Source organism: Procambarus clarkii, chromosome 32 (genome assembly GCF_040958095.1).
Source record: "Procambarus clarkii isolate CNS0578487 chromosome 32, FALCON_Pclarkii_2.0, whole genome shotgun sequence".
NCBI lineage: Eukaryota > Metazoa > Arthropoda > Malacostraca > Decapoda > Cambaridae > Procambarus > Procambarus clarkii.
The window spans coordinates 32,393,051-32,504,845 of NC_091181.1; the positions used below are offsets into that span (position 1 = coordinate 32,393,051).

General features: G+C 39.4%; 6 protein-coding genes and 2 long non-coding RNA genes across 11 annotated transcripts in view; 4 read left to right on the forward strand and 4 right to left on the reverse strand.

Annotated features, from left to right (window-relative positions):
• The window catches only part of LOC123759373 (oplophorus-luciferin 2-monooxygenase non-catalytic subunit), a gene marked incomplete at its 5' end in the record, with an annotated part of 8,056 nt that extends 140 nt beyond the window's left edge, over positions 1–7,916 (forward strand). Inside the window, 4 exons of the mRNA XM_045744341.2 lie at positions 1–245; positions 991–1,146; positions 3,703–3,804; positions 7,666–7,916. The exon at positions 1–245 is cut by the window's left edge and continues 140 nt beyond it. Coding sequence (XP_045600297.2) covers positions 1–245; positions 991–1,146; positions 3,703–3,804; positions 7,666–7,808 — 646 coding nt within the window. The remainder of the gene's footprint in view (positions 246–990; positions 1,147–3,702; positions 3,805–7,665) is intronic.
• A 6,174-nt stretch (positions 7,917–14,090) lies between these two features.
• Positions 14,091–19,529, forward strand: LOC123759376 (oplophorus-luciferin 2-monooxygenase non-catalytic subunit). Its single transcript, XM_045744343.2, has 4 exons — positions 14,091–14,924; positions 15,815–15,970; positions 17,844–17,945; positions 19,247–19,529. Exons 1-4 carry the CDS (start codon positions 14,297–14,299, stop codon positions 19,390–19,392), a joined length of 1,032 nt encoding a protein of 343 aa, XP_045600299.1. The 5' UTR covers positions 14,091–14,296; the 3' UTR covers positions 19,393–19,529.
• Positions 19,530–20,029: 500 nt separating this feature from the next.
• Acsf2 (Acyl-CoA synthetase family member 2) lies at positions 20,030–39,652 on the reverse strand. The gene is made up of 14 exons (XM_045744342.2): positions 39,513–39,652; positions 36,069–36,249; positions 33,799–33,927; positions 32,546–32,646; positions 32,274–32,393; positions 31,920–32,037; positions 30,072–30,167; positions 27,496–27,644; positions 25,054–25,222; positions 24,067–24,174; positions 22,994–23,142; positions 22,722–22,863; positions 22,178–22,288; positions 20,030–20,571 (listed from the first exon to the last, which is right to left on the reverse strand). Exons 1-14 carry the CDS (start codon positions 39,593–39,595, stop codon positions 20,431–20,433), a joined length of 1,797 nt encoding a protein of 598 aa, XP_045600298.2. The 5' UTR covers positions 39,596–39,652; the 3' UTR covers positions 20,030–20,430.
• Positions 39,653–41,300: 1,648 nt separating this feature from the next.
• On the reverse strand, positions 41,301–60,151 carry LOC123759378 (uncharacterized). 2 transcript variants are annotated; one of them, XM_069335179.1, is made up of 2 exons: positions 59,112–60,132; positions 41,301–50,276 (listed from the first exon to the last, which is right to left on the reverse strand). In XM_069335179.1, exon 2 carries the CDS (start codon positions 50,274–50,276, stop codon positions 48,219–48,221), a length of 2,058 nt encoding a protein of 685 aa, XP_069191280.1. In that variant the 5' UTR covers positions 59,112–60,132; the 3' UTR covers positions 41,301–48,218. The 2 variants fall into 2 exon arrangements, with proteins under 2 accessions (XP_069191280.1, XP_045600301.1); XM_045744345.2 differs by lacking the exon at positions 41,301–50,276 and adding an exon at positions 50,484–55,249 and having other exon boundaries at positions 59,112–60,151.
• A 208-nt stretch (positions 60,152–60,359) lies between these two features.
• LOC138370621 (uncharacterized) lies at positions 60,360–72,842 on the forward strand. The gene is made up of 4 exons (XR_011230181.1): positions 60,360–60,732; positions 63,642–63,806; positions 65,054–65,152; positions 72,744–72,842. It is a non-coding gene; the product is annotated as an uncharacterized lncRNA (long non-coding RNA).
• On the reverse strand, positions 72,668–75,613 carry LOC138370622 (uncharacterized). The gene is made up of 5 exons (XR_011230182.1): positions 75,487–75,613; positions 74,294–74,413; positions 73,782–73,835; positions 73,365–73,440; positions 72,668–72,811 (listed from the first exon to the last, which is right to left on the reverse strand). It is a non-coding gene; the product is annotated as an uncharacterized lncRNA (long non-coding RNA).
• Positions 75,614–77,316: 1,703 nt separating this feature from the next.
• Positions 77,317–82,935, forward strand: LOC123759379 (Parkinson disease protein 7 homolog). The gene is made up of 5 exons (XM_045744346.2): positions 77,317–77,515; positions 78,288–78,449; positions 78,867–78,936; positions 80,589–80,717; positions 81,946–82,935. The coding sequence occupies exons 1-5, from the start codon at positions 77,426–77,428 to the stop codon at positions 82,062–82,064; spliced, it is 570 nt and encodes a 189-aa protein (XP_045600302.1). The 5' UTR covers positions 77,317–77,425; the 3' UTR covers positions 82,065–82,935.
• Positions 82,936–87,087: 4,152 nt separating this feature from the next.
• LOC123759380 (uncharacterized) lies at positions 87,088–110,331 on the reverse strand. 3 transcript variants are annotated; one of them, XM_045744348.2, is made up of 4 exons: positions 109,442–110,331; positions 100,232–100,399; positions 98,104–98,174; positions 87,088–95,336 (listed from the first exon to the last, which is right to left on the reverse strand). In XM_045744348.2, exons 1-4 carry the CDS (start codon positions 110,239–110,241, stop codon positions 93,364–93,366), a joined length of 3,012 nt encoding a protein of 1,003 aa, XP_045600304.1. In that variant the 5' UTR covers positions 110,242–110,331; the 3' UTR covers positions 87,088–93,363. The 3 variants fall into 3 exon arrangements, with proteins under 3 accessions (XP_045600304.1, XP_069191279.1, XP_045600303.1); XM_069335178.1 differs by having other exon boundaries at positions 98,086–98,174; XM_045744347.2 differs by having other exon boundaries at positions 98,068–98,174.
• Between the last annotated feature and the right edge of the window lie 1,464 nt (positions 110,332–111,795).

The window sequence follows — 111,795 nt, forward strand, 5'->3', positions numbered from 1 at the left end:
GCATCTATACAACAATAGGATCACAAGTTTTCCATCTGGAGAAATTACTTCATTTATAAAACTCGCCAGCTTGCGATTACAATACAATGAATTAGACACGTTTCCAATTATAACATCTGACACTTTGGAGTTACTGGATCTTAGCAACAACCCATTGGGAGGGATTCCATCGACAGCTCTGAGCGGCCTAACAGCACTGGTTGAGATCCAGCTGGAGGGATGCAGCATACCGACTATCCCTACAGGTAAGTCCAGACTGACCAGGACAGTCATCACTACTAACCTCCAGAGGGAAGCAGGCCGTGCAAATGATGATGGTGAGTGGGTTTCCCAGTGACCTGCCGTCCATTACCCTGCTGTGGGTCGTAGTTCACCACTAACCGGCGTTCGCACATGGCTTCATATGACTAAGGTAACGATTCTATCGAGCATAGTCAATGAGTGAAGCTTGGTAATCAATGGTTGAGGCCTACAATGATATAGCGTTCACCGGTGTCAATGCCGTGGGTGATATAGCGTAGCTCGCTCTCTCGGGTCGTGGTCAATCTTAGGACAGGTGACCTCTTGGAAGCCATCTAACCATTAGCTTGAGAGAATTTCAGTTAGTGACCAATAACTCACTGGAGGCCTCCTCCGTCTGACGACTGATATACTGTAGTTTAATATGCAGTATATATATTTTGTAATAATGTCTGCTTGTTGTCCATCAACAGCTGTAGCTGGTATTAATGTTTGATGAATACATATAGAAAATTTATTTTGATTCATATTATTCCTATAGGCAAGATCGTCCACTTGGACTAGTGGGTATAAAGCGACGGCCTCGCTTCTTGCGGAGTCTGTGCTCGATTCCCGAGGGTCCCAGTGGTTGGTCGTGGCTCGTTAACTCCGTCCACATAACCCGCCTCCGTGTCCTACCCCTGCCAATCACTATATGGTAATACTGGCCAAGCGTTTTACCCTGACAATTACTTTATCTCATTCCCACAGATACGTTCACGGGGGTTAACACACTACAGGTCATTAATCTTAACAACAACTTATTGAGCACCATCCCAGCGGGAGCTGTGCACCTGGAGGAGGCTGACGGCACAGTCCTGCTCAATAACAACTACATAACAGACGTGGCAGTTGGCGCTTTGCAAGGTAAGATTACATGGTATAAATAACTAATCCAAGCAGATGTTTAGCTAATTAACACAATCTTAGTTACTTTAAACTGCGTTTCCTGCCGCATTTGCTGTGTCAAATTCACACATTGAAACTGAAGTCGAAACGACCCAGTGTAGCCAAGCAGCCGGCCATGAACTCCCAGCCCGTCCTCAGGCTCCGCGCGGTCATTCCACCCAGCGGCCGACCCCAAAGACTCATTGGTCATTGTTAACATGCTGTTCATTCAAATATAATTTTTTTTCTCAGATATAAATTAATATTATTATATATTAGCATATTGTATATATTTTGGCATAGGTTAGGTGTTTAGGTTCTGTTGGTAATTACTTGTATTTTTAGTACGAGGTTGAAGCCTTTACAGAGTTATAAATAAATAAATGTTTATTTAGGTAAGGTACATACATACAAGAGATTTTACAAAGAATGATGGATTTATAGATAGGGCTAGTACATACAATGCCTAAAGCCACTATTACGCAAAGCGTTTCCGGCATATTTTGGAATTTCGGGCAGTTGTGGTTCGTTATCGAAGCACTGCTCCACATGTGTTGGAACGTCATAAGTTGTGAGTCGTGTTTAAAGCGTTTTTCCAGTCACAAAAGTGGTTGACCGGCAGCATGGGATATCTGGCCGTTGTTGATAAGGACGATTGATTGATGAAGATTAAGCCACCCAAAGGTGGCACGGGCATGAATAGCCCGTAAGCGGTGGCCCTTTTGAGCCATTACCAGTATCAGTAGATGATACTGGAGATCTGTGGAGGTGCAACTGCACCCTGCGTGACGGGAGATGTCTCCCGTGGATAAGGACGGGCTGTTGCACACAACTCGACTAATGACAATCGAACATTTTTCGAACAGTGCTTCGCTGACATTCCTTTGTTCGAATTCCATCTCTGTAAATGCATTACGTCGTACTACAAATACAAATAAAAGTCAACCGAATCTGAACATCTTGCCTATCTTGATTACAGTCAAACTATTCACGTAAGTCTAATAATTTGTATTTAACAAATACTGATCTTGGATACAAGTATGTTAAGATAAATCAGTCTTTGGAGTTGGCCGCAACTTGGTCTAGAACAGCCCGAATGTCTTGAGGTTATCTTGAGATGATTTCGGGGCTTTTTTAGTATCCCCGCGGCCCGGTCCTCGACCAGGCCTCCACATCCAGGATGCAGCCCGTGACAGTTGACTAACACCCAGGTACCTATTTTACTGCTAGGTAACAGGGGGCATAGGGTGAAAGAAACTCTGCCCATTGTTTCTCGCCGGCGCCCGGGATCGATCCCGGGACCACAGGATCACAAGTCCAGCGTGCTGTCCGCTCGGCCGACCGGCTCGCACTGTGTCCGAATGTCGTCAAGACACGACATTCTTGCGGGCTGCGTTGCTATTTTGTATTTCAATAGTTTTTGGATAAGTCACTGACCTGTCAAAGATAACTGGCAGGAACATAAAGGAATGCCAGTGACACTTCAGAAATAATGAATAATAATGGATCTTTCTGAAGATGTATTATTAAACACGAAAGTAATTAAGGAAATTCCTTTCTTACTTTTTCCTTCGTGGTCTGACATTGCCATAATGGAGAAGTTTATTGTGTGTATACACCTAGTTGTGCTTGCGGGGGTTGAGCTCTGCTCTTTCGGCCAGCCTTTCAACAGTCAATCAATCAACGATCAATTTTTCACACACACACGCGCGCGGGAAGCAGCCCGTAACAGCTGTCTAACTCCCAGGTACCTATTTACTGCTAGGTAACAGGGGCATTAGGGCGAAAGAAACTCTGCCCATTTGTTTTTCGCCATCGCCGGGATCGAACCCCGGTCCCCAGGATTACGAGAACTGAGTGCTGTCCACTCAGCCACCAGGCGCCCCCACTCAGCCATTAATGTGTGTGTGTGTGTGTGTGTGTGTGTGTGTGTGTGTGTGTGTGTGTGTGTGTGTGTGTGTGTGTGTGTGTGTGTGTGTGTGTGTGTGTCATACAGCCTGCCTGGATAGCGCCGGATAGCGTGAGAGACCTACAGTATAACAGAAGAGTGAGGCTGTATAGTGGAAATAGGCTGGATAGCATTATATCAGACTTGAAGATTTATGACTCCCTATAGGAAAAGCAACAGCGACAGCTCTACCTTACTCTACGTCTGCCTGTAGCACTGACACCAGAGCTTGGAGAAACTCTCAAAGTATGTTCCATCTCAAGTTCCATTTGAGTCGATCTCAATACTAAGGAAAGACAAAGCTCATACGTGGCCTGAGAAAGAGCCGCCTCACGTTTCCAACTCTCACCGCCCATAAAGTCCATACCCTCTATGATCTAACTACCCTCAGCTCAAGAGGGGTAGTCAACCCTCTTGACCAGAGGGTTAACTACCTCTTCAGAGCTGACCCACTGAAACTCAACATCGTGGATTCATCCTCTTGCCCCACACTCCGACAAGTGCTGCAGTGTCATTTGGAGTGTTTGTACAACACATAAATGATGTTTCATATTTGATTTAGAATGTGTCTTCTGGTGGTCCGCCAGGAGTGACCGGGACGGTGAGCATCACCAACAACCGGCTGCCCGAGCTCAACGACCCCGTGTGGCGTCCGCTCTTCGACGATGGCATCGTACTCTACGCAGCCAGTGAGTAACTCCAAGATATCCATGAGTATCCATCATGATAGATATCCAACTCCATCAGCAATAAGTCATTAAACACGAGTCATTCATTAGCTATAAGTCATTAAATATGAGTCATTCATCAACAATAAGTCATTAAACATGAGTCATTCATCAACAATAAGTAATTAAACATGAGTCATTCATCAGAAATAAGTCATTAAACATGAGTCATTCATCAGCTATAAGTCATTAAACATGAGTCATTCATTAGCAATAAGTCATTAAATATGAGTCATTCATCAGCTATAAGTCATTAAACATGAGTCATTCATTAGCTATAAGTCATTAAACATGAGTCATTCATCAGAAATAAGTCATTAAACATGAGTCATTCATCAGCTATAAGTCATTAAACATGAGTCATTCATTAGCAATAAGTCATTAAATATGAGTCATTCATCAGCAATAAGTCATTAAACATGAGTCATTCATTAGCAGTAAGTCATTAAACATGAGTCATTCATTAGCAGTAAGTCATTAAACATGAGTCATTCATCAGCAGAAAGTCATTAAACATGAGTCATTCATCAGCAATAAGTCATTAAACATGAGTCATTCATCAGCAGAAAGTCATTAAACATGAGTCATTCATTAGCAATAAGTCATTAAATATGAGTCATTCATCAGCTATAAGTCATTAAACATGAGTCATTCATTAGCTATAAGTCATTAAACATGAGTCATTCATCAGAAATAAGTCATTAAACATGAGTCATTCATCAGCTATAAGTCATTAAACATGAGTCATTCATTAGCAATAAGTCATTAAATATGAGTCATTCATCAGCAATAAGTCATTAAACATGAGTCATTCATTAGCAGTAAGTCATTAAACATGAGTCATTCATTAGCAGTAAGTCATTAAACATGAGTCATTCATCAGCAGAAAGTCATTAAACATGAGTCATTCATCAGCAATAAGTCATTAAACATGAGTCATTCATCAGCAGAAAGTCATTAAACATGAGTCATTCATCAGCAATAAGTCATTAAACATGAGTCATTCATCAGCAGAAAGTCATTAAACATGAGTCATTCATTAGCAGTAAGTCATTAAACATGAGTCATTCATCAGCAATAAGTCATTAAAAGTTTGCTCGTCAAATGCAGACCAGTCAGTAGTTTACATACAAAACACAACAGTTCAACAAGTCAGAACAGTCAAGAGTTAACTGTAAACCGCTTGATAATATTAAGCCATTTAAACAAAACTTACTATTGCATTCTTTTTATGTTAATCATCAACTGAATTATATAGGGTACGTAAAATTATTACAATTATAATTTTCATATGTATTAAACCTTGTGGTCATCTCTAATAGAATATATATAAACCAATAGTAGAGTAATAAATGGTTGTCGCAGAATAGTAATAGTACTCATAACTACAGCAGACTATAAATTTAAAACATTAGAATCCATCATGAGACATAATACCTATAAGCTTATGCTAAGTATGCAAAATGTAATATTATGCTATGTATTCAAATATTGTGGACCCAGCAGATTTTGTGATTACATTCCCGGACGGACCCCATAAATATTATAAGTTATCTATATTAAATAGAATGTCTGTCTGTCTGTCCAAAGTAGGCCAGGTGCTTAGGGTTAGCCTCACCCAACTTGTCAACATGAAATATGAGAAATATTGGCATCTATAGCAACTCCCTGTGATTTACATGAAATCTGAAATGAAATCGGGATATGTATTCTGTAGTGATTTTACGCTTACTCCCGCCGTTTACCCGCGCAATTTCATGGTTTACTCAAAAACGATGAACGTGAATTCATTCAGCTTACAGTATTACATTTTCTGAGATATACTGCGAGAGAGTGGGTGGAGAGTAAATGAGAGGGAAAATGGGAGGGAAGTGGGGATGTTGGGTAAAAGAAACCGAGAGGAGTGATGGGTAAGAGGATAGGAGTGGGGGACATGGGACGGAAGATAGGAGACCGGAGATGGAGGGAAGCGAGACCCGAGTACTGCCGGTAACCCATTTAAATATAGAATAAATATTATATGTGTAAATGCGGACCAAATCTTTTGATTCCACACCAGAATGTGTAGAGCACATTCTTCGTTTCAAATAAGTTATTTCCTCCACTGCAATACTTTGATGAAGCAACTTTTAAATTAGGATACACGCCCCCAGGTTCAGCATCAACACTTTTACCCTAGTGTCCCACCCCTACTGAGACTTCATATCTCTAGCCTGCATGAGAAGGCCTCGGTTTTCTGGGTAGGGAACTTAGCAAACTCCGCTCTCTACTCAGGGCCGGATTTAGGTATGGTGAGGCCCTAAGGCGTAAGCTGTGGGAAGCTGTAGAGACCGTATTTGACAAATGTTAATATAATAAAACGAAGAAGCAACTGAACTTGGCAAGACTGAACAAATTCACAAGGGCCGTGACGAGGATTCGAACCTACGTCCGAGAGCATCCCAGACGCTGCCTTAAGACGATTAAGGCAGCGTCTGGGATGATCTCGGACGTAGGTTCGAATCCTCGTCACGGCCCTTGAGGATTTGTTCACTGATGCATCACGCTATTGTGATTTCTGTGTGTAATTGGCAAGACTGTTGCCAAGATGCATAACAAATCCATGCGGGGAGGAGAGGAGGCTGCTCCTTTGGAACTTTTAAAAAAATGCCTGTAATAATCATATATTTTTAAAACATATATTAATAGGAAAATAATAATGGAAAGTCATTCCAGTGAGTTCAATGACAATGTATGTAACTCCTATGATTAAAAACCTTTGGTTAAATCATAGCTTAAATACAGGTTAGAATAAACTGCTAATATCTAAAAGAAAAATTCGGAAATACTGAAAGGCCCCCAAGCTGTAGCTTACTTAGTTTACGCCTACATCCGGCGCCCCATCTCCACCTGTCGCCAAATACGTCTTACCAGGAAGACTAGAATGATAGTGAATATCTACCGTAAGAAGTCCCCAGCCGATTAAATTTAAATAATTGCTTCCACTCGCATGGAATAGTACAATAACACTCAAACTATATCTAGTTAGGCGAGCCTAGCCCCAAGCCTCTAGCCTCTTCTGACAGAAATTCTGTTTTATATAGATATAAATCTGCTAAAATTGATCAGATTTGAATTAAAGTTTTTAAATAGTTCATTCATATGTAACATATGCTTTTGGTGTAAATCTAGCAATGATAATGATTAGTTTCATACTGTCGGGAACAGGAAACCTATCGGGGTTATAGAGGTCCCCGTAGCCAAGATGCTAGGCTGTCCTCGCGGTCACCCATCCAATTACTGACCAAATCTAATGGTGCTTAATTGAATTACCGAATGCCGCATACATCAGAAACCTTGAAATGTAAAAATCATTCCATGCAAATACATTAATAGCTTTAACGTATAAAACAAAATTATTTTCATAAACTATTCATTGTAATATTCTGACCATAAAAAGGCAGTTTCTAGAACAGCCACAAAGGGGTGATGCTACTCATAACTCACAGGCATAGTCTTCTTAAGAGCTCACATGAGGTGATAATCTTACATTTTCATTTTATTTTTATATATTTTATGATCTTAGAAAAAGTCACTGTAAAGGCGTTTACCTAACATGGCGACGAGGTTGTACAAAACTTTTTATATATATATTTTTTCGAAACTCCTATTTATCAAATAATATTACATATGAGTTTCGAAAAAATATATATAAAAGTTTTGTACAACCTCGTTACTATAAAGGTGACGCCTTTACAGTGACATTTTTCTAACAAGAGCATAAAATAATCTTGCTTCCGTCTTCTGCTTAGCAGATAATTGAATGTTGTATCTCCACAACAGATAACCCTCTGACGTGTGGCTGCGGCATTGCCTGGCTGGTGGTGGAGTTCGACTACCAGACTCGGCTGGGTGATGATATAACGTGTTCTGACGGAGAGTTGGTGGTGGACCTGGACCCTGACACTTATAATCATTGTCGCTAACCACCTGTCCTGACTTCATCAGTCGCATGCACTTTTACATTTTAAGTAATATGTGAATTATCAAAATGTATGGCTTTTATATGCAAAAATATAACTTTACACCCACTACGTAAATACAATTACTTTGGAGGAACAATTTTATAGACATATGTATGAGTATGTCTGCTCGAGGCTGGTTACCAGACGCTTGAGTCTAGCTTCACCAAATTTTGCAGAGTGACTATTTCTTTGTCCGGAGATGGCAGAGCTCGACCCCGGAGTCGCCCTCTATGCTGCCTTCTTTGTATGAAATGGCAAATCATACTAATTTCCAATCTCATTAAATAAAAAAAAATTCCGTCCGCACTAAGATTACAGGAAAGAAAGGGAACTGCACTAAACAATAACAATTAGCAGTCATACGTGCATAAACAGTGATGCTAACATACAGCCGTTCTCAAAAACATAATTATCTGAATATAATGCTTCCCAGCCTATATACCTTTCAATACCAAGTGGAAGAAGCGGCAACACTGCCCCTCCCCTGGATTACTCCGGCTGATCGTCAACTGACACGATTGATTGAATCAAGAATCACTCGGACAATTATTTCCTAACTTTACTTTTTCTTCTTTACCTAGATGATATTTACATCTTAATCAAAACTCAACTCCTATGCAACTCCAATGCAACGTGTCAAACTCCATAGATTACAATACAAGCTGTACATTCATGATTGCTCTACATTTGACATATATATATATATATATATATATATATATATATATATATATATATATATATATATATATATAATATATATATATATATGTTTTTATTAAGGCCTGTCGGCCGTCTATCACTCCATCAAAGGAGGACGTAATGTATGGGGGGTTTGATAGGCAATATATTTTCTATTAACCACTCTTTTCTTATATGCAATATTATAATAAGTTTAAAACTGACCGAAAGATATTCAAATAAACATAAACCTAGGATAGCCTGTTAATTTTGTACATATTTTGCTATCAATAGTTATTCAACTTCCCAGTTGGCACACCAAGATGCTAAATTTGCATACAACATGTCTCTTTAGCAACATCTAAGCAATCTAGTCTGAAATTATATTGTATGAAAATTACACACGCGATTTCAAATTCGAGTTTGACTGGCCTAGTCAAGAGAGTAGGAAAGGAATGACTTCATAGTCATTTAATCAATACGCAACCCATAAAGTCTAAGGAAATGGAAAATAAAATAAAAGTTTTTGGAGAGTTAAAAAAGGTAAGTATTATTAAAATAATCGTTGTCTTACTTAATTTTGGCATGATTAGCACATCCAATTCTAATATAAAAAATAATAATAATTTAATGTTGGGTGATAATGATAATGGTATTGAGAGATTTATCATGGTGATGACAATGGCACAGTGTCACCTAACACTGTTTTCTTTCACGAAAATCCTAGCCTGGTCATGTTGGGCACGTACCCAACATGATAAAAGGTGGGACGAAAAGGTGTGGGTATAAACTAGAAACCCTTACGAGCTATTGGGATGTAAGGCGGAACTTTGTCAGTATAAGCGCATGTCGCTGGATTGAACCTGAAAGGGAAAGTAGTTGAGGGCAAGTACCACACTACCGTAGCTGTGGTACCCCTCCTAAAATACGACTTAATACTTATAGCAACTATATTGGTCCAACGTGCACAAATGGACGATATTCGTCCATTTCGCAACCAACGATATTCACGTTTCGTAGCTTTTATTCTCTTTATTAAATAATATACTGTATAAATGTCACATATACATCAATTTACAAGGGAAATACTACATTTTATAGTTTATATATTTCTTAGTAAACAAGTGTTTCATACTAATAATTTTGTAGAGGGGACATAAAAATAAGCCTAAACCCAAATTTAAACATTCGTAGGCCTAATATATATCGACTTACCTTAGGTCCTTTAGCTACTTTTCCAATTTATTGTGCCATTTGGGTTAATTCATTAATACAAAAGGTGAACTATTGGGTTCAAACAGTCCAAATTTGTACGTTTGACCAAACAGTTGTCATAAGTAATATTATTTTAGGAGGATGGGCTCCACAGGAGGAAGATACGTGCCGCAGGAGGAAGATACGAGCCTCAGGAGATAGATACGAGCCGCAGGAGGAAGATACGAGCCTCAGGAGATAGATACGAGCCGCAGGAGGTAGACACGAGCCGCAGGAGGTAGATACGAGCCGCAGGAGGTAGACACGAGCCGCAGGAGGTAGATACGAGCCTCAGAAGGTAGATACAAGCCGCAGGAGGAAGATACGAGCCTCAGAAGGTAGATACGAGCCGCAGGAGGAGGATACCCAATACAAACGCCGGACACTCGGACAAAATTGATCATAACACAACACAATCACACACATACTAATGCAAAAATATATAAGACACGAGTGTTAAATCTGCGGTAAAGGGTTAATAAACATTTAGCCCCAAATTATATTATCCACAACGAACTTCAAACTGACTATAAACATTACGACTACCTTCCCAAACATTACCCATTCATAAATAACACTTAGGCACTGCTCCCGGGATAATGTAAACACCATAAGAATGTTATACACACTAGGAAATCCCAATGACGTGATTTTAGCACAGTTGTCACATATAAACAGAACATCATAGCCTCGCCCACAACAATACTTACCTCATATCAGTAAATATGTCGCCATAAATCTCAACACCACTCTCTGTGGGCGTTTATATGGACAACAGGATAATGTCTACGGAACACTTAAGTATTTCCAGACCTTCGAGATGTAGTTTAGGCTGAAATAATTGCAGTAATCTTCTCATAAACAAGTCTTGCGGACCCTGGCAGGTGGGTGCGGGGAGGTGGGACACACTAGGCCGCCATGCCCCAACACTTCGCCAATTAACTACAAACGTTGGGACAAAATGGTGTTACCTGTATGACTAGTTGAGGTGACGAGGCTGCTGCTGCTGCTGCTGCTGCTGCTACTACGACGACGACGACGACGACGTGACAATGGACGTGTGCATCCGCGTGTGTTTTCCGCCTTGCTGGTCCCAGAGAGTCGCCACGATACACCGTATTAAAGACGGTCCTGTCTGTTTAAACCCTTTACACAGAGAGTCGGAACACTAGTCACAAGATACACAAACCACCTGGTAGGCTAACATGGGCAAGCTGTCACAGAACATCGACACTGTGCTCAACATCACCGCCAGTACTGACCGAATGATCAACATCTGGACGAGCGGGTCGCGTCGTTAACCGGCTCGTCCTCCAACGCAACTCTGTCACTTCTTCAACCACGTACTTCAAGTACAAATAACTGCCAACAGCCTAAACATCTAACCTAACATAAGTCTAACTATACATAAAACTTTAAAATATAATAAAATAACTTATATATAAATACAATCTTATTTTTAATACACTATACGTAAAAATTGATGATTGCTTCTTGACTGTTTTAACGATTTGAGGACGGGTTGAAATACAAATAATCCCCAACAAAATTTATACATCTAACCTAACCAACGCTTAACTAAACCTAGAACTTTAATACATAAAAATATTAATTTGTATACAAGTAACCGACTACCAATACACAACACGTTAGCATTGCTGACTACGTCATGGGGGGACGGCCGGCGCTCTATAACTAGCCTTTGGTGCATTCTTTTGATAATTACTAACTATATAACGAGCCTGGCCTGAGCAAGAGTTGAAATGCTTAGTCAACGACGTACTTCAAATATCAGTGACTGTAAACACCGAGGCTAGCCAAATCTAGGTCTTACTATACATCAAATTTTAATATATAATTATACTTATTTTTATTTGAGAATGTCGATTTTGAATGAAAAGTTCGTTATACTTATGACTACGTATTTGGGTGGGCCGCCGCCTGGACGAGCCTAGCCCAAGGACGAGTTGTTATAAATACTTCACCAACGTACTGCAAATATAAATAATTGCCCAAAGAACCTGATCTAGCCTACTCTAACCTCGGCCTAACTGTATACGAAATTATAATATGATAATAATACTCTATATATGAAAAATACCGTTTGAATACACAGTGCGTTTAAATTGACGAATACGTCTTTAGTGGTGCGTCGCAGCCTGGACGAGCCTAGCCTGGGGACGGGGTGCTGTAAGATAGAACAACTACCCTGCAGTTATCATGAAGAGAACAGTGAAGACAAAATAAAAACATTTAGGTGCAAAAAGAGTTATTGAGGTTTATACTGATCTCAATAAAATCATGGAATGTGATCCAGATAATAAGTCAAAATTCTGGCGAGTTAGTGGAATTATGAGCACCATAATACTGACGCATTCTCGGACTTAGGAGCTATGGAATCGACAGGTCCCTCAAGTGGCTGCTAGAGTTCAACCCTAGCAAGTGCAAAGTAATGAAGCTGGGTACGAGGACTCTGAGATCGGACACGAGGTACTTACCTAACAGTACTTACTTAACAGTACCTACGGAGGCGTGAGGTATAGCTCCTTATGCTCCGCCTACCACCTTGCTGTACTTATTGCGTTACAATTTAACTATTCTGACATTCAAATTGTTGTCGAATCTGGCGTTAAAGCTGTGAATGGAGATGACTTCCACAACTTTTCTTTTAGTGCATTCCACTTGTTGAAAACCGGTACTCATTTGCGTTCCCAGCTTCCACCTGTGTCCTACTTTCTCTCAATTTGAAGAAGATATCATTGTCCACCTTATCTATTCAGTTTCCTGTTTTGGGTCCTCTGCTAGGTTAGGAGAGGACACTTTAAATTCAAAATTTTCTTGACGTTGGGAAACTTTAGGAAGACGGGCTGATGACAAAATGGCATTGGTGTTGCGTCATCATGGTGCAGCTGTGACACAGTGACTTTAGTGTTGCGTCATCATGGTGCAGCTGTGACATAGTGACTTTAGTGTTGCGTCATGATGGTGCAGCTGTGACACAGTGACTTTAGTGTTGCGTCATGATGGTGCAGCTGTGACACAGTGACTTTAGTGTTGCGTCATGATGGTGCATCTGTGACACAGTGACTTTAGTGTTGCGTCATGATGGTGCAGCTGTGACACAGTGACTTTAGTGTTGCGTCATCATGGTGTAGCTGTGACACAGTGACACTGGTGTTGCGTTATAATTCTACCAAGTCTATCCTATTGTTTACATAATAATTTTTGTAACTATATGAACCATCGTACATTGGCGCCAAGGACAGTTAGATAGTAGAATTTGGTACTATTCACTTTAGTGAATAGCCCTGAAAAAATAAAGCTAAAATCCAAACTTTAATATTCCTAGGCCTAGTATAGCACATATATGTACTATATTAGGCCTCAGATAGCGTGTATTAGGCTTAGGAAGAATGAGTTGGGTTTTATTAGCAACATAAATATAAAACCTTTCCAGGTTTGTCCAAATTCAATAGTACCAAATTTTAATTTTCTAATTTATTTTCTAATTTCCATTACGTTAAAACCTGCACGATGGTCCACATCCTTCCTATAGGTACTGTGTAAACAGGAGGGGCTGAACTCTGCAGATAGCTGGCCACATGCACGTTCTCAAGCCTCGCGCATCAAACTGCGTCATAACCAAGTGTCTCTCATACCATGTTTATATCCCTCTCCATCCCCACCATCAGTAGCCATCTCTCTCTATCCTGCCATATCTATCCCTCTCCACACCCACCATCACTCCATTCCTCTCCACACCCATCATCACTCTCCCTCTCCATACCCACCATCAAGCACTACAGGCGTTAGTACCGACAGAGCACTATAGGCGTGAGAACCTGTACAGCAGTTGATTGAATTTTGAGAGGCGGGACTGAAAAGCTGAAGCACAACCCTCGCACAGCTACTTTAGTAGACCCACCTGCGTTGCGCACCTTATGCGTCGTTGTTTGACTGAGAAGACATGTTCTGGTCAAGTTAAACGAATATTTTGTAATTTATTTAGCATAGTATTTACAATCTTGTAAAGCCACTAGTACGCGCAGCATTTCGGGCAGATCCTTAATCTAACAGAATTATTTATTCAGTCCATTACACTGCCCAGTCTCCTTTGTAATGACAACTGGACTCCAAGTGTGTTTGTGCCTTCTGGTCGAGAGACAAGTGAGGACATAGGAGGTTGCTTTGAGGAAGACAGCCACGTACGCAATGCTCGCTTCTTTGTAAAAAAGTGTAAGCATCATCAGGGGAACAGGTGGTAAGGTTCTCATGGTGACAGTACACAGTCCTGATATACTCCTGGACCTCTTGACACGGGCACCAGTCAACTATCTGTTTTTGACAGCTGAAGTCAGGACACTGAGGTGCGGTCAGTACAAAGAAGGGGGTTCAGTATTAGCCTGCACTCTTCCTACGACCGTTGTGTGATCCAGACGACTTCTGGCACTGCCATTTGAGACTTAAATAGTTTCCTGGGATTTTCATCAGCAGGTTCAGAAGGGTCTATCACCATGTTGGTCAGCAGGAGGTGGGTGACGGTGCTGCTGCTGGTGCTGCCCCTGTGTGCTGGGGACGACCTACCCTCTTCCCGGGCTATTCCCTGTCCGCCAGAGGCCGACATTGCCCCTTGCGTCTGTTCCTTAATGAACAGTGTGGACATGTACATGGACTGCTCAGATGTCAGCAGTTCAGATGAGCTAAAAGAAATCTTTAGTATAAATTTCCCATTCACTAACTTTATCCGTCTGGACATCAATGGGAATAACGGAATCACAGAACTGAGGGCCGGAGACTTGGGTCCGACCACCTACCAGCAGATCCGCATCACCGATGGAGCGCTACAGACCATCGACGAGAAAGCTCTCGCTAATAGCTACTCGACCCTCACCTTGCTAGATCTTCATAACAATGACATCACCTCATTTCCATTCGATGAAATTGATTCCTTCACTAAACTACAAAACTTAAACGTGTACAGCAACAACCTGTTGATCTTCCCTGACTTAAAATCGTCCTCCTTGATGTACGTAAACTTCGGACATAACCCACTGGGAGAAATCAAAGCGACGGCTCTGCAGGAACTCCCGAACCTGAGAGAGATTGACTTGCAGAGCTGCGATCTACCAGAAGTCCCTGCAGGTTGGTACAGGTTTAGCCGAACACAACAAAAAGACTCTGGCGTCGATGTAACTAAGCACGACGTTAAGAGGTTATTATATATATCCTAAACTAATACTCCAGTACTATAAATTTTAACTTGCTCCCTCACGTTCACTTAACGTTCTCCTTTCGTAAGCAGCTCATGCTGTGCATTTCTGCCAGATGTGTCCACACACTGTCAATCGTTAAAGTCAACTCTCAGCTTGGCGTTTCTGGACAAGTAGAGGTTTGCCATGGCTGTTGTGTAAACTTAACTCTTAGCTTGAGCAAATCACCCTTATGTTGGTTTCGTATGTGTCAGTCTGAGATGGTCTTGGATATAACAGTCTGACGTGATCCCAACTGCGTCACGCAGTTACATGCATTGAGATAAATGAGTTACCGCTGGATGACCCTCCAGGCATGAGAGAGCATGGTGGAGGGTGAACTAAGTTATATTTAGTCTTGCCTCTGCCAGAGTAATTTTCACTGACCATACAGCAATTCGGTCTTCAAAAAGACATCTATGTGGACTTGATATAGCTGAAATTTATTTTTATTTTTAATTAATGATATCTATGTCAGCTTAATTTTGAAATAAAGTAAACTAGTCCAAGTTATGTGCACAAAATATATTTATTTAGCGTCCTTGCCACATGGTAATCTTGCTAATGATTAATGTGGTAATGTGTCCTTGCCAGAAACGTTGTGCGTATTAGTGGCTTTGGGTGTTATATGTACTAACTCTATCTTTAAATCCAACATTATGTTTGTAACTCATCTTCAATGTATGTACTTTTACCTGAATAAAAAAATTAATCTAATCTAATCTAAAGTGTTCCTTGGTTGGCAGCCATTATAGTTTAATATGACACGTGTTTTTCTCGCAGGAACGTTCACCGGGATTAATACTCTTCAGAGAATTTACCTGGACAACAACACCCTGAGTGTTCTGCCGGCGGGGGTCATCTCTCTCAGCACCTCCAGTAGCTCCGTCCACCTCTCAGACAACTCTATACGCAACATCGAAACTGGTGCTCTTCAAGGTTAGATTTTACCAGAATGTACCTGGAGGCCACCATATGTAGTGGCCTAGGCGGGGGGGGGGGGCCAGGAAGCCGGGGGCTTGGTAAAGGTTCCTACATTATCATACTCGAGTTCTCTATCACTAGAGCCCCAGACACTATCAATGTGCCACAGTAAGGGTCGGGGAATTATAGCTTGTAAGGGAACGTTCTGGTATAGTCCATTTATATCGATGCTGGTTAATTGGTCATTTAAAACAGTATAGTCACTGAAAACCTTAGTTTGTTGTTCTTCACATTCACATAAATTAAAGAATTACCTGAATTTACCTCAGGGCCACTTAACATTCTAGTGGCCTCGACGAGGAACAGGAGCCCTTGAAAGGTCCCCCATTCGTTCTGATGATTTTTGCAAGCTGGATTTTAGAATTCATCAGGGTTTTGATATTTAGGCTTCAGCGGGTATAAACCATGGGTTTATAACCCTGTGGGTGAATAAGCATCTCCAGTTTTCAGTCCTACATTGTGGCTTGTTGAGCCTGAAACCTTCTTTGTTTGTGTTACATCAGACCTTTTGAAGAAGAAGTCTAGATCAACATCCACCAAATTGTTCAGTATTTTACCGGTTTCGATGAAATCCGCCCTGTCATGCCTGGTTTGCAGTGTTGTTAGACCTGGTATGAAAGTTTATATAGTTCTGGAATTATTGTTGTTGCCCGGTGTTGAGCTTTCTCCAATGAAGCTGTCTTTCTGAAGATGAGGTCTCCATTCTTCATGTATCCAAGCATGGAGCATCTATGACCCAAGTTGGGGCGCACCAGACTTATACAACTGAATGATTACCATATTTTCCTTAAAGGTAAAGGTATGCTTGATTATTCCTAGTTTGTGTAGCTTTTTCACTACCGCTCCCACTTGTTGCGCAACTTTCAGTGAATGATGGATTCTGACTCTAGGATCCTTTTATTCATCAATCTGCTGAAGGTAAAGCAGGTAAATTTAAAGGTAAATTTATCAATTTGGTAGTTGTGACGTGGATTGTTATGACCCCTCATGCAAGGTCTTGCATTTATCGATATTAAAAAGCATTTACCAGTCTTCTGACCATTTGTGGCGTTCATGTAGATCTCTTTGTAAAGCCTCAATATTATTTTCACTTCCAACTTTACCATACATTTTAGTGTCATCCGCAAATTTGATGATGTGGTTTGTAATATTTTCATCTATGTCATGGATGCATATGACAAAAAGGGTTGGCCCCAAAATGGACCCCGAGGTACCCTACTCATCACATTTCTTCAGTCTGATTCCATTCCCGTTTAGCACGACCCATTGTTTTTTGTGTTTTAACCATAGTTTTATCCATTCTAATATACCATTTATTCCATGTGCCTGTAATTTCTGTATTGAACTGCAGCATTCTTGAAAACTTTCAATGTAGATCCCCCATAAGATATGAAGAGCCGTCCACCACACGAAGAACCCTACACCAGGAAGTAACGCTAGGGTACCATGGTAGGGGTTGCGGGTAATGATGCTATGGTAGGAGTTGATGAACACTACTCAGGACGTCCTATTTACTTTCCATGTTTATGATAAAACTATAAAGTGTTTCCGATTTTAGAAACTTTCTTTATGTGTTAACTCGGTAGCCACAAAATGTCTCATTCAACACATTCTTTTATGTGAATTATTCATAATTCACAGACGAGATGTTTGACAAAGTTGCCCAGATGATCAGGGTCACCTGGCTTGTGTATGATGTTCACATTAATGTTTCCACCTGGTGGCTGCTCCAGCTCCCTCCACAGCGAAGGCTTGGCGCTGCTTGGTTGTCCGTACCCTCTGCTAGTTGTTGTCCCTGCACTTAGTGGTCCCTCTGCTCCTTCGTCAGGTGTGACTGGCGACGTCTGGCTTCAGAGCAACGAACTGACGGAGCTGGCGGAGGAGGTGTGGCGGTCGCTGTTCGATGCCAACCTCATACTGTACGCAGCCGGTAAGTCACTTCGGTGTATCTCTTTCCGGCTAACATCAGCAACAACAATTCCTGCTCGTCAGAATGTGGAACACAACAGTTAAATGATGTCATAATTGTAAATATTATAAGTTTAGGAACATTACAGCGGAGTGGTGTCAGTAGCATTATAGTACTGTAGTGGTGTGGGGAGGCTCTAAGCCTGCTAACACCAGTCACAAGTCCTCTGCTACTGTACAATAACAAATAATACTTATTTAATTATAATAAAATAATCGAACAATTAATGACTATGGCAGTAATAACAAAAGTTCACGAAGAAATAAAACTTTCTTAATAACAGTAATACTTACAGTAGAAGAAACTGCACTGAGAAGTAGTGGCAGAAATTGTAGTGTCCAGGAGAGAAACAGCAGTACCACAGGTGCACACACACACACACGTCACATTAACATGATCGATTAATGAGAAAATCAGTAGAAGTCATGATGAGGATTCGAACCAACACACTGGATACTCCTATGCTTGGGAGTACCCCGTGTGCCGGTTCGAATACTTATCATGGCGTCTACCTGATTTTCTCAGTAACCGGATTATTAAACTAATAGTACCCGATGCAGAAGTAGTAGAAACTATTGTGGTAGTACCTGTAGCAGTTTAAATAGTAGTACTAACAGTAGTATCCATAGTAGAAATGCCAATATAAACCTATAGCAATAGGGTCCATGGAGTGTGAGGTCCCTAGTGTGTAAGGTCCCAGGGTATTGAGCGGGTGATGTGAGCTGTGCCAGCTGGCAGTGTGCTGGCTCACCTCACTGCTGGCACACCTCACTGCCGCCAACGATAACGGATGTAATATTACCTGTATAAACAAACCCAATGTCAAGTTAGCTCCAAATAAACAACACCCATAGGTCTACACTACTCCATATTAATCGAATACAATGCTCTTTATTACCGTCATTAATAAACATTCATATTTTGATATGCCTGTGAATCATGTTCTTACGGTATTGTTCACGAGCTAAAATGTGTAGTATTCAAATCTGTTATTGCAGCAAATTCATTCTTTCAAAATTCTTTAACAAAGACGTTTAGTTGATCTGACACTAGGGAAGGTTAGAGCTTTATTCGTCCATTTTCTCGGATAAGAAAGCCCCTTCGTGTCACTGGCATAAGGTGTCCCTCATGCCAGGGACACCTCATGTATCCCTGACAGGTGACGCAACCTCATTACTATTTACATAACCTCACACAATATCAGCTCCCTATCAGACACTCTCCCTTATAAGTAACGTCCCTCACCTGCATCTTCTCGACAGATAACCCCCTCACCTGTGACTGTAGCATCGCCTGGCTGGTGCTGGAGGCCAAGTACCTGACTCGCCTGGGAGACGATGTCTCCTGTGCTGACGGGGAGCTGGTCAAGGAGCTGAACCCCGCCATCTACATCACCATGTGTTCCTAATGTACCTCTGGTCATTACCAACACTCCTCTCCACCGGTCGGCTCCTCCATCTATTTAGAGTATTTATTTTGCATTTCTCGAAGAGAGGCGCTCTCTAAGATAAGCGCAGGTATCATTAAATATTCACTGCCTCATAAGGTATTTATTTGACCCGAATAATGATTTATTTTTTTAAAGAGACGGGTTTAAGGAGTCTGTTTTGTGTCGTATAATTAACATATATTCACAGATAAGAACCATCCAGACACCTGGCACTGGCAGGGGTACCAGACACCTTGTTGGTACTGGTTGTGCCAGTACAACCTGCAAATATAAAAATACAACCTGCATAAGTAAGGAAACTTACACTCACTTTAGTAAAATAATATGCCGGTAACATTGACTGCATACTTCACCACGTGATGTGAACGTGTTCCTTGTATTTGTGTTCACCACGAGATGTGAACACATGTTCCTTCCGTTTGTGTTCAATTCTGAACATAAACATCAGCCTATATCTGTAATCTTGCCTTCAGCAGGTGTCACTGAAGCTTCAAAATATACTCAAAATATTTATACGAATAATCTAAGCAGTGTTTCTCGTACATATTCTTTCACTCGAAAGATGATGAACCTCTTTAGGAAAAGAAAGAAGGTCTGTTGTAATTATTTCTAATTAAATCTTGTGCATTAATTATTCATCGTCAGAAAACATATGTGTAAGGCAGAGCTTAGCAGTATTCCTCTCAAATAGAGGAGTTAATAACCTTGCGTTTCAAAGACACAGTGGATCAAAACAGTGGATCTTCTTATTCCAAAATATTATTAATTTTCGTTTACACGAGTTCAATATAATGAAGTGGTCACTAAACCATTAATAAAATATATACCTGTTTGATTCAGATTCATTGGTGGGTAAATAGATTTTTATCAAGTGCATAATTACCCAAAAATCTATGCAACTGGTTTCATGGTTGTATTTGAGCATTAGTCTACAAGTGCTGCATTTTGTATACTGTAGCGTATAGTACAGTTAGTGCACTGTGTAAAGTGACCCCATTACTGCACCGGTGGCGGGACGTCGAGTCCTAGTTCCTTCACTGTCGCGTCTCTCATCACAAACTTCTGGATCTTGCCGGTCACAGTCCTCGGCAGCTCCTCCTTGAACAGGATATAGCGAGGTATCTTGTAGTGAGCAATCTGGAACATATCAACATTTTGTAATCAAACTTAAGAGAATGTTAAGCTTAAAAATTATGCAATGTGGCAACCAGGCAAAGTTTCCAAACATGAAAATATGGCAAGATTTCTAAAGAATAAAGAAAACAGTTTTGACTTACAGACATTACTTTGTCTTAAAACAATGATAATTCAATCTGACTAACCCCTTCTCTGTCCCAATTATCTTAACAACATTATACAACCATCCTAGCAACATGTTTTGAAATGCTCTTTTTTTTTAACGATTCAGGTGTGTCTGTTCTGGGTATCCTGGCCATGATGGCCTGAGACCTCTATAACCAACTCTGCTGCTTCTGGGCCGCTCAGGAAGTAAGTGCGGCGTCAACGGTAACGCCAACATGTTGGTCCTTCGCTCCCATCCACGACGCTGATTTATATAAGTCCTTCACTAAGTCACTACCTTCCTTCATTGTCACTTGTGATGGAGGTATTCTTCAGCTCATTTCTGTCCCGTGTTGAAATACCCCATTGAAATCTTCTAGTTAAAAAGCGTAGGGGTCAGTGCAACCGGGTCGCAACTGAAAGACCCTGGGTTCGGTTCCCACAGCAGGACAAACGTTTTCGGACTTGTAACCCCTGAAATTATACCACTGTATAATTTGTGGTATCCCCTGAAATCCCATAACGTATTTGGGAAAGCATATACTGTACTTATTAGTAATACAAGATAACAGTTATATAACTGTTTTGATATCAATATATTCAAAGTTTCAATAGGATATTATTTGTGCACAGTTGAAGCCATAATCTGGAGATGATATTGATAGTTCCTATACTATCGCAGCCTGATCTGGGGCCAGCCTTTCTTGGTGACTGCCTGGTCTACGAGGCTGCTTGAGTAGCAGCACAGCCACATACCCATCACAGCCTGCACGATCGTAACTCTGGCAGAATCTTGCCAAGTTCCCTAGAAAGCTTCTACTGTCGTTACAGCAATATTTCCTATACTTGTTGTCATCATGAGATTGAAAAGTCGTTCTGCTCATGTTCACAGTTCTCTACTCATGCCTGTGTTCCCCTCACTCATCATTGCACTCGTGCTGCAATTCCCCAGAACAAACACAACAAACCAGACTGGACATGGCTAATCTGCTAGAGATCTTAAAAACAGAAAGGTTGGACGATATTAATAAAGACCACTTCATTTAAAGTTCCACTGTGACACAAACAAGGAAGAACGGTTTCAGGCTCAACAAGCCACAATATAGAATAGAAAACAGATGATTTTCACCTATAGGGTTATAAACCCATGAAACCGCCTACCCGCCACAGCCATAAATGCCAACAGACTTCTCCAATTCAAAACTCAGCTGGAAAAAAAATCCTCAAAAATAATCAGGGGAAGAGGGGAGCTGTAAGGCATATAGAGATAGTGGCCTTCAGGTAAATTTAGGTAAATTTCTCATTCTGGCATGCTGTAATTTCAACGTGCAGGTTTGGGACCATATCTTGCAGTCTTCCGTTTGTATATTATAAGATAGCTCTAATCTCGGTAGTAAAAAGTACAATTTGAGTATTTTATGGCGGTCCCAGCAACATTACAACATACTGCCTCTACACCTACCTTGCCTTTGCACCATTCTCTGAGAATAGTTTCATCTAGCTGAGCATCGTCACCTCTGCGGATCCAAGCAGCCACCTCTTCCCCCATCCTGGCGTCCGGAACACCAAACACCTGAATCACAAACATTGAGTTGTTTACATGTCGAGAAGGCCCGCAAGGAAGACAAAGGGCCTCTGGGGAAACACCAACACATGAGATATGACAAATTATAAAAAGCAATATAATCATGTCTTAAAATACATACTATAATTGAAATGTGATCAGTTTTGCAGACAAAATTGTTCAATAGTGGTAAGGAACACTGTCCAGAAATTTGTTTTGTACCAACACAAAGCGGCCGTTTGAGTAGAGGGTCAGGGAAGTGTGACAGCCCCATCCAGGAGTCAAGCCAGTCTCAACGCCATTTATTCAGCTCTGGTCTAGGATAAGACACGGCTACTATCATACACTGGGCGTATGGTAGTTGATACTATGGTAGTGATGGTGAGCTACTTGACACCTCGTGTAGTGGCACGTGATATGGCAGGATATGGAGCGTACTCACCTGAGCCTCAATAATGGAGGGGTGACTCAAGAGGAAGTTCTCCACCTCCGCCGGGTAGATGTTCTCTCCCCCGCGAATGATCATGTCCTTGATGCGGCCGATGATGCGACAGTAACCGTCCGGTTGAAGAACGGCCAGATCCCTGTCAACCAATAATACACCATTACCGTCTGCTTCTAATGCTACAAAATTCTTGTCAACAAATAATAGACAACATGTCCACTGCCCTAGCCAACCACGTGCACGCTGCCATAGCAACTGACAACACTTACCCGGTTTTGAGCCATCTGTCAACACCCATGATCTCGGCGGTTTTCTCCGGGTCTTCCCAGTAGCCTAAGAAATTACAGTAGCCTCTGATGCAGAGCTCCCCGGACTCTCCCACTGGGACTACCTGGCCATCTTCGTCAGCTACCTTCACCTGTTAGTATTTTTTTAAATTAAATTTTGCCCAAAGGGGCGACTTTATTGGCAACACGTTCATAAATACTCATGTATTTAACGAGAAAATAATGATACGGAAATCGAGTCATCATAAGACATTTGCAGCACCTTAGGAAGCAAGACAACTACCAAAAGTGTTACACAATGTTCAAGAGTTCCCGGACGCCCTTCAGGAGCCCTGTGCCAGAGCAGAGAGATCCACTACCTCTCCGGGATGGGGGTAGTGTACCCGTGTGACCTTTATCAAGATCACATGGGGGACTGGGAGTCAGTTTAGTTCATTATGGACCATCATTCTCATTCTGTAGGGGTAGTGTACCATCCTGTTGGGGGATAGTGGATCCATACCCATCCTGTGGGGGGTAGTGTACCCATCATTGAGTAGGAAAAGTGTCTATTAGTCAGACTGAAGCAGTTAAGAAGAAAACAAATATATTTACTTTTCATGGAAAGAGTGAGTGAGTGAGAACGGAATGGAGACTACGGCCTCAACCAATATTACACCCAGTCGTATAAGTTGGTCACCTCGACGTGTGCATGACGTGTGTGAACACCACGTCAGCCATTGTAGCATCCCCCCTTCCTTAACACCCTAGAGTTGGTGGGCATTTTATGTTTTAAGTTTAAAGATCAGCGTGTGGTCAAAGGTGTGGGTTGGCAAGCTTTACCTGCTGCACGTGTCATATTTACAAGGCAAATGGAGAGACCTTCGACAAGCCGCTTGCTTCCTGTCCTCGTCGAGGCCACGAGTGTTAGTGGCCCCTCAGGTAAATTACACATCTTGTAAGAAGTGGGTCAAGGGTTATACCATCAGACTTATTCAATATGTTTAGTGTTAAAAGTGATTACTGCTCAGCAATAATGAAGTGATACAGTGAGTTAGGTTGAGAGAGCTGCCTACCTCGATGTGGTCCGTGGGGTAACCAATCGTAGAGGACCTCAACTCCGGCGGGTCTGACGGGTAGCACTGGAAGGTGACGGGGCTGGTTTCCGTCATGCCGTACATCACCTGTCCACCAACACCAACAAATGTAATACTTGCCTGGCCAATTTTACCGCGTTATTGTTACCTTGCATAAATATTACCTAAGAGGTACCTGAAAATCATTTTTAATGAGGAACATATAGCTTACATAGGGAAGATCCTTTTTTATTCCCCTGTGTTTTGTGCAAGGTGACTCAATCAGGCATTCCCTGACCGTCTTGGTCACTTCAGTGTAAGAGCCCTCACACAGAGCCTTCACTACAACACTCATCTAGTTAGTCCCTTAAGCTACATGATGAATTTGCGTGGACCTCACTGCTTCACACCAATCATCACTATAGCCATAATGACCAGTAGCAGGTCACTATATGGCTATAGTCGGAAGCTGAGTGACTTTACCCTACGCCGCAAGCCTGTGTACCCGGACCCGAGGCGTGCATCATGAACTGGTGATTCCATTCTATTCACATTTCATGAATTGATTCCATTCACTGCCCTGAGCATCTTCTCAGATAAGCCTCAAACATATGTATGTACGTACGTGTGTGTGTGTGTGTGTAGTGGGCATCCAGCCTGTGACTTCGGCTGCTCTCCCAGGGAGTGTCATCTTGGCACTTCTTGCACTCGCCACGTCTTCACTTTATGGCCCCACTACTGCATTAAAGGCACCATACTGGTCCATCTGCCTTAACCTCACAACACAGCTGCCTGCCGTACACGCCCATACCTTCTCACTTATATTCTTCCAGTCCTCATTTGCTATATGTTTCTGTGCATTATTCCATTAGCCAATTCTTAATGTCTAACATTCTGGCTACCACAGCTACAACACTCCAAGGCAAATATCTCGTCCTATAGCATAATCCTAAAAGAAACTAAAAGTGATTCACATAAAGTTATTACCAAAAAGTCCTTCATATTGAGATCATTCATGAGAGCCGTCACCAGTTCCTGAGGACACGGCGCTCCTGCCATTACTCCGGTCGATAAGGAGCTTACGTCTCGGGGCTTCTTGTGTTGAGCGTTGAGGATGTCAACGAACATGGTCGGGGTGCCATAGCAAGACGTGATCCTGTCAACACACAATATGCGTCTTAACCTTGGTCAAAGTTGATCTTCAATTGAAACATGATAATGTCAACAAAAAGCATTGTCCCACGAATAACTGGGGTTACCCATACATATATATATATATTATTATTTATTATTAATATTATTATTATCATTGAACAAATTTACAAAGGCCTTGATGAGGACTTGAACCTATACACTGGATGTTCCCTACTGAAGGTACCTTCTTACCTTCCTATTATATGTACAGAACATATAATGCATGATCAACATTACATAAATTTAACCAGCTGCCGAGTCCACATATTTACTAGTATATTTTGAAGGCAAAGTAAGTAATTATCAAAGAAGGCACCAAGCTGGGAACGCTATGTAGCACTATCAAATGTGCGGAATAATCAGAGGGCGCTAAATATTACCGAGGATTCCAATATGAGAACAGAAGTGCATAAGGCGAACGATATCAAATGTATCCGATTCACCAAGAATTCTATCGAGGGACAAGTGACCACGGGGGACGGTCGGAAAGCAAGACACACGCTCGTCCTGGAAGTCAGGACATTCAACAAGGATATGCACAACTGTAAGAGGGACAATGCAGTTAGAACAATAAGGAGCAGGATGGTGCTCCATTAAGTGTCCATGAGTTAAGCGCGAATGGCCATTACGCAACCTTGAAGGAGCCGTTTCACACTGCCGGTTACTGTGGAAGGAGGAAGGCCACAGGGACACACTACTCTTAATAGTATGCAGTTTGTTACCAGTAACAGAAGACCAACAACCCCTGCCAACGGGCACGGATGAAGGAATGAATAACTGCGTAAAAGTCGGAATAAGGAATACTTTTATGGGAGATGGGACAAGTGTGGACAGCTTCCTTAGCTGCAGCGTCGGCACGCTCATTTAAAGAGACACCAATATGGCTGGGAACCCAGCAAAACTCAACTGTTTTAAATCTACTGGAGATAAGAAACAGCCAATGTTGAATCTCGACGACCACTGGATGGACTGGATTAAAGGACTTTGGAGGAAGAGAGGGAGATTACCACGAAGGCCAAAAGAACGAAGTTGGGACAGGATATGGTATCGCCAGGTGGTGTCGTAAGCCTTTTCCAGGTCAAAAAGGACAGCAACAACGGAGGTCTTCGCAGCAAAAGCAGCACGAATATAGATCTCCAAGTTCACCAGGACATCAGTAGTGCTGCGGCACTTGAAAAAAAACAAAGTGAGAAGGAGACAGGTGGTGATGATGTTCCAAGGACCACATCAGACAAACATTAACCATACGTTCAAAGAGTTTGCAGACACAACTCGTGAGGGCAATAGGGCGGAAGTTCTGAGGGGATGTCCTGAGAGACCCCGTTTTCTGAACAGGGAGTACAACGGCATCCAGCCAGTCCTCAGGGGCTGACGACGACTCCCAGACCTAGTTATACAGACTCGGTAGATACCGAGACGTGCAAGGAGGGAGATGGCGAAGCATCTCATAATGAATGTCATCCGAGCCCGCTGCCGTAGAACTGCAGAGGGCCAGGGCAGACTGAAGTTTTTTTCAGATTCAGATTTTTTTAATTTGAATTTGAAGTTCGGAGAGAGAAGAGATCGTTATAGGGAAGGCAGAGATGAGTGCGGAAATCTAAGGGATGAGATTCAAGAACAGGCTTACGAAGAAGGAAGGATCGAGGAAGATGAGAACCAGTTTTGAAGGCAAGGTAAAGACAAAGAAAATGTACAAAGAACAGGTAAAAATTCTTAAATGGAGTTAATAAATATCTGAATGTCCAGTGAATGAAGCATTTATTCTATGTTATGTCCGAAACGCGTAGCGTTGTGGCGGCTTTACTAAAATGCACCTTTGTATATCCTTGGTGTTAATATGTTAAATAATACATTGGTACTTTTGCAGAAATTACAGACTATAATGTCGCAGCGTATGCCCTGTCCTCGTTAGCTGACTTCTCATTTAGTATGAATTATTTACCATATTATACCTATGAATAATTTTGATGTGAATTATTCTAAGTTTTGCCAGAAACACTGCGAAGTAGTGGTCTTGACACTGTCCCTTCGTGTATACCTTGCATGTATATTTGTTCTTTGTATGTATATTTTTATGAATAAAGTATTATTCATAAATTATTATTATTCATTATAAGTACAATCAAATCAATTTTTTAATCGGATCAGAAAATATATAACTAAATGCATAAACTAAGATTAAATACTATTAAGAAATACAAAAAAACTGCACATGAACTTGTAGGGTAAACTAACCTCTCATCCTGAATGGTCTGAATACAAGCCTCGGGGTCAAAGCCTTCACTGGGCATGACGCAGGTGGCGCCGAAATGGAGCCCCCCCAGTGTACCGGCCACACAGCCGAAGCAGTGGTACAGTGGCACAGGTACACATACGCGGTGGGCCTGCAACACACCAACATCATGTTGTTCACATCAACCAGAAGACAAGCCCTCACACAATCGACTTGAGAATGGTCCAGGACGGACTAAAACGTCGTCGTCCCTTTACCTTCTAGTGTGTGTGGTCTGGTCAACATATTTTAGCCACGTTATTGTGACTCATCGCCTGCACATCTATCAATATCTGGTCACAATAGCCAAATGTCTTTATTAGTGAATAATCACGGCCCTTTTTAAGCTACCCCAAAGATAATTATTAAATTTTAGGTATACTTAGCAATATTACGTATTAACTTAGAAATGTGACTAAGAGGGACGCTGTAAGAGTTCATGTTATTCTATATCAATATATTGTAACAAGAGAGCAGTACATAGTAGGACAAAAGGAACAGCATAACAGCCACAGGGGCGCAGTGCCACACAGTCGGCACAAGACAATGGGAAAGTCACACCCCTGAAGAAGCTAACCATGGGACGGGTCAACGGTGACGTCAGATACGATGCTGCCATGCTAATCCACAGGGATTAACCCTTCGAAATCAAATGCCAGCCGCAGACCTCACGTTCAGATGGGGAGCAGGAGATCGAGTCAGGGACAGAAGAGTTGGAGAAGTGGTGTAAGATGGGAGTGTGTTTGGGGTCTGCAGGGAAGAACCTCGTCTCAAGGGGCCAGATTCACGAAAGAACTTACGCAAGCACTTACGAACCTGTACATCTTTTCTCAATCTTTGGCGGCTTTGTTTACAGTTATTAAACAGCTAATGAGCTCCGAAGCACTAGAAAGCTGTTTATAACAATAAAAACAGTTGAATGGGAAGTTTTCATGCTTATAAACTGTTTAATAAATGTAACCAAAGCCGTCAAAGATTGAGGAAAGATGTACACGTTCGTAAGTACTTGCGTAAGTTCTTTCGTGAATCTGGCCCAAGGTCACGTGTGAACATCCGGTATTAAGTACGGCTCTCTTGTACTAAGCACCTTACCATTCATTTATCTTTGTCTCTGTTAGGGGAACATAGGAAGTGTCTGTTATGTGTTAAAGTAATATTTTCAAGTGTCTTTCCTGTATGTACTAATGGTTCCTGTCTTAGTGATATTGGGCTTACCGTCCCCTTTGTCCCCAAGTGACCTAGTACCCTTAATTATCCAGTACTCCTTCCCCGTCAGTCCCTCAGTGAGGTGTGTCAATACTAAGAGTGTCGTGTATTCTATAATACATCCCAAGTGGTTTCAGGATTATTCGAGTGGCCGGCAAGGATCCTGTTAACATCCATTTGTGCCTTACACCTGGAGGAGGGGGAGAAGGGCACCTCGATTCTATTTATATATATATAGTACGAAAGTACTTGAAAAAATTCCTATAAAAATAATATATATATATATATATATATATATATATATATATATATATATATATATATATATATATATATATATATATATATATATATATATAATGTCGTACCTAGTAGCCAGAACTCACTTCTCAGCCTACTATTCAAGGCCCGATTTGCCTAATAAGCCAAGTTTTCCTGAATTAATATATTTACTATAATTTTTTTCTTATGAAATGATAAAGCTACCCTTTTCACTATGTATGAGGTCAATTTTTTTTTATTGGAGTTAAAATTAACGTAGATATATGACCGAACCTAACCAACCCTACCTAACCTAACCTAACCTAACCTATATATATAGGTAAGGTTAGGTTAGGTAGCCAAAAAAAGCTAGGTTAGGTTAGGTAGGTTAGGTAGACAAAAAAACATTAATTCATGAAAACTTGGCTTATTAGGCAAATCGGGTCTTGCATAGTAGGCTGAGAAGTGAGTTCTGGCTACTAGGTACGACATTATATATATATATATATATATATATATATATATATGAGAGAGAGAGAGAGAGAGAGAGAGAGAGAGAGAGAGAGAGAGAGAGAGAGAGAGAGAGAGAGAGAGAGAGAGAGAGAGAGAGAGAGAGAGGTGGATGAGGTGAGGTGGCATTAATAGGGTATTAATTTCATCAACACAAGACAGAACACGAAACAATGGGTATTGAATAGAAGTGATTGTAGAAAGCCTATTGGTCCATATTTCTTGATGCTTCTATATTGGAGCGGAGTCTTGAGGTGGGTAGAATATAGTTGTGCATTAATTGACTGTTGATTGCTGGTGTTGACTTCGGAGATGCGTAAGTTATATACATATATATATATATATATATATATATATATATATATATATATATATATATATATATATATATATATATATATATAAATGTTGGCACAAAATATGAGTTGTGTTTGAGGTATGCAAAGTCTAGATACTGAAGACGAGTATAATTTAACATGTGATGGCAATATCAGTCGAAGAAAAGTATTAACAAAAAAATGTTCCTTTTAAAACAGAGAAAAGTTGCAAGAAAAACACTTACCATCTTGTCATATTCCGAACGTTTGCCAATTGAAAATGCGTTGTTGACGACCATGTGGTGAGTGAGGATGGCGGCCTTGGGCAGCCCCGTCGTCCCCTGAAACAAAAACAACAGCAGCAGCTTAAGCTAACACTGGTTCAGTAAACACATGTTTCCATCACAAAATTATGTTTGTTGTCTATATTAAGTGCCCTTTATATTCAGCCTAAACACTCTTCTCCTCCACAGGACGACTACTGTGACTTCTTAACAATAACAGGATATTCTGTGACAGCTTTCTCAAACGTGAGCCGACCCCCACATATCCTCCTAATCCTATTATCAAGGGAACAATGCTCCTATTATCAGGGTAAGAATACTTCTTTTATTATCATGGTAACACTGCTCCTTCTATTATCAGGGGAACAATGCTCTTCATAATGAGATAATCATTTGGGGTAATGATAGAGGCGATTTGAACCATCGTTCTGGTGGTTCCCAGACACCTGACAACCCACCAATCGTGGCCGAGTGGGTTAAGGCAGGTGTCTGGGAATCGCCAGAACGGTGGTTCAAGTTACCTCATTACCCCAAATGATTTTCTCACTGATATATCATGCCAGTGTGATGTTGATGTGTTCTTCACAAACCAACACACAGGTGACTACTGAAGCAGAAAACTTCAGACTTGTGTTAGCAGGCCGAGACCTCCCCTTTCCATGGCTCGTGGTAAGCCTTACCCTATATAGTTCTTCCTGGAACACGACCCGCCGGTCGATTAAGAACCAGGTCCCCGTGGTTGCTCTATGGGTAAAAGGGGATGAACAGTTAAGGATTGGGAAAATCAACTGGAGCTTTGAGGTAACTAACCCGCGATTAAGGGACTTCCAGTCACTCACCTTAACCACACTGATATCTACAAAACATTGACCGCCCAAACTATTATGTTCTTAATAATTGTAGGGTTCCTTGATTGTTTCAAACGTAGGTCAGACATATATATATGAATGAGTCTGGGTGGATATAAATAGGAGTTGCCACATACGGGTCAAAAGGCCTTATGCAGTTTCCTTGATTTTGATGTTCTTATGTTCAAGCTCACTCCCTTGGAGTAGGTCGTTAGCATAAATTAGGAACAGCAGCAGTCCCAGGACAGTCTTGTGGGACCCCACTTGTTACAGTCCTCCAACTTGAAACCTCCTCTCTGACCAGTGACTCTTTGCTGTCTGTCCTTCAGATACGCCTTTATCCAGTGTGGTGTGATCAGGCCAGCGTGTAGAGGGAACACACACCCAGAGCCTGGGTTGCTTGGCCACAACAACAATAAACATATGAGGACGCACGCTCTCGACCATGCATGGTGACCGGTCCTAACACTGGACGGTCTGAGCCTGGCCCTCTAGCGTCAGAAACGGGAACTTTATACTCGTTACCAATCGTGTTTCGAATTGGTGAAATAAAGACAAAAAACTTATTATTAGTACTAGTGGACCAATAGCATGGACAGTGTATTTATATATATTACACGTAATCTTCCATGTAAGAAGTTTAGACAATGAATCATTAAAGTCGATTGACAGTCCTATTCATTCATATGTGATTGTAATATATTTTCAGTATAATAATTTATGGTTATTCACTAATCATTATTAGTCACCATAATTAATTATCCCCTTTAATTATCTATTTATTTGTTATAATGAGCTAGTATGCTTCTTCATTTAAGGATTATCAATTACTTGATCACTTATGATTATTAATTATTTGTATTCAATAAATAATTAATTATTATTTATTATTATAAAAATAAATTAAGTCCCACTCTGTGAGCGTTTTCTTCCAATCCGCAGAAATATAAAAAATACCCACCGAAGTGAACTGAATGTTGAACGGGTCGTCGACCTTGATCTTGGAAGATATGTTGTGGAGAGTCTTCAAGTGTGAACTGTCACCAGCCTCCAGTACATCTCCAAACTTGTAGGTTCCGCTGTGTAAAAAGATATGTAACTATAATTCAGATTACTTTCCGACTCTGCGATCCACAATCTCTGTATACTGTCTGGCTACAATGTCTCTTGCAGAGATGTTATGAGGAATGTTATCCTCGCTGGTGATTGATACCTTAAAGAACTCCATCACTGGTCTCACAAAAATATCAGATGTCAACATAAACAGTCTGATAAGACTTAGTGCTAACAGAACTTAGGGGGAATACTGTCTTACCTGAAGTATCTCTCGGAGCAGATGATCACTTTCTTCAAGAAAGGCAGTCTGGATATTTTGAGGTCGTCTTTGGCGGAAGTTGGTAACTCTGGAGCAAGATCACACAGCATCTTATAATAACTGTGTAAAGAGGAGGATAACTAGGTAAGATCACACAGTATCTTACAATAACTGTGGAGAGAACTAGTTATCCAGTAACAGTACGATATCCATCAAATACAAATATTTCAGTAAAGAAAATACTCTAAAGATTATCTCAATTGTAAACTTACTCTGATGTTTTGAATTTATCTGCACAGATAATGGCCTTGACAGAAACCTTGTTGAGGCAATACTCCAGCTCATTAGGGCGGTAGGCTGGGTTGATATTAACCTAGGGATACACATCATATATCCAGTGATTAATAACTAATATTTCATACGAGAATCCAAGAAAGATGCTTCTGTCAAACAACAAATTTGATTATAAAGTTCTTATTCCAGGGCAAGCAGAGACAAATCCTATTTTTTTTAAGTTATATCAAAGAAAGTCAGGCAGAGTGCCCGATTCGTAAAGGGTTGCTAATGTGGTACAAATTTTCAAGAAAGATAGATCACTTACGTCGAACTTTCGGCCAATTACCTTAACGTCTATTGTGGGAAAATGGCTTGAATCGATAATTGCAAAAGTCATTGGTCTACATCTTGAACTCTAACGATTCAAAATATGGTACTAAGAGCCACTCATGTTTGACAAATTTGCTTTCATTCTGCTCCACCATAATTGAGGCACTTGACAGTAGAAAGGTTTGTGACGTTGTGTACTTTCACTTTTGCAAAGCTTTTGATACAGTACCACATAAAAGATTGATAAAAAAGATAGAGGCTCACGGTATTGGGGGTGATATATTAAGTTGGATTAGAGCATGGTTATACCAAAGGAAACATAGAGTTAGTATAAATGGTGTTAAGTCAGAATGGGAAACTGTTGTAAGTGGAGTGCCTCAAGGCTCTGTTCTGGTACCTTTGTTGTTTATAATACTATATATAAATGATTTATATTCAGGATTGAGCAGGAATATCTGTAAATTTGCCGACGATACGAAAATTGAGCGGAAGATAAACTCGGAAAATTCAAAATCACTTCAAAACTATCTAGATAGAGTTTTGAAATAGTCAACAGACTGGCAGATACCGTTTAATTCTGACAAATGTAAGGTTATGAGGCTGTGTAATGATGAAAGAGTTACAGGATATCATCTGGATGGGGTCGAGATCACGAAGTCTGATTGCGAAAGGGATCTGGAGGGGTCATGATTAGTATGAATTTAAAGCCAAAATATAAATGCATAAATATACGAAATAAGGCACGTATTACACTGAGAAAATTGGGAAAACGGAAAAAAGGAAGCTGATAAAAACAAGAAAATTGAGAAAGAAAAGTAAATTAAGAGAGGACTGTGAAAGATGAGAAACTAGAGCGGGTGGTGGGGGGGGGGGGAGTGAAGCAGAGTGATGACACTGTAGGGTACAGGGAAGGACTCACCAGCACCAGACCAGCCGAGGCAGCAGCCATCTGTGTCAGGTACCACTCGTATGTGTTGGGTGCCCAGATACCCACACGGTCCCCACGATCAAGACCCACGGCTAGTAGACCAGCTGCTAGCCGCTCCATCTGAAAGGAAATTTTTATATGCTAGTTAGCAGCGCAAATAAATAAGCAGGGGCTAGATTCACGAAGAAATTACGCAAACACTTACGAACCTGAACAGCTTTTCTCCATCTTTGGCGGCTTTGTTTACAATTATTAAACAGTTAATGAGCTCCACAGCAACAGGAGGCTGTTTATAACAATAAGAAGAGATGATTGGCAAGTTTTCATGCTTGTAAACTGTTTAATAAATGTAAGCAAAATCATAAAAGATTGAGGAAGGATGTACACGTTCGTAAGTACTTGTGTAACTGCTTCGTGAATCTGGCCCCAGGTCTTCGGTTTAAATAAGCCGTGGCTTTATCCGTTTTCTATACTCAAGGCCTTTGTTTATATGGTTCCCCGTTGTTGTGGGACGGAGACTGTACCAAGGTCAACGTCTGGCCTTCCCCAGAGGCTAGCCACAACAACTCTACTCCCGGGTACCTATTTACTGTTAGTTCGCCGTCCTCTCAACTAGTACGTCGCAATGTAACGGAATTTACTAATCCATTAAGAATGCATTGTATTTTAAGCAAATAATAGCACCATAATAATGGCGTGTTCAGACTAGATAGCTTAGGTGAGTTGCTTGGGTGCGCAAGTTTCTGGCTAGGCGAAACTATTACATTTTGTACAGTGTGGCAAATCGTGAGAACGGGCTGGTGAACAGAGACATCAGGTAAAAGAAAAAAATGCCCTGCATTTGAAATTAACCGGGGACAACAGTTAAAAAACATTAACAATTAAATTAAAATTAAAACGTTGCAAAGTTCTTCGCTGCACATACGATTTATTTTATTACATACATTAAAATTCAATAATTTCATCTAATCTATAGGCCTCGTCAGAGACTGGGCCGCATGGACATTGATCCTGAGAACCACATGAAGACACCCTCAAGGCATGTACCGCCACGCCAGCTTCTAAAACACCAAAGTGCATCAAAGGTTCGAGGTGGAGGAGAAACAGATGTTGATTGACATTTCTTGAATTTACTAACAAATATCGATTTTTTCTTCTGATTTTGTTTCAGTAAATGGCCGTCAATTCCACAATGAAACATTATTAAATGTTACAAAGTGTTCCCTTTGATGAACAGCGGCTTTATTATACAGCCAGCCAGCCAGCCGTATAGTATACAGCCTGCCAGCCGTATAGTATATAGCCAGTCAGCCATATAGTATACAGCCAGCCAACCATATAGCATACAATCCTTTGAGTATACTATCTGTCCTTTCTGAATGGTGGATGGTATCCTGGGAGATGGAATTCCCCTTCTGTTATGTCCTCTCCTCCCCATATTTCACTGATGACAATGATATCGCGATTCTTGGCCTCAGCGAATACAATGCGTCAAATTTGTTTACTAGGCTTCTGGCATTTGTGTTCAAGCAGTATCATCTGACGTTCCTGCGGGCAGAGATTGTTCTTGCACTCTGTACATTGTCACTCTGGTTTTGTGCCTGGTTGATGAAGATTATGCCACCCAAGAGGTGGCTCGGGCATGAATAGCCCGCAAGTGACCTTTTTTTTTTTTTAGTGAACATATAGTGTGCTGAGGTCGCATTTAAATCGTCAGGCTACTATCACGGGGAGGATACTGCTTGGACAGTATTTATGAGGGTGTGTGTCCCTGTTTTGTGCCTGCTTGTCGTCCGAGATATATAGGGTTAGATTTGCCTGGTTGGGTTGAATGAGGACATCATCTCCATTTACTATCATGATTACCCCTTTATCGGTCTGTGTTTCTTAACTCCTTTAGTTTGCCTCTTAGTACTCTCGTTAGTTTTGCTGTTATACTGTGAGGTCTGAGGAATACAAATTTAGTTATACTCTTTAAGGTCTTTTAGTTTGTGTGCATGAGTGAGTATCCTCCTCCTGTGTTCAAAATTTGCAATGGTTATTACCAGATTTCTTTAAGGCTTACTCCCTACACAGGAAATACTTTGATAGGCAAGGAAGAGGATCTGTTTCTCTATTTGCTGATCGTTCTTGTCTTCATTTTTTGCGAGGTTTCTTATAATGAAGTCGTTTTTTCGTCTTCGCTTATCCATGGCTTCTGCAACAAATCAAAGTGTATAAGCACATATTAATGTTTTTAACACAAACACGAAACAAATCACCTCTTGTTTAATTTGTGAAAATGTCCTCCTCTTATCTTGGTGAATGGACACAACGGCTTCCCGGTCACCGAACTGGTCGTGGGCGCGCTCCACCAGCTGGCCCACCGACATGGCCATCAGTGGCCATTGTCCTGGGTGTGACACGTAGCTCAACCTCAGGCCTCCACCACTGCTTTTCTGTCTAAATAACAAAATAATCTTGCGTTAATAACCATCTAGGACGGACTTTGAGCAGCCTGATGGCAGCAATATACCAGGAACTCCAGCAACATTTAGAAGACCTGAGACATGGTGAAAATGACACTGGTTTTCCCGTCTATCATACTACGAAGCAGAAAGACCCACACAACGATATATTGGTCATGCAACAAGGTCAGCAGGCTCCTACAATGTTACCACTGCTAAGGCTTGGGCTCGGCTACACGTACCTCTGGGAGTCTGCACCACCTGCTGAAGTAGACCTCACCAAATGTAAACTGTCAGCAGAATTATTCACATACCTTACATCACTGTAATTGTATTTGAAAAAAAAAATCACAATTTAGATCATTCTATTTCAAATATTCAAGAAATATGAAACTATTTCAATTAAAATGAGGTACTACCAGAAATCTTAGCCAAATATTGTAAGTTTGGTTACTGTTCAGTAGGAGGTATATGTACATGACTAAATTTTCCATAGCTGGTGCCCATTGATTGGGTGTGGAGGACATGATTAGTGAATCAATCTATATGTATCTGGCTCATCACAGATGTAAATTGCTCAGGTTAGACTGTTGTGATTCAATTCTTGAACTAATTGTGCTTTAAATGTGATTAAATGATAGTAATGTTAGCCTGACTAATTACTCAAACTTAATAAATACCAAGCAAACCTAGCTGCATCAAATGAAACGCTAAAGCTTTATCGGTAATTAAGACATCTCATCTGAAGCACTGTGATAGAGATGATGATTATCTCACAAGTACTCGACTTAGTTTGCTCTTATCTGGCCTCTACAGACGCCCAAGTATTCATATCATTGTCTTAACTTCAGCTGATGAGATACTCTATGCTACCATGGTCGACTCCCGTCAACCAGGCGACTTCCTCTTCCCTTCCATAAATGTACGGGTGTTCAGGATGTCACGAAACAAATTGTTGCATTTAGTTTTTAAAATGGATCTTTGAAAAATCCAGGATACGATGAAGTTGTATCTCCGGTGTTCACGTGAGGCCGAAAATCAAGGAGCTGGAACGGTTCCTCTTCACTCAACATTAAAATAGCAGTTGCCACAGTGACTACACCTTCAGAAAACTCTCGGGGTGATGGCAACGATGCCATGTGTCCACCCCCGACATGTACACTTACTGGTATTGGATTGATTGGTGAAGATTAGGCCATTCAAGAGGTGGCACGGATATGAATGGTCTGTAAGTGGTAGATTTTTGGAATGAATGTGATCTTTGGTCGTGAAATGACGACTGATACTGGTATTAATATGGCAGTTCCTTTTATGCCAGCAACATATTGTTAAAACATTAAATGAGCATGAGACAAATATAAAGCAAACTAAGAAATATTCAGTCACAAACAGAAGTGGCGAGGAGAGGTATAATGTATGAGGGAAGTCAAGCCATGCAACACTACATGTATGAGAGTCAAAACACCCATTTCACTTATGGTAAAAGGAGAAATGCTTGGAGTGACTGTACACATGCGGCTCAGGCTAGGGTACAAATATTACTGGGAATATAGAATAGTTGTTAATGATAATGAAACGAAGTGTATACTATGTGGCGTGAGTGTGAGGGTCTCGCACCATCTGCTCGCTGATAGTGAGCAGATGTCTACTCGCTGATAGCAGGAGATTCGACATCAGCGAGGGCCTACACATCACAAAGTCAACACCAGTAATCAACAGCCAATTAACACACACAACTATATTCTACCCACTTCAAGACCCCGAACCAACATAGAAGCAGCAAGAGAAAATGTGGGCCAATAGGCCTTCTGTAATTACTTTGATTCTTATGTTCTTATATGCAATATATACCCATTGATTCGTGTTCTGGCTTTTATCACCTCACCCAAAAACATTTGTGTCATATCACCTCACCCAAAACGAATATAAGCATGAAATGATGTGTAAACCCGTCTTTGAAAAGGCGAGAAGTCCTTGCAAAACGCTTTTAGGCATCAGACCATAAATAAAAAATGAGAAAATGAACTTTGGAGAGTTAATTTTTCAATTACCCCCGACAGTGAAGAAAAACGTAAGAAATATTGAATATATATATATATATATATATATATATATATATATGCAAATGAAAACTCCACACCCTAGAAGGATTCAAACCCAAACAGCCAGGAGCACTATGCACTATGGCGTATGTGGTTCCTTAACCACTCTACCACCATAACTGTACAGAAGTCATTGGTAGCCAAGGCTATATCCCCAACGACCCGACAACACTTGGTGGTAAGCTTGGGCATAGATATTTCATCGAATCACCTCACTGTGGGGGGGCCACGTGAGCAACACAAACGCGTATATAAATATATACATACGCACTCCAGTAGCACGAGGCTAACCATAGCCCGTGCTACTTGCCCCGCTCCTGTGCCAGGTAAGTCCACTACGGGCTCACCATAGCCCGTGCTACTTGGAACTTATGCTCTGAGTAGCTGAATCTAAAACAACAACAGCAGCACTCCAGTGTTGTGGCCAGGCGAGGGTTTGGCTGTAGTTGGCAGGGGCGGATGGCGCCCATGCTCGTTGACAGGGGTGGGTGGTGCTCATAATGTTTTACCAGGTATCGCGTCAACGAACATTGGTACACAGCAACTGCACTGTTACCTAGACGCGTACGTTCATAATAATAATAATAATAATTTCTATTCATAAATATGTGTCTACAAAGAACATGAATAATGTCCCTACTATGGCCCCCATAGTAGGGACAGGGGTTACCCCATACAAATGAAGCCATTGCTACGCAATTCATTCGGGCAAAACAATATCTTTTATACATTCAAATTACTTAAAAGGGGTAGAGGAGTTAACACTTAATACTAAAAAAAAAAAAAAGAGTAGCTAACATAAATAAGAATGTTCAAGAAATCTAACAAATTATAAATTTAAATCCATGTTACATTTATGTTAAAATGTAGACAATAAGCCCACTTGGACTGGACGGTCTCGCTTCATGCAGGTCGGCGTTCAATCCCCGACCGTCCAAGTGGTTGGTCACCATTCCTTTCCTTAGTCATATCCTAAATCCTTACACCCCAAGTGCTATAGAGTCGTAATTGCTTAATGTTTTCTTCTGATAATTACCTTATACCTTCCTGTATTTTCAGACGTGTGTTAAAAAGTCATCCATGTGTGTGTGTAGCTAACACGTTGTTGAGGCTGTTAATCTTTTAGTTTATAGAGAACAGTACTGGATGTATTTACCTCGTGCATGACTTGAGTGAAGGGAGGTATTTAGGTGTGGCAGACAGCCTGTGTAGCCCGGTGCTCACCGCCCGCAGCACCATCTCCCACCACTGTAGCTTGCCAACTGCGGGAGCTGGCGGCGGCCTTTACCGTCTGACCTTCCTGCTCCTCAGGGTCCCAAATACTCATTTCTCATAGTACATTTATTTTTCGAGCCAGAGTGATGAATTTTGATCGCGTCCATGAACACAAAGTTCAATGGCGCAAACGTAGTAATGTAAAACAAACAGGTGACGTTAATATTTTAATTGGTGAAGATAAGAATGTACGAAAATAATAAAGCGTACACAAATATAATTTCAAATAGTTGCCAATTAGTGTCCGCGTGAACTCAAATGCCGTACACAACTACACACACACACAGGTTATATTTTTAACACCAACATTACTCAGGCTAAAGCGATATACGCACCGAAGAGGTACCCTAGCTGTTTCTCGGTGTATGTACATTTAAGCGTTTAACTAATTTAGTCCTGGATTATGTCCAGGACTAAGTTCAATGCTTGCAGGTTGGTCAGTAATTAGGCTATTATCGAGGCCTCATATAACTAACCCTTTCCCGGTTGATAGGCTTTAATTACCCCCTAACACCAAACCATTAATATGACGATTCACGATTACCAATTGTTGTTCCCAACTTTGCCAGTTACACTCACAGTTGAGTCACTTAATTGAGAGGCGGGGCCAAAGAGATGACGCTCAACCCTGCAAGCAAAGATGGCGAGTACAAGGAAAATAAGATAAGACAGAAGTCTGGGTGGATTGCATATTTCTGGATTGCCAAAAATCCTTTGATACAGTACTGTACCACAAAATCCATCAATTACATTCTGGGTAAGTTTATTCAATAAAGGTTTATATGGTAATTTCAAAACTATTTTCTTATCATGATTCCATGTCTTTCAGTTTTAATGTAAAGGATGCTTTTTAGCTATGCTATATGCTAAAGGCATCAGTTGAAAAAGCACATGGCAGAGCTAGACATCCTTTACACTGAAACTTAAAGACACCTATGGAATCCTGATAAAAAAAAAGTTTTGAAATTACCATATAAACCTCTATTAAATAAACTGACCCAGAATGTAATAGATACTTGAAAACAAAAATTCAATTACCACAATATAATTAGGGAAAAGGTTTGTAAGAAGAGTAGTGGATAGAAATCCGGGAGGTATTTATATATTACTTGTAGATATTGAAATGAGTCTATGTGGGGAATAATAGGGTGAAAACTTTATATCAGAATTGAAGAACACAAAAAAGCACGTAGAATCATCACTAGTAATAGTGTCGTTGCAAACCATACAATAGTTGGGAAAAGGATCAGAATATTGATTTTAAGACGTGTGAAATAATCTATAAAAATATTATTATTAGAACTAGGATAGTAGAAGGGGTTCCAATTAATACTTCAAATACTTTCGCTGGTAACAGAAGCGTTACTTCCAAGGATAGTCTTAAAAGACAACTTAGTCTAAGTGAATTAAAACTTAGAACTAGATCTGAATAAATGGATGAATGTAAGTAATGTATTCTCAATAGCCACGCTTCTTTGGGTTTGGAGGGCATTACGAAGGACAGCATCAAGACGGAAATCTTTATTAATAAACAACTCCAGTTCTCAGAATATCAGGATGACAAAGGATAACTAACCATAATTCCATAGAAGACATCCTCGCAGGCACATGACAGTTCGAAATAGAGATGACATGGTCAGGAGATCAAAAAGGATAAGAAGACTGAATCCTGGGTAGTAACTGTAATAATCGTCGAGATATTTTATTTATTTACATACAAGAAGGTACATTAGGTTTGTGAGAGTACATAACATTGGGGTTCTTACATTTTTGTTGTAAATTTTTACATAAGATACAAAAATATATAATTGTGGGTTTTTATCCTTTATTATGATGTCTATGAAGACATTACCATTACTTAATAATAATAGTAAATAATAATTATAATAATAATGCACACAGAAATCACATTAACATGAAGTATCAAAGTGAAAATCAGTAGAAATCGTGAGTTCTCGAACCTGCACACTGGATACTCCAAAGTACTCACCTAAAACCACTGAACAAAAGATATGCTAAAGTAATGCAACCCAGGATTCAACTGAATCCTCTAGGGTTCATTGATTTAAGTTGTGTGCTTGGGAGAACCCAGTGTGCAGGTTCAAATCATCATCATGTTCCTACTTATTGTCTTAGAAATCACATTGTGATGTATTAATTTGTGTATCTGAAAAAGAAGCATTTGGGATAGAACTCCTATACCACAGCTAGAGTGTATGTGGGTAAAGCATGAAACCCTAACTTGTTTTCAATAGAAGCCTCATGACTCTTAGAGGATTCAGTTGAATTCCAGGTTGCATTACTTTTAGCATGTTGTGGTTCAATGGTTTAAGGCATGTGTTTGGGAGTACCCAGTGTACAAATTGGAGTCGTCCTCATGGCACCTACTAATTTTCTCAATAATAATAATAAATAATAATAATAATAATAATAGTTTTTATTTACATAAAAGAACATTTGAAAAATGTTGCAAAAGTTTTAAGTTCTACCAGATCTTGAATAGAATTGAGTAAGTGTAAAAAACCAGCATTGATTATAATGAAACGCTAGTTTTTGGGTGAGCTCCGGAGGCTCCCTGAAGCTATCATACTAATTACGTGCCATACTAGGAAGTCATCATTTGCAGAGTTATTTTTGCCTATCTAGAACCACTAGCCAGAACCTGGCTCCCTCAGAGAGGAGTAGAGAGCGATGGACCATGAACACTTAACATTTAAAGTGTCATTTTTGTCTTCATCCAGGGAAGCACTCAGAGAGGTAGGCAAATCAAAACAGACTACTGCATGGTTGAGAAAAATGAGACCAGAGCCCTCAAAATGTCAAAAGAACTTCCCAACAATAACACAACCAAAACTTTGTCAAACCAGCCTCCCCCCCCCCCTCACTAGTTAGCCCCACTTTGGTGGGGGGGGGGGAGAAAATTGGCCCAGGTCAGCCAGGCTGACACTGGTCAGTGTTGAAATGATGAAAAGTTGCCGACCTTAAGGAGGGAGGGTGTTGGGGAGCCTCCGAGGTTCACCCAGAAACTGGCATTTCATTACATTAAATGCTTGTTTTCCGAGGGGAGCCCCATCGGCTCACTGAAGCTAACTACCAACAGAGAAAGGAAACATTGGGACTGTTACCAGGGAGCCGGAAGCACCATAGTTATCAATTCGAAAGCTGCATCTGCCTAATAACTCCCCCAATTCCAGGACAAGACAAAGCCCTAGCAAGGAAGCCCCCCCTGGCGGGAGTGTTTCCTGAACGTGCAAGAGTAGTACAGTACAGTACGTACTTACAGAGTGCAGAGGGAAGATAACCCTGAGCACATGCAGCTCCAGTACAATAAACTCCTGGCTTACACACACTCTCCTGTAATAACAGCACAAAATGCTAAAACCCCACTCGAAATGGGAGATTGAAGCCAGAATAACCACCAGGCACAGACATCAGTCAAGAACTGACCAACGTCATCTCAGCTGACCCGGGCAGGCTCCCCCCTATGAGGGGGGGGGGGGGAGGTGGAGCTAACTAGTGGGGGGGAGGCTGGTTTGACAATGTTTTGGTTGTTTTAGTGTTGGGGAAGTTCTTTGGACATTTTGAGGTCTCATTTTTCTTAAGCATGCAGTAGTCTGTTTTAATTTGCCTACCTTTCTGAGTGCTTCCCTGGATGATGGCAAAGATGATACACTTTAAATGTAAAGTGTTCATGGGCCATCACTCCCTATGCCTCCTTGAGGGTGGGGGGCCAGGTTCTGGCTCGTGGTCCCTGGTAGAAAAAACAAAACAAAAAAACTACAAATGATGACTCCCTAGTATGGCACTTAATTAGTAAGATAGCTTCAGGGAGCCGACAGGGCTCCCCTCATAAAAACATGTAAATGAATAAGTCAGGTGGTAAATGTTTGTATTCCTTATCAAACTTGAAATTCGAGTAAACATATTACAATAATAAGAAATGCACAGTGATTATAATATTTAATTTTTTATAAAGCTCATTATCTTCATTATCTCTAATGACACAATGTTTTAAAAAATACAGTATTAAACAAATTGACACTTCTCAATTTTAAATGAGCTGTCATGGTCCTATGATAAAGAACATACAGCATTTGTAATGCCCAAATGTATAGTCCACAAAATACAATGTATAGCAAAATAAAGAAAAATGTACATAATTGGCTTCTATACAGAAACCTAAATACCAAGGCAGTCCAAAAAATAAAAAAGAATAAAAACAGTAGGATAATTTATTTCTCAAGATGCAATACATGATTACATATAAGATCTAGAAATGTTTACAAGACATAATACTGTACTATTATCTGCCTGTTGATACACCAACCAACCACACACCTTTATCCAGACAAACATGCTGTTAGTCAATACTGTATACATAACCAATATAAGGTTAAGATATAAATACAGTAATTGAGGAAAAAAACAATGATTTCCCCCTTCCTAGAATTTTAAATAATTTTCAAAACTTCTGAATGCTAAAATGGGACAATGTTCCACAGAATAGTCACAACACAATACTGTACTGTACTGTACTTTCTTACAAAACATTATGTTTCTGTGAATAGCATCTATAACATACTGCATAAAATTTAAGTAAATTATATGCCCATATAACAATATAAAATACACTACAGTATGTTGGGAACCAGGCACATAACATTATACAGTATATATAGTATACATTATTTTACAATATTTATGTAGGCCTCTTAAATATACTGTATATATAATGCATTGTATGTAATATATAATGTATTGCAAAGATATAGCATTTATATATATAGTAACGTAAAGTGTGCATGTACAGTATTTTCAGGCTGACAAGATGCATATTTTTGGTCCACCACCAACTGAATATATCGTATTTACATGCACAAAACCTTGTTAACCCCTACAAAACCACTTGAAAATTACTTTCAATAAATGATGAAACATACTCTAAAAAAATATTTGTTTTCCACAAAATCTATATACAGAACAGTACAGTATCCTTATGAAGGTAGACGAGTCTCAAATATTCCGGCATATACAATATATATAATAATGTACAGTGTTTCTATATAATAATGTCAAGTACAGTGTGTACTCTATGTACAGGTATATAACAATGTAGCAAAGGGGCAGCTGTTGTGGACAAATACCAAAAATGTTGTTGTGGAGAAATTCCAGAAATACAGGATTTTCTAATGTCATGTGAAAGTAAATTGAAATGCTTTGACTCTCCAGAGTCAAATGGCAAGTTAGCATCTTATTGAATGTAATAAAAAGCCAATTTCTGGGTGAACCCCAGTGCCTCCCTGAAGCCACTATATATACTGATATGGTACCATCTACTAGGTTAAACTCAACTGTGGAGTTTTATAGGTCTACTGGGAACCAGTACCAGAACATGAGGACCCCTTCCCCCCTTTCCCTTCCTCACAGAGACGGTGACATTTATTTTCGTCACCACTGGGAAAGGCAATCAGAAAGTCAGCAAGTCAAAACAAACCACTGCTGGCTTCAATAGAGACCACAGCCTCAAAACCCCCCAACAAACTCCTCCAATTATATAAACAAATTACTGAATTCTCTCAGAACTAGCACAAGCGCGTTTGCCTCACCTCACCCAGTCGTTTGGGGAGAGGGGAGGAGGTAGTCTACCATCATCCAGTATCTCCACCCTCATTTCTAGGACAGATGTAGACACCCCCAACAACCTGGAATGGAGGCAAGGGGGGATCAGGGAGCCACTGGGGCTCACCCATACAATACATGTTTCATTATATTTAGCCCAGTTTTTCAGGAAGGAGAGCCCTTGTGTCTCCCTGAAGCTAACTACCCATGGAGAAGGAAAACATACGGGAATCCCGCCATGGAAAAGAAAGCCCTGAAGGATTCAAGACGAAGAGAAGACACTTGACAAAGAGACACGATCCAAAATCACACAAGGGTGCCGGGGCCAAGGAACATAAACAAGATACCAGGCTGAATATCAGCCCAGGACATGTTTGTAAACCTCACTGACAGAGCGGCATACTACCTAACATTATGGGTAAAAGTGAAGACCACAGGATGGCTAGACTTAACACTGCGGGTGATCTTATAAAAATGAGCTTTGGTACATGTGGCCAAGATAAGAGGATCAACTCACAAGGCATCCACCAAGGTATAATCAATGGCATGAAGGTAGCGGCACACAGCCATCACGGAACACAGTACATGACGCACCCCCGGCCACACTAACCAAGCATCAATGACCACAGGACTCCTGTGGAAGCCAACCAATTAGTTCAATGCCAGAAAAGGAACCAGCTGATAAAAACAAAAAGCCCTACCTGCAAAAGAAAGCATGAAGCTCCCCAAATTGACAACTGGAAGCACTGGAGCCAAAAACAAAGACTTAAGGAAACAATCATGGACCAAAGGGGACATTGTAATTCAAGAAGAAAAGAGAAATGCAAGAACAAGGTCCAGAGATCAAGCAGCCTCAAGGCAATGCATGAGTAGGCTGGTGGTGGAACAATGCGTGAGACAGCTTGTGAAACGAAGCCAAGTCAGCATCAAACTTGAATGCAAGATGCAGCAGCTCTGCCAGTGTCACACGATACAAGGTGACAATATGAAATGGCATGAGATGCCAATCAAGAAAAAGCCAAGAAAGAATGAAGAGCAACACACACACTGAAACTGTTGACAGTAGCAAAAGAAGTGGCAAAAGGAGCACCACGAAACCTCATACTTCCACCAAGAAGAGGAACAAAAGTGGGACACCATCAAAGATGACACCTGCTCACCATAAAGATAGGGATAAATATGCATAAAAAATGCAAGATGCAAAGAGCAGAGGACATGGAACAGCAAAGTACACACTAGGCTGAACTTCTGTTGCAGGCAGAGCTGCAGAAAAATGCCCAGGTTCGTACATCGAGCAAGCAGCACCTAAAACCAAGGCTGAGCCGGCCACTCAGGAGCCAGAATGACCACCCTTCCCTTGGAGGATTCCAACCTGGCCAGGACCCAGAACAGTTGTACTGGAGGGGAAAAGGTACAGGAACCCCCACCTTGACCACTCAAGTCGAAAAGCATGCACCGTAAGGACCTCGGAATTGGGGAACGGAGCCGCACATAAGGCACTGAGAAATTCGATCCACACTGCAGCGCACGCCACATGGTCACAAATTCCCAAATCGTACTGTGAACCCAACAAAGAAGACCAACAATCCTGACCAGCTTGGTGAGCACTGGTCACAAAATCCCAGCCCAGAGCCGAGGCATCCGTGAAGACGTCGAATGAGGGTTGAAGAAGGCACCAGGGAAACAAACCCTGAAAACCCCAAAGAGGAAGCTAGAGACACAGCACCCAGTGAAACGGCAATGGAGCCCACACCCAACAGTCATGGTGGCAGCAAAATGGGTTGCCCTGGAGAAACCAGAATAGCTGCTGAAGCCAAACCTTGCTCAGAGGAAAAAGTAGGCAGGTAAAGTTCAGACTCTTGCACAACCATGTGAGCCACCGCTGAATCACCCAGGGCCAACTCAACATCAACAGATGGACATTGCAGCCGGGTCAAGGCCACCAGAGGCAAGAAAAGCAACACTAATATAGTCCCAAGTGAGGCTCAGCAAAGTCCGAACCCAAGAGGAACCAACTGGAATTTCCGCCTGTTCACCAGTAACTGGTGACCTGGTGAGCTGGGAAAGAACCAGATTCCTGCTTAGCAGACATGCGAACCAGCTGGGACACCCCTGGTGTCCCATCCACACCAGCCAGTTGTCAAGGTAGGAATAAACACGAACCCCCAATAAAGGACAACTCAAGCCAAGCATGTGGACATATGTGGAGTCAGATTGAGGCCAAACTGGAGAACAAATAAGCAGCAAGCCTGCTACTTCAACACAAAACCTAATCAATCCTCGAACCCTGAATGTACAGGAACGTGCCAATACGTAAATACGTCTGACGTGCCAATAAATCCAGGAAAGTCATCCAAGCACCGTCCTCAGGAATGAGACAAACTTGGGACAAAGTGGTCATCCGGAAGGACCATCCATTATTTCACAATACAATATTACTAATACTAATAAACCATGGTACTAACACCATGGTTTATTTACCTGTACAATTTTTAGCTCACAACACAGAAATCTCAATGACATGATATGTAAATGAGAAAATCATTTGGAGAAATGCAGTGCTTTGATCCAGCATTCTAGTGATTTCCAGATGTTTGCTTTAACTCACTCACCAACGACAGGATAAAAGCTATTCACCCCAGAACTCGACTGAGTCCTCTGGAAGAGTCTCGAGGCCACAACCAGGCTTTATGAATAGCCAGCCTACACTCTGGCCAGTACGTAATGATGCTCTCCACTACACTCCCCTTCTTCAGAACACAAAGAAATAACAATGGCATGATATATAAATGAAAAAATCATTTAGAGCAATACAAAGATTTGAAGCAGCGTTACAGTGACTCCCAGACACTTGCCTTAAGCGTCTGGGTATTACTAGAATACTGGTTCAAATTCCCAAATGGCTTCAAATGATTTTCTCAAATTTTAGCAATTCATTTGTCATTTTTACTTGTATATATGCACCAATTTAATGTAACCTCAGTATATAGTTATTTTTCATAAAACAGTAGTTGAATGCTCTAACTTCATCAAGAGTTATATTCCAATTACTCATTGTACCAATGGATTGAATGTCACTGCAGAACTTCACTAAGTGCTCAATGGCCATACCAGTAAATTTATCTAATACAATATTGCACCTTGTATCATCCTGTGCAGAAATTGTAATATCTCTTAGTCTTCTCATTAAGGGAGCAATTCTTCCAACAAAATCATCATCTAATTCAATATTACAATTATCACCTTTTTTAAGTGCCACAAATGTCAGAGTTTGAATCTTAGGACTGCCCTTGATACATTTGTACAAAGCCGCTGCATCAACACTACGGATGTCAAAAAACTGCAGAGTATGAAGTTTGGAAAAATTTGGTATCTGACTGTTACTCTTTTCATATGGAGCCGGGGCAATTTTCATTATAGCTTTTGCATACTCTGGAAATGATTTCAGTGCACCAAGTGATTTACAAGGTTCATATTCCTTTTTATTTTTAACGTCCATTCTAACCACAGGTGGAACTGAAATTCTTTCTAGCTGTTCTTTGTTAATCTGGTCTTCACTAAGATCCAGGGCTTGCATTCTCAGTGCTAGGCAAGTTAATGTCAAGTATTCTAGTGATCTACAATTCTCTGCAATATCACACATGTTTGAAATTGATAGCTCATGTGTTAATTCTAAATCAAGAGTGTGAAGATTTTTCATATATGGTAATATATCATTACACGTGTAGCTGCGATAATCATAAGGAGTTAGAGTAAGATGTTTCATATTAGGGAAAATTTCAAGTGTCACTGGAGGCATGAAAACATTGAGATCAATATTTACGTCCATTACAAATGGCAAGCGAACATGCATCAACCTTTTGGGAGAAACACCAATTAAACTATGCCCTCCAGTTTTACCATTAAATTTCTTGAGTTTCAGCATGATAGGAGGATACTCCATTTCATTGATTTTGCATAGAACATAGAACAGACACACTCCAGTAACTTCCTCCATGTCTGGAGCATACATCAGTAGTTGTTGTACGTCATCCAACAGTATATCTTCTTCAAGTTTTTCCCACCTCACATCTGGAAGTAATAGTGTTTTGAGGTACTTACAACCTTTTGGGGATGCTATAAATCTATTCGGAATTTCTGTACGTTGTTTCCCATACAAGCTACGTACTGCATGAACAAACTCCGCTTCTTCATAGTTTCTCCTCCCATTCTTATCTACTGCAGTTACATATCCACCCGCGCTTTTTTCTATTACACAATATCTTTGCAAATTAAAAAGATTACCACTTATATCTAAATGCCACAGGTTAGGGCAATATGTACTAATAAACCACAATAACTCTCCATAAGCCAAATTCTGTAAACTTAAACTAGTAAGATTTAACAAATTGTGTCTGATATCATGTGAAAATCGAAAACATTTCCATTTCTTTGCATCCATTTCCTTAACAAATACAGTATCGTTATAATTATCATGTTTCAAAAGATACTCAGCAATGACCTTAAAGAATGCATTTGTGACAGGACTAATATTCACAGATGAAACACAAGGAAACAGCATGCTTTTCATCAGAAATCTAACTGCTACTCGCACTCTTGGAACAAATGACCATCTTTCATCTACGTAGTATTTAATCTGTTCTTCATCATATACAATGATCTTTGTAATTGAAGCAAGTGCCTGGTTGAACATCTCATTTAAAAATGCCGCAGGCAGGTGCTGGAGGTACTCACGCAATATCTCGGCGTAGTCATCACGTTTCTTTTCTAATGCATCTGACCTTTGTAAATTAACAGCTAATGATAACTTAGAGACTTTTCTACTATTAGCAGAAGACAAAATACCAGCATGTATTCCATAAATTTCTTGTCTGGCTAGCTCCTGCATTTCTTCGTTTGGCATTTCTGAAACGTAATCTGTAGAGAGTGCCAAGTGGGAAGCTTTATCAACCATTGTGTTTATATTTTTGCACAGAGCTTCCAATGATAATTTCAGCAAGCACACCGGTGAATTTAAAGCTGGCATCTGTGAAATGAAGTTAGGAAAAATAAATTCTTGGAAATATACAACAAAAAGATTTCCCCAATAATTATTTAGTTTAGTATCAATATTGCACCTACTCATGTTCTTTTTAACTTACATGGGATGAACAGGTATACATCTTTTAACTTCATGCATTAAAATTGCAAGTACTGTACTGTATGGTTTCAGGCATGTTGTGTGCTAGCTGTGTTTGAAGATCATGTACTGAATTTGCTGGAAGTAGTTACTGCTGGTTTGTTTTCTGACAACACTAATAATAATACTGTTGTTAAAATTGGTGATAGGCAAGTGTAGAAAATACAGAAAATTTACAGTGAAATGAAGTAATGCACTGAAAGCAACTACTTTATAATTACTTAAGTGTAATTACCTAAGTGTAGTTACAAGATGAGAGCTACGCTTGTGGTGTCCCATCTATGAATGACCATAGAGGAAAAACAAAGTCTCTATGGAAACATTCTTAGCGAGACAAACAAGCAATGAGCCACAACCAGGTCCTAGTGGTTTGCAGGGAAAACACAGGAGAGAGTACTCCAAACAAGTCATCACTGCCTGATGTTATAATGGAAAGGGGCTCCCCTTCCAAACACTAACACCTCTCCTCCTCCTCCTCCCCCACCCCCCTCCTCTCCATCTTCCATATGCCAACAGGTCATCAATAAAGGCAAGCTATAACTTGTGCATACTATAGTACAAAATATTTATGTTTATTATGTATGAAATGTATTTTGAAGTTAATATTTTTGGGAGTGTGAAATGGATTAATTCAATTTACATTATTTCGTATGGAAAAATTAGTTGTGGGTTACGAGCTGTCTCTGGGAACGGATTAAATTCGTAAACGAAGGTACCACTGTATTCTATAAGAACAAATTGTTTTTCTGAGAGGGTTGCCTCAGTGGCTCCCTGTAGTTACTGCCAGGATAGTTCCCCACATATCACAAAAAGGTCTTTGCAAGACATTAAAAAAAAAAAACATTGGAAACCACAGGCCAAAACCTAGTCCACTCAAAGAGGCACAAGGAGCAGGGGATGCAAGATCACCCTACAGGTGCCAGACCTGGGAGCTTCCAGTCTGCTCAGGCTCAATCCATCAGTCATTCACCTGGTGCGACCCTGTTTGCACATGTTCTTTATGTCGCCTTTGGTCCCAGTATTCCAGAGAAGTGCTGGCTATATTTGGACTTTTGCAGGGGCCACTTGCTTGTGTTTTTTCCTGCTTTAGCGTACAGCTCCATATGCATGTTTATATGCTCCTCCTTGTTGTGTTGACCTTGAACAAATGTTCAACTCAAGCTACATGAGCTTAAGGGTTAGCTTTCCTAGGTGCTTGCTGGTGTTGCCTCTACCTGCCAGAGTTACTCTCCCTGGTGAGGTGAGGGTGTCTATACCTGAGAGGCCAGACTCCTGTGGAGGATGCCTTCCTGTGAGTGGGTTTTTAACTCCTCTGCAAGGCTCTGGGGTGGGGCAGTCAGGGTTCTTTTGTTGAGGGCAAGTGAGGGTTCATGTCATATCTCTCTGCAATGTGCTGTTTACACACTTCCCAGCTGTCCTTGTACCTGAAGGCGTGTTCAATGTTTGCAGGCGGGCAACCCCTGCAATTGGTGTCGCAGCTTTGTTTTCATCATCTGGAGCTGGAAAAAACCCAAAGGGTTTCTGGTGTGGCTCAACTATGATTCAGTTCACCTAAAATGCTCTTGCTGTGTGCAAGATTGAAAGCCGTTCAGTGCATCAGTTTTGTTTAATGTCAATGGTCATTCTTTTTACCTCTTGACATGCCACCTGTTAGGTGGATAATAGTTATCACCCTGTGTCATTATTGGGTGTGTTTCAAAAACCAGGAACTCGAACTCAGAGAACTGGGAAACAAACTAACCTTGGCGTACAGTTACAGACTGGTTGGGAGCCCAAACCTACCAGTCAAGGTAGATGTTGCCTGGTACAAAACCATCCAGGATGAACTGCCTCAGGAAAAACCAGCATTAAATGTAATGAAACACCAATTTCTAGTTGAGTGCTCCAGAAGCACTCAACTGATCACTGATAGTGTACCAACTACTAGGTTGCACAACACAAGATAACTATTTAAATAAGTGAACACATCTTCCCTTCCCCCTCACATAAATTATCGCAACTCCAGCTACAAACAAAACTTAATTTACTACATAAATCCAAGTATGTAACCTCACAATGAGGGCTTTGTATAGTACGTATTACTTTACATGCTTCATTAACCAGATATTTTTGGTAAACAAGTTAATATGCAGGAGACAAAGTAAAAGAATGAATCTTGTTTAATTTAAGTTTTGAAATTATGGAATCAAAACATCATTATATTCTCAGCATTTCATCCAATCAATTATCTTTGCATGTAAACATACATACACACACACAACTAGGCAAGTTACACAAACACTCACACAATTAGGCAATTTACATATACTCACACAACTAGGCAAGTTACATACACATACTCACACACACAACTAGTTAAGTTATACATACACACACACAAATAGGCAATTTACACACACACACAAGACAAGTTATACATGCAACTAGGCAAATTACACATACAATTCACTGTTCGCTTTTCAGGTTCTTAAAAATTATTTTAAATACCTTATTTTGCAATTATTACTGTACTAATACCATAGTTTATTTACATCTACAAGTTTTAGCACATAACACAAAGAAACCACAATGCATTATATATCAATGAGAAAATCATTTAGAGCAATACAAAGATTTGAAGCAGCGTTACAGTGACTCCCAGACACTTGCCTTAAGCGTCTGGGTGTTACTAGAATACTGGTTCAAATTCCCAAATTGCTCCAAATGATTTTCTCAAATTTTAGCAATTCATTTGTCATGTTTACTTGTATATATGCACCAATTCAATGTAACCTCAGTATATAGTTATTTTTCATAAAACAGTAGTTTAGTGCTCTAACTTCATCAAGAGTTATATTCCAATTACTCATTGTACCAATGGATTGAATGTCACTGCAGAACTTCACTAAGTGCTCAATGGCCATACCAGTAAATTTATCTAATACAATATTGCACCTTGTATCATCCTGTGCAGAAATTGTAATATCTCTTAGTCTTCTCATTAAGGGAGCAATTCTTCCAACAAAATCATCATCTAATTCAATATTACAATTATCACCTTTTTTAAGTGCCACAAATGTCAGAGTTTGAATCTTAGGACTGCCCTTGATACATTTGTACAAAGCCGCTGCATCAACACTACGGATGTCAAAAAACTGCAGAGTATGAAGTTTGGAAAAATTTGGTATCTGACTGTTACTCTTTTCATATGGAGCCGGGGCAATTTTCATTATAGCTTTTGCATACTCTGGAAATGATTTCAGTGCACCAAGTGATTTACAAGGTTCATATTCCTTTTTATTTTTAACATCCATTCTAACCACAGGTGGAGATGAAATTCTTTCTAGCTGTTCTTTGTTAATCTGGTCTTCACTAAGATCCAGGGCTTGCATTCTCAGTGCTAGACAAGTTAATGTCAAGTATTCTAGTGATCTACAATTCTCTGCAATATCACACATGTTTGAAATTGATAGCTCATGTGTTAATTCTAAATCAAGAGTGTGAAGATTTTTCATATATGGTAATATATCATTACATGTATAGCTGCGATAATCATAAGGAGTTAGAGTAAGATGTTTCATATTAGGGAAAATTTCAAGTGTCACTGGAGGCATGAAAACATTGAGATCAATATTTACGTCCATTATAAATGGCAAGCGAACTTGCCTCAACCGTGCGGGAGAAACACCAATTAAACTATGCCCTCCAGTTTTACCATCAAATTTCTTGAGTTTCAGCATGATAGGAGGATACTCCATTTCATTGATTTTGCATAAAACATAGAACAGACACACTCCAGTAACCTCCTCCATGTCTGGAGCATACATCAGTAGTTGTTGTACGTCATCCAACAGTATATCTTCTTCAAGTTTTTCCCACCTCACATCTGGAAGTAACAGTGTTTTGAGGTACTTACAACCACCTGGGCAGCCATCATATTTATCCGAAGTTTGTGAAATACGTTGATTCCCATACAAGTTACCTACTGAATGAACAAACTCCGCTTCTTCATAGTTTCTCCTTCCATTCTTATCTACTGCAGTTACATATCCACCTGCACTTTTTTCTATTACACAATATCTTTGCAAATTAAAAAGATTACCACTTATATCTAAATGCCACAGGTTAGGACAATAACTGCTAATAAGCCACAATAACTCCCCATCAGCCAAATTCTGTAAACTTAAGGTAGTAAGATTTAACAAACTGTTTTTATTGGCAGTAATTCCCCCTGCAAATATATTCCTTTTCTTTCCCTCCATTTCTTTAACAAATACAGTATCTTTATAATTATCATGTTTCATAAGATACTCAGCAAGGACCAAAAAGAATGCATTTGTGACAGGACTAATATTCAAAGTTGAAACGTAAGGAAACAGCATGCTTTTCAAAAGAAAATGAAATGCCACTCGCACTCTTGGAGCAAATGACCATCTTTCATCTATAAAGTTTTCTATCTGTTCTTCATCATATACAATGATCTTTGCAATATTAGCCAGTACTTTGTTGAACACTTCATTTAAAAATGCTGCAGGCAGGTGCTGGAGGTACTCGCATAGTTTCTGTGAAAAGTCACCCCGCTTCTGTATTAATGTCTTCACCCTTTTTAGATTAAGGGCTGCCCTACAGGGATTTCTAGGCACAGCAGTAGATAAAGTACCAGCATATAATTCATCAATTTGTTTTTTGGCTAGCACCTGGATTTCTTCCTCTGCCACTTCTAAAACATCATCTGTAGATTCTGTCAAGTGGGTAGCTTTAGCAACCATTGTGTTTATATTTTTACACAGAGCTTCCAATGATAATTTCAGCAAGCGCACCGGTGAATTTAAAGCTGGCATCTGTGAAATGAAGTCAGGAAAAAATAAATTCTTGGAAATATACAATAAAAAGACTTTCCAAAAAATTATTTAGTTTAGTATCAATAATGCACCTACTCGTGTTCTTTTTAACTTACATGGGATGAACAGGTATACATCTTTTAACTACATGCATTAAAATTGCAAGTACTGTACTGTATTGTTTCAGGCATGATTTTGCTAGCAGTGTTTGAAGATGATGTACTGAATTTGCTGGAAGTAGTTACTGCTGGTTTCTTTTCTGACAATAATAATAATAATACAGTACTGTTGTTAAAATTGGTGATAGGCAAGTGTAGAAAATACAGAAAATTTACAGTGAAATGAAGTAATGCACTGAAACCAACTACTTTATGTTAAATATGCAGTGTTTAACAATCCCTACTTGTTCTCATAAAAACATGAAAATGCTCATTGCACCAGCCCAACCTATTAAGAGATGAGTACATCTCACTGACTACTTCACTCAGTTGTTTACAAGTTTGACCCAATTTAAGTAGTGTATAGGATAATTTTAGTTGCACACTTTCCATGAATTTTTAATTTTTGGACATATTGTTTCCTAGGTTCCAGTGTATTATTTTCATACAAGAACTTTAGACTGCAATGCTTTATCAAAGCATTACGGTACATGCAAATTCATTATTCTACAAGAATTTTTTTTTCTGAGAGGATTCTCTCGGTGGCCCACAAGGTCATGAAAAATTTCTTTAATATTTTGCCACCCATCTATTTAGAAGCAATTCTGCAGTTGGAAAGCTCAGCATAGACTTCTCTTGCACAGTGTTCTTTAAATGGTCCTCAGGTGACAGTTTTCTGTTCTTAAACCACCTTACCTTGAGGTTACCTTGAGGTGCTTCCGGGGCTTAGCGTCCCCGCGGCCCGGTCGTCGACCAGGCCTCCTGGTTGCTGGACTGATCAACCACCCTGTTGGACGCGGCTGCTCTCAGCCTGACGTATGAGTCACAGCCTGGTTGATCAGGTATCCTTTGGAGGTGCTTATCCAGTTCTCTCTTGAACACTGTGACCACCCCTATGTCACTTTCTTTGTCAGAATTCTTTAAGTCTTTTTCACAATTTGTAGGTTGTTTGTGGCCTATTATCTGCTATTCCACACTCCATAACATGACATTTATTCACGTTAAATTCCATTTGCCAGGTGTTGCCCCATATTATTATTTTGTGTAGGTTTTCTTGAAGGGCATGACAATCATCCGAGTTTCTTGGCTTCCCTAGTATCTTAGCATCATCAGCAAACATGTTCATATAATTCTGTATTCCTTCTGGTAGATTGTTTATGTAGACAATGAATATTAAATCCCTAAACATGCTAAACATACACTCATTCCACACATTCTCTTGTGCTAATTACACACAAAACCTTACTCCTTGATTCTGTTATAGAACCCATGGGCTCCACACCAGAAACAAATTCCTATTTAATATTTAAAGAGTGCGACTTAACCAAACTAGAAATGTTCTGCAAGTCAAGGGACCCAGAATGTGGAATGACCTTCCCAATCATGTCAAAGGCTATACCTCTCTCAACCAGTTTTAAGATAAAAACCAAGTACTACCTAATAAATTCCATGTGATCCACCTTACCCCCTAAATGTCAACCCATGTCTTGCTATTTTCAAACAATACTGTTTGTTGACCAACTTATATAACTGCTGTTTTCCACCATGTAATTTTCTTTCCCCTCCATTTTTTTTTAAATTCAATGTATGCTTTGATCTCAATTAGTATCATGTTCTAGTCTAAGTGTTTTTTCCCCACACCTTGCCCGAAATGCTGTGATTATTAGTGGCTTTAGGCATTGTATGTACTAGCTCTATCTATAAATCCAACATTATGTTTGTTAACTCACATTGTATGTATTTACTTTACCTGAATAAACATTTGATTTGGTTCTAATCCCAATGTGAAACTTCTTTGATAGATGTAATAGAACCCTAGAACAACACACTAGAATTAAATATATATTTTGTAGCAAAGTTTGTTAACTCACATTGTATGTATTTACTTTACCTGAATAAACATTTGATTTGGTTCTAATCCCAATGTGAAACTTCTTTGATAGATGTAATAGAACCCTAGAACATGTGAACTAGAATTAAATATATATTTTGTAGCAACAATATAAAGATGTAATATACTTGCTCCAAACTCTCATTAGTGTCAATGCAGATAATTAGAAGTACCTGTTAATTCCATATAACTGATCCCAAAGAATTCCAAGCATACCAAAGACACTGAAGCAAGCTGCTAACTGTTGGTCAATTTAGCAAAGTCAGAAGAAGCTTGCAATACAAGACCTCAACAGCAAATCATCATTATTCTAACTCGAACAGTGGTTCAGTACAGACGATTGAGAGATACCACAAATCTTCAATGTCATCGACATTCACGAGCAACAACGTAACACTCATCGATTCTAATTCCTTCTCTCACGAGATGCTGCAGCCTCGTTAGAGAGCAGACAGACAAATTCTGCCCTCACTCTAGCAACAGCTTTTGTCCCACATTTGAGCCCTCTACTCCTGGCCTCACTCAAGGTTTCTTGACCTATGCTCCGGGCCTCATCTTACCTATCATGACACATTTCATCAACAATTGACTGCTGTAACCAAGATTATATTAATCATAAAAACCCACTAAGCACTTTGTGTCTTAACACCTAAACACGTATACATAAATTAATGGTACACTCATATTCTTTGAGTCATAGTAATTCTGTGCAAACACTCCATGCTAATAAAAGAACCCAGGTTATGGAACTTGCTCCCTAATGAATTAAAACATTATCCAACCTATACTTTATTAAAAAGTAAAACCAAAAAGTACATAATTTTATCCTCATAGTTCCCACCTTTTGCTACCCACTCACCCACTTTAGTACTTAATTAAGACATGAAACTTCATCAGTAAAATCTATTCTATCAATTTGTAATGTAGTTATTATGTTGAACTCAAATTATGTTACAATGTACCTATTATTACATTTTTTGGCGAGCTTAAGAACCTGCCCGAAATGCCATGCATGTTATTGGCTTTGCACTCAATCTGCCATGCAGGTAGGCTGGGTTAGGTCTTTCTGGGATATATTAAGTAAGTTTTAAAATCATTCAATGAACCATCTGGGGTATCTCAAACACACAACAGCTTGCCAACAGACATTTAAAAAACTCAGCCTACTTAGAACCCTCTGACCTCCTTAATCCACAGTGGCTTGGGATTTTGGACGCAACGCATTCGCAATCCTTGCTCATGTAAAGACTTCATAACTCACCCTCACGAAATACTGCAATATAAGTGAGGCGTGTCCATGTGTATTTAAACGGGTGAAGCCGGAGTCACCGGCCAGATCCATTAGTTTGAAATTACTTTAATTTGATCACTAATTTGAGGACAATTAAGACTATGTGGGCCTGACGGGGTCTGACGGGGGGGCCTGACAGCTGAGAGGACAGCGCTTCGGATTCGTAGTCCTGAGGTTCCAAGTTCAATCCCTGGTGGAGGCTGAAACAAATGGGCAGTTTCTTTCACACTGATGCCCCTGTTACCTAGCAGTAAATAGGTACCTGGGAGTTAGACAGCCGCTATGGATTGCTTCCTGGGGATGTGTAACAAAAAGGAGGCCTGGTCGAGGACCGGGCCGCGGGGACGCTAACCCCCGAAATACCTCAAGATAAGATGTGTACTAATAATGTAAACTGCTGGGGTCTGCTCCTAGACCCAATGTGTGACAGTTGTAACCTCTCAACCACCGCTCACACGATGGGGCCCATAATAAACTTAATTAACCTAAAACTTGGCTGAGCAAAGTTTACTGGTAACTCACGTTGTGTGACAGGGTGAGACAAGCAGCCGTATACGTGTGACAGGGTGAGACAAGCAGCCGTATACGTGTGACAGGGTGAGACAAGGAGCCGTAGACGTGGGGCAGAGTGAGACAAGCCTCGTCAGCACCCTATTATCTACGTCTCAGACCCTGTTGGAATATAACCAGTCTGTCAATCGGGTCAACCCAAGTGTTGCGTTTCCATGCGTTTCCAAAAGGGTCGCCCATGTTGGAATCGGTGAACGCCCTAGTAATATTGTTGAAAACATCTTAATAACTTATTAAACCAAAGGTCTTTTTATGTCAGAAAAACGGCAGAAACTAGATCTATATATGAAAACTCTTTCAGGACAGAATGTTTTGCAAAATAATTTGTATGTCAAACATGTTCATGTTTTGTAAACATGGTTTTATTCATCCCCCTTAATGAATGCCAGTATACTCCAAAAGCAAATGGAGTAGTTACAAAAAAAGTTAAGTTTTATTAAGTGTATCCAGCATAATCTTAAATTTCAGCACTGGAAAGAACAATTAGGCTCAAAATGCCCATAACTTTGAACTATTGTCACTGTAATGTTCATAGCATTACTACTACTTTTAAAAACTATGCAATTGTGGCTAGTTTGATCACTGGTGTAATCAGAATTAATAATATTTGGTTCATAAACATGTGCATACTAGGAACAGTAATTATCAAATGAAGGTGTCTCAGACCCTGTTGGAATATAACCAGTCTGTCAATCGGGTCAACCCAAGTGTTGTGTTTCCATGTGTTTCCAAAAGGGTCGCCCATGTTGGAATCGGTGAACGCCCTAGTAATATTGTTGAAAACATCTTAATAACTTATTAAACCAAAGGTCTTTTTATGTCAGTAGAACGGCAGAAACTAGATCTATATATGAAAACTCTTTCAGGACAAAATTTAAAGTAAAACTAGATTAAAGTAAGATTGTTTCTATCTTTCTAGAGACGTATAAAAATCTTACGTTTATTAACGATTCTGCGTGAAACAAGCATTGTTCTGAGATGAATATTGCGGATTTCCGGCTCTACGACGGATGAAAAATGCAACTTTTATACAACTACAAATATCTTTAGTTTTACTTTAAATTTTGTCCTGAAAGAGTTTTCATATATAGATCCAGTTTCTGCCGTTCTTCTGACATAAAAAGACCTTTGGTTTAATAAGTTATTAAGATGTTTTCAACAATATTACTAGGGCGTTCACCGATTCTAACATGGCGACCCTTTTGGAAACGCAACACATGGGTTGTCCTGATTGATATATGGGTCAGATTCCATTAAGGTTCGGAACATTTACACTGGCGGGCGGCGTTCTTGCCAACTATATGGCTGTTAAGTTGAAAATTGTAACTGTTAAGAGCATTCTATTGTGGTTTTAATATTGAACAATTATACATATACGAAACAGACAAATCTGGTGTCCGAAATAGTAAAAATATTAGTGTGCGATGTGATCAATGTAAGGGGGATATTGGGTGTGCCTCGTATCCCCTACAACAACAAGAAGTTCGAGAGCGATGAGGCCGCCACCTACTAGCTTCAGGATGTCGCCGAATCTAAATCAACAATATACTACCGCCGCTACTTTCTCGGAAACGTAAGTACCTGCCGCTTTACTTCTCTCACCCTGCCTAGCCTGGCCTGGCCTGACCTGGCCTAGCCAGACCTGACCTGGCCTAGCCTTACCTAGCCTAGCCTTACCTGGCCTAGTCTGACCTGACCTGGCCTAGCCTTACCCGACCTGGCCTAGCCTTACCCAACACTAATCACCACACGTGACAGCCCAAACGAATCGCAAATAAGTACACGTAACAAGTCATATGCCCGGACACTCTTTCACCTTGGGGACTGAGTGGTAACTATTGTATAGAAGAGCCGGCTCCCTGAGAGTGGTAAGAGGGCGTGATAAGAGCATAACGTGTGGTCTTGAAGGAAGTCGATAAAGCAGACAATTTTCAAAAGGAAGGGCAGCATAACGAGCAGACAGGAATGGACAGACAGTCGGTTATCCCATAATGTGTAATACGCCCCGCACAGCATGGGTGGAGTGGGGGGGGGGGGGTTTGTAGCAGGGCACAGTATGGTGATGGTGCGGGTGAAGTACTGTACACACCCACTGAATTCCTGCCATCAATAATTGTTTTCATAACCATTAGAACAATGGCATCCCTCCAGCCACCATCCTTCCACTGACCCCCTCCTCTGGTCCTCCACCTCAGACAATAACCCCCCACACCCCCTCTCCCTTCCAGACATCAGCATGTCAAAATCAGTACCATAATGTGTTTAAACTATTTAAACTAAGTCATTGTGTATCTCAAGGTATCTTAATTCATTTGAAAGTGTACATGTGCATTTGTTCATATACTCGCCTAATTGTGCTTGCTGGGGTTGAGCTCTGGCTCTTTAGTTCCACCTCTCAACCGTCAATCAACAGGTGTACAGGTTTCTGAGCCTATTGGGCTCTATCATATCTACACTTGAACCTGTGTATGGAGTCAGCCTCCACCACATCACTTACTAATGCATTCCATTAGATATAATCATATATGATTACACATAATCATAATCATTCCATACACATAATCATATGTGTACGTCAACGTATACATACATGCGTATATATACCTCATATTAAAATACTGATAAACGAATGACCATGAACAAATTAATTTATAATTGTAGCATTATATATAATTTTAATAGACTAATTACGTGTTTATACATTTGAATGGTCCAGACAGGTGGCCAGCCTTGGACATATACACTTCTGGTAGGCACAATGACCTCATGTTAGACCCTTGATAGATTATGTGAGAGAGAGAGGGAGAGCTGGGGCAGGGAGGTGCGTGCCCCAGGGAGATAATCCATGCCCATGCCCCGCCTCGAGGTCAGTTCTCGAGTCACACCAAGAATAACAATCGAGCAAGTTGTCCTGACCAGGATGTGGCATATTAGGGAGGGTTGAGGAATAGGAAGCCTGTCTGATAGGGCTCTTGGCAAGCAGCTCTCCCTCAGTCTACCTATCTATATGGAAGAAATGTATCTAGGCCCTCCTCCCCCCTGCCTATTCTCTCTCCCCCACCTTTCTTCCTTCATTTCCTCCCTCCTTCCCTCCCCCTCACTGGTGAGAGAGTAGGAGTGTGAGAGTGGTTAGAGAACTCGTAGTTCTCACGCTCGTGAAATTGTCTGCGACCCTGGAGGAGTAGAGCGGAGGGGGGGGGGTGAAAGTAGGTGACGATGGAGGAGTAGAGGGGAGCATTATATGCAGTGAACGTAGGTGTCTATGGAAGAGTACATCATAGAGGAGGGTGAAAGGAAGGTGACGATGGAGGAGGAGAAGGGAGGGGGTGTGAAGGTAGGTGATGATGGAGGAGTAGAGGGGAGGAGGGGGGGCAAAGGTAGGTGTCTATGGAAGAGTACATCATAGAGGGGGGTGAAGGTAGGTGGCGATGGAGTAGAGCAAAAGGGGTGGGGGTTGAAAGTAATCCTGAGTTTAATTTTTTAGTTATATATAGTGACACCTCAGCTTACGAATGAATATTTATGAACTTTTCGGGTTACGAGCCTAATTTCTTCAAAAAATTTGAATCGGGTTACAAACTTTGCCTCGGGAAAGGAGTTTGTTGATATACGTATGGGCTGACCTAGCGTGTGGTGGCATGGTGATCGCACCTCAGTTTACCAGTGTCTCCTGCCTAGTAAGTATCGCGCCTGAATTCTTTGTAAAGCATTACATTTGTTTTGGGATTTTTGGCTATTTGAACATAAAATTTGTTATGATATATCTTGCCAGTGAGTCCCAAGAAAGCCAGTGGTAAGGTTCAAGCCAAGAAAACACATGTGAGAATGACCATAGAGGAAAAACAAGAGAGCATTCATAAACATCAAAATGGTGCACAGGTTGTTGAACTAGCTAGGCAGTACAACAAATCTATGTCAACAATATGCACTATACTTGCTAAGAAAAAGGACATTATGAGCATTAAAGTGGCAAAAGGCATATCAACAATCCCGAAACAAAGAACACAAACACTTGAGGATGTTGAAAAGTTTTTATTAATTTGGATACACAACAAAGAGTTAGCAGGTGATAGCATTTCAGAGGCCATCATTTGTGAGAAACCAAGGCATTTGCATGAAGACCTTTTAAAGAAAACCCCTGGAATGAGGGGGAAAAAGATGAATCAAGTTTGAAAATGTGAAAAGTTTGTGTGACAATAGAGCCTCGTGGAAAACTTTTGCTGTGGTCATTACCTGGTGGAATGCACCCAGGATGGAGTATCAGGGCTATACATCTTTTAAATCATAAAAGTAATAAACATTTCCCATCAACCTTACAAACCATATTAACCTATTTTCATGTATTTCTCCCATGTGCATTTTAACAAAGTTACTAAATTGCCTTTATCATTCTGTAAAATTTCAATTACAGTATACTGTATATAATTTTGTTAGTATAAATGGACTGAATATTCTGAATCACTATTAATTTTACAATTTCAGATTCAAAGGTGGTCTGGACACCCAATTTGGTCAGACAGGTGAAGAGAGCATTTAGGATAGTTCGAAGAGATGAAGATGGTCACAATTGTGTTTGAAGACGCAAACGCCCCCCTTTGCTCCTTGACATTATGTTCAGCCTATTGACCCCTGCACACCTAACACAAGGTAGGTTGAAAACTCCTCCTTCATGTTATTGGTTCATTAGCCAGAAACTTAGGGCCCATGCAGGAATATCCCTAGAAAAAAAAAAGTGGCACCAACAATGCATCCTCCAAGTCTGGAGGATGAGCAGGAGCATTGTCGAGAAGCAGGCCCTTTAGTGTCAAACTTTTCTCTTGCAGATATTTTTTGATGGCAGGGCAAACCACTGTACATCACAGTTTTTCTGCACGTTATATATTTTTTTAAAACTCTTGGATTTCCGGAATGATACACGAGCAAGGGTTTAATTTTCAAATCGCCACACAGCACAAGAGTTAGCCTATCCTGACACAAGTTAGCCCAAGTTAGCTTGTGTCCGGGCAGTGACGTCTCCTCTTGGGTAATGTATGTCCTCTTCGGCAATTTTTTCCAGAATAGCCATGTCTCCTCACAATTAAACACTTGTTGTGGAATATATCCATCAATACAGTATCTACAAAATCTTTAAAATCACGAACAAATCTTTCAGCCCCTACTTTGTCTGAGCTGGCACCCTCACCATGCCTCACAACACTATGAATACCACGTCTTTTTTCAAAATTTCTCAAACCATCCCCTACTCACCTTAAACTCTTTCGTATCTGCAAAACTCGTTCTAGGGGTTTTCTTTATAAGATCTTGCATGAAGATTTCATTGTTGACCAAACCACACACTGGAAATTGAATAGACGACGACATTTCGATCCGTCCTGGACCATTATAAAGTCGATTGTGATGAGATGAGGGAAGCAAGAGCATTAAGTAGGCAAGAGAGAGAGGTGAGGAGATGGCAAGTATGTACATATGTACATGAATAAAACATGTACATACTTATACATAACGTGTGTAAATAGTGTAATAAACACAATAACAGTATTTTGGGAGGAGGAATGTTGGCGAGTAATGTGTTGGAGGAGGGAGGGAGGACTGGCAGGGTGTGGCAGCTCACTCATGTTTTTTGGGCTCACCATACCAACATAGTGGATCGTTATGGTGAATACATACGTAGATGGGTATATACAATGTGTGTATATAGTGTAATAACAGCAAAAACACTGTTTGATTGTAGAATATGTCGCATATATGAGGCCCATAATTTTGAGCATAGCGATGTTCTATACTTTGAATTATATAAATTCCACAAATTACACACTTTTAAATAATATTACAGCAAAAAAAAGGAAGAAATGAATGAGAAACTTCAAAATAATTGCGCAACATTTTATTCGCAGCAACTGCCATCGCACGGGGTGGCGGGGCTGACAGACCCCCATCGCTCCAACGCTCAGCGCCCATAATTTGCTCAACTTCCCAGCTCCATCGCAGCTAAAGTAAGTCACATACAATATTTTTTGTTTAGTTTCCCCGTGATCAGACTCTGCATTTTAACAATATAAGAAGAGAAAAAAAATTTTTGGAAAGAATTTATTTCTTGTGCACCAGGGTGTTATTTGGAGACAGCAGTTCAGTGGTTAACTACTAAATTTGTTTTTCTCCCACACACGCACCCCCGTAGGAAGCAGCCTATAACAGCTAACTCCCAGATACCTATTTACTGTTAGGTAACAGGGGTCATCCCCTTTTGTACAAAGAATCTGCTAAAGCTTTTAGGGCTAATCTTTGACACTCTTTTGTCTTTGTCGCCCCATATTTTTTACGTCCGAGTTGAATGCTCTAAGGCCCTTAACTAACTTTAGGTCATGTCCCATACTTCTTGGGGAGCTAATCGACACTGCTCCTCTCTTTACATTCCTCTCTCGTTCTGTCTAAACTCGATTATGGCCCTGTTTACTCGTCTGCTTCTCCTTCTACCCTTCACCATCTGGACACACTGCATCATACTGGGTTACGGCTCAGCTCTGGTACCTTTCCTTCGACACCTACCCTAAGCCTGTATGTTGAAACTGGCGTCCTGTTTCTACAGGATCGCCATGATCGCTACTGTCTTCTCCACCTTGCACGGTCCTTACAGCACCCTCACTCTTGCTTATGTCATGCCTTGACTTTTACCCATCCTGTGGTTACTGTTCCCCTTCACCACCTATCTCTTTCTGTACGGTTGTCTCTCTTACAAAATGCTCTTTCAGTTTGTGTCTCTTACAAAATGCTCTTTCAGTTTGTGTTACCAATATTTCCCCTCTTGTCATTCCGTCTTTGCCCCTATGGAGGGGTCCCCATTCCTAAATTCTGTAAGCCTTGACCCACATGACTAAAACTTTTACCCCTCCTACAGTTCTAAATCACCTTTTCCTTGAACACTTTTCTTCACACTTCCACTCTATTTCCGTCTTCACCAATGGGTCTTAAGTCTGCAGACGGTGTAGGCTACTCTGTTGTTTTTCCTGACTGCACCTTTGTGTCTCCTGCCTCCGGAGACTAGCATCTTCATGGCAGAACTTTATGCTATTCTCTATGCTCTTCATCAACTCTTTTCTCGCTGTCAATCCTCCTCTGTGTTTGTAGTTGACACTTGCAGTGCCCTCATGGCTCTAGAATCCTTTAATCCAGTCCATCCTTTGGTAGTTGAAATTCAACATTGGCTGTTTCTTATCTCCAGTAGATTTAAGACAGTGGAATTTCGCTGGATTCCCACCCATATTGGTGTGTTCTTAAATGAGCGTGCGGACACTGCCGCTAAGGAAGCTATCCGCACCTGTCCCATCTCCCGTAAAGGTATTCCTTATTATGACTTTTACCCAGTTATTCATTTCCCCATTCTTGCCCGTTGTCAGGGTTGTTGGTCTTCTGTTACTGGTAACAAACTGCGTGCTCTTAAGAGTAGTGTGTTCCCGTGGCCTTCCTCCTACCACCGTAACCGGTGGTGGGAAACGGCTCTGGCGAGGTTGTATATTGGTCATACACGTTTAACTCACGGGCACTTAATGGAGCGCTGCCCTGCTTCTTATTGTCCAAACCGTTGTCTCTACGTGTCCTGACTTCCAGGACTTACGTGTCTTGCTTCCCGACCATCCCTCACTGTCAATTGTCCCTCGATAAAATTCTTGGTAAATTCAATACCTTTGATATTGTTCGCTGTATACGTTTTTGTTCTTGTATTGGCGACGTTAGTGATATTTAGCGCACTATGATTATCCCACACATTTGATGGTTTGATAATTACTGTACTGTACAGTACTTTGGTTTAGAATGTATCAAATAAAGTTGTTTCATGTATTCAAATGTGTGAGAAAATCCACTGGGGCTGTGAGATGAAGCGAACCTGTAACAAAGGCATTGCCAGTTGCATACTCTACCACCACTGATGGTAAAAGTCTTACAACTGGATATCTTGTGTGACGGGTTATGGTATCACAGCTATACTGAACCAAGATGGTATGGCTCTTCCTCACATAAATGAAAGAAATGCTGCTATTTGCCTTGCAGTGTGTAAGTTGCAGGTGGAAACAAATAAAAATTATCAAATAAATAATTAAACAATTTACTGAAATAGTAATAAACAAAAATAACACATGACAATACTTGACTATCATGTAATGCAAAGGTGAACAAGTTAGTATGACCTTAAATGCAAAAAATAAACTATAAGCAATGAATAAAAGTATGAAGATATACTGGTATTCTGAAGACAGCTACCATACCACCATGGCATCAGTCACACGACGTTGGCTGGAAGCGGACGACGGGTTAGAGACACGAAGGTGATCCTAGAGCACTAAGGGAGAGATTGCCTCTCCAGGGAGGCAGCGCTCTTTATATAGTCCGGCGGTGATGACTCATCCAGTGTCAACACGAGGTGGACATCTGGTCAACTAGCAAACTGCTCGTTGTGGCTGGCGGTGCCTTTGTGTTGAGCTGTACCACTGTCAGTTGAAGGCGGCTAACTGCTTGTTTGTGGGGACAAACTGCCAGTTAGCAGTGGCGCCCGGCTTGCCTCTGAGTCGTACCAGGCCGTGCCAGGCCCTGGGGGGTATGGAGAGGTGGCAGGACTGATGACTCTTCTGGGCTGGTGTAGATGTATACTTCCAGTGCAGAGGCATTGAAGGTGAAGGGAAAAGGCAGTTCCACTGCTATGCAGGGGATTGACGTGACACTTGTGAAGCCACAGAAAGTCTGGAGGCCCTACTGAAGCCAGTCCAAGTATTAAATAAAACCCCTGAAGTACGCCGGTGAAGGGTAAAGTGAATGGTGAAGCAAGACCGTATGCCCCAACTTCAGGCACACACAGAAAATCACGTTTTGGTCCCGCCTCTCAACTGTGTATTTGAAGTTGGGGCGTATGGTGTTGAACTGCTTCAGCCTTCACCGGAGTGCTTGTAGGTCTTACGTAAGACGTTGACTCAAGGAGTGGCCTCAAAACTTGCTGTGATTTATGGGGAAATCCGGTTGTAAGACTTTTACAAAATCAGTAATATACTGTGGTAGAGTATGCAGCTGCCAGTGCCTTGGGCAAGGGTTTACGTCGCCTCACAGCTCCAGTGGATTTTCTGCTTGGTGTATATCAGGTTGTGATTTTGTGTGTGTACCGTATTGTTATGATCGCCGTCTGATAAGTCCTTTCTGGCCTCAAGAGTCATTTTTACCCACCTAGAAAGATTGCAGATGGCCAAAGCAGTTATTTAAGTTAAGAAGGGACAAGTCTTAAACAGAATTTTGCATAATATTTGACTGTAAAGGGGTAAATTGAGGTAGATTGAAAAACAAAATGGTGAACCGGGCAGGCGGTACTCACAATTAGGCGAGTACACTCGGGAACTTTTAAAGTGCAACCAAACATGCTTTAGGCTCTCACAACAAGAGGTGAGTGGTGGTGGCTCAGGTGCTCAGCCAATCAGAGCACCTAAGGAGGGAGGGCAGGAGTGAGAAGGGGGTGGTATGTGGAAGTTTGGTGACAGTTGTGTGTAGTTTGTTCATCTTCATTGTAAGTTTCATGGCTTGGTGTGCATTTCCCTAGTAAATTTAATTAGGGAAAAATTCAGGTGTTTGATTTTTTAAATCAACTTTTTAAATGTTGAGTTCTTAAAGCCTCAAAGTGCATGGAGTTGGTTTGGGAGTATGGCATCCTCATGCTGTTGCGTGCTCGCGTGAGGTAGCAAAGGTGATGTAAAGTTGTGGGGTGTACATGCTTGGGACGTCCTCTCTCGGGATGGCTGGTGTTAGACCTGCGTGTTTGTCGGTTGTTGAAAAGCCGTCATCCTTTGCTGTTGTGGTATTGATTTTACATTGTTCATCTTGTAATTAATACTGTAGTGCGATATCTAGGGCTACCATTTGTAGGTTTAAAATGTCTAATACAAACTGTTGTCCAATGAGTTTTAATAGGAAATATCATCCACCAAGCACCATTGTACAATTATATTAATTGATAGTATATGGATTGTGCAGAACTGCTTAGAATGATCTTTAACACTTGGCTATATTGGTCATGTCAAATACCTGCACGGTGAATGCTCAAAGACCCTTTCTTTATTCAGTGTTGTCACATACCTCATGGGGGTATGGATAGGCAAACACTCATTCGGTTAAACTTGCCTTGTAGTACTTTCAGAGCTCAGTAATTTGGAATCTGGTTAGCACTTTCCAAATAAATTGACCTTTAAAGTGAATTCCTATTTAGGTTTAAAACATTATACCGAATGAGAAACTCGGATTATATAGGCGAACACCAGAAATGTTGTTATTCAATTTGGTTGCCTAAAGCACATTCAAGGACTACACATTACATGGCATTCCAGGATTCCTCTATACCTTGCCTTATGCTGTAAATATTGCCACAACCCTGTGTTTTATTGATTTAAAGTGGTCACAGGGATGCATACAACACTGCAGATTATGATGTCATTAGTTATCCACTGTGCTGACAAGGTGGCTGACTGATGTTCGTTGACACCTGTATCGTGCTTCAATTTAATCGCCAGGATCACCCTCTCACTAGACTCGTCTGTAGGAAGTAGAGTATAGTATCTCAAATTACCTTGGATCATAAATAGCATAAGACTTGGGGGTAGGAGAGGGTTGCAGTGTTTGTCATGGCTCTCAGTTGTTCCTGGTATTAGGCAATTTAGTTCTGGAATCATTTTTGTTGGCCAATGTTAAACTTTTTCGAAAGTAGATGTTTTTCTGAAAGGGAAGTGGGGGGGGGGGAAGCTCTATGCTTGGATACAGTTATCTAAGTGAATACTTAGATTTATACAGTAGAATAACTACCTTCTTTTCCTTAGTCAAAAAGGTTGCTTGTTTATTTCTAGGGACTTGTATTTTCTTTTATTTTTAACTGCAGCAACTTTCAGTGAATGATAGATTCTTACTGAAAGGACCTTTACTTCATTGTTGTTGCTTTATGGTCATCTCATTGTGTACAGGGATTCCGCGAAGCTTTTGGGGTTAGTCTTTGATACTCGTTTGTCTTGGTCAGCCCATATCTCTTGCCTCCGAGTTGAATGCTCTAAGGCCCTTAACCTCCTTTAGGTTTTGTCCCATACTTCTTGGGGAGCGGATAGGCGCACGCTCTTCTATTTGCACTCCTCTCTCGTCCTGTCTAAACTCGATTATGGTTGCCCTGCATACTCTTCTGCTTCTCCTTCTACTCTTCGCCGTCTTGATGCTTTGCACCATACTGGGTTGCGTCTCGGCTCTGGTGCCTTTCGTTCGACTCCCGCCCTTAGTTTGTATGTTGACACTGGCTTTCTCTCTCTTCAGGACTGCCGTGATCGCTACTGTCTTCGCTATCTTGCGGGGTCCTTCCAACATCCTTCCTCTCGCCTCTGTCGTGCATTGACTTTTCCTCCTCCTGTGGTTCCTGTTCCTCTTCATTGTCTCCCACTTTCTGTCCAGTTATCTCGCTTACAGGATTCTCTTTCTGTTCATATTTCTAATGTTTCTCCTCGTATTGTTCCTTCATTACCTCCGTGGAGAGTCCCCCTTCCCAAGTTTTGTACGTCCTTGACTTGTATTACTAAAGCCTTTACCCCTCCTACAAATCTGAAAAGCCTCTTCCTTGAGCACTTTTCTTCGCACTCCCACTCTATTTCCATCTTCCCTGATGGGTCTAAGTCTGCGGATGGTGTGGGCTACTCTGTTGTTTTTCCTGACTGTACTTACATGTGTCGCCTCCCTTCGGAGGCTAGCGTCTTTCCGGCAGAACTTTATGCTATTCTCTATGCACTTTGTCTCTTGCTTTCTCATTCCTCCTTTTGTGGTTGTAGTTGATTCTCGTAGTGCCCTCATGGCTCTAGGGTCCTTTAATCCTGTCCATCCAGTGGTCATTGAGATTCAACATTGGCTGTTTCTTATTTGTAGTAAATTTAAATCAGTGGAGTTTTGCTGGGTTCCCAGCCATATTGGTGTTTCAATGAGCGTGCGGATGCTGCCGCTAAGGAAGCTATCCGTTCTTGTCCCATCTCCCGTAAAGGTATTCCTTATTCCGACTTTTATCCTGTTATTCATTCTTCCCCGTTGGCAGGGTTGTTGGTCCTCTGTGGTTGGTAACAAGCTGCGTACTCTCAAACTTAGTGTGTTCCCGTGGCCTTCCTCCTACCACCGTAACCGGCGTTGGGTTGGTCATACCCGCTTAACCCACGGTCACTTAATGGAGCGCCGCCCTGCTCCTTTTTGTCTGAATTGCGTTGTCCCTCTTACAGTTGTGCATATCCTTGTTGAATGTCCTGACTTCCAGGACGAGCATGTGTCTTGCTTTCCGACCGTCCCTCGATAGAATTCTAGGTGAATCGGATACTTTTGATATCGTTCGCCTTATGCGTTTTTGTTCTCGTATTGGCATTCTTGGTGATATTTAGCGCCCTCTGATTATTTTGCACTTTGATGGTGCTACATGGCCTTCCCGGTTTGGTGCCTTCTTTTGGTAATTACCTTACCTTCATTGTTGTTTCATTTTAATGTGGTAGTTGTGATATGGATTGTTCTGGCTCACGTGCAAGGTCTTGGATTTTTTTTATTTTATATTAAGAAATTGCCAGTCTTGTTACTATTTGTAGAGTTAGAGATCTGCATTAAGGCCTCAATATTATATTCTTTATAACATGTTATAATCAGCAATTTTTGTGGTTGGTAATATTTAGATTAATGTCAGTGATGTATATGACAAGGGTTAAGACCCCTTGTGGTATGACAGCATTTTTCCCAGTCATTTCTTTTAACAAATGAAAGGGTCCTTTCTACCATGTACCTGTTTGTTTCTTGGTCTTTCATTTGGTACTTTGGCTATTAAAACAATGGCCTTTGGTAATGTTGCAATTGCCATTTCTAAAAAAAAATGAGCAGGTTCATTAGGCAGGGTTTGTTTTTAGCAAACAAAGTTGTACAAAAAAAAAAAAATTCCATTCCTTCAGGACCTTGCAGATGTTAGGTCAAACTAATTGACAGTAATCTGTTTTGCCCTTTCAAACAATGGTTTTAATCTAGGTAAAATATTTCAGAATATCTGAAGTTTGGCAGACAAATCATTTAAGAGCTTTCTTTAACTTTAATCACTGTGAAAACCATGTTGTATAGATGCTTGTGTCACTTTTCTAGTTTTGTAAATTTAACAATGATCTTTAGTTAATTTAATTATAATTTGTACAAAGCTTAGGTGTTTCATAGCTTTAAATTTACTTTCAAATATGAAAACTAAAATATTGACTAAAGTTTCTTCCACTTTAATATTTCAGACTAATTTGCAATATTTATTTTATGTAAATTGAGTAGGTAGTCCACTTTTACATCTTTTCAATGAAATTTGCATGCACCTATGTAACAAGTTACAAATAGGTGTAAATTTTACCAAGTATTTATTTTCAAAGTAAAAAAATTCCAGATGTTTAAACATTACATCAATAGTAGTAAACAATAATTTCCAGCATAACTTCAGGATAAGGTATATAAAGTAGTTTCATTAAAATTGTTTTATTTAATAAGTTTTACATATAGTATTTATAATACATCTAATATTTATTACTGTTTCAGGTTGTGGGACAGATGCTCCTAGATGAACAGAAGATCCAAAAGGCCAAGACAACTCTAGAGACAATCACCTGTAAAAGAAAAATAAACATTAAACAGGGACACTACTTTTATTATCACCAATGCCTAATAATAAGCCCAAAAAATCCTAACAGCCTATCTTTTAAGATAGGCTCAGCAAGGCCTATCCCTTCCTCTGATTTTAGTGCAGAGCTTGTTCCCTGAATGGGTGCATTACATCCACCACTTTAGTGCCCTCAACACATTGTACATATGTGTTACTGAAAGCACTGTACAATGCATGCCAGGCACTAAAGTTTTAGATGCATCCACCCATGCAGCAAACAAGCCCTGTGAGAATTAACAATGTAACCATTGTTAAGGGTCCCTATGCAAATCTAGTCCATCTATTAGATGGGTAGTAGAGCAAAGCTCTGAAAAAGCCAAGCCAGGGAAATCTGCAGGACTGCCTGGTCCCCTTTTATGAAATGGGGTAGGATCAGTACAAACTGCATTATCCCCTGTGGGTTGTAACAGTAGGACATGGTTACACCTATAAATGGACTAGATAAAAGAATTAAGATTAGGTCATTGATATAGCTAAAACATCAAATTCAAACTCACCCACTTTTGTAGATTTCCTTTTGCAGACTAAAGGAGCCTCACTCCAAGCCAGTCCATGCATCATAATCACTTTCACCTGAAAAATATTTCAACAAATTAATTTCAGATTTAAAGCCAATCTTGCTTAACTTTTCAAATTAGTATTCAGTAGTTTACAAATTCAGATGGAAAAAATTTCTTTAGGGAATTTACCTTTCCTACATATTCTAGTAGCAGTAGTAAAGATCTAATTTAGCAATATAAATATATATGGCATCAATTTGCAAAGTTTCAGTAAATGTCATTTGAGAAACTATCCACAACTGCTCTTCAATGGCAATTTACATTTATCTTTAGCCAATGCTATATTGTTTAAGTTATTACTAATTTTTTTACTTTTATGCAAATCTATTCAGATTAACCTTTACTACAACTCACCTGATTCTGTTTAAGCAACTGACAGAGGGACTTCTGGACTTTCCAAACCACATTCTGGAAAACTATATAAATTTAAAACCAAGCTAAAGTAAACATTGAATATTTCTTTTTTTTTTTTTTACTTTCAAGGAAAAAATACCATCACTTAGAACAAAACTTTTCCTGCCATTAACTTTGACTCATGATTACCCTTAGTGTTAAACATTTATAGATTAAAGCTTATTTAACAAACATTTAATGTTAACTAAACAATATTTATATTTCATTAAAATTTTATTAATTAAACGCCCTCAACTATGCTGTTTAAGATCTAATGCCCCACATTACAATTTTCACAATTTCAACATACCATTCTATTCAATACATTCCTGAAAGGACTAAACTTACAGATATGGTACCCACTAGCCTAAGCCTAGACTTCCATACCCATTCAATTTCCATACCCTAATATTTAATAGGTTTTTAGCAATTAACTTCTACCCTCTAATTCCAATGTACACAACACTACTCACTGTAGATTTGCAAGTATTTTCCTGCAGCTCCTCACTGCATGTCAGCTCAGGGAGGCAGTTGAAGACTAACCAATCAACATCCCAGGCTGGAGAGCAGTGCCAGCTCTGAGAATTTACCACCTGCAAAATATTTAATACTCTTAACAATCTACACCATCTATCTCATCTTTACCTAGCCCCCAAACCTTACATTTGTCACCATTAAACTGCATCTGGTAGTCTTAACCATTTCAAAACTATATAGGGCAACGGTATTTTTTATTTGCCAATTCTGCAACTATTGCAGTCTAAACCATAATCTTGCGAATAACCGAGGTCCAAGGAGAGCTTTTAGGCACTACTTACAACACTTCTCCCAACTTAACCCCATTTATACTAATTTCCTTTGGTATAGCCATGACCTAATCAACTTCAGTCAGCATTCCCAATGATCCGAGCCCCTATCAATTTTGCGCCACTATCAAAATCTCTGCTGAAGTCAAGGTACACAAAATCACAAACCTTATCACTATTTCCTCAACTATGCAACCTAATCCATGAACATTAGTAATAAAACTATGCGATTCGTGTATCTAGTCATGTTTCTCAAAAAGAGTAGAGAAATGGCACTTGCAATGTTAGATTCTAGTAACTTTCCTCGCAATAGACTAAGCTAATTGGTCACTAACTTAAGCGTTAAAGTAAACTCAAACTTTTCCTTTAAAACTTGCTATATTAGGAACTTTCCACGACCGGCCTTTACCCGACATAATTAAATAGGGTAAAAAACGGTATATTAAATGCAGTAAAACTACGGTAAATTCAATATGATAAACTTGCATTCTTTAAGCATGGGCTGCATAGTAAGTGAACTAAACTAAATGTTAAGCACCCTGGCAAACCACTTCGTTCTATTCAATTTCTTTATTTAATCACTTTGTCCGGCTAAAATTTTTAGATTAGATTAAAGGAACACCCTCCCTGGTAACGGCTGAATTAGTTAACCAAATACAAATATTTAGGTAAAATACTTTCATAAAACCCGTCTACTTCCCCCACCAGTAGACTTGTTCAGCTAAAGGCATAATGTAATGTTCCACTTTAGTAAATAAAGACTTAAAAACACACTACCCCATCTGTGTAGTTACCTGTTACCTGACATTCTACGCTTAAAATAACCCATCTATTCCCCATAATTGTTCGATATAACTTACCGCTCACCCGCTGGTCGAGTACACAGCAGTATATATCCTCCTCCATCACTCACCGCGTGGATACTATTTCTTTCTGGCCGCAAATTGCCTCAAATCACCTACGTTGTCCATAAACATATATAGAAGAGCAACTGACCGTAATACCCATATAGCGATCATCACACAACGTGGGAACATTAGTAGTACTGCTGTCAAAACATAGATGGCGCCAGGACAAACGGTAATTCCTATGGACTCGCCTAGTTATGCGTAGGGAATTGAGCTTCAGCTGTATTCACCTAGTTGTACTCGCCTAATTTGTGCTTGCAGGGGTTGAGCTTTGGTTCTTTGGTCCCGACTCTCAACCGTCAATCAACAGGTGTACAGGTTGCTGAGCCTATTGGGCTCTATCACATCTACATTTGAAATTGTGTATGGAGTCAGCCTCCACCACATCACTGCTTAATACATTCCATTTGTTAACTACTCTGACACTGAAAAAATTCTTTCTAATATCTCTGTGGCTCATTTGGGTACTAAGTTCCCCTTGTTCGTGTTCCACCCGTGTTAAAGAGCTGTCTTTGTAACTATCAAAATGCATATATCTTTGCTTTCACTTCAGTTATATTTATGACAAGGTATTTAAAATTTGCCTATATTTCTGCTTCTCTGATGACATTAAAAACTTTCGTTTATTACAGTATCTACATAAAATTAACATTTATCTTCATTAGGTTGTAGTTCTCATCAATAGGGAGAGCGTCGGTAAAAAAAAAAAAATTGTTTAAATATAAATATCTTTCCTCTCTCAATAATATGCCCGAAACGCTATGCGTAATAGTGGCTTTAGGTATTGTATGTACTAGCTTTATCTATAAATCCAATATTATGTTTGTAAAACGACTATTTATGTACTTTCCTGAATAAAATGAACTTTACTTTACTAATATCTAATCTCTGTGACTAAAACGTAAGAACGACTTTATCTATGCCTTTTTGATAACATATACAATTATAAGCTTTATTAGTGAATCTCTATTAATTAAACAATATATCAGAGAGTGTGTAAGGTTCGGTGTTCCATGTGCGAAGAGACATGGGAGATTTTACATCAGTACAGTAAATGTTTTAAGAAGCGAACGCATACTAACGAATAACGATTAGTATAGATCAACACTATTGTTCTATGAAGTCGATTTAACTTCCAGCCATGTATTTTTCAATAAGTCTTAAATATTTGCTGGCTAGTTATGTTAGATATTATTAGAAATACGTATTCTACTTGTTAATATAACAAACTAAATTTGCGATCATTTAAGATGAGAGAGCGCGTCACGTGACCTGTGACGCCTGTATGAAGCTTTCGTGTTCGGTGTTTCGTTCACGAAGCTAAGGATGCTGCATTCATTCATTCATTTACAGTATTAAGAAAAAAGTAGAATGTGTTTTGTAAATTTTTTTTATAAATTGTAGGCTTACATTATAGAAAAGACATTATAACATTATATAGCACGTTATAGCTGCTATATATGTATTTTCTAGGAAACCTATTTTCTTTTTATTAGGAGACTGTACCTAGCCATTGTACCATATGCACACAATTTTGTGTACAAAATCAAATGTACCTACATGTAAATAAATAAATAAATCATGGTAAGAAATGTAGAAGATATGATTTGCCCGAAACGCTATGTGTATTAGTGGCTTTAGGTATTGTATGTACTAACTCTATCTATAAATTCAACATTATGTGTGTAACTCATCTTCTATGTATGTACTTTTATCTGAATAAAAATTTGAATATGAATTTGAATTTGAGAGAGTGAAGCGTGAGAGGTGGTTCTGAACCCCGGCTCGACCCCAGCCTCCTCCTCAGCTCCCTGACAAGTCACTCCGACGCTTCCAGCTCCCGCATATTACTTGGCTCTTGTCTCTCTCATTCACAGGAACAGTGTCAACTATGGCTGGCAAGAGTGCCTTGGTGATTCTGGCCGAGGGAGCCGAGGAGATGGAAGCTGTCATTGCCATCGACACGCTGAGGCGAGGCGGGGTGAGTAGTGGTGCTCCTGTGGGTGTACTTCATGTACTCCAACACCCTGTAAACCATACTCCTCCTCCTCCGAGTTTGGGTTTACTTCATTTATTATGCACCCCATACCTATCCTGTGGGCGGTGGTGGAAGAAGCTTTTGATTATTATTAGTTTTTTTAACACCCCAGATGTGAGTGTAACGGACAATAATGCTGACCTCTGTAGCGGTCCGTCTAATTACCACAAGCTAACACAAGCTACACAAGCTTCAGAAAGCTTCCTGGCAATACATTAGTAATGAATAAATACTACAGACTCCCCTGTAGTGGAAAGTACACATTTCCCGGTAGTACAATCCCGGCTCGAATCCTGGGTGGGACAAATGGGTGGGTGTGTGCTCTATCACCTCATGTCCCTGTCTACCGAGTAGTAAATAAGTACCCATGAGTCAACTTCTTGTGCAGTTACATCCTGGGCGGGGTTAGTAATTTGACCCTAGGGGGGTGGGGGTGGACCTCGATATAAATCTAAAATATACTGGCTGCCTGTCCCCCAACACGATGAATTACTTTTATACCCCCTTCAGTGGGTTTCCTTTCCTTTCGGAATCGGAGGGAACGAAATCGTGGAGGCGGCAGCGTCCATGTATTATACATTATAAGGACCTATCTGAAACACTATGCGTGTTGGTGGCTCTGCAAGAATGTACCAATATTATGTAATCTCGCCCACCCATTATACCTTGTGAATAAACTATTATTATTGTTTAAAAATAGCAACTTTATTTGCAGGTGACCGTAACTGTAGCTGGGTTGAATGGTGGTGGTCCTGTACAGTGCAGCAGAGATGTGGTGATCCATCCTGATGTTGCTCTTGATGATGCTATATCTAAAGGCCCTTATGATGCCATTGTTCTCCCAGGTGGACTAAAGGGATCTGAAAGTCTTGGACAGGTTGGTGTTGCAGTTTTTAATGTCTTAAATGGCCTAATTTATTTTGGTCTTTTTTTTTTTATTAATGACCAGTAATCATGATCTTGAAGGTTCATTAGAGTTCTAGCCCTGCATCATACTTATAACACACAAAGAAGTACATTTAATATAATGCACAGTATAGTAATCTGAGCCTGTGGTGAGGTCAAACAGGGCTCTTGGTGGAACGAAATGCTTGGTAAAGCCAGAATAGGTTTGGTCTTGATTACCATGGTCCAAACGATCATTGATCCATTGATGTTTTCTGCATACTTGAAATAGTAATACCTAGTGCCTATCATTTATTTTAAAGTTTCTGCTTAAAACCATCAAAATTAACTTGAAATTTTCATTCATTTTTTGTATAAAGAATACAGGCTGATTTTTGTTTTTCAACAGAGCTCTGAGGTGAAGTCCATCTTGACTGAGCAGGAAAAGGCTGGCAGAGTTATTGGTGCCATTTGTGCAGGTGAGTTGGGCTGCCATATCATTTAATAACAAGTAATCTAGCGATATTTATTACGTTTCAGGCGGGAGGAAGACACGCCTCTTGTCCACATGTTTATTGTAAACACAAGCCATGCTCGCTGGTATTGGTCATTTTGTAACTTAAAATACTGTACTTATATAGTCTCTTAAAATAATAATAGTATTAACCTTACCAAGGTAATACAGTATTTACTCTCAATCCTAAGTTTTTGTCGATGGCCAGACACAGTGCTGGAGGAAAATGTATAATTAAGAAGTATGTATACACTTCAAAATGTCTAAAAGAAATTTAATGACAAGTAGTCATTAGTAAAAATTGAGGCAAGTTGTTTAAATGTTCTATAAATGCAAGAGCTAAGGCTGCTAGTGTTGATATATTGCATGTGGAAGGGGAAATTTAGTTTAAAAAACTATCAAAATTAATTCACATACATATTTCCCCACAAATATATTCAGTATAGTACAGTTCAGACAAATCTACCTCGCTTTAAAACTTGCATTTCCTGAAACTTGTTCTATAATACTGTACGGTAAATTAGACCAAATATCCTCAGACTGCCATAGCAAAAGTAGGTGAATGTTCCAGACCATTAATTTTCTTTTAACAACTTGTTTTAATTATTTGAAATAAACATTTATAACGGCAGTTTCTTCCCTACTGACTTGGTAGTATGCCTGTGTTTATCTGGCGCACTGTTTACATAGGATGGTTTTTGTGCTGCAATTAAACTAGTGTGTGTGTGTGAAGGTAGCAGTGAAGCACAGGGCAACAAATGCTGCTTTGAGAAAATAGTGGAAGAATTGAAAAATTTCACAGGATTTATGAAAAAGCACTAACTCTTCCCTCCTTCAATAATTGTTGCACACTTAATTAGTAATGTAACTAGTTTTAGTTTAATACCTGTGTACAATATTATTTGAGTGGCAAGGGAAATTTTTGAACCTCTTAAACCTATTCCTATTTTTCCATATGTTGAACTGAAATGCTTTACCTTGAAAATAATTTGTATGAAAATGTAAGACTGGAAAGAGATTTTTTAGAAAATGGAGTTTGTGGGTAAATTTGAAGGGTACAGTATATCTACTGTATTTAGAATTTTTGAAATCCACCATATTGAGGAGCACATTCTTGGGATGCCACTCGACAGGTAAACTAGGGACAAAAGTGCACTTGTGTAAGAAAATATTAATATTTTGCCATTTGAGGATTAAATGCTACCCAGTCTGTTGTAAGTAGATGCAATGCAATCGTTTTTATTCATATCTTTAGCAAGCAATTAATCTTGAAAGAATTGTTTGGTTAAGCTGAGTCGCCTGTATTTTTTTTTTTAACTTAGACCTTTTAAGGTAACTTAAGTATCAGATTAGGCTACTGTATATGTAAAGACATTCTATAATTTTTAATAATAAAAGTATATGGCCTAAAATATACAGTACTTTAGATCAGATGGAATGGCAGAAGTTCAGAGTGAATAGAGTACAGTATTGTACTCTATTCACTCTTCTATTCGAGCAGGGGGTTCCACCATGTGCTGATTTGCTTACCATGTATAGTGCTGTGTTAGAGCCATTATGAACATTTGATTTTACTTAATCAATATATTTCTACTAAAATAATATTTGATGCTTCAGCTCCTGCTGTGTCTCTAACTGCTCATGGCATTGGTGAGGGCAAAAGTGTGACATGCTACCCATCACTGAAGGCTAGTCTGTTGAAGTCTGGAAAATACACCTACTTGGAGAAGCGTGTGGTAGTTGATGGTATGTATAGTTACATTTACCTCTAAATTTTGTAGTTTAAAAATGTTTTCAAAATATCAATAGGAAGCTTGTTCATAGGTTTCTGCTACCACCTGCCACTCTTTATTTCCCACTGCCCTCCCACCCCTCAAACCTCTATTGTATCAGTGACTTCACCCTCAAACTGCATGCTATTTGCAGCATTCCATTATGAGAACCAGTGACTGCAAAATCATATATGAAGCAAAAGTTTGCTCGTATCTTGAGTATGCATCCCTGTCCTGGAGTGCCTGCCCTCCATTGTTCATTAGATTTTTGGACAAAAAGCAGAACTGCAAGAAGGCTCATCTCCAGACTTTAACAAGTCTGGTTGGACTAGTTTGTGAATATAAAGAGCCTCCAACACAGATGTTGGTGGACTTACTGTTATGTACAAGATGAGCATTTTCAAAAGATCTACACCTGGCCCAACTTTGTGGACAGCCAGTAGTTGGTAACCATAAAACAAAGCTCTTGACCATAAGTCTTGTGCTTGAACTGTCTTTCTCAAGATCACTACTCCAGCAAGCATTTATTCCTCGGCTGACTCGTATCTGGAACTTGGTCACTCAACAGGTTGAAGATAACCTCAAGATACACAGATCGGTTAAACTGATCACATGAAGGCTCTGGCACACAGTTAGCTACTGACTTGTCCTGTTCTTAAGATTGTTATTTGGATGTAAATAAAATTTATTCGTATTGATTCAAATGAAATAAGTCTCTAGGAGCAGGCTTCAGATGAGCGGAGGCAGGATATCTGTTCTTGCATGAAGTTTCACTAGGTACTTCAATTGACAGCCCTAATGAACCCTAGTCTTAGCTTAAAAAAAAGGTTGGACCCCATATAATTTGGATTATTGAGCATAGACAGCAATATGATAATGGGCAATAAAATTGTTTTTGTTGCATTTTGGTAATTTTTCAAGTTTATAACTACAGATAGATCATCACTATGGAATAATACTAAAATTTCTTTGGGCATGGATGATTCACAATGACATGTTACAATATTGTTTACTTGGTATATATTCATATATTCAGTACTGTACTAAATCATATTAATTTATGGCACAATTGTTCATTACAATCATTTGTATATCTTTTGGAGAAAAAATGATCACTCGAGAGGCTTTCATTCCTGTAATTGTTTTCTATCTAGCTTTCAATATTCATTGTACTAGAGTAAAGTATAACCATTTGTTTGCAGGAAACCTCATCACATCCCAAGGACCGGGGACAGCTTTTGAGTTTGGTCTGGCTTTAGTAGAGAAGTTGGTTGATGCAGAGAGAAAAACAACAGTTGCCAAGGGTATGCTTCTTGAATAACTGGTGTTGTGGAACTTAAATTTCATGTATCATTGACTATGAATTACTTCAGGTGTGTTCCTTTGTATGCTTGAAACAAAATTATACATATTATAGTGTACAGTATTTAGAAGTTAATATTGCACTAATTATTTTGATGGTATGTGTGCTCATACTATGGTATTTAGTAAAGTCACCTATGAGATAGGATAAATATCATGGAACAATTGCAAGACATAATGTAAATCAGTCGCTTGTAAATTGATAATGTTATAATAATCTTGTATAAGGCATTGGAAGTAGTTGGGCTGTGTTTGGTACAGCTCTTGTCAGACTAACAAATGTGCGATTTGAACTACAGTAGGGTTTGTATAAATATAAATAAACAGGGCTGTTAAGGAGCATGCATTATAAACATTTTATTTCATAAGTTAACTTTACCCGTATCTTTGCAAATGCTGTCGAGGCTTCATGACCTTTAACAATGAAATTTGGTAGGATGGCATATTGTAATGAATAGTGCACCAAGTATAGATAAATGTAAAAGAATGAGGCGGGTTGATTTTTAGTTGAAGAATACATTGCTCCACCTCTGAAGTACTTAAATGTGAAAATCTTGCACATGTAAGGAAATTAGTGGACTTTAAACGCATAACTGTTGCCGATTATTTTTTGCCATTATAGTAATAGCTTTGCCTATACAAGGGAAACCCACATTTCCATGACCCATTATGGAAAAACTTTTGAGGCAAAAGTCAGTCTTGCTTAAAGCAGTTATTTTTAATATAGGAATGTTCAGCTATGGGAAGTAAGTTACATAAGCATCTATTAAAAGTGAACATGTGTGTAGCAGTTCAATAAAAATACAAAGATTATAAAGAATTTTACTCAATACTGTATATTCATTGTTGTCCTTACTAAAACTTTTTTATAGAAATGCATTTTAAAATGCATTAGTGTGAGTACAGGATATGGAACAAAACATTGCTAGGCACATGTCTGACCAATCCTGGAGTATGCAGCTCCAGCTTGGAGTTTAACAGTTAAACACAAGACAGAAAAGATTCAGAGGTATGCCACAAGACTAGTTTCGGAACAGAGGTACGAGAGGAAAGGCTGTGGGAACTAAACCTCATGTCCCTGGCACACAGAAAAGTTAGGAGAGACATGATCATCTAGAAAACTGAGGAATTGACTGGGTGGACAAAGACAAACTATTTAGCATGGATGGAATATGAACAAGGGGACACAGGTGGAAACAAGAGTACCAAAATGAGCCACAGACACGTTAGAAAAAAAAATTCAATGTTATGATAGTTAACAAATACAATGCAATAAGCATTGATGTGGTGGAGGCAGACTCCATATATAGTTTCAAATGTAGATTTGATACAGCCCAATAGGCTCTGGAATCTGTACAACAGTTGAGAGCCAAAGCTCAACCTCCACAAGCACGACTAGGCAAGTACACGTGGTTTACAAGGAAGTAAATACATTGTTACACATTAGAGAAAACTGTTGTGTGCCTGGTCATATGAAAGTGGGTGGTGGTGGAAATGACTGCTGGAGTCTATGCTTGTCTATCTTTTGATATTATATATGTGTGAATTCTATAATGGATGAATGAGTGACAATTGTTTTAACTACAGTATAACCTTTCACTCTTTCTCCTGTTTGAGGCCTCTTCACATAAAAGTGAAACTGGACAATGATAGGTTACGTTTATTAGTGATTTTAATATTTTGCCACTGATGCAGACAACTCTTAAAACTAACATGTTAGTGTACATAACTGGGGCATTGAAAGGAAACCCAGACTAGATAGGTTAATATAAGAAATAATAATAATAAAATCCTTTTCACTTTGTTCTTTTAATGATTAAAGATAGTGGTACTATAATGTGACTAGCCCACAGTATGGAAGATGACCTCATTAACCTCTATGACTATTGTTCTGTAATTTAGACAGATCCACACTGATATATTATAGATTAAGATGGCTAAATAATTCAGTCCTCTGACACTTAGGTTATGCTTTGGCAAGTACAGTAGTCTATGGAACAAGTCATTTGACTATATATTCCCCACATTTTTTGGTTTTACAAGCTTGTCGGCTACATTGTTGTATCTTGGCACTTGCCAAACATCCAGCAACTATTATTGTATTGAAAGATAACTTGTCTTGGATTGTAAGACTAGCCATGTAGAAGAGCTCTGTAGTGGTTTGTTTGCCATCTCACTTTAGTGTGGAATAACATTTATTTACATGTACTGAACAGAGTATTGTGAACAATGTAACATATTACAATGTAATATGTAAACCGATGTTGTAAATAAATCTGTTCCTGGCACAACTAAAAAAAAAAGTTGTCTTTTTTTTTTTTTTTTTTTTTTTTTGCTCTTCTCTTCTTCAAGAGTGGTGAAGGAGGCTTTTGTGCATCACTCTTGGATTGGTGTCAGTGGCTTGTGCTCAGATTTCCTGCCTGCTATAACAATGCACGAGTGAATTACACTGATGTGGCTTCACCATCTGTCTCTTCGCTATACATGGAGACCAGTATATTCCCCACTGTTCCTTCATCTGGTTGAATCTACCCAGTGACTGCAGTCTTAGTGGGATATAGGGGTAAAACATGAGGTTGTGTCGCTCACAACCGATCAACTCGTTTGGCTAGCTTGCTTGGTTAGATGTTGAGTCAACTAGGCATCACTGGGTCAGTAGTCCTTTTGGAATACCAATGCAGGTAACCATTGAAGGGTTCAGACCCTTCAATGGTTCCATGAACATTTCTCCCCCTAACTCTTCTGTCTTCCTGGGACGTGAGGGCTTAATTCTCGTAGCCTTTCCTCATAATTCATACCTCTGAGCTCTGGGGCTAGTCTGGTGGCATACCACTGAATCTTCTCTAACTATGTCTTGTGTTTAACTAGGTATGAACTCTAGGCTGGAGCTTCATACTCTAGGATTGGTCTGACGTGTGGTATACAAGATTCGAAAGGCAGCTCTTATGTTGGCCAATCTAGCATACACCGCTGATGATATCTGTGGGCTTCTGGGGGACAGGTTCTGTGTGATACCAACTCCCGAGCAAGTTCAGGTATGTAGCAAGGCCAACGAGCAGCCTTCAAACTTGCAAGGAGCGAATATGGGGCTTGGCTGATTGATTCATCACGAGTCGCACTAAAGACCCACCAGGGTTTACTAGGACCTGAAGGAATATCCAAGTAGGACACACAGGTACTAGGGTCATTTGCAAAAAGAATTGACACCTAATGTAAACCCGAAGACAAATGTGGCTGAGATAGGTGTTAGCAGTGTGCTGTATAGACAAGCACGTGCACCTTAGCATGCCCCACATCAAAAACCTCAATCACCCACATCAACAGGGCCTCTCAAAGGAGTCAAAGACTCTTGCACCACCCAGGGTGAGGTAGTGCAAGGGTGATATTTCATTGAGAAGCCACACAGTAACATGCCCTCTCAAGCAAACGCCTAACTCGCCAAAGAAATCACTGTCAAAGAAATGGCAATGCCAAAATGAGCACTTAGGGGAAGGGTTGCTGTAAATACATGCAGCTCAAGGTGGTGAATAAACAAAGTCCATGCAACAAGTGAAGCTTGAAAAACATGCTTGTAAAGCACTTACCAGAGTTAGGAACAACACGCAAGCAAATGGCCCCACGGTACCGTGTCTGAAGGAAGGCCGACACTCATCTTGGAAAAACCTGTGGAACTTGCTACAGCTATCAACTTGGGGAGGTCTGAATTCCCTAACACCAGTGACAAGACTGTGGTAAGATGGCATGGAAGATGGGAGTTCTTGGTGGTGCTGCCACCTATTGCTGACTAGCCTTAACTAGGGGGGCTGGCCTAGTTTCTTAGTAAATAGTTTGTTGCATGTGGTTGTTTCAGAACTTTTACTTTCTTTGGATCTTGCAGTTATCTGTATCAATTAACTGACTTTCTGAATGTTTTCTTAATATTTTCTTAATGAGAGTGATTATAACAATCCCCTGTGCCGTTGATCGTGCCAAGCAACCTGCTCTCGCACAAAACGGCACATATATGACTTATTGCTTGTAGTGACTATTTCGCTTATAAATAAGTAAATATACGACATATTCCAAGTCATATTTTTTTCAAGACACTAACTTTTTCTCTCAGTTTTATTAAACAATAGAGATTTTATACAAAATTTGACAATATCCTGAGTTACTTTACAATTTATTTAAATATTTTAGTTTTGTTTTATTATTTTTATATACAGTAACCGTAATATCAATAGGGTATAGGTTCAGTACTAATTGTAATATCCTAACATACTAAGAAGGTTAGAGTAGATTGTGGTTTTCTATTCAGCTTTTCAAGGTAAACTCAAATATTCACAATAAATTAGTATGTCACATATGCACTTATTCATAAGCAAGATACTGACTATAAGCAAGTGCGAGAACGGGTTGGCCTATGTGAGGGGTGGGGACAGGTTTTGGCTCTGGTCCCTAGTAAGTCGTACAGGGGGGCTGATGCGAGTCAGTTGGTGGGGATGGAGGGCTATCTTAGCAAGCCAGCTTCAGGGTGCTGCTATTTGGCCCCTCCAGAAAAGTGTCTAATTCTTCCTCATAAATTTCATCAAGTCCACATTTTGTAAGCTTCTGTACATTGCAATTATGGATACATTTAGTGTGGGGATGGCCTGATCAAGTTGTGTAAATCAAGCACAAAGTAGGATTATTCATCCATTATTGAACCTGTGTTTAAAATCTGATAAATTTAAAAAATTATTCTTCGACGTTTGGATTCGAGCAAAAGAAAAAAATTAATAACCAAGAAATTTGCCTAAGGTTTGATTTAAACTTACAGCTCTAATGTTTAAAGATTAAACATAGAAAACTGCTTGATTTTCAAAGTCAGGGTTATAGCGTATTAATACAAGTACTGTAAATATCAATTCTATATCATCTTACTGCATAATTCATTCCATGGCTATTTGAATGAATTTTGGCAGAGTATCCTTCAGTGGGAGGATATTTAAAATTATTGTACGGACATTTATGATCTGTTTATTTCCTGGTTACATAATGCTCTATAAACATCCTAAGACACACCACATTGTAAGGAAGTACACCTTGTCAGGAAAGTAATATTCTATCCTGTTATAATTTATATACTTGATTTAACTACAAATAATATTGGTTTGGGCTATTTGTGTAAAACAAGTCCTTCATACTCTAAAACGCTAACTTGTAGTAAGCAAAAATATAGATATAAAAGACGTGTGAAAACAAATTATGGTTACAAGAAGACACATCAAAATGAGATATATATAAATATGCACACACAAATTTTGGTGACTAGACAGAGATGCACATATGGGCCTAAATATAATATCCCATAGAAATCCATAAAAAGCCCAGTTATGACTTTTCCCAATTATTGTGGTGGTGATTTATGTAAATCAGAGTTCTTCACTGTTCAAACATCACTGAAGATCATCTTATCAATCTCATTTTGTGATTGGGAACTGTAGTCTAATTATAAAAATAGTCAACTAAGCTTTTATGACATATATATACAATATTACCATGGCAAAGCAAACAATGGAAGAACTTGAGGTACCTAAATCTGATGTAATTTTGCCTTTACCTTTCACTACCTATGGTTCACTAAGGGATATATGCATATAACAAAAATAGGATATGAAATGTGTACATCATAATTCTCTCATCACTTAAAAAATGCCTTGTTTAATGATTATTTCTACCATATTTTCCATCTGCAAATGTCTTCATTATGTAATGAATGACAAGTGAAGAGAAAATGTGTAGTCTGTTAAATCTGAGTGAAAGATATTATAACAAAGTGCCCATAATAAAGAATTCACAGTCAACAACACCTGGTAATGGATTCTCTTCAACAAGAGTAAATGGAAAATGCTAAATAAATATCTATAAAACAAAACTTATAAACAATCAAATTAAATATTGTACACAAACTGCATAAGCTTACATCACTGCTTAAAATTGTCTAAGCATAATGAGAAAAACTTGATCAACACAAAACAGTATACTGTTGAAAAGGTACAAAGTTAACTGTACAAGGACAGTAGTGTCGTCTAAAGGTAAACGTGCCAGTTAATGATATGCTCCAATCAAGACAACCTCTTAGAATATCCACACTGGACATTAGTGCTAGTATTTTGACAGCCTCATAATTGTCAACAGCATTACAAATCCAGGTATTCTAGAGGGCTATACTACCTACAAAGTTTTGGTGCACCCTTCAGGCTCGTATCTGGCCAAAACTTACCACTCCACAAACATTCAATAGTATTTTTTTAATAACTGATAATTTACCTAAAAGCATTGGTTCCTATAATATAAAATATACTTAACAATAATAAGGTTTGGTTTCATTAAAATTGGAAATTATTCTGCAAGCAAACTTTTATCAAACAATGACGTTAAAAATGACATTTGAATGGTACACAAAAACCATGCAAGGATTGCAGTAATATTAAGCCTGATATAAACATTTCATTAACTAACTCACACCTCAGGATGGCACAGTGGGCAGTATGACCAGGCCTAGCCGAAACTCCATTATACTTGCATGTTCCAGCTAAGACTCACACCTTAATGCATATCTTGTTTCAGTATCCTCATTTTCAGCTGCATAACTTGGGAAGCCTATTGTGTACTGTAGTTTATTTCACTCCACTCCAACTTCAGTGGTATTAAAAGTCTGTCCATTTTTGTCATGAAAATTGCATAAAAAAACAAATTCACAGACCTTAAAATAACTTCAGTATCTATCATGCATAGGAACTTTGACGTCTTGCCCCAAAAGAGCCAATGCCTCGTGAAAGCACTGAATGGCACATTATCTGAACAACTTCAGCTCACTCACAAACAATGTAGGCAGGTGAAAAAACTTAAAATATCAAAGATACCAATTGACACATCACATCACCTGCCTTAATCTGACTAATTTCAGGAACTTCATTTAACTAACCATCACAATTTGTCACAGCTTCATATATATTGGCCAGAGTCACAATCGTCACTTCTGAGTCTCTCTTGGTACTTCAAATGGACTCTCACTTCCTCAAAATTAAGAGGTAATAGTTCCGAAGTTCTCTTTCTGAGAATCATCAATAATGAACACCCTTGCACAAAGAAATCACACTAATGTGATGTATCAATGGAAAAACAGTAAGAGTGAGGAGGAAGTAATTAAGAGGAAGATTCAAACCTGCATACTGAGTCCTTTCAAGCACACACCCCAAACCAGTAGGCCATGATATGAAAAAATAATGCAACCTGGAATTCAACTAAATCCTCTAGTGGTCCTGAGGTTTCCACTGAAATCAATCAGGTTTTCATATATTACCCACATAGAACTCCTATACCACAGGCAAAGTGTATGCAGGTAATGCGTGAAACCCTGACTTGGTATCAGTGGAAACCTTAGGACCCCTAGAGAATTCAGTTGTATACCAAGTTGCATTATTTGTGCACATCGTGGCCTAGTGGTTTAGGGCGTGTGTTTGGGAGTACCCAGTGTACAGATTTAAATCTTCCTCGTGGCTCTTACTGATTTTCTCATGACCGCCTTTCACATTTACAATTATTGTATATATTTAGGGCCTGTATTTATTGGACAAGTATTTAAAAGAAAAAATTGCGTGTACAGTATTGATATTGCACTAACCTAGAATTGCACCCTCTGGAGATGTCAAAGCCATACCAACAGACACATATCAAATAACTTTTTCACACAGCCTTCTCACCAAATATATGACTTGAACACACTCAGGTTCTTACAATTACAATATTCTTTCTAAGCAGCTCTCGTCACAACACTTATCTACTAACACCTAAGGCCATAATCCATGGGAAGCATTTTACCCACACATCCTACCAAAAAATACAAAAAATAAGTGTTGAACAATTACATATACATATATACTGTATTTAAAACACCACATTCTGAAATCCACCTCTCATATTCTATAAAAACATGTTACTGTGATGCCCAGGCTCCCATGTTGCACATTGTAAGAATAATAAAAGGGAGACCAATGCAAAACATTTTAACATCACAAATCACTTTCACAGTATATTTCTACATAAAAGATCACAAATGACATTTTTCACAAAGTAGCATTACATCATATCGTTCAAAACTACCACCAAGAAGGCTATCCTCCTTACAGCACTTAGTTAAAATATTGCAATATAAACTAACAACTTAAGGTCAAGTTGAAAGCCAACAGTCTACAATTAAAATCTAGACTCGGGAACTAGAACAAAATTTATAAAAAATATATTAAATAAAATGCCTAAGCATGATTTTTATATAATGCCATGATTAAAGAAATAGCAAATATATCACTTTTACTATCCATCCCCAAATTCTTCATTGTACTCTCAACATACTAATTTAATAAAAGTATAAATTTGTTGATTACAAGACCTTAAATTAGTTCACAAAAAATCTACACCAGACTTTTCAAAGTCACTCACGGGGCACTAGACTGGCTGTACACTTCACCCTTATCCGTAGTTCATCACGCAGCATGTGAACAACAAATAAACACTCTCAAGAGCAAATTGGGGAGGGGGAGGGATATGCCAAGGAGATTCAAGTCTCATTGACTCTCCCAGTTGGGACATATTTCAACCTTAAACTACATAAAATATAGAGGAAATTTAAATATTTATATTATCAGCTAATTTTAGCACAAATTAATAAACGTTAAACAGATCTAAAAAATAATTGTATAACATCATCACTAAAGAAAGGTACAACTCTCCTGATCTGGCTTAAGTACAATACAGGTTTTGAAGGACTTTTAGGTAATCTAAAAATAAAATAAAATCACCCACTGATGACAACCATTTTGAACATATTTGACGTGTATATGTTCACACTTGTTTCAGCTGAACAACCTGACAAACTGCAAGGTTCCAAAACCATGATCAGATTAATTATCATTCACATATTAATTTTCCTCATAATTTATCAATAAAAAAACAAAATAAATATAGAATGTTTCAAGTCAAATTATGGGCAGTTATAACCCAACAACCTATAATTATTTCTTAAAAATTATGAAGGGTAAGCTTCAACTGTAGTGTAAAATATTTTAGTAACAAATAACCAATAATTGCTATCCAGATATGACAAGACAGGGCCAGATGATACTCACAACTCAACAATCTATAAACTTGCACCCAACCCATGGAATCCCCTGTCTCACACTGACTGTCTCACACTGACTTGTCTCCAACTGATTTGACTCAAATTAAACTATTTACACCAACTATCTCAATAGCATAACAGAAGACAATGAAAAAGGTGACCATGACAATTATTCCTCAAACCTAGCTAGGCCATAAAAGAGTGCGTACTGTCTGTACCATCAGTTACTCTTCCAGGGCCTATCATTTGAAAACAGTACAAACTTGGTTACAAATGTGTAATGCAAAGTTAAACTAATATGTGTTGGACTCTTACTTTCACTGATCTTATTAAATATGTAAAAATTAACAACATATCTAGTGCATAATTCTGAAGCCAAAATACCATAAATATTTTTTTTTAGTCAAGCCATGAAATTCTGTAACCAAGCCAATTTTAGACAATGCAACACACTCAAATTGTTGAATAATAGCTTATAATGATATGATATTTGTAAACATGATATACTTTTTGCAGGGGTTGAGTCATTTCAACTTACAATGATGCTCTTGTGAATTATATTTTCTTCAATGTCCAAACAAAAGAGTGACATCTATAAAACAGTATAGGACTTATTTCAAAATCTCCCAAAAAGCCTGTTATGAGATGATGAAGGCTGTAATGCAGTATGGGTTTTGACAGAAATTTAGTACACGTGGTTTGGACAAACCGCGCAAAGAGCATCTGGGTAAGTATACACCCTGGCAGCCCTACCAGTAAACTATCACTAGCTTACACATCAACACTGATTCATTTCTCACTGTACACCTCAAGGACTTTTGCTAGCTTGGGATCAACAATCCAAATGATGCCTTAAAGCCAACTTTTCATTTCAAAAGAAAGATTTCCACAATAAATATACAACATTTCATAATTCTTAGCCTCAACTTACAAGTGTGTTTCTTTGCACCAATCATTGGCAGCCCTATTCTCAATGCTCAACACACCAAGAACTGCTCAGTGGTAGCATTCAAAAACATTTACATGTTAACAATATTCGTATTATGGTTAGGTTTAAGTGCTCAGGAAGAACAAAAAATTAAATCCTGAAACCTGGCAATTGCATTTAAAGATGCATCACATATAGCCATATAAAAGATCTAACACTTGACCCCAGATGCAGTCTTTTAAATTACTGGTGTATACATTTCTCATAAGTTATGGTCATATTATCACATGGGCATTTGTTCTCAATAACTATTGGTCACATGTAACCTCGCAACCCTTAACACCAAATGACTAAATAACATCATTATTTTCAAACAGATTTTTTTACCCTGTATAGTTTGGACCACTGCGAGAGCCTAATGTGCCCAGTACAGGTGTTCGTTACAAAATTCACTTCTCAATGTAATATATTAAACCCCACACACATACTGTACTTGGAAACAAAGCCCAGATGACTAATGTCGGAGATTTTTTTATTGTTATTATTTTTTTTGGCTGATACCCAGCAATTTAGAAGAATCACATCTGGTTTCTTTTGCATCTATTTTTAATTTAGAAACTAGAGAGCACAATTTTTTTTTTATCACAAAGAAAGACAGCTGTCACTTTCTATAAATATTTGCATACTTTATGAAATGAAAAATTGTGGTTCTTCATAAAACCTGAAAAAAGGCTTATCTAAAGATTGGAAGCTAGACTTGACAGCATACATTAAGCACTACACATGGCCAGTATACGCACTGTATGGTAATCTAAAATAAGTCTGCTACAGCCTTTAATTCTCCATACTCTTTTATATGGGTTAACTACTAAGCAATGAATGTTCATAAGTCTGGACAGCTACTATAAACTACAGCTACCACAGAAATTTCATAATTGTACTACACAAATTTTAATGTCTAGCATCGTAGGAACCTTCAATCATAACATCACATCTTCTACATGAAGATTAAATAAGCCAACAGACTTGACTAATTAAAAAAATAAGAAAAATAGCTTCTCCAAACTTTTAGAAGTGTGATGGAACTTCTTGATCGTGCCTTAGATATGATGAATATATCTGGACCTTGTACGTCAGAATCTGTCTGCTGAGTGTAAGTATAAGCTTGGCCAACTCACCTTCAAACGTTCAGTGGTGATACTGTCGCAAAGAAGGATCATACGGCCAGAACGGCAGTGGATAAAGTGTATGTTGGCTTGCTTGGGGAGATTGATTCATGCTGTCTAATGCTGCATGATTTTGCATATGTGGCGGCCACTGGGGTGTGCTGGAGGGAGTTTGAGTTGGTCGAATGACACCCATATGACTAAGATTGTCAGTCATACGGCCCAAGTTGTCTCCTAAGCGTCCCATGGGATCTCCAGCACTTCCTCGACTCATGGTGCGCAAATTATCTCCAAGACGGCTATAATTATCACGTTCATCATAATGAGACATAGAATCAGACATTCGACTCTGATTTTCAGCCATGCGACGTAAGTGTTCTGCTAAATAGCCCCCTGGAGTGTTAGTCATTCGTCCAAAGTTTTCAGCAGCCATGCGCCCTAGGTTATCAGTCATGTGGGGTGTATCAGTAATACGTCCTGGACTATCAGTTGTTGAATTTCTCATATCACTCATATGGGACTGTGGAGCATTAATGAGAGGGGACTGTGGAGCAGTAGACATGCGTCCTGAATCATCACTCATGTGTGCTTGGCTAGCAGTCATACGGGTGAGATCTTGTGGCATGTGTAAGGCATCTTCATTAACACCCATTGAGTGATGTTGATTCATTCTTATGTGTTCATCTGCTTCAAGGGTGTCTTTCATGAGGCCAACAGGAGTGTCTCGTCTATCAGTCATATGCCTCATATCGTTCATGTGACTAGAAGTGTCTCTCATATGTAATTGATTGTCATCGAGGGATTCTGTACTACCTTCTTGTTTCATGGACAATCCTAAACTAACTGATGACCCCAATGACACTCCCAACATATTTTTTACAGCTGAATTGGCAGCACCATATGCCTTTTCGCGAAGATCCTCTGGTGTCATATGTGACGATATAGGAGATGAAAGATATTCAGAATGATCCGACATATCATCTGCCAATCCTTCTACATGCATATTATGTATCTTCTTCTTGTGCACTTTAAGATTATAATCATTAGAGAAATACTGACCACAAACTTCACATTCATCATTGAATTCAGTTGGGCCAAAATGCTTCTTTAAGTGCTGACAAAGTCCAGCACGTTGATTAAATGTTTGTCCACAGTGTTCACACGAATATTCTTTATCTAATGAATGTGTTTTGAGATGTTGCTGCATATTGCTTTTTTGACTGAAGGTTTTGCCACATTCTGGACATGGAAAATTGCCACCCTGGTGAACTAACTCATGTTTTTCTAAATATTTCCTACTTGTAAAGAGTTTGCCACAGTAGCAACATGGCAAACTATCATTACTGTGCACTTCCATCAGATGATGTCTCAGATCAATCTGTTTGAACATAGTGCCACAGATGACACAAGGAATGTCCTCACGATCCTCATGCCACTTTATGTGTTGCACATAGGTTGTGCGTTTATTAAATGTCTTACCACACATGTTGCACTGGAAGTCTCCAAACATGAGCAACTCCTTTTGGTTGTGCGTTCCATGCTGCTCAGCTAATCGTAAATGCTTCTCTAGTTTTTCTCGCCACGAAAATCCCTCCCCACATGACTCACAAAGGTACAGGTTATTCAATTTTTCATATATTTTGCATTTCCCAGTACTTTCTAATTTTGAAATGTGGAAATCAAAATTGGGTTTGTGGTAGAAGTGAACTTGGCAATAATGACAAACATACTTTATCTTATTCTTGTGATTGTTATAATATTCTCTTCGCTTTTCAAGCTCTTCTTTCGAAAGAATTGGGCGTGGAAGAATCTGGATACCAGAATTTCCGTTAGATGTGTTCGCCAAGTCGTGGGCACCATTTTCTCCTGCCTGAAGTCCTTTTCGTTCATTTCCCGGTTCATTCTTGACAACCATTCCATCTTTTAGGATGATCTGTGGTTCAAAGATGTTTCCATCTTCATCGATCGTGTCAGGACGCTGCATGCCAGGCCCATCTGCAAATAATATTGTCATTTTAAATATGCCTCACAATTACACAATGTTAAAATTTAAATAAAACTATACTTCAAGTATGTAAGAATAAAAATGTAAATAATGAGAAATAAAATATTAAAGGAACTAACAGGAGTTCACTCAAATGTTGAGGAACTGACAGCAGAACACTTAATTTCTCACAAAATTAAATAAAAAGAATACTTGAAAAATATTCTAACAGGGACCCTTAAGTGGCTCCTAATCAAGAACATTAGTGCTTGACATTTGTACTAGCAAACCTTTGCCAACACACCAGGCCTCTTAAAAGCTAGCCTACTGGGAGCCAGGACCAGAATCTGGCTCACTTAATGAGGCAAGGAAAGGAGGGGATGAAAGTTTCACCACAAAACTAGGGAAAACCCACCAGAAAGCACAGTTGCAATGAAACAAGAGATTCCTTAAAGGAAAATAGTTTTTCTAGAGAAGATTCTACATTTTGAGAGCTTTAAGATGATCCAAAAAGTTTAGGTACTTCACTCTTTGCATTCTGTTTGACAAAATTTAATATACATTGCCCTACTTTACCTGTTATTCCTATTGTCCTCAGTTTGTAGGCTATTACTCCATGGTTACATTTATCAAATGCTTTTACAAAGTCCATGTATACCACATCTACACTTTGTTTTACTTCTATTGTATCAGTGATTTTGTCAAAGTGGTCAAGAAGCTGCAAAAGGCATGATCTTCCTGCTCTAAATCCTTGCTGACCTGGGTTGTGGAGGTCATTGGTCTCTAAAAAAAACTGGAGACCTGACTCCTGATCATTCTCAAAAACATTTATGATATGGAACATTAGTGCGAATGGTCTATAATATTTAGCCAATGTTTTGCTCTCTCTCTTGTGTAGGGGAGCTATATCTGCTAACTTAAGCACTTCTGGTATATTCCAAGTTTCCTAGGTTTTTCTCCACAATACACTGAATGCTTGTGCTACTGTAACTGCAAAAGGCATGATATTTCTGCTCTAAATCCATGTTGACCTAGGTTGTGATGATCAATGTTCTCGATAAAACTGGAGATCTGACTCCTAATGATTCTCTCAAAAACTTTTATGTGTGACGTTAGTGCAACTGGTCTATAATTATTTGCCAATGCCTTGCTCCCTTCCCTGAGTAGGGCTGCTACATTTGCTGATTTAAGTGCTTCTGGCATCTACCGCGTATCCAAGCTTTTTTTCCATATTATACTGAGTGTTCGTGCTATTGGTACTTTACATTTGTTTATAAATAATGAATTCCATGAGTCTGGACACAGGGCTGAGAGCATGGCCATGTTGTCAATTTCTGTTTCAAAAAGTGCAATGTTCGTGTTTATATAAGTTATATTGTCAGAGGGGTTTGGGTATCCTTCATAAAGAATCTGTCTGGATTTTCCACTTTCATGTTGTTTATTGGAATAGAAGTACTCCAAGAATCCATTCCAAGTAGAGTATACTCAATGTATAACCATTCCCAGGTTATTCACAATGCTCACACAGGTCACAGTTACAGGGCTCCTTGTAGCACTTCACGCCAACCATCTTGCTGTTCGGATTTTTCTCCAAAAGCCAACTTGGTTGTTCTCCTTGTTCACTGCCCCATTCTCTCCTCTCCTCTCCTCAGAGGTGGGAATATCGCAGGCGGTAGTGGCAGCAGGTGTGTCTACTCTGCCACTTCAGCTGCAGTCGGTAGCTCCGGTTCCAGCTTCGGGTCAGTCCAGTGCCTGTCTTTCTCAGACTCCTGGTCAAGATAGAAGTTATGGGGGTGTCAGACCAATATTCAAGTTACAGTACTGTCAAAATTTTTCTTCATGTTTGTGGATGGAACTAGCTTCACCAACATCTTCCATCAATGCTTTCCACTTGCCAACCAACCTTTACAAGGTACCCTTACAAGAATTTCCTTACATCTCTATGACTTAATTATGCATCCAGCTTCCACAGCTGTCCCTTTGCCATACTCACTTTTAATTTAAATAGGCTGCCTTTGTCTACCTTGTTTATTTCTCTCGGTATTTTGAATGTACCTACCTTGTGTTAGTTCTGGGAATCAATATCCCCACAGCATAGTCTCTGACCAGGTCTCCTGATCGGTGGTCTGGTCAACCAGGCTGTTAGACGCTGCTGCTCGCAGTCTGACATATGAATCACAGCCACGTTGATCAGGTATCCTATGGAGGTGTTCACCAAGTTCTCTTTTGAACACTGTAAAGGGCTGGCTAGTTATGGCCCTTATGTATAGAGTGAGTTCTGTAACGTAGTGGGCCCTATGGCAGTGATCGCCTGTGTTGTTTACCGAGGGGTGCGTAATTAACTTTAGACAGCCGCTTGTTTTGTTGCACCTATGTTTTCTGGTGTGCTTTTCTAAGTTTTGTCATTGATCTATGATGCCTGCTGTCCACCTTGACTCTTAAAGAAAGTTAGATTATTCTCCCGGCTCTATATAGGCTATGGAAAGGTCTCAGAGGTCTAGTTTGTTGAGTTAAAGGCTTGGTAGTATTAGAACTAAGCTTGGGGAACAACTGAAAGAACATTTCATTATATTTAATGCTTGACTTTTACCAAACACATTAAATTAAAAATAAATGAATCAAAACCAATAAATAAACTAGGATTAATGGATACATAAATAAATAAATATTAATAAGTGTAACACTCGTGTCACTTTCACATACATGCACAATTCTTACAAAATAAAATTCCAAACACTCAACTCTCTTCAGCCAACCCACCAGAATTCCGGTACTCACAGCCTACAGGGGGAGGGTATTTCCTAGGCCGACCTCTCTTCCCTGTACCTGCAGGGATATATTTCTTCTTTCTGTAAAACAAATGATGGGTTAATAAACAGTAAACTGGGACATTCCGGGACAGATCATGTAATGGCTTCCACTACACCTTCTTGGATTTTGATGAAACTTGGTGAAATTGAAGATATATACGAGTAATTAAATGATGAATATTTTATTTTTAGCAATACTGACCGGTTTGTTCCGGAGATATGGGGAAGGGGAGGGACCACATTTCAGAATGACACCACCCCCATTTTTAAAAAATTCACAATTTTGTTAGTTTTGAATGTACAGAAAAAAAGGTAGCTAAAAATGTGTTAAATTTAACAGCATGAGTAAAGATTTTTGTTAAATTCAAAAGTTAAGAAGTTATTGACAAATTATAATTTTATGATGAATATATGGCTCCAACAATTTTATTTTAATTTATTTATTATCAAATCTCTCTCTTTTATTAGATATTGTATTATATTATAGAAAATATTTATTAATAAAATATCTTGAATTGGATTTAGCAAGTTGTGTTAATAGTAAGAACTATTATGTTTAATATACTGTAGTTACAGTATTCATATCTGTATCATAGTCTTCATATTTATCTGCGTGGTTCAAAAAACCAGCAGGGAATGTAATGAAATGCCTGTTTCTGGGTGAGCCCCAGAGGCTTCCTGAAGCTATCTTACTGATTAAGTGCCACACTACTTGAGAGTCATCAGTAGCAGAGTTCTTGTATGCCTACCAGAGACCACAAGCCAGAACTTGGTCCCCTCAGAAAGGCACAGGAAGCAATGGCCCACGAACACTTTACATTTAAAGTTTGTCATCTTGCCATCGACCAGGGAGGGCACCCAGAAAGGTAGGCAAATCAAAACAGAATACAAAACAGAATCAAAAAAGTGTAATGACGGGCATGACAATCATCTAAGTTTCTTATTTTCCCTAGTAGCTTAGCATCATCAGCAAACATGTTCATATAATTCTGCATTCCTTCTGGCAGATCGTTTACGGAGACAATGAACATTGCTGGTACAAGAACTGAACCCTGTGGTACTCCGCTAGTAACACTCCTCCAGTCAGATACATTGCCTCTGATTGCCACTCTCATCCTACTGGCAGTTAATACATTTTTCATCCATGTCAGCAGCTTTCCTGTTACCCCTCCAGCATGTTCGTGTTTTCAAAACAGCCTCTTGTGTGGAACTCTCTCTCAAAAGCCTTTTTTAGGTCCAGATAGATGCAGTCAACCCAACCATCTCTTTCCTGTAGAATCTCTGTTGCTACAGAGAAACCAAGTAGATTTGTTACACAGGATCTTCCTGATCGAAAACCATACTGTCTGCCTGTTATTATATAATTTCTCTCAAGGTAGTCTATCCATTTGGTTTTAACTATTTTTTCTTGTGTTTTGACTACCAAGCTTTTTAATTTCATGAGTCTATAATTTAGAGGGTCTTCTCTGCTACCCTTTTTCTATAGACTGGAACTATGTTTGCCTTTTTCCATATAGTGTATATGCTAAAATTTCTATACACAAAGATGCCTGGAATATCAATTGAAGTAGAATGCTCAGTGCAGTTGCACACATTCTCTGAGAACCCATGGTGTAACTCCATCTGATCCAATTGCTTTATTTCTTCCTAGCTCCCTAAATAATTTTTCGTGTTAGCATTGAGACACCTCTATGTACTTCAGTGTTCACTGGAATTGACTCGGTGTCTGGTTCTCTAAAAACCTAATTTTTACACACACGCTTTGGAACTATTCATTTAGTGTCTCACGCATATCTTTTTCATTCTCTGTGAATCTGTTCCCCCATTCTCAATCTCTGGATTATATCCTTTACATGCAGCTTGATTTTAATGAATTTATAGAATAGCCTGGATCTGTTTTATATTTGTTCGCTTTGCCTTTCTAAAAGTTCCTTTCTGCCTCTCTCTCTTTACAATGTGTATGCAAGTGTATATATGCACTTGATGGAATAGACCGTATAAAATTTAGTAAGTAATAGAAACACTGCTAAGCTATTATACTGTAGCAATACAGTACTCTCAATGGTTTTTTACTTTTCAATAATAAGCGTACTTACTTGATGCCTAAGCATGTGCAACAATTGGTGTTGTGTATGGAAGCATAATGACTCAGCATAGACACCTGGGACGTAAACTTATCCTTCCACTTGTTGTATTCAGAAGTTATCAAACCCAGCATCGTGTCCGAATCTGCTGTGTTGTTGCACTCTCGTCGAGATTCTAATCTGCAATTGGGAATTCTCATATAATACCAAGGTATTCCATTTAATAGAGCCCTTCTGAAAATGTACTTTACAAATAAACAGCATTAATTATTACCTATTACTAGATCCTGGGTCTTTTTAATAACAAAATTAAGTTTAACAAAAGTTTAACAATACTGTAGTTATAAACATAAGTATTGAAGCTAATAATAAGCTGAAAACTTTGGATTATTTCACTAATGAAACTTCTGATTCTGTTTCAAGTTTTAATTTGCCAAACATGTCTGTCTGTTTAAAACTTAGAAGATACAGGTACAGCACTTATAAGATGCCTATTAACTATACACATTTTCTTTCATATGTGAAATGAGGGTAGACAAAATTTTAGAGCATTTCCTTATTCTATTCTTATGCATTTTTACATATAAAAGTTGAAATTGGGGATTTATCCACATGGCTTTCCAAGGCTGAAGTGTCAAATAAAGCTTATGTTTCCCATCACTACTGCATCCCTTTACACAAAATGAATCTCTGCACATTATCAGCAATCATTCTCTCAACAAGATATGAATAGATACAACTAAAATAATGCATAAAAGAATGATAACTCTACTATTATTAATCTTGCAACATGTACTCATCTAGCTGTACTCACCTACGGGGATAGAGCTTCGGCTCTTTGGTCCCGCCTCTCAACTATCAATCAACTGGCATACAGGTGCCTACTGGGCTCTATCATATCTACATTTGAAGCTGTGTATGGAGTCAGCCTCCACCACATCACTGCTTAATGCATTCTATCTGTTAACAACTCTGTCTATAGCTGCTCTGCAAGAGAAGATGCGAGAGCAAGTGGAGGCATGAGCCTCACCTCATGAATGAACAATGGCAATCCTAAATAATTCCTCTATACATTTGTCTAGATATATGAAATACATTTTTGCCTGGAAACAATGTAGGTACTGTGTCCCATTTGAGGATACACATGCATAGAACAAACAGCCACATTTCACTTAGTCCACCTCATTTAAAATGAGAAAAGAACCATTTTTACTATATTTTAATAAGTGATAAACTGATAGAGCCTGATAACTAATTAATAGCATGTGGAAAAAATTTCAACAAAATAATTTTTCAATAAAGATTTATCTATACTGGAAAAAAATAAAGGTAATTTACTTGAACTTATGGAATAATATTTTTCCCCTTGAGAGAATTAAAGTTATCAAAATAACATAATGAAAACTCTATGAACAACCTACATTCAGAAGTTCTTTCGGTATTATTTAACGATTCAGCAGTTATTCTACGTTTTATTCCACAGAAATAGCACCGGATGTTTCGGGATAACATGGGATTAACTTCAGCAATTGCCACTTAATTTTAATTTACAATGCCATATTTTAATTTACAGTACCATATTGTAAACTCTCACAGTCATTAGTAAATAAATTTTGACAGCTTGCAAAAGCCTGTCAGAAACATTGTTCCTGTATGGCGACTGTAGCCCAATATGCAGCCGCATAGGAAAATGGCCAAGCACCAAGAAATGGAACACATCCACAAGGTAAAGTACCCTGGAACCAAGCAGGTCACATGACAAGAGGTAACAGGAATGGCTAACAGGGTTTAAAGACATCAACACCCATCCTAAGACACTGCAAGCCTCACTGTCAGATATGGAAGCAAATGTGAAAGTCATAACAACCTGGCTGAAAACATGTACCAGACACTACACCCCACTCAAACTGTCACACAGACAGGTAGGTGTTTTAGGCGCAGAGTGAGAGTGAGGGGGCAGACTGGCCGTGACACCAGGTAACTGGGACTGATGTCTGATTGTTGTTAGGCATTTCTCGGCTAAGATTAAGAAACTTAACCCACACAAAGTTATTGTTTGCCTTGTTTACACAAGGAGTGCCTACTTTCCATCAAGCATATGTTTGTTTTGTTGAATTTTTCTAACTAGAATTTTTCCTAGTTAGGTTGTGGTTGATTTCTGATCACTTGCTTCCCTTGTCTCATTGAGTGAGCCACAAAATGATCCAGGCTCCCAGTAAGCAATGGGTGCATCTCAGAGGCTTGATGTGTTGGGCTTAATGATCCAGAGACTAGCTCAGAAAGCTACTAAGGAATCCCTCCCAGAAACCTAAAATACCTGATTATTGGATACTGTACAACAAAACCACAAAAATGCAAAGAACTCTTCATAGATACTGTATTGTGTTGAAATATGAAGGATATACTGGTAAAAAGAAATATTTTTGAACAAAAGTTGGAACTTTTAATTTCTCATGTTGTGGCATCTTAAGCATGTATGCATATATGCTTAAGAAAATCACAAGAAATATTATTTTTGGAAGAAGTTATATTTTAATTTCAGATGGGTATATGCTCTTTAATTGTAGAATGATACACGGAAAGACACCACAAAAGATTACTGACACACAATACTATCATATCTGATACAAGGCACCAAACATTTGTGTGGCTGATACTGGTGACTGCACTTCGGCTACAGCCGAAGTGCACACAACAAGGTTCAGTGCAGTATGTCCTGAAGACAGAAACACTTCAAACTAAAACTTTTCATATTTGCTCAATCTATTATAACAGATTCATGGGCACCAACATCACTGTACTGTATACCGTTCAGATACTTCAAGGAGGGGGGGGAGGGGGGTTCTGAGAGTTCCACTACTCCATGACCCAGACCCGTAGGCCTACAATTAACCTGTCAGGACTGGCAGCTCACAGACCATCATAGATACCAACATCTTTGTTGATCTAGGATGTTTTGAAGGAAACTGTTAAGCTCTCTCGCTTGAAAACATCATATGGTTTGTTGATACACACCCCTCTTAGTATTTTATGGAGTACATTTAAGAAATGAAGCCCTCTGATGTTTTGTAAGTCATAGAGCCAAATAAATTTCTGACAAAGTACAGTTGTGAATGGGCCATTATCTTTCTGAATTTATAAGTAAGACAAGTTTAAACTACTGTACTATGGTAAGAGAGCTCAGAAAAATCAGTCAACAAATCAGGAATTTCTCTTGCTAAAAATGAATCAAACATTATTTTGTATAACATACTTCATAGATTAGAAACACAAAACCAGAAAACTTAATTTGGAGATGAAGTTCCTCACAAATGAAATCTTCTCTCAATTTCATTCTTTCAACCCAACCTCACTGTCATCACTTTATCCTTCCACAATACATATTTTATCAAAACTATGCAAATGATGCCTACCAGTGGAACCAGACACATATGGACGAAATTTCAATTACTTAAACACAGGTAAAGCAAATAAATCCTCACATTATTTTACACTAGAATGCAAATTACTGTACAGAATAAAAAAATAGCACTGAATGTAATGAAACACCTCTATCTGGTGGATCCTCACTGGCTCTCTGTTGCTAGATGCCTGGCTAGCTCCACACCTATCAAGTTACACCAGGCACTTGAGAGCCACTAAAAGCCTACAGGGACTAGAGACCAACCCCCTCCCCCCCCATTCTCACAGAGACAATGAGAGGGGGATGCTAGATCAACCTAACCAAGAAATAAACCACCAAAAAGGTAGAGAGACAAAACAAATAACAGCAAAGCAAATCTTAAAATAGCTAACCCACCAGGAAATTGACCACCTGGACAGAGGCGGTACCAATGAATGCCCAGGGAAGGGTACACAAAGCATGTGCAGCTGAAGACGAACAGGTTCTCAAGGTCCACACAACAAGTGAGACACACAAGCACCTGCACATGAAGCAAACATTACATTTGGAACAAACACAAGCAAATGTACCGCACAAGACAGAATCCAAAAGCTGGCCAATATTCATCCAGAAAACCAGGACTTGATGGGCTAAGACAACTTGAGGAGCACATATGAACATTACCGCACCAGGGAAATAACTTGAGTAGTTGCTCCTGCAGTCCAGGAGCTGCCAGTACTGTCACCTGGCAGTGGAGAGTTGCTACAAGCGGGTAAATGACCTAACTTCTATAAGCCTTGTTTACAGAGTTATTCTATATTGTCTTGCTGTTGTCTGTTTTGTCTCATTCTACCATTTTGTTGGTTTATTTCTAGGTTAGGGTGACCAGCAGTCCCTGCTCTTTGCACCTCTATGAGTGGGTCAGGTTTTGGCCTCAGGTTCCCAGTAGGCTTTCATTGACTCATAAGGCATTGGTTGTGACTTATTATGTATGGAGCTAACCAGAGCTAGTAACAGGAATCCACCATGAAGCCATCTCAGAAATATAGTATTATAAATTATGACCAATGAAAAACTTCAGCCCTGAATGTGAGCAATACCAAGGAACATGACTGCACATAAAGCAAGTTGCAGGCACACAGTTGTACTGTATCACCAATAAAAACAATAAGTTCTGCAGTTGCTCTAAGGCTAATTTTCCTTAGCATACTACTTACAGTTGTAGGACAATGGCTATTATTCATGATAACAAAGCACTCAGTACTGTACTTGATATATACAAAATTATGGCACCTTTAATACAAAATTTAAATGTACCTTGTAAAATACAAAACTCTAAAGCATATCAGAATGATATTTTAATCCCTGCTCACTACAATATTACAATATTATATATACTGTATAAAGAAAACATATAATTGACTCTACAGTACTGTACTAGTAAACTTGCTAAGGTATCACTTGTAACTGAGGTTAGTGGGAGTATCCTCTGGCAACAAGCCATGTGAGTATAAACTGTGCTACAGCTACACATTCTAAACTCTGCCACCTTGGGGCTACACTGCCCAGTGACAACAAGGCCTTTCCTTGCACTACCACACACAAATTGTTCAGTTTCAAACCAACAACAAAGGCTTTCCCCACATGTCACACAGACACTGCCAATTAAAAAAAATAAAAAAGATAAACAAAACATTTTGTATCTCTATCAGATATCTTATTAAATTCTATTAACCCTTGTGTTGTAGGGGAATAGGAGGGTTATCGTACATTGGATTACGACATGGTTATTTAAAAAAAAAATTGTAGAAGATTGAAGAATAAAGAAAAATTCAGAAGTTTGTCAGATGCCATTAAGTGGCTAACATAAATAGATTAAGTCGGAGTGGAAAACTGTTGCAAGTGAGGTGTTCTGGGGTTGTGTCCTGGGACCTCTCTTGTTTACTGTATGGTATATAAACTATTTAAGCACTGAACTGAATAGTATCACGTGAATCCCCTGCATAGCAGTGGAACTGCCTTTTCCCCTCACCCTCAATGCCACTGTACTGGAAGTTCACCCAACCAAGATGAGTCATTAGTCCTGCCATCTCTCTGTACCCATCAGGGCCTGGCACAGCCTGGTACGACTCGGCAGCAATCAGGGCGCCTCCACTAACTGGTAGTTTGCCTTCACAAACAAGCAGTTAGCCACCTTCAACTAGCAGTGGTGGGCCTCAACACAAAGGTGCCGACAGCCACAAACTAGCAGTTTGCTAATAGCGCTTGTTACTACCTTGTGTTGACCCCAGATGCGTCATCACTGCCAGACCATATAAAGGGCACCGCCTCCCTAGAAAGCCAGTCTCTCTCTTAGTGCTCTTGGATCACCTTTGCCTCCTGCAACACTGTCTGCCCTCAATGTCATGTGCTGGATGCTGTGGTGGTATAATAGTTGTCTTCAGCACACTAGTATACTATTGTATTAGATTTAAACTTTTATTTTTTTAATTTTATTTGTTCTATAATAACAGCCAAGTATTCTCAGGTGCCATTTTTGTTCATTAATATTTCAGTAAATTGTTATAATTATTTATTTGATAATTTTCATTTGTTTCCACCTGCGACTTTAACACTGTAAGGGCTAAAGCAGGTTTTTTTTTTTTGTATTTATGTGACGGAGAGCCATACCACCTTGGTTCAGTATACAGTAGCTGTGATACCACAACCCGTCACAATAGCAACATTTGCCAATGTGCAGGCAATACAAAAATGGGGAAGGAAATATATTCAGAAGATTGTCAGTACCTTTAATGCTGCTAATTGTAGGGTTCCGAGCCTAGGTAATTTTAATATTGTTATCAGATGTCAGCTGGGCAATGTTGAAATTGCTAAATTAGAATGAAAGAGAGATCTGGGAGTCATGATTAGTGAGGATCTTAATGTCAATAAAAAATATATAAATGTACAGATTAAACCAAATAAGATACTGCACTGGGATTCATATCTAGAAGCATTAGCAATAATACCTGGAGTACACATGGAGTCAGTTCCCAGAGTTCTACTCCCTAAGCCCAGCCTGGGGCCAGGCTCGTCTTATGATAACTTATAAAGAAAGGCTGCTATTTTCTTCAGCTTTATCTTGTCCTTGATAGGGCCCCATTTAGAAAAGGCAGTTCAGTTTTGATCACTGTGCTGTACTATAAAAATTAATATATATTAACTAAAATGTGAACAGAGAAAGATGACAAAATTACCTCTAGGAATTAGAAATTCTTAGAATTTCTAAATTTTTCTAAAAAATAAAAGATTCTTACAAACATATTTAGAAAGCTAAATTTACATTCTCTGCAAAGATGAAAAGTAAGGTGAAACCTGCCAATGTCATGCATGGAGTGTATGTAAATATGAGAAGAACTAATGGAACATGCAAATAAAAACACCCGAGAAACTTTAGAAATACAGTAACCTAAATACAGGAACATGTCACTTTGAAAATTGCGAATTTTTCCATCAAAAAATTAGTCAAAAATCACTAAATAAGAAGGAATGTTTTAACAGAGATAACAGAGATTGCCCATCATTTCACATCAAAGGAACCAAGGGAATAAAATCAAATGTGTGCCATTAAGAATAGAGCAACACTCATATATACTGTACCAGCGAGATATTTACTAAGAGAAAGAGGAAAAGCATGGCAAGAAATGTCAAAACCCCTACCATCAACTCAGTCATATGCTAGACAGGACACAATGTGGCATTGCCCCCCCCCCTTCTTGTGTTTTTATGAATGTGACATCACCATCGAACCATATACTGTACACAGTATCAGATGTTACCTTAAGCCCACTCTACTTTGAAGTAGCCATAGAAAGCATCCCCATGACTCAGCACCAGGCCCAGACCCTTGTACAGTAATTCTTGATTCATTGAGAATTGCAAAAAAAAAAAAAACCACTATCACAGGCCCTAAACATCTTTTGGAGACAGAGCCTAGATACTGGGATTATCCCTGACATACTTAATATTGCGCAACTTCCCTAAAAGAGGTAGCAAAGCAAATTCAAATTTTTTTTAGACCAATAGCTCTAACATCACACATGATAAAACACTTGTTATCAGTGTCTACATAACCCTGGACAACATGGGTTCAGAACAGGGCGCTTCTGCTTCTCACAATTGCTAGACCACTATGATATGATAAACTAATTTTTCTCACATCAGTCACATCAGGTAATGTATTAAAACTTGCTATGCTTGTATAAATTGAACATCAAGTAAAGGAAGAAAAATAAATGAACAACATTTTTGCATCTGGAATATTAGCACCAAAACAATAACAAACCCAAAATTCTGACTAGCATGGCAGGTGTTTCAAGCATCACACAAAGGAACGCACCATTACAAGTTTCTAGCCGAAACGCTGTGCGTACTAGTGGCTTTACAAGAATGTATTTTTTTTTTTTTTTTTTTTTTTGAGATATATACAAGAGTTGTTACATTCTTGTACAGCCACTAGTACGCGTAGCATTTCGGGCAAGTCCTTAATCCTATCCTGGAATACGATCCCCTGCTGCGAAGAATCGTTTTTTCATCCAAGTACACATTTTACTGTTGCGTTAAACAGAGGCTACAGTTAAGGAATTGCGCCCAGTAAATCCTCCCCGGCCAGGATTAGAACCCATGACATAGCGCTCGCGGAACGCCAGGCGAGTGTCTTACCACTACACCACGGAGACTGCAATGTATGAGACTGCCACGGAGACTATGCTATGTATCCTCACAATCCCAATGTACCTTCTTGTATATATATAAATAAATAAATAAATAAATAAATAAATAAATAAATAAAAAATAAATTAATTAATTCCACACAAAAGAGAATGACTAAATAATCCTCCTGGACTAAAGAAAGAGCTTTTTGTGTAATTATTAATAAAATCTTTTCAACCTCCTCCTGATTATGAAATGTTAATAGTAACCTATATTTTGTGGAGAAGTACAGTATAGCTATAATGATGTTTTGTAGATATTCTGTTGGAGTGGCAGGAAAAAATTATTCAATGCATTCTCTGAAAAATCAGTACAGTATTGTCATTTCTGAATCTGATCTGGTTTTTGTGACATCCAGATTTCCCACTTTTCCCACTAATTTCTTCACCTAAAATGATTGAAAATATGATGAGATGGGTAACTTACTTTGTCTGAGTTGCTGACCCCATCGTTGAGCAGGTGGCTTGCCCAACCTTTAGCTCCTTAACTACTGAATTACAATACCATCCTTTCCTTTTAGATGTTCCATAATGTGCATGCTAATTTAGTGTAAAATTTACTTTTACCAAAATTTAATAAATTGATGAAAAAACTGAGCAAAATACTTACATAGTCACGTTTACAGGAAGCCGTCATGGAACATATGGTTAAGAGAAGCTTTGAATTCCAGATGCCACAACTTAAAATTATATCCCAATAGGATTTGACTCTCAGAAATTACATAAGAAGAGCCATAATTACAAAACTTTTCAGTATAATTTAAAGTATTCCAAGGAGGATCTCTGTGTCCAAGATTATGTGACAACACACACACACACACGACAGCAGTTTGTTAATGTTGTGAACACTTTTCATAGCATCAAATAATTATAATTTGAATTTATAAAACTAATAAATTTTCCATCATAAACAAAGCCTGCTCACACAACACTACCAATACACTTTTTCAGAACTCAGAATGCAGTCAAAATTTTATGAAGCTGGAGAAACACTATGCTAGACCATACAATTCTACAGATAATAAATAAATAGTAGTGTATTCTACTCTGCATAATTCTCATTAAGGTTAATGCCTACATCAGACTTACAAACTTAACAATAAAGTTGTGAGCTCAGCATCTGAGATATTAAGTTCCTCTTTAGACTTGGTCCAAGCTTCATGATTCTGCTCCCCGAGATCCACAATGAACCTGCTACGGGGTCGTCCTCGCCGTTGATTTGCAAATGGGTCAGGAATGTTGCGGAGATCATATGCCGTACAGGTACGATCCTCCGATAGTCTTCTGAACTTGAGCCCTCTACCTCGCCCCCTCCCGTCCACCCTATTCTTGCTCCCTCTGGGCCGCCCCCTACCACGCCTTGGAATGCCTTCAAAAGAGTCACTAACGCTCTCCTCCGTTTCGAGAGGATAGTCTTGCCCATCGTACGACTCCGTGACAGATTCATCCTCTGCCATTTCAGAGTCGTCAAGAGTTTCAAGTTCTGGCTCATTTTTAACACTGTCAGAAACATCACTTCTGTCACTATGCTTGTCTGGAGAGGCTTCTGAGGAGTCCTCTAAAGTGTTAGGGGGCATCTCCCCTTCAGTGTCAGGGTCAAAGTCATACACAGAGTCACTTTTCCCAGTTGTGTTCTCACTTAAGTGGCCATTAAGGTCGCCATGGGGGCTATGTATCACAGGTTCTGGGCCCATGTTTGACCCTGGCGCCCCAGCCTGGCAGCCACCATCACTTAGGTCAACCTGGGCTTGGTTGGCTCCCGTCGCCACTTTCAACTCCATGTTATCAACAATAGGAATGGGATCAATACTGTGTCTTTTTTCATCGTCACTAAGTTCACCCTGATCTGTCATGGGTATAGCTAGTGCTTCTCTGCAACACACTTCCATTAAGTGAGGAGAAAAATACTAAAAGATGCCATTGATCGGCCGTCCGGCGTCTGTCAGCTGAATGTTTGTTTACAAAATGGCTTTGTCTTCGGTGCTCCTCTCAGCCAATCAGAATTGAGGTAACTCTGTGCTAGCCAATCACCATGCGGGAAAGCATCGATGGGCCCGAGGAAGGAAAGAAGACGGGGGGACTGGACACTCGGTCACATTTGCTTCATGATTCGCGAGTTTGACTAACTTTCCTCACATTTTTATTATCCCTTCCATCAAGAGGGAACTTTTCTTTAACTCTAATTATATTTTTTTCCCTTTGCATCAGTTTTTTTTCCGCCGGGAGGAGCAAAAAATTGCACGCCTAAGGTTGCAAGCACAATAAAAATTGCGTGGTGGTGTGTTGGCAACGGTGGCGAGGCAGGCAGGCAGGCAGGCAGGCAGGCAGGCACAACCTGCCTCCTCCACCACCCTCGCCTCTCCTCCTCTCCTATACCTCCCTCAAAAAAAATAAAATAAAATAAAAAATAAAAATTATAAAATAGTCCCTATATAATCACTTCTCACATCACCATTACCTGTCTACTAAAAGACCAACTTTAAAAAACTATAATGATGCTCTTAATTTTGTTATATAATAATTCAGTTACAATGTATTAAAATAAAATTCACTGGATATAAAAAATATTTTCTGATTCTGACCTTTATTATCTGTACAATACACTTTCATGCTTAATTTACAAAATAAAGCATTATAGATATATATTTATTCTTTATAATATCATATACAATAAGTGACTCCATTACAAAAAAGTGTACATAACCAAACTTTCCATTACACATCTCAAACTTTCTACATGAAAAATCCACATAACTGCACAATAGGTAAATAATGGTACAAAATAAATAATCTTTATCAGTGGTAATCACAGAATAACAATATACATGGAGGAAGCTGGCAGCCCCAGGTGTGCCACACAGAAGTATCGGCAGAGAACTTTTCAGTGGAACACTTGCATGGAGATTACAGCAGAGTAAACTGCCAATTGACCACATCATTAATAAATATGAAAATAATGTACGAGGCATGGACTAAATATCGCTTAACTCGACAGACATAACTTGGTTCATTAAATGCTATATGTATCTTCCACCTATCATAGTAAAAAAAAAAAAAAAAAAAAAAAAGCAGAAAAAAAAAAATCTGCCATAATACACTTAAAATGTTAAAATTCATCAGGCCTGAAAATTTTGTATGGAAGACATTAATAAGTATTAATTTGCAACTTGTCCAGTGAATTTGCCATTTTCAATAAATACTCTAAATTAATAATCAATTCTAGCTGTAAAAATCAAAGTTCCATAGTGACAATACATAGCTGCGGTAACATTGACATTACGAGTGGTGCGTGTTTGAACACAATGTTATCCTTAATACTGCACAGTGTCCACTAGCCTCACACTACCAAGCCTCTCTTCTGCCTATACTAAACTTCAGTGTGTTCAATTCCTCAAGGCTCTCAAAATCAGCATAAGAAAAAGTAATATTTCAGCTTTTATAAA

Bases quoted from the DNA above. Each gene is read 5' to 3' on its own strand.
- LOC123759376 (XM_045744343.2), top strand. From the start codon at position 14,297: ATGTTGGTCAGCAGGAGGTGGGTGACGGTGCTGCTGCTGGTGCTGCCC. The intron at 14,925-15,814 runs GTTGGTACAGGT...TTTTTCTCGCAG, and splicing joins TCTACCAGAAGTCCCTGCAG to GAACGTTCACCGGGATTAAT. The intron at 17,946-19,246 runs GTAAGTCACTTC...TCTTCTCGACAG, and splicing joins CCTCATACTGTACGCAGCCG to ATAACCCCCTCACCTGTGAC.
- Acsf2 (XM_045744342.2), bottom strand. From the start codon at position 39,595: ATGGTGCTGCGGGCGGTGAGCACCGGGCTACACAGGCTGTCTGCCACA. The intron at 32,647-33,798 runs GTGAGTCCTTCC...GTGTATCCCTAG, and splicing joins CCTCGGCTGGTCTGGTGCTG to GTTAATATCAACCCAGCCTA. The intron at 20,572-22,177 runs GTAGGTGTAGAG...GATATGTTCCAG, and splicing joins GAGAATGGTGCAAAGGCAAG to ATTGCTCACTACAAGATACC.
- LOC123759378 (XM_069335179.1), bottom strand. From the start codon at position 50,276: ATGCCAGCTTTAAATTCACCGGTGTGCTTGCTGAAATTATCATTGGAA.
- LOC123759379 (XM_045744346.2), top strand. From the start codon at position 77,426: ATGGCTGGCAAGAGTGCCTTGGTGATTCTGGCCGAGGGAGCCGAGGAG. The intron at 77,516-78,287 runs GTGAGTAGTGGT...CTTTATTTGCAG, and splicing joins ACACGCTGAGGCGAGGCGGG to GTGACCGTAACTGTAGCTGG. The intron at 78,450-78,866 runs GTTGGTGTTGCA...GTTTTTCAACAG, and splicing joins GATCTGAAAGTCTTGGACAG to AGCTCTGAGGTGAAGTCCAT.
- LOC123759380 (XM_045744347.2), bottom strand. From the start codon at position 110,241: ATGGAAGTGTGTTGCAGAGAAGCACTAGCTATACCCATGACAGATCAG. The intron at 100,400-109,441 runs GTAAGTCTGATG...TCCCAATTGCAG, and splicing joins ACAACTTTATTGTTAAGTTT to ATTAGAATCTCGACGAGAGT. The intron at 95,337-98,067 runs GTTGAGTGTTTG...TATTATTTGCAG, and splicing joins TGGTGGGTTGGCTGAAGAGA to ATGGGCCTGGCATGCAGCGT.